This window comes from Callorhinchus milii, unplaced genomic scaffold, assembly GCF_018977255.1.
Source record: "Callorhinchus milii isolate IMCB2004 unplaced genomic scaffold, IMCB_Cmil_1.0 Scaffold29, whole genome shotgun sequence".
Classification (NCBI taxonomy): Eukaryota; Metazoa; Chordata; class Chondrichthyes; order Chimaeriformes; family Callorhinchidae; genus Callorhinchus; species Callorhinchus milii.
Window position 1 is genome coordinate 2,351,654 of NW_024704770.1, and position 144,179 is coordinate 2,495,832.

The 144,179-nt window shown below is 48.6% G+C and overlaps 3 protein-coding genes and 1 non-coding gene across 6 annotated transcripts in view; 1 reads left to right on the top strand and 3 right to left on the bottom strand.

Annotated features, from left to right (window-relative positions):
* Positions 1-466: 466 nt before the first annotated feature.
* Positions 467-8,562, bottom strand: shfl (shiftless antiviral inhibitor of ribosomal frameshifting). The gene is made up of 9 exons (XM_042344654.1): positions 8,279-8,562; positions 7,518-7,662; positions 6,034-6,083; positions 5,326-5,367; positions 4,778-4,816; positions 2,087-2,227; positions 1,327-1,430; positions 1,001-1,149; positions 467-728 (listed from the first exon to the last, which is right to left on the bottom strand). Exons 1-9 carry the CDS (start codon positions 8,309-8,311, stop codon positions 496-498), a joined length of 936 nt encoding a protein of 311 aa, XP_042200588.1. The 5' UTR covers positions 8,312-8,562; the 3' UTR covers positions 467-495.
* A 5,455-nt stretch (positions 8,563-14,017) lies between these two features.
* On the bottom strand, positions 14,018-74,140 carry notch3 (notch receptor 3). Its single transcript, XM_042344657.1, has 34 exons — positions 73,790-74,140; positions 67,781-67,859; positions 44,340-44,482; positions 43,810-44,145; positions 41,804-41,926; positions 41,158-41,391; positions 40,595-40,750; positions 39,868-40,053; positions 35,844-35,957; positions 33,118-33,231; positions 31,324-31,557; positions 31,017-31,127; positions 30,262-30,454; positions 29,790-29,935; positions 29,092-29,205; positions 27,821-27,940; positions 27,051-27,203; positions 26,398-26,626; positions 25,803-26,004; positions 25,224-25,377; positions 24,848-25,032; positions 24,453-24,585; positions 23,701-23,943; positions 23,083-23,195; positions 21,925-22,478; positions 20,887-21,240; positions 20,484-20,632; positions 19,024-19,240; positions 18,578-18,680; positions 17,760-17,928; positions 17,123-17,427; positions 16,479-16,626; positions 15,892-15,989; positions 14,018-15,617 (listed from the first exon to the last, which is right to left on the bottom strand). The coding sequence occupies exons 1-34, from the start codon at positions 73,851-73,853 to the stop codon at positions 14,082-14,084; spliced, it is 7,512 nt and encodes a 2,503-aa protein (XP_042200591.1). The 5' UTR covers positions 73,854-74,140; the 3' UTR covers positions 14,018-14,081.
* Positions 74,141-136,601: 62,461 nt separating this feature from the next.
* On the bottom strand, positions 136,602-136,686 carry trnar-ucu. The gene is given in 2 exon segments: positions 136,602-136,637; positions 136,650-136,686. It is a non-coding gene; the product is annotated as a tRNA-Arg (tRNA).
* A 2,030-nt stretch (positions 136,687-138,716) lies between these two features.
* The window catches only part of LOC103187577 (breast cancer anti-estrogen resistance protein 3 homolog), a 14,792-nt gene continuing 9,329 nt past the window's right edge, over positions 138,717-144,179 (top strand). Inside the window, exons 1-3 of one of the 3 annotated variants that reach the window (XM_007907140.2) lie at positions 138,717-138,734; positions 142,059-142,193; positions 143,158-143,296. The gene's annotated coding sequence lies outside the window, so the exon portion shown is untranslated. Of the gene's footprint in view, positions 138,735-141,661; positions 141,840-141,876; positions 142,194-143,157; positions 143,297-144,179 lie in introns of those variants that run through there. The other 2 variants (XM_007907139.2, XM_007907142.2) reach the window with 2 other exon arrangements.

Here is a 144,179-nt window from a genome sequence, read left to right on the forward strand (position 1 = left end):
AATGGGGTTAAAGCCGAATTTTGTACACTTCGCTGGAGGATCAAACCGGACGACGTCAACCCAAAAAAAACAAAGCGGGAGCTTGAACCCACAATCCTGTGACTCCAGAGGTGCGAGCCCTCCTAACAGGGCTTGTTAACAGAGGCAGAGGAATAATAATAATAATATTAATAATAATCCTTGCATTTGATATAGCGCCTCGTCAGGTCGTCGAGACGTCTCAAAGCGCTTCACAGAATAGACTGTCAAGTGCGGGAATCGTGTGTTTTGCGAGGGGGGGGCGCGGTAGCCAATTGCGCCCAGCGACGTCCCCCAAAGGGTCGAAGATCGAGTGGACCAAATTATTTCTTGGGATTATCATGGTCTCCCCCCCACCCCCCGAAAGACATATCCATCCGCCAATCGACTGAGAAGCGGGAATGGGGGAGGAGGAGAGGTGGGGTTGGGGAGTGTGGGGGGGAGGGTCCGGGGGCGAAACAGGTTTCCTTCCATCTCTCAGTCTCCGCTCTCTTCGTCCTCGGAGGATTCGCTCTGGTTTTCCTCTTCCTCAATGATGTCTTCTTCAATGATGTCCTCCACATCGCACTCCATCAGGCTGCCCTGGGACAGGCAGGTGGCCACGGTAGAGCCCGTGCTGTGGTGCTCTGGGCTGGCGTAGACCACCCTCGCCAGCCCCCTCCTCTGCCGGCTCCGTGGGTGGACGCAAAAGGTCCCCAGCACATGTGGCTCTGTGCAGGGGCGCGAGAGAGAGAGAGAGAGAGAGAGAGAGAGAGAGAGGGCGAGATCAAGCTCTGGGCGTCAAGGCTGGGCAGGGTTACATCACCGCGCAGCAATGCAGGAAGTGACCTCAACATGAAGTGATCGAGAGAGGAAGTGACCTCGACGTGAAGTGATCTGCTGACGGCAACAAACTTGATACAGCGGCATTCACGGTGGGCGAGCGCCTCAGAGCGCTTGACACGGGCAGGGAAGGGTTAAGGACGAGGCGGGGGCGACTGACCTTTGCGGTTGTAGCAGTCCTCGGCACAGCAGCTGTGAGGCCTGCGGGAGCGGGGGCCCTGGCTCTTTCTCGGGGGGAGGATGCGGGTGGGGGTCACCGCAGCGTTACAGGAGTAACACGGGGCTGGCAAGTGCATCTGTCCGAAGCCCCTGAAATCACACACACACACAGAGAGAGAGAGACGGAGTCAACGTTGCTCATAGAGACAACAAACACGGGGAGAAGGGTGGAGGGGGGAGACACTAAGGGTTAACGCCGCATGCCAGCCACACCAAAACAACCCAGATCATGCGTGACCGGTGCCGCATCACGGCTCAGGACATTACCCGAAGACGTTCCCGCATTGCTGACAGTGGAACTCGGCGTAACCCCACAGCTTGTCCGCCGGCACCGGATCGTATTTCTTCTTACATTTCCTACACCTGGAAACCTGCGGAGAGACAGAGAGAGAGAGAGAGAGAGAGAGAGAGAGCGCAGGGATCAACACCCACCACAACCACCACCACAACAACCACAACACCCACCACAACCACCACCACAACAACCACCACAGCAACAACAACCATTATTAATAGTAATAGTATTAATCCTTGCATTTGATACAGCGCCTTATCACGTCTACAAGGTATACTGTAGAGTGAATTGACTGTGAGTTTTGTGGGCAAAACACGGCAGCCAATTGCACACAGCGACGTCCCACAAACAGTCGTGGATTGAAGTGACCCAATTTATTATTTTCCTTGTTTGTTGTTTTGAACGGATTATGATCCCCAGAAAAGCAATCCGCAGAGGTGTGTGTATGGAGTAAGGAAACTTGTCTAATGTTTTGCTCTGCCCGGGGACACTATATGTTGAATGCTATTTCAGTGTCCCTCAAGCAGTCGTGGATTGACTGAACAAATTATCATTATTTTTTAAATTTATGGGATTATTACCCCCCGGAAAAGCGATCTACCGATCGACTAACAACCAAATTATTATTATTATCATAGAATTATCCTGTGAAGCGCTTTGAGACGTCTCGAAGATATGATAAGGCACTGTATCGAATCTAAGGATTATTATTATTATTATTATTATTATTACCTGTTTTCTCTCAGGAACTCTTCGCCACCAGAAGCGGTCACATCTCTGGCAGCTGAACTGACAATCTCTCCACGGAATCAAAGCATCGTTAGTCCGGTTGAACAGCACCAGGTTTGCCTTCGTCAATCTCTGACCCAATTTCTTCACGGTGGGGAGAGAGGGGCAGAGGAGAACAAGACACATAGAACTGTCAGTCAGGATGCCTTGCCCCCAGTTGAAGTCTCCCCTCCCCTCATCACCCCCTTTTTTCATTTGGACGCTTCATTGCTCTTCGATTATTATCCCCAGAAAAGTGATCCATCCGCCAATTGATTAACTACCGGGGTTCCTACTTATTGGTGGGTAAACAGAGACGTGTCTGTGTGTGCGTGTGGAGTAAGGATGGCCTGGTCGAAGAGGAGGGTCTTGAGGCGGGACTTGGAGGAGGCTAAGGAGGGGTGAGGCGGAGTGACTGGGGGAATGGACTTCCAGAGGTTGGGGGCAGAGTGGCTGAAGGCTCTCCCGCCAATGGTGGGTCGGGTGGGTCGGGGACGTGGAGCAGCCAGAGCCGGCTGAGCGGAGGGAGCGGGCGGGTTGGTAGGGGGTTAGGAGGTCACAGAGGTAGGGTGGGGCGAGGCCATGGAGGGATTTGTAGGTGAGGAACAGGATCTTGAACTGGATCCTCTGAAGGATAGGGAGCCAATGGAGTCGGGCGAGAGTGGGGGAGATGGGGTCACGGAGTTTGGTGCGGGAGAGGACATGAGCTGCAGAGTTCTGGATGATCTGCAGCTGTGGAGGGAGGAGTTGGGAAGGCCGACAAGCAGGGCGTTTGCGTAGTCGAGCCTGCATAGTCACGCCCTTAATGCTCATTCCCTTCCCAAAAGACGGCTACATTGCAGAAGCTTTAATTAACCATTCCGATACCGCTCCAGGACTCTAACCTGCGTGAAAGGCACTGGGTGATTGAATGTAACTTGTTGTTGTTGTTATTATTGCTGTTAGCGGATACAATCCACCCACTAAGCCTGTACGGCTGTGCTAATTAATAGCACTTGACTGAGGAAATAAGAATCATAGAATCATAGAATTACACAGCACAGAAGGAGGCCATTCGGCCCATCGTGTCTTTGAAAAGAGCTATCACACTCCCCCGCTCTCTCTCCCCATAGCTCGTCCTCCCCAAGGTAGTTTGACTAAAGAATATAATACTTTGCAAAATATATAACACTTTGCGATATAAAAACACTTCTGATGTATGAAAGAACAGAACGCTGTGTCTGTTCTGACTGCCCTCGTCTTGGGCTCAGGCTCCCGATAACGAGGCCTCAAAAATAACACGGCCTTGAATTGAGCATAAGGAAAGCAAGTGGGTTACAAGTGGAGCCCTGTAGCTCAGTGGTTAGAGCGCTCGCCTCGCGAACGATAGACCCGGGTTCGATTCCCAGGCGGTGAAACGTTGGGCAAGTTTCCTTACTCCACACACACCCACACACGCGCGCTTTTCCCAGTGTAATAATTCCTTCAAAAAAACTACTACTAATAATAAATTGGTCGTTAAATTCACGACAGTTTGTGAGACGCTGCCGTGCGCCATTTCCCCCACAAAATATACAGTCGATTCACTTTACAGCATATTCCCGTGAAGCGCTTTGAGACGTCTTGACGACGTGGTAATGAGTTGTAATCAAATGCAAGGAATATTAAAGCGTTCTGAGACGCTGTCCGGCGTGGAGGACGCTATATAAATCCAAGTTGTTGTTGTTCTTATTTGTCAAGTATAAGGAAAGCAAGTGGGTAACAAGTCATGAGGACAAAGGGTATGGCTACGGTTGTTTTAATGACTAGGAATTAAAGACATCTCGGCTGGAACAAGTTTGAGGTCAGTTTGTGATTGCTCAATCATCCTCGCCTGGGTGTCTGGGAATATCTGAGGTTTTGAGTTATTGCGGCCTTGAGGAATGATAAGAGATAAAAACCAGAGACAAAGGAAGACGGGGAGACATGAATCGGAACAAAGAAACTCGACTCGGAGTTAAAAAAAAAAGTTTGAAAGCAAGGAGCAACTTTGGAGTAGTTGAAGAAGTTATTGCAGAGGGTCAGTGCTCTTCCCGGTGGATTCAACATCGGTTTTACTATAGTATCTATAGTCTCAGTTTTAAGAATAAATTGGGGCTCGTGGGATCCTGTGGTTAGAGCTCTCGCCTCGCAAGCGAGAGGACCTGGGTTCAATTCCCGGCAGGGCGAAACGTTGGGCAAGTTTCCTTACTCCCCACACACGCCTCTTGTTTACCAGCAGCGAGTAGGAACCCGGTTGTTAGTCGATTGGCGGATCGCTTTTCCGAGGGTAATAATCCCTTCAAAAAAATAGTTAAAATTAATAATAAATTGGTCACTTTAACGACTGCTTGTGGGACACTGCTGTGTGCAATTGGCTGCCGCGTTTCGCCCCCAAAACACACAGAAACTACACTATACAGTATACCCTGTGAAGCGCTGTGAGACGTCTCGAAGATGTGATAAGGCGCCTGTAATGAATTGAGGATTTTTATTAATATTATTATTATTTGTATTGCTTAATGAACTTTGGATTATTGTACAATATGTATTTGGCCGTATTATATCCCAATCTCTTACAGTCCCAGCCCCCCCCCCCCCGCCTCGCTCCCCCACACTGACAGACTGATGCGTGTTAGTCCTGGTCACGTGGCTCACCTTAATATCTGAGTCTTCGCTTGGTTCCTCTTGAGCGTTCTGAAATGTAACAGAAACATGGACAGGGGTTTTGATGACTACGGGGGGAAGGGGAAGATGGGGAGGGAGGGGGGGGGGGGGGAAGGAGGAGAAGAAGGGGAAGGGGGAGATGCCAGGCACAATCCAAGATTACAGACGCTCATGTATAATAAAACTGGGTCATTCAATCCACGACTGTTTGTGGGGATGTCGCTGTGCGCAATTGGCTGCCGTGTTTCGCCCACAAACACACGGTCACTACACTTCCCAGTGTGTCCTGCGAAGCACTTTGAGACGTCTCAACGATGTGGTAAGGCGCCGTATCAAATGGGAGGATTATTATAATTATTATTATTTTCCCTCCAGAGCACTCGACCTAACGCAATATTTTTGAACAGATGAGTGGGGGTGTGGTGGGGGGTGGGCAGGGGATTTGGCGGAGGGGAGAGAGGAAACAGGAGAGAGAGAGAGGGGGGGGAAGGGGTGGGGGAGAGGAGGAGGAGGGGGCGTCCACATTGAGTGGCCTCTACCTTTTTCCTGTCTTCTTCGGCGCGGAGAGTGTTGATGACATTCTGGAGGAGTGAACAACAACAACAAGATTACATTCACACGGCGCCGCTCACATCAGGAGGACGTCCCAAGGCGCTGGACGGACAGTCAAGGATTTGGACTCGAGCTGGGGGTTGGGATCAGGAAGGGTGGAGGGTGGGGAGAGTGGGGGTAGGAGGGCGGGGAGGGTGGGGTAGGAGGGGGGGGTAGGAGGGCGGGGAGGGTGGGGGTAGGAGGGTGACAGAAGTCGCGGTTGCTCGAAGAGGAGGTGTCTTGAGACGGTCCTGGAGGAGGCGAGTGAGGGAGCGCGATGGAGATCCACAGGGTGGGGGCAGAGAGGCTGAAGGTTGATGGGGAAGCGGGCTGGACGGGGGTGGGGGTGGGGGGGGCGTGGAGCAAGGAGCAGAGAGAGCGGACAGATTGATGAAGTCGCTGTTATCACTAAAGTAACCCCCCCACCCTCACACCCAACGACCCCACTCTCCCACCCGCCCAGTGGTGTATCAGTTACTCAAAGCCTCTCCTCTGCGTTAACACACCCGCACACACACACACACCCACACACGAGACAGTCCGGGATTCCTATTCAGACAATATTCCGTGTAAGCGCTCCGAGACGCCACACCCACACTCCCCCCACCCCCCGCGAGGGGCGCTATATAAAGGCAAATTGTTGTTGTTGTATTTACCTGAACCACCGGATCATTCTCTATATCTCTCCGATCTTCATCATCCAGTTCTTAAAAGAGATTAAACAGAATCACGTACTCCGTTCCGAACCACAGACGCCTCAAGCGCAGTATAGACTCTCTCAGTGAAGCAGATCTACCGGAATACTACATCAAAGCAATCCTCGCATTTGATACAGCGCCTAATCACATCTTCGAGACGTCTCAAAGGATATACTGTAAAGTGAACTGACTGTATGTTTCGCGGACAAAACGCAGCAGCCAATTGCGCCCAACGACGTCCCCACAAACAGCCGTGGACTGAAGTGACCGATTTATTATCATTATTTTTTTTAAAGGAATTATTACCCTCGGAAAAGCGATCCGTCAGTCGAGTAACAACCGGGTCCCTACTGAACGCTTAGTAAACAGAGGCGTGTGTGTGGAGTAAGGAAACTTGCTCAAGGTTTCGCACTGACGGGAATCGAACCAGGGTCCTCTCCCTTGCGAGGCGAGTGCTCTAATCAGTGAGATCACTCTCTCTCTCACACACACACGGGACTGAACTATCACTATCACTGAACTATCTATCACTGAGGCACATGCACCGACACACAAACACACACATTCATGTACACATACACTCACACGCACCTCTGTACACACTATACGCGCATGCACACACCTGCAAACAGACAAACACACAACCAGAAACACACATGCGCGCGCGGACACACACACACACACACAGACGCACATAAACTTCAAAACAAAACGGTCCCACCGGCTAATTTCGGGCTCACTCCTGGAGCGTGTGTCTCAGCCCCTCCCCACAAGGGCTGTTGCGTTGACACCGATGGTCCTGTTAATCACTTACTGAACACTTTTTGTTCATTGACACTACGTGGCCTTTGTTATCTTTTGACTCATCCAAAGCACCTTTGTCTTGTTCCACACTTTCGCCTCGCTCGATCCCTTCCTTCCTCCGCCTCGCTCCCCCTCTCCACCTCGTAGAGAGAGGTGGATTAATGGGGGGGGGGAGAGGGGTGGGTTGGGGAGGAATAAACTGGTAAACCTTTAGGAATCTGGGGGTTTACAAGCACCTTATTCCTTTGAAACGCCTTGGCACACTCATCAGATAATAATGATAATAATGCTTGCTATTGATACAGCGCCTTATCACATCATTCGAGACATCTCAAAGCGCTTCACAGAATATACTGTAAAGTGTAGTGACTGTTGAGCGACCAAATTATTACCCTCGGAAAAACAATCCGCCAATACACTAACAACCGGGTTCCTACTTACTGCTTGGTAATCAGAAGCGCGTGCGGAGTCAAGAAACGTGCCCAAGGTTGTGCCCTGACTCTCTTGGGAATCGAACCCGGGTCCTCTCGTTTGCGAGGCGGGCGCTCTAACCTCTGCGCTACAAGACTCCACCCACTGTCAAGTGTAGTGACTGTGTCGCCAGGCAGGCAGGCAGGCAGGCGAGAGGGGAACCTTACCATCAGAGGAGTCATTGACCATCAGGACAATGTGTCTGACGACCAGAGAGTAGTTGTTGAAATATTTTCTCATCAGTAGCACGGCTCGTTCCAACAACACCCCTCCAAGTAACGTCTCCCTCAGTCTCCGCACACTCTTCTCCAGCTGTCAGAGGGGGGGGTGATGGGGGGGGACGGGGGAGAAAGAGGAAAAGGGACAAGGTGGGGTTGGCATAGGGGAGGTGAGAGAGAGAGAGAGGATAGGAGGGGGAAAGGGGGGAAGGAGATAAGAGAGGAGAAAGGGGAGAAGAAATAAGAGGGGGAGAAGAAATAAGAGGGGGGGGGAAGGAGAAAGAGATAGGGGGCAAGGGGGGGGGGTTGAGGGGAGTGAGGGGGAGGGGAGTGAGAGGGGGTGTGGGAGGGGGAGAGAGAGAGATGGGGGGGGGGGAGAGAGAGAGAGAGAGAGAAAGAGGAAAAGGGAGAGGAAGAAGGCAACGAGAGAGGCAGAGAGACAGGGAAAGAGGAAGAGAGCAGAGGGAGACAGAGAGAGAGAGAGGAAGACAGAGAGGAAGACAGAGAGGAAGAGAGGGACAGAAAGGGAAAGAGACACAAAACACATGAATCAGTGATGGTGTTTGGGTGACTGACAGACACACAGACACACACACACAGACAGACAGACACAGAGACAGAGACAGACACACAGACAGACACACAGACAGACAGAGACAGACACAGAGCCAAAGGGACAGAAACAGCCACAGCAACAGGTTAACCATCACCTGGACCTTCTCCTGCATCTCCCTGTGGGACATGTTGGCTGATGAAGGCAGACCTGGGTACCTGCTGCTGCCACATTAACACCTCTTCCCCTCTCCTCTCCTCTCCCCACTTCCCCTTTCCCCACAGGTCGGGATGCAATTTCCTGGATAATAAAAACGCCTTTTTTACTTTCACTTTCACTCCCCTGTACCCAGCAGCAGATTCATGTTTAAAGCCATTAAAACTCCTGTGTCTCTCCCTTATCTCTCTGCCCATTGCCCAATGGGTCCCTGGAACAATTTAACCTGTCAGAGCAAACTCTGTGTGTGTGTGTCTCTCTCTCTCTCTCTCTGTGTGTGGCCAAACAACCAGACACTTCAACCTTGTACTTAAACCTAAGCCATGAGAACTGACCACTTATTTACTTATTTATTGAGAATTACTCCTGATAACTCGTCAAAAGGGGGGGGGGGGGTAGGGAATGGCTCAGCGGTGAGTTAGCAGGAGTGGCGGGCGAGTTAGGCGAAGAGGCGCGGGGGGTAGAGGGAGGGTGTGAGAGAGAGAGAGAGATAGAGAAGGGGAAAGAGAGCCACAAGAGAGTTTAAATGGTTAAATACACAGCCGCTCCACTTTAAGGTGTATCCTGTGAAGCGCTTTGGGCTGTTCCCAACCACGTGAATAGGCGTTATGTCGAACGCAAAGATTATTATCTGCAAACGTGGCCGGGGTATTGATGGCGTGACGATTGAAGCGGTCGGTAACGAGTCAAGTCAGAGTCGAGTTACCCGTTTACCGTATTTATAATAATAATACTCCGTGCGTTTGATGCAGCGCCTTATCACGTCTCAAAGCTCTTCGCGGGACACACTGTACAGTGTATTTCGTGAGCGAAACGCGGCAGCCGGTTGCGTACAGCGACGTCCACGCAAACAGACGTGGATTGAGCGATCGCATTTTTCTTTTGGAGGAATTATTAGCTCAGGGAAGCGATCCGACAATCGACTAACAATTGGGTTTCCACTCACTGCTGCGTAAACAGAGGCGCGTGTGCGTAGAGAAAGGAAACTTGCCCGACGTTTCGCTCTGCCCGGGAATTGAACCCAGGTCTCTCACTAGCGAGGCGAGCGCTCTAAATAATTTACGCTGATAAAGTGACTTTCACGTCAGGAGGACATGCCAAAGCCACTTGGATACAACGCTTAAACCGTAACACTGCAAAGGAGAGCGACTGTGTATTTGCAGGCGAACGCGGTAGTCGATTTACGCGCAGCAACGTCCCAACTGGGAATCGAACAGCCGTGAAGTGATCGATCGATCGATTTACCTGGAGAATCATCAGTCAGGACACCAGGAGGGAAAAAGGTCCTCTTTTCAAACATCGTCGCAGGATCTGTAACGTCCACCTCAACGGGGAGACTCGACCTTAGGGTTGAACGTTTCATCCAAAGGATAGCGCCATCGACATTGCGGTTGTCTCCCCACGACTGCACCGGAACCACAGGCTTCACCACGAGCTCAGGGTCCCAACGTGGGGGCGAAACCAGAACCTTCTGACCTAGAGCCGAGAGAATCAAACCCAGGTCCTCTCGCTTGCGGGGCGAGTGCTGTAACCACTGAGCTACAGAGCTGCGTACAGAAGGGGGAAAGAATGCATAGTGTGGAGCAATAAATTCAAAGAGACTGAACGGTCCTTCTTACCCGGTGAAACTCGCTCCACAAATGTACTTTGGTGTTGTATTATATCGGATCTCCGTGCGATTTTCAACCAGAAATAACTGAAACTCAATCTGTATTTTCCTACAGCTTTATTTAGGAGTGTATTTACTTCACAACTTGTATTTTATTTTGATACAAACAATGTGACTTAGAAATACTTTTTTTTTCTGTACAGATTAAAGCTACTTTTTGTAAAAGGGGCTTCGGAAATATTATATAAAAAAAAGTCTAAAAACAGTCTTTCTAACGACAACAGCAACAAAATACACCGGTCACGTTTCCATGTGATAATACAGCTCAGAGGAAATTAGACCCTTTTCTTAAAAAAAGTACATAGAACATTTCAAAGCGCGAAGGGTTTGAAATGAGTAAAATGTTTTGTTTTTGTTCTTCCATCTGACTTATTTACAAGTTTTCCTTTTTTTTTAAAAAAAAAAAATTCGGTTAATCCTTTGAAATGTACATTCTGCGTTGACTAGAGGTTGCGTTTTGGTGGCTGGAGACGCGAGGAGACAGAGAGAGAGAGAGAAGAGAGAGAGAAAATAAAAAGAAACTATCGTAGATGTGTCTCCCTCGTCTGTTCCCACACTGGCTGGTGAGACGCTCTTGCACTGAAAGTCCCGTTCAAGAGGTTATATTTTATGCGAGTTTTGGATTAACTCATACTTTACGTAAGTCATGTTAAATCACTGGTCCCAACTGATACGACTTACGTGAGGGTTACCGTATGTACCAGCCCACACCGGGTTACACCTTAAAACTTGTCGGTAGTTTTCCTTTGTTTTTCCTCCCTTCCAACGGCGATCCCCTTACAAGGTTTGGCCCCCAACGTAGACGGTCAAGTGCACTTTGCAGCATATTCTGTGAAGCGTTTCGAGACGTCTCGAGACCCGTCTCAAGACCCTCCTCTTCGACGGGGCTTTCGATCTCCCCGGCTTCCCCCCCACCTCCTGCCCTCCGTCCTCCCCGACCCCCAGCTCGAGTCCGCGGCTCTGTCTGTCCAGCGCCTTGGGACGTCCTCCCGACGTGAAGGGCGCTATGCAAATGTAATGCACACGTAGCTCAGTCCCACACACTGTGCAACACTCTCTCTCTCTCTCTCTCCCCCCCCCTCCCTGGGCTAGTGCAGTACTCACCAGCTACCACCAGAGAGCGGTAACACGCTATATAGTGCTTCACATTGTCACGGTAGAACCGGGCAGAGAATAATAATAATAATAATCCGCGCATTTGGCACAGCGCCTTATCAAGTCTTCGAGACGTCTCAAAGCGCTTCACAGGATACGCTGTCAAGTGAATTGATTGTACGCTTTGTGGGCGAAAGACAGCGGCCAACTGCGCACAGCAGCGTCCCGCAGACCGTCGCGGATCGAAGTGATCCAATTTCTTTTTTTTTTTGAAGGGATTATGACCCCTGGAAAAGCGATCGGCCAATCGACTAAACAACCGTGTTCCTACTCACTGCCGGGGTGGCATTGAGAACGAGCTGCCAAGTTCTGGCAGGAGTTGAAGGGGGGAAAGAGAGAGAGAAACTCCTGGCCACCCGGAATATTATGGTCAACCACCCACTTTGTAACTCCACGTCCAGGCAATACACAGCGACTACCATCAGGCCCACAGAGCGCAGGCTTGCTCTCTCAATCTCCGTTCAACATCAGCCACTTACACAGCGCCCCTCACGCAGGGGTAGCGCCCCAGGGCGCTTGTCGTTGGCGGAGCTGGAGGGGAGAGGCGGGGGGGGGGGGGTCCGTGGGGAGGTGACCGTAAGCACGGTTGAATAGGAAGCTCGTGAGTCCGCTTGGCAGTGTACTTGCATTCTTGTTTAAGTGCCCCTGTTGTTTAGTCGGCTTCTTAACTTAACATGCGAAAAAAAATACTGATTGAGAGAGCTTAGGGGTTCCCCTTCCGCCTGAGGCTCGACTAAGGTTCGGTGGAGAGAGAGACAGAGAGAGACGGGATTTGGTGTAGTGTAGGAAACGCGGAATCTAACACTGTCTTTGCGGAGTATTGGGCAGGTTCGGGGCTGCGAATGCCGGGAATTCTGATTGCATTCCAGATCCTCCTGTTTAAATGATAAAACGTGGCTTTTTTTTAAATAAGAAAATAACTGATTCCCCCCCCCCCCCACCACCCCCCACCCCCATCATTCCAAACAGAGGTGTGAATGTTGTCATTTACTGGTCCTAACAAATCGCCCCGATTTGATAGAAGTTACCGTTCAACCCAAAAAAAATTCCTTAGAACTAATCCATTTACAGCTGGACTGGAAGATTTTTTTGGGGGGGTCGGCCGGGTGTCTGACTCACGCGGAAACCCGTCACCGCGATCAGCCGGGCGGGAGTCTGACGCACGCGGAAACCCGTCCCCACTGTGGCTTAAGAGTCTCCAACACCCAACTGAGAATTCCACGCATCCCATCCCACTTCCACATGGAAATCCCAGAGATGAAGATTGTTGGAATGGAATGCGCTCTCTCTCTCTCTCTCTCTCTCTGTCTCTCTCTCTCCCCGGGGGGGACGCGCTCGGCTTACTTACCACTTAGTGAGCTGAGTTTTTTTTTCACTCGATTTGACACAAGGAAGTGAGCAGCGACTGAACTTAAGGAAGTGGGTGAATGTTAGGGTGAGTGGACTGTGAGTGTGAGTGTGAGTGTGAGTGTGGTGTGTGTGTGTGTGTGTGTGAGTGTGTGTGTGTATTTGGCAGGGTTCGTGAGCAGCTCTGGTCCATTAACAGTGAGGGTGTGTGGATTAATCAGCGAGCGAGCCTGGCAGTCTGGCTATTAGATACCCTGGCAGTGCTGGGCAAAGTCTCTTTCTGCTTCTGTTGACACTGGGAAGAAACATCAGGTCAACGGAAGTCCCTCGAGCTGCAACTAGAAAAATAATTCAAATGTATTTCTGACCACATTTAGGATCGAAGCTTATAAGGTGAGTGTAAGTGAGACACGACAGAGAGATCCCACGCGGAGAAAATGAAATGAAATGAAATAAAACCATGGCACGTTTGTGAGGAGTCCTGGGCTGATCTCGTCAGCCTCGCTCCTCCCCCCACCACACCTCGGGCCCTCTCTCGCCCCTCCACCCCCCCCCACCCACCCCCCCACTGCCCGAAATACCATTTACTTCCCATCTTTTCTGATGGCTGTTGATTTCAGAACCTCAATTGGTCACAAGAAGTCACAAAGAAGTCTTCAGAGGCAGAGAAAGGTGGGAGGGGGAAGTGACGTTAGTTAAGAAGTAAAATCGATGAGCAAAACAGTACAGGCCTCTTATCTGGGGACAAGACGGCAAAGGGGTCATCGGCAGTCGTTGGCATTGTCATTGTCTGTCACTCCCGGGTTAGTGTCTGTAGTGAGAGGCTCTGTGTCACTCTCTCTCAGGGCAGTGATGGGCAGCTGTTAAAACCAGCGGAATAAACGTTCTGGGACACTGGTCACATCGGCTCAAAGTGTTCCAAGTCCGGCGATAAGAGGGAGCGAGAGTGAGCCAGAGCGAGAGAGCAAGAGGCAGAAACACACATCGAACTCCCGTTAGTGTGGCTCGTAAAAGGGCCCGTCTCTGGATGAACGTAAACGGGCTGTTTCGCTCTCACACACCCCCCCCCCCCCCCACCCACCGCACACACATGCGGCTTCTTATTTTGCTCCTCAACATACGGGATCATGGGTGGGGGGAGTGGTGGCGGGGAAGGGAGAGGCAGTGAGCATCGTCGGTGAGAGAGCAATAAATTAAAACCGTTCCTTCTCACTTTTTCTTTCCCCCGAAAAAAAAGCTTTGAAATGACCCCCCCACCACAAAAATGACGGCATTTTAACTCCAGCGATCCCTTGTGTTCGCTTCACGACGTCTCTGTCTCCTTCTCTCTTTCTTTACTTTTCCTTCTTTTCTTTAAGACAAACCGCAGGACGATGACGACGATATAAGCCCTGTATATATATATATATATATATAAAAAAAAGGTCCTAAAACCACTCCCACCCCCCCCAAACCTCCCCCCTCCGTGGAGACATCTTTCTCTCTCGCGCACGCTCTCTCACTCTCTCTTGTCGAAAATAAAAAATAATAATAAAAATAATAAAAAAAAAACAAATTCGGGGGCCAGGAACTTCTATGCAAACACTTGCATTTTGTTGTTGGGTTCAGTCACGTGCTGGAGCTGGATCTGGAGCTGGAGTGGGGGCTGGTGCGAGACGATGGCTGGGCTGGGGGTGGTGGAGTCAGACCAGTCGGACATGGAGTGAGGAGACGGGCTCGTCCACTGCTCCGGCGACTCGGGGGAAGGGGTCAGGTAGGGGTGCTCAGTCTTCAGGTGGAGGTAATGCTTGGGCGTGTTCTCCAGCCCCGGGGTGTAGGCGTGTTTGGCGGGCGGGCTGCGGTAACCCTCGGGGCCGGTGCTGCCGTGGGCTTTGAAGTACGTGGCCACGTTGCCCTGAATCGGCGGCGGCGGCGGAGGAGGGGGAGGAGGAGGCTGGGCTTCCTGCGGGGATAGGGACGGGTTGTTGCACCGATCTGGCATCCTGGCCACGTCGCTCCGACACAGGCCCTGTTGGCTGGGGCGCCCCCCGCCGCTGGCAGGAGCCACGCATAGCTGCTGGCCCGGCCCGGGCTGAGAGAGCTGGGGCTGTTGTTGTTGCTGCTGCTGCTGTTGTTGTTGTTGTTGTTGTTGTTCGGCCGCTTCTGCGCTGGGGGGAGGTTTGCTGGGGCTCTGTTGGTTGAGGGCTTGATTCCCGTTGCCCGCGCCCACGGTGTTCTGCAGGAGCAGGCTGTGCGGCAGGCCGGGGGCGTGCTGGCGGATGCCCCCCCCACCCACGCCCACCCCGGCCTGGTGAAGCACGTTGATGACCGAGTTACACTGGGCCGAGCCTGCTGCCATGCGCGGGTGCCACTCGAAGGGCAGGGCGGTGACAGGGCCCATCATGCCCACGTTCAGGCCCAGCCCCGCCGTGTTGAGGAGGCAGTTGGACTGGGCGGCGGACAGCTGCGACATGGACAGACGCGGGGGCTGGAGGTGGTTCATGGACAGGATGGCCGTGTTCTGGGCGGCGATGTCGCCGATGTTGCGGAGGCTGGCCAGCGACACGGCAAAGGGGCCCTCCAGCACTCCCCCGCCGCCCCCCGGGGGCGAGGTCAGCACCGACAGGGAGCCGGCCGGGTGCAGGAGGCCCGAGGCCGTCATGACAGGCGAGGTAGGGTTGGCCATGTAGGCACAGGGCGATTCCAGCGAGTCGACGGGCGACAGAGTGACCGAGCTCTCCATCAGCGCCCCCTGGCAGTCCAGGCTGAGCTTCTTGCTCCGCGCCTTGCTCTCCTTGCTCTGGTTGGCCCCGCTGCCCGCCTTGGCTCCCGGCCTCCTGCTCTTCTTGCCCTGAGGCGTCTGCTTGAGGTTGCTCAGGTAGCTGTTCGGGGGGCACATGAGCGGGGACATGGAGTGGGGCCCCAGGGAGCCCCCGGGCCCCTGCGGGCTTCGCACGGCGTTGTACTCCTCCAGCAGCTGCACAATGTCGTGGTGCATCCGGTCCTGGGCGATGTCCCGGGGGAGCCTGTCCATGTGGTCGGTGATGTCACGGTTAGCGAAGTGATCCAGCAGCATCTTGGCGGCTTCGTAGCTGCCCTCGCGAGCGGCCAGGAACAGCGGAGTCTCCTCCTGCAGCGGGGGGAGGGGTTGGGGGGGGGGAGAGAGGGAGACAAGGAAGAGCCGAGCCGGCCTGGTTACATACCGCCTTGTTATGCCTCCAAGCTCTCTTCCACTCACTCATTCACTCTCCCACCCGCTCACTTACTAAACTTGCCCAGTGTTTTGCCCGTGCCCACCGGGAAACAAACCCAGCTCTCCCGCTTGCGAAGCGAGCGCCCTAGCCACTAAGCTATAGGGCTCCGCGAGTCCTTTACTGACCGGCGGCTTGCTGATCTCTCCTCACCTTACTGTCCTGCATGTCCTTGTTGGCACCGTTCTTGAGCAGCACCAATGTGGCATCTACATTGTTGACGGCTGCTGCCCAGTGAAGGGCGGATTTACCTACAAGCAGAGACGTCACCTGTTACACAAACCTTTAGCAAAGCTAACACATCCCGGGCTGACACACACTGAGCCGGACTGACACGCGCATACACACACTGAGCTGGGCTCACACACACACACACACACAGACTGACACACACACACACACACACAGACAGGCTGACACACACACACACACACAGAGACAGGCTGACACACACACACACACACGCTGAGCTGGGCTGACACATTCACACACACACACACAGACAGGCTGACACACACACACACAGAGACAGGCTGATATGCACACACACACGCTGAGCTGGGCTGACACATTCACACACACACACACACACACACACACACACAGAGACAGGCTGACATGCACACACACATGCTGAGCTGGGCTGACACATTCACACACAGAGACAGGCTGACACACACACACACAGAGACAGGCTGACACACACACACTGACGGTAACGGGGCGGGTGGTAGACTTACCGATTTCATCGACAGCATTCACGTCAGCGTGACAAGCAATCAGCTCCTCCACCATCCCCTCCACAGCGAGCCGAGCGGCCAAGATCAGCGCAGAGGAGCCGTCCAGCATCCGCGAGTCCAGGTCTGTGGCTCGGTTCCTTATTAGGATCTGGGGAAGAGGAACAGATCCGCACGTCAGTAATAATAATAAAAATAATAACCCTCGCATTTGACACAGCGCCTTATCACGTCTTTGAGACGCCTCAAAGCGCTTCACGGGATACACCGTGAAGTGAATTGACTTGTGTGTTTTGTGGGTGAAACGCGGCAGCCAATTGCGTGACCAATTTTTTTTGAGGGATTATAACCCCGGGAAAACCGATCCGCCAATCGACTAACAACCGGGTTCCTACTGACTGCCGGAGTAAACAGAGGTGCGCGTGTGTGTCTGTGTGTGTGTGTGTGTGTGTGTGTGGGGAGTATGGAAACGGTTGCCTAAGGTTTCGCCCTGACCTGACCCGCCCGGCAATCGAACCCGGGTCCCCGCGTTTGCGAGGCGAGGTCTCCTTTGGCGACCCGATGCTGTGGTGTGGGGCAAACAATAAAGTATAGGACACAGCGTAGCGTGTGACTGTGACTGCGCTTTTTGTAGGGTGAGGCGTTACCTGAAAGACCCCCTGGGCGTCGGCGGCCACGGCAGCGTGTAGGGGGGAGCGCCCCGTGTTGTCTTGAGCGTTGGCGTCGGCCCCAGCGTCCAGCAGCCGCTTGGCTGCGTCGGCCCGGGCGTAGCGGGCAGCCAAGTGCAAGGCTGTCTCCCCCGTCCTGTCGGTCTGAGCGCACAGGTTGGCCCCCTGGTAGATCAGGTTGGAGATGATGTTGGCGGACGAGTCCTCCGGCTCTTCCTCCTCGGCCAGGCCCGTGTCCAGCCCCCCACCGCAGTACGAGGCCAACATCAGGGGCGTGAACCCGTCTAAGCAGAGAGAGAGAGAGGGAGAGAGAGCGCGGGAGGGAGGGGGAGAGAGAGCGAGAGTGAGGGAGAGAAGGAGAGGCAATGGGAGTCAGGCTGAGACAATCACTTCGTGAACTCTGGAGCATATCATTTTAAGACTTTAATTGGCAGTTAACAAAGAGACTGTCAAATGTGTGTGTGTCTTTGTTTGCGTTTAGGGTGTGTGTGTTGTGTGTGTGGGTGTTGTTTGTGAGTGTATGTAGTGTGTGAGGTGTGTAGTGTGGGTGTGTGATGCGTGTGTGAGGAAGGTGTGAGTGTGTGCGTGTGCAGGGTGTGTGTATAGAGTTAGGTACCTGGGCCTCGGACATTCACATCCATGCAGTCGGAGTCGAACTCGCCCTGGGGTGGGGTCAGAGCCATGGACGGGGGCATCCGGATGTCAGCCGCGGCGAGATGATGCTGTGTCCACTGCCGGCAATCCACTGTGTCCTCACTGTCTGACAGCACAGCTGGTCCCTCCACCTAACACAGAGTCAACAACTGCCTCAGTATATATACACACTCCCTCAGTATATACACACACTCCCTCAGTATATACACACACACTCCCTCAGTATATACACACACATTCCCTCAGTACATATACATACAGTACATATACTCAGTATAATACACACACTCCCTCAGTATATACACACACACTCCCTTAGTATATACACACACACTCCCTCAGTATATAATACACACACTCCCTCAGTATATACACACACTCCCTCAGTATATACACACACTCCCTCAGTATATACACACACACTCCCTCAGTATATACACACACATTCCCTCAGTACATATACATACAGTACATATACTCAGTATAATACACACACTCCCTCATTATATACACACACACTCCCTTAGTATATACACATACACTCCCTCAGTATATAATACACACACTCCCTCGGTATATACACACACTCCCTCAGTATATACACACACTTCCTCAGTACATACACACACAATCCCTCCACACACACATCCACACCACAAACGCAAGCACACAGACACATGCACTCACACACAGACTCACACCACATACTCACACCCCCTCCACGCACTCACACACACGCTGGACTGTGCTGAGAGTAACGACAGTGAACCTGAGCCTGACCTTCAGTCTCTTGGCCTCAGGGCAATCGTTGTCCAGCCAGGGCTCTGTCTGCAGGTCTCGCTCGCTCATCAAACCCTCCTCCACCATCCCCTTCGAGATGTGTCTGTGATAAACCAGCACAGGGTGTCAGTGTGTGTGTGTAAAGCCTCCCCCAGTGTGTGAGCTTCAGTGTGTGAGCCCCACTCGCCCTTCCCTCGCCTCTTTCAAGGCCCATCTCAAGATCCTCCTCTTCGACCAACCGCGCCTTCGGTCACCCTCCTACCCCTACCCCACCCTCCACTCCTCCCTAGTCCAACAACCAGCTCGGGTGCGGATCCCTGACTGTCCAGCACCTTGGGACGTCGTCCAGCACCTTGGGACGTCCTCCAGCCTTGCCCCTCCAATGCCCAACAACCCCCCCAGTGTTTGCCAGCCTTGCCCCCCCAATGCCCAGCGCCCCCACTTACTTCATGCCCAGGGAATCCTGACCCACAGGTTCACGCCGGTTCTTGTTGCTGCTGTCCTTCTTCAGGTTGAAGCCCTCGGGGAACCAGAGGACGCTGTGCTCCCGCTTACGTCTGGCCACCAATACTCCCAGCACCAGGATAACCAGCAAGATCACAGCCGCCACAACCACCAACGACAGCATGTTCACAGGGGGGGAGGGCGGGGGCAACACCTCTCCTGGGAGACACAGCGAGAGAGAGAGAGACACAGAGAGGGAGAGAGGAGAGACAGAGAGAGAGAGGGAGACAGAGAGAGAGAGAGAGAGAGAGAGACAGGGAGAGAGTTGGAGAGACGAGGAGAGGGAGCAAGAGAAAGGGGACAGAGACAGAGAGACAGACAGAGCGAGAGGGGAGAGAGAGAGAGGGAGACAGAGAGAGGGTGACAGAGAGGGAGATAGAGAGAGACGGGGAGAGAGAGAGAGAGAGAGAAAAAGGGAATGTAAATCAAAATCACAACAACAACAAATTACTTTACACAGCTCCTTTCACGTCGGGAGGACATCCCAAAGGGCTGGAATTTAGTTCAGTGGTTACCGCACTCGCTTGGCAGAGCGAGAGACCTGGTTTTGATTCCTGCCCGGGCAGGCAGGGCGAGAAGTTTCCTTACTCCACACACACGCCTGTGTTTACCCAGCAGTGAGTAGGAACCCGGTTGTTAGTCGGCTGGCGGATCACTTTTCCGGGGGTGGGGGGGTAATAATTCCTTCAAATTAAATAATGATATTAGTAATAACAAATTGGTCATTTCAACCCACAACTATTTGTGGGGACGCTGCTGTGCGCAATTGGCTGCCGCATTTCGCCCCAAAAATATACAGTCAATTCACTTTACAGTATAACCTGTGAAGCGCTTTGAGACGCCTCGAAGACGTGGTAAGGCCTATATTAAATACAAGGATTATTATTACTAGTTTTTTGTGAACAATGCTGTTTAAGGAGGGGAGCGCTCTGTCTCGCCAGGGCTATGGTCTCTGTTCCCTTGAGTTCAGAAGGTTGAGGTGAGAGTTGATCTGAGGTGTTTGAAATAATAAAGAGATTTGATAGGGTAGATGCAGAGAAATTATTTCCTCTGGTGGGTGGGGGAAATCCGGAGCAAGGGGGACTTTAATCATCTTAAAATTGGAGCCGGGCCATTTAGGAGTGAGATCTTGAGGCAGTTTTTCAGCAAAGAAGAGTTGAAATCTGGAACTCTCTCTCTCTCTCCCCCAAAAGGCTATGGATTCATTATTTCCAGACTGTGGTGGACAGAGGTTTGTTGGGTCAGGGTATTAAGGGAGTTGGGGCAAGAGGGGGTTAACTGGACTTGAGGTACAGATCAGCCCTGATCTTATAGAATGGCGGAACAGGCTCGAGGGGCTGAAGGGCCTCCTCCTGTTTCTGTGAATCTACGTATCTCTGTGTGTCTGTCGAAGGAGACTTACCGTGGACGTCCTTGATGGGGTAGGGGAAGTGCAGGTTCCCTACCACTTTGAGGGCCCCCATATACGCGGCTGCGTTCTCCGCTGTGGGGAAGCACTCGCCAGCCGCCTTCAGGCACAAGCGGTTATCGATCTCGAGGTTCACTTCTGACCTGCGGGGCGGAGAGAGAGCAACACACGGCAATTAGGAGTCTGTCTAACAAATGAGAGTGACGAGGTACTGCCTCTGCTGACTTCCTCTTCGATCCTCCTACTCCTCCCTGATCCCAACCAACAGCTCGGGTGCGGATTCCTGACTGTCCAGCGCCTTGGGACGTCCTCCTGACGTGAAAGGCGCCATGTAAATGTGCTGTTGGTGTTGTTGATGCTGTTGTTGTTGATGCTGTTGCTGTTGTTGTCGACTTACCCTATGACCTCCTGGCCGAGCTCCCGGACCACCCTGGCGTGCGGGGCCGAGCGCCTCTGGACTCCGGCCCGCCGGACCCCGTAGTAAGGGTAGATCATGTACTGGCCGTTGGCGTCCAGCTTGAAGCGCAGGCTGGTGCGGAGCAGGGAGCCCAACTTCTGCAGGAAGTTCGTACTGCTCCTCAGCAGCTCCTCCGGGGGCAGCAGGACAATCAGCACCAGCGTCCCCTCCGCCAGGCGCTCAGGCACGTCTGGGGCGCAGTCCAGCCCGTCCCAGCCGCACTCCTCGTTGTTACAGCCCTGGTCACAGCGGCCATCAGCGTAGTGATCCGCACAGTACTTCTCATACAGCGGGCTAGCGAGGAGAGGGGGGAGACAAGCAGCGTTACGCAGAGAGAGAGAGACACAGACACACACACACACACACCGTTACAGTTCACACACAGGCTCGACAGCGAGCGCTTTGCTAAGCCCGAATACCAGGGATCAAAGGGTTGGATCAACTCGGACGACAAGTTAAAGCTGTTCAGGCGGATGTTAAAACATCCCGTGGCACAATTTGGAATAATCCTTACATCTTATCACCTCGTCGCGACGTCTCAAAGCGCTTCGCAGGATATACCGTGAAATGTAGCGACTGTGTATTTTGTGGGCAAAACGAGGGCAGCCAATTGCCCACAGCGGTGTCCCACAGACAGTCGTGGGTTGAGTGACCAAATTATTACTTTATTTTGAAGGGATTAATTATTACTCCCGAAAAAGCGATCAGTTAATCAACTGACAACCGGGTTCCTACTTACTGCAAGGTAAACAGACGCGAGTGGGTGTGGGTGTGTGTGGAACAAGGAAACTTGCCAAACGTTTCGCCCTGCGGGGAATCGAACCCAGGTCCTCTCGCTCGCTAAGCACTGAGCTACGAGACTCCACAAGGACACCTAAGATTTCGACCCCCAGCTGGGAATCGAACCCAAGTCCTCTCGCTTGCGAGGCGAGCGCTCTAACTACTGAGCTGTGGGGCTCCACCGTGGCTGTGACTCACTTGCAGACCCGCTCCTGGCTCTGACAGTCAAAGTTGTCGTACAGACACTCGCGCCTGTTGCAGTCCTTGTCGCACAGGTTGTTGCTGAAGAGGCTCCAGCACTGCGCCCGCGGGCAGCCCTTCCAGGGGTCGTCCACTGACAGCGAGCAGTCTCCCCCATCCCACTGGCAGGCCCGCGTGTTGCATTCCCGGTCGCAGTAGCCGTCACTGGCCTTGCCCCCGCACTCGGCGAGGGAGCAGCCTGGGGGCTCGGTGGGCTGGGGGAGCCCCTTGGGCAGGAAAGTCTTCAACAGCTCGCAGCGAGAACCCCCGAACTCCTTCGGGCAGAGGCACTGGTAATAGGGAGGCTGTCGGCTGGGTTTACAGAAGCCCCCGTTACGGCACGGCCGGCCGGCACAGGTGTTGTTGTTGCGGAGATGGCAGGCCGGGCCTGTGAAGCCGGGGAGGCAGGTACACTGGGCTCCCAGCGGGGAGTCCAGGCAAAGCTCGTTACTCTGGCAGTTCAGCTCCCGGCAGCTCAGGAAGCTGCGCTGACAGTTGGTCCCGGAGAAATTCTGTAAGAAAAAAAAACAAAAACACACTGGCACAACAACTTGAGTTTATATCGCACCCTTCACGTGGGGTAGCGTCCTTCAGCGGTTCACAATTGTATTTTCCAGGCAGCCGATTGCGCACAGTCGTGGACCACAAACAGTCATGGATCGGGTGATCAAAGGCTGTGTATTTAAGCCCCCAATGGAATGTATCGCCCACAAAATATAGAGGCAACTCACTTTACGGTGTATTCTCTGATGCGCTTTGAGACGTCTAGAAGACGTGGTAAGGCGCAAGTTCAAATGCAAGGATTATTGTCATCATGTGTGAGCTCACGGTCTAAGCTGGTGCTCCAATTGAGTATTGGGGGGTGGTGGGGGGGGGGGCGAAGAGAGAGTCAGAGAGAGACAGACAGAGAGAGAGACAGACAGACGTAGCGAGACAGACAGAGAGATGACATGGAAAGAGAGACATATGCAGAGAGAGAGACAGAGAAGAGGGACCACACAGAGAGAGACCCAGAGAGACAGAAGATGAGAGAGAGAGACAGAAGATGAGGGAGAGAGAGACAATAGAGAGAATTGCTGCCTTAATTTCCTCTGGGCACTGGGCTCAGACACTCACCGGTTGACATTTGCACGTGTAGCCGAGGGGTGTGTTGACGGTCAATTTACAATGGCCACCATTCTGACAAGGGTGGGACTCACACATGTTGATGACGCTCTGACACTGGTGACCTGTGAGGGGAGAGGAACGGTCATTGAGGCCTGTAAACAGGATGGTGAGAGAGAGACACAGAGACAGGTAGAGACACAGGGGTGGTGAGAGAGAGTTACAAACAGACAGACTGACAGACAGAGAGAAGTAGAGAGATGTTGAGACAGAAATGTAGAAAGAGAGTAAGAGAGATGTAGAGAGAGAGCGACGTAGAGACAGATAGAGAGATGTAGAGAGAGATGGACAAAGGGAGAGAGAGGCAGAGAAAGACATAGAGATAGAGAGAAACATAGAGAGCGAGGGAGAAAGACAGAGAGACAGAGACGTAGAGAGAATCGACCGAGAGATACACACACCCACTCATAGACGTAGAGAGAGAGACAGAGACACATAAAGGCAGACGTAGAGAGACACACAGATAGATAGACACACATACACAGAAAGAGACAGGGACAGGGAGACACAGAGACAGAGAGGAGTTGCTGTATGAGTGAGGCAGGCAATGCCCAGTGCTGACACACTGACCTGTGTAGCCGGGCTTGCACACACAGTGATAGTCATTGGGGAGTTGGATGCAGTTGATTGTTGTCTGTGGGTTACAGGGGTTGGAGAGACACTCATTGATGTCGCCCTCGCACCGATCGCCAGTGAAGCCGGGGGGGCAGTTACAGGTGTAGCCGCCCACTCTGTCCACGCACGTCCCATTATTCAGACACTTGGAGCTTTGAGAGAAGCCACAGTCGTCCTGGTTTATCTCGCACAGCACGCCTGGGTGTAAGAGGAGCCTTCAGCAATCACATCCCTCCGTGAGTCCTACGGTCTGCCTGCTCAGTGAACCCTCATAGTCTTTGTAAGGCATGTCTCGAGACCCTCCTCTTCGACCGTGCCTTTGGTCACCCTCCAATCCCTATCCCCCTGCCCTCCGCCGCTCCTGATCCCAACCCCAGCGCTCGGGTCTGTCCAGCGCCTTGGGACATCCTCCCAACCTGAAAGGGCCTTTCCAAATATTGTGGTTGTTGTAAAGTGCTTTAATTGGTTCATTCAGCGCAAGAGATGCAATATAAGCATTGGACTCTGTGTGTGTGCGTGGGGAGGTGTGTGTGTGTGTATGTGGTGCGCGTGCGGCGGGGGGTTTGGTGGTGAGTTTGTGTATGTGTGCCGTCATAATGTAAACCTCAGCTTAAACCACACACACTCTCACCCGCACCCCAACTCACGCAAACCAACCCCTCCCCTCCTCCGCCCCCACCCCCAGCGCTCAGCACAGACTACATTACCGAGTGTTCCTGGTGGGCACGAACAGATGTAGCGGCCGATCAGGTCCAGGCAGGTGCCCCCATTCTGGCAGGGGTTGGATTCACACTCGTTGACCTCCAGCTCACACTTTGTACCCTTGTAGCCCGGCAAGCACTGGGGGAGGAAGAAACACAGTCAGCGCTGCTCACCCCTGGTACACACACACACCTTGTACACACACACACACACACCCCTTTTACCTACACTCCCGTATGCACATACACATCCCCCGTACACACACACACAAGCCTTGCTCACAAGTCATCCCCTCATTGGAATAATAATAATAATAATAATCCTTGCGTTTGATACAGCGCCTTATCACGTTGTTGAGATTCTGTCTCCAAGCGGAACAGGATTCCCTCGCTGGTCTTACCTCACACATGAAGTGTCCGATGAAGCTTCTGCAGGAGGCACTGTTGTGGCAGGGGTTGGGTTGACACTGATCCACCTCGGCCTCACAGTAACTGCCCGTGTAGCCCTTCTGGCACACGCAGTAGTGAGCGTTCCCAGCGCTGAAACAGGAGCCAGCGTGGTGACACAGCTGGCTCACACTCACTCCTTGTGCACAAGAGCAGGCAAAGCAAAGGGGAGCGTTACACTGGGATCATTGGGGACAATTTTAACATCATCACAGAAAACGTTGGGTGGGAGGTATGTGTGTGTGTGTGTGTGTATGTATGTGGGTGAGTGTAGGTGTGTGTGTGAGGGAGTGTGTGGGGGGCGATGAGAGAGAGGATGAGGCTGCTTACCTCTCCGCACTGCTGCCACCTCACACGAGACGCTGGGGATGTCACAGTAGCGCCCTGCCCAGCCGCTGCCACACTCACAGCTGAAGGAGGTGCGTGTGGGACGGCACCAGCCTCCGTTCTTGCAGGGAGACTTACTGCACCAGTCCACAGTTGCCTGCGGACACACGAACATCAGTAAGAACATCTGCTCCCCCCCCACCCCTCCCGACACTCCACCTCCCGCTGCCTCCGTTCGGCTGGTTCCGTCCTACTGTTCGTCCCTTAGCCCCTCCGCTCCACCGTCGGCAGCCGTGCCTTCAGCCACTCTGCCCCGAAACTCTGGAACTCTCTCCCTCAATCCCCCTGCCTTGCTCCGAGGGAGGGAGCCAGTGGGATGTAGAGTGATACAGGGAGGGAGGGAGAGGGAGGGAGATGCAAAGGGATAGAGAGAGAGAGAGAGAAAAAGGGATGGAGGAGAAAGCAGAGCGAGGAAGGGAGGGAGAGGGGGAGGGTCAGAAAGAGGGAGGGAAGGAGGGAGGGATTGGAACGTAGAGTGACAGAGAGAGAGAGCGAGAGAGAGATGGAGACAGCTCAGCTCACCTGACACCTGTCGCCGCGGTAGCCCTGCTGGCAGATACACCTGTACGATTCCACACCATCCACACATACCCCACCGTTCAGGCAGGGGGCTGAGCGGCACTCGTCGATCTCGTGCTGGCAGTTGGAGCCGGTGAAGCCCGGGCGGCAGCGGCAAGTGTAGGTGTTCACACCGTCCAGGCAGGTGCCACCATTAAAGCAGGAACTGTGTGGGGGGGGGAAGTGACGGCGGGCGATAATGTTAGCTCGGGTTTGCTAAACCCTCTCCCCCAAGAGCAGGACATTTCCCGCACTCGCCCCCAAGAGGGGGAGCTATAAGAGATCTCTGAGGAAATGACGCACTCAATACCCCCCTCTCCCTCCCTACGGGCAGGCGGGAATCGAACCCAGGTCTCTCACTTGCGAGGCGAGTGCTGCTCTAGCCACAAGGACTTCAGATGGCTAAGGATGTGGAGGGTCAACGGAGGGAGTGAGTGTATGAGTGATGGGCTGAGTGTGTGAGTGAGTGAGGGAGTGTGTGAGGGACGGACTGAGTGAATGGCTGAGAGAGGGAGTGAGTGTATGAGTGAGTGACTGAGGGAGTGAGGGTGTGACTCACCTCTTGGTGCAGTCGGGGATGTTGTTCTCGCAGTGTAAGCCGCTGAAGCCGGCCTGGCACGTACAGGTGTAGCTGTTAACGTAGTCTGTGCAATGGCCCCCGTTGCGGCACGGGTTACTCTGGCACTCGTTGACCTCGGTGGCACACCGGCTGCCGGTGAAGCCGGGCTGGCAACTGCAGCTGAAGGAGTTGACTCTGTCCAGGCAGGCGCCGCCGTTCAGGCAGGGATCTGAGACATGGCACAGCACAGAGCGACGGCGTTAGTAGTAATAATAATCATCATCATAATAATAAGCCTCGCATTTGATACAGCGCCTATCGAAGGCTGACCGAAGGCACGGTCGAAGAGGAAGGTCTTGAGGGAGACAAATAGGGTGCGAGGCAGAGGGACTACGGGATTGGGGCAGAGAGAGGCTGAATGTCCGCCCGCCGAAGGGAGAGCGCGAGCGGACTGGTAGGTGGTTAGGAGGTCACAGAGTTAGGGAGGAGCGAGGCGGTGGAGGGCTTTGAAGGTGAGGACCAGGATCTTGAACTGTATCCTCTGAGTGATGGGGTGGAGAGGAGGGGTGGCAGTGGGATGAAATGTTGCCCGGGCGGGTGAGGAGAGGAGCCTGGGTGCCGAGGCTGGGCTGTAGGGCCTAGTAGATACTCACTGGGAGTGCAGTCGTTGATGTCTGTCTCGCACGTGAGTCCCGTGAAGCCTGGCCGACACGCACACGCAAAGCCTCCCAGCTCGTTAGTGCAACTCCCCCCGTTCTTACACGGGCTGGTGGCACACTCGTCAATATCCACGTGACAGGTTTGTCCTGAAATACAAAGGGGAGCGGAGAGAGCGAGAGGTGGAGATGGAGAGAGAGAGAGAGAGAGGGAAAGGCGGGGAGAAATAAACACTGGTCAATATACATGTATGTGTATAATTCCCTGCATTTGATACAACCCCTCATCACGTCGTTGAGACGTCTCAAAGCGATTCACTGCGACTGTGTAAGGTGTAGCGACTGTGTACTTTTTTTTGTCGGCCAAATCTGGTAGCCAACGTCACGGCAGTGTCCCACAAACGGTTGTGGATTGAGTGACTGCATTTTTTTTCTTTGGAGGTATTATTACCCCCGGAAAGCGATCCGCCAATCGACTAACAACCGGGATTCTATTCACTGTTGGGTAGGTAAACAGAGACGTGTGTGTGTGTGTGTGGAGTAAGGAAACTTGCCTAAGGTTTCGCCTCAACCGAGAATCAAACCCGAGTGAGCCGAGGGCTCTAACCACTTAGCTACAAGACTCCACAAGTCTTGGCTCATCAAGCCATTGACTGCCACACAAACTGAGGTCTCGCTGACAAGCAGTGCTCAGCCCTACTGTTACCTTGCCAGCCCAACCCCCCCCCCCCCGCCCACCGCCACACAACTACAGCTCTGCCCCTTACCTTGCCAGCCCTCCCCACAGGTACATATGAAATCCTCGTAGTCTGGTGTGTGGTCGCACAAGCCTCCGTTCTCGCACGGGTTTGGGGAACAGGGTACCAGCACATTCTCACAGTTGGGTCCTTCAGTCAGGAGGGGGCAGGAGACACAGAGAGGGACCAAGAGAGAGAGGGGGAAAGGGAGAGAGAGGAGGAAAGGGAGAGAGGGAGAGAGAGAGAGAGTCATTTCCATGCAGCTATCAACAGAGCTGCAGAAGTGCACTGGGAACCATTCCCGAATAGCACTTTCTGTTTAGAATGGTTTAATAATAATAGTAATAATCCTTGCATTTGATAGAGCGCCTCATCGCGCCTTCGAGACGCCTCAAAGCGCTTCACAGAATATTATTAGTATGATTATTAATCTGTCTCAGTCGCTGCATCACATTTGTGTGTAACTCGCACCCAGTGACCTGCGAGTCCCACTGTGCAACAGAGAGATTAGCCGGGACGAGCTTTGCTCCTTCTCTGTCCCTCCTGATGAGGGCGATCTTCACGCACCTCAGGGATCGCAAGTGCTAGAAAATCCTGATAATAATAATAATAATATTCATCCCTGCATGTGCTACAGCGCCTTATCACATCTTCGAGACGTCTCAAAATGGTTCACAGAATATACTGTAAAGTGAACTGGCTGTATATTTTGTGGGCGAAAGCCGGCAGCCAATTGCGCACAGCAGTGTGGATTGACTGACAAACAGCCGTGGATTGAGTGACCAAGTTATTGTAAAAAAAAACTTGCAGGCTGACACACACTGAGCCAGATTAACATACACACTGAGCCAGGCTGACACAAGCTGAGCCAGGCTGAGACACACACACACACGCTGAGCCAGGGTGACGTACACACACACACTGAGCCAGGCTGACACACATGCACACACTGAGCCAGGCTGAGACACACACAAACGCACAACACACTGGGCCAGGCTGACAAACACACACTGAGCCAAACTGACCCACACTGAGCCAGGCTGACACACACACACACTGAGCCAAACTGACCCGCACTGAGCCAGGCTGACACACACACACACTGAGCCAGGGTGACACATCCTTGGCTTTAACTTGTGGTCTGCCACGTCAAGAGACAGTACAGTAAGCCCACAGCCTGGCCACCAAGCTCATTACTGACCCACTCTACTTAAAAGAAGTTACAGTGAAGCTGGCAGCCTGTAACTTTTAAGAGGAGCTTTACTGCTCGGCTCGGCCCGGGGTCAGCCTCTTAATCTTACCTGTGTAAGGCAGGTCGCACTGGCAGCTATAACTGGCAATTTTATCCACACAAACTCCTTTGTTCAGGCAGGGGTTTGAGGCACAGTCATTGATGTTAACTTGGCAGTGTTGTCCTGAGTGAAGAAATATGAGGTGTCGCTTCAATTGTTTCTACTGCAACCAGCAATCAGTCTGTGGGAGGGCTGAGCCCTCGTCTGCTAACCTCAGCTCCTCTCGTGACTCAGTTTCACATTAGGCAGAATCCCGCTCTGCTCCAAGGGTGTAGTCCATTGACTTGCCCGCTTCCTCTGCTCAGCGGGCTCTGGCCTGCTCCACGTCTCCCGCCCGCCCGGCCTGGCCCGGCCCACCCCACCATCGTCGGTCGGGCCTTCAGCCTCTCCGCCCCCACCCATTGGATCTCCATCTCACATTCCCTTCGCCTTGCCCTCTCCCTTGCCTCCTTCAAGATCTGTCTCAATGTCCCCCCTCTTTGACCAACCTCGCCTTCCTACACCCAACCCTCTGTGTCCTCCACCCCTCCCTAATCCCAACCCCCAGCTTGGGTCTAAACTCCAGACAGTCCATCGCTGCGTAAATGTAATGTGTTGCTGGAACGGTTAAAATCTCTGCCTTATGACTCAGTGGTGAGACTGCCACCACTGAGCCAGGCTGACACACCCTCAGCTTGAACATGCGTCTAACCCGACCGAACGCCTACCTCGAAAGCCTTCTTTACACTTGCAGATGTAGCCGTTGATGAGGTCGGAGCAGGAGCCCCCGTTCTGGCAGGGGTTGGACTCGCACTCGTTCTTGTCCAGGTGGCAGTTCACGCCCCCCCAGCCGGCTTCACAGTCACACTTGTACCTGCAGGTTACAGCACACACAATGCAGGTCTGAGCCGGGAGTCACCGATTCTAACCTCGCCCCCCACCCCACCCCTCCGACCCGCTGCCTCCACTCGACTGGCTCCGTCTTCCTGCATGTCCCCCTGGTGCCCTCCGTTCCACCATCAGTGGCCGCGCTTTCAGCCCCTGCGCCCCGAAACTCTGTCCCACTCTTCCTCTATCCCTCCCTCCGACTCACCCCCCTTCCTTCCCCATCTTCAGGTCGCACCTGAAGACCTTCATAGTCGATCGTGCCTACGGTCACCTCCCGCCCCCTCCTCCCCCACCGTAGCTTCAGTGTCTTACCCGTTGATGTCATCATGACAGATGCCGTGCACACAGGGGCTGCTGCCGCACTCGTCCACCTCGGAATAACACAGGGGGTCGTGGAAACCGTCAGGACACAGGCAGGTGAAGCTGTTCTCTCCGTCCACACAGGTGCCCCCGTTTCGACATGGACCTGACACACACTCGTCGATCTCAACGTTGCACAGAGGCCCTGCCCACAGCAAAGCCGCTTTTAGTAAAAATAATTAGCCTCACATTTGACATCAAAGTGCTCTGGGACGCTATCCTGCGTGAACAGCGCTCTATGAATGCAATTTGTTGTTGCTCGTGATTATAACAATAACAACAATGGATCCTGGCATTTGATACAGCGCCTGACCACGTTTTCGAGACGTCTCAAAAGCGCTTCACAGGACACACTGTAAAGTGTAGTGACTGTGTGTTTTGTGGGTGAAATGTGGCAGCCAATTGCGCCCAGCGACGTCCCCACAAACAGTTGTGGATTCAGAGACTGACCGAATCATTATTTTTTTTGAAGGAATTATTACCCCCGGCAAAGCGATCCGTCAATCGGCTCACAACCCTCGTTGTATAATAAATATTTAATCGTGATAATAAGTCTTTACCCGGCACAGAGGAAGCCGGAAAAGCAGGAGAACGAGAAAGTGAGTGAGCAGCTTACCTGAGCACAGGTACAGACAAGATACGGGGGGGAAGAGGAGGGGGAGAGAAAAAGACAAGAGACATCTAGCTGTGTGAGGGCAGACACTCACCTGTGAAACCAGCTTTGCAGATACAATCGTACCGATTAATCCCGTCCTGACAGATGCCATAATCGCAGGGCTGGCTGGCACAGTCGTCGTAATTAATCTCACAGTTGACACCTGCAATTGTCCACACGACACAGAGAGTGAAAGGCTTGCGTCTCCACACGCAGCATTCATTTCCCTACACCAAACACTGATACCCCTTGGCCCCTCTTTGGTGGGGTTTCTGGTTAGTGTTCAGCAGGGAATGTGTGGGGTTGGGGGTTTAGGGTTACGGGGGATGGTTGGGTTAGGGTGGGGGGGTTGGCATTACCTGAGGTGCCCAGCTGGCAGTGGCACAGGTACGCATTGACCAGATCGATGCACTTGCCAGAGTTCTGGCAGGGGTTGCTGTGGCACTCGTTGACCTGGTTCTCGCAGCGGTAGCCAGTGTAGCCGGAGTCACACACGCAGGTGAAGCTGGCGATGCCGTCGATGCAGGTGCCGTGGTGACAAGGGTCCGGGTTGCAGTCGTCAACGTTCCTCTCACACAGCACGTCTTCGAACCCTGCGGGAAACAGCACTCAGGTCAGGACGGGCAAATAAGACAACCTCAACAACAGTGCAGTCCTGTAGCGTAGTGGTTAGGGCACTCGCCTCGCAAGCGAGAGACCTGGGTTTGATTCCCGGGCGGGTCAGGTCAGGGGGAAACCTTAGGCAAGTTTCCTTACTCCACACACGCACAGCCTCTGTTTACGCAGCAGTGAGTAGGAACCCGCTTGTTAGTCGATTGTCAGATCGTTTCTCGGGGTTATGATCCCTCCCAGAAAAATAATAATAATTTGGTCACTCACTCTACGACTGTTTGTGGGGACGTCGCTGTGCGCAATTGGCTGCTGCGTTTCACCCACAAAATACACAGTCACTATACTTTACAGTATATTCTGAGAAGCGCTTTGGGACATCTCGACTCCGTGACAAAGCGTCGTATCAAATGCAAGAGTTTTATTATTAGCAACGTGCATTTACACCGCGCCCCTCACGCAGGTTAGCGTCCCAGAGCGCTTGACAGTGGCGGAGGTGGGTGATCGTAAACACAGTGGGAACGGTCTTCAGGGACGCAGACAGACAAACAGACGCGCACCCACACACAGACAGACGGACAAAGTCATTCTCACATGCACATCTCCACAGCGCTCTCTCTCAGGGCTGCTCGGAGACCTGCTTACGGGGACAAAAAAGGGAAAAAAAAGAGAGAAATGTCTGTGTGTGTGTGTGGGGTGGGGGGGGGTGGGGGGTGACCAAAAAAAAAGCACAAACTGACTATTGTTCCACAGAATATTCTATGAACTGGCGATACAATGGACCCGCTATCCAATAGGCTTCCCTGGTGCCTGTGTTCAGTTCCTCTGAATACTAAGCAGGCTGGACTGAACAATACAGCTTTATCTACTGAAGGATCCTAGCCGAGACCCAGGCCCTAACAAGGCCCATACATTCTCTTGCAAACTCGTCTGTATGTCAATGCAAAAAGGTCTGAGAAGGGCGCACCAGCTCCCCACCCCCACCCCAGTCTCCCTCACTATCTCCGCGCTGCCCGCCCCCCACCATCAGATCTTCAGCTCCACGAGGGTAAGGGCGATGGAGGTAATAATAATAATAATAATAATAACAATAATAATAATGCTTGCATTTGATATAGCAAATTGATTCCTGGGCAGGGCGAAACGCTGGGCAAGTTTCCTTACTCCACGGGCACACACGCCTCTGTTGGCCGAGCAGTAAGTAGGAACCCGGTCGTTAGTCGATTGACGGATCGCTTTTCTGGGGGTAATAATCCCTTTTTTTAAAAAAAATGATAATTTGGTCACTCAATCTACGACTGTTTATGGGACACTGCTGTGGGCAATTGGCTGTCACATTTCGCCCATAAAACAGTCATCCCACTTTACAGTGTATCCCGTGAAGCGCTTTGAAACGTCTTGAAGACGCGATAAGACGCTATATCAAATGCAAGGGTTATTATTATTATTATAGCGCCTTATGAGACGTCTCAGGATAGACTGTGAAGCGTAGTGACTGTGTGTCTTGTGGGCGAAACGGGCAATACCCGGGACACGGCACTTGCCTTCAGCACATCTGCACTCGTAAGCGTTGGGCCGATCGATGCACTTGGCCCCATTTTGGCAGGGGGTGCTGGCACACTCGTCCACATCGCTCTGACACATCGATCCTGTGAAGCCTGGCAACAAACAGAGAAAGAGAGAGCGCGGGTTAGTGTGTCAGGGTTAAAGCCACCCCCCCACCCCCAACGCACAGCGCCTCCCCCTCCAGAGCCAACAATCCCCACAGATTGGCAAGCCCGGGATTGCCCTGCCTTGCGACTGGAAGGAGATGATATAAACCCCTTAGAGAAACGGCTGTTCATGCTGAGAAGGCAGTGAATTGACGACGACGACAACAACAAATTCCACTTGTACAGTGCCCAGTAGCGCTGGACAGTCAGGACCCGAGCTGGGAGTTAGGGTCAGGAGGGGTGGAGGTAGGAGGGTGTCCGAAGGCACGGTCATAGAGGAAGGTCTTTATTTAGACGGGATTTGAAGGAGGGAAGCGAGGGGCTGAGGTGGAGGGATTGCGGGATAGAGTTCCAGATTGATGCACTCGGGGTTTCATGGCAGATGAGAGAGAATAAGAAGCCTGGATGTGTGAACGTGTTTAAGAGTCAGTCTGGCTCAGTTGGCAACACTTTCACTTCCGTGTCAGAAGGCTGTGGGTTCAAGCCCCACGTCAGCTTCACGGTCTAGGCTGACGCTCCAGCGCAGGGCTGGGGGGAGGGAGGGGGCAGGGGGAATACTGCCAGAGGTGACATCCTTCAGATGCCCTCCCTGCTTCGCTAATAGTAATAGTAATAATAATAGTAATAATAATCATCCTTGCATTTGATACAGCGCCTTATCACGTCATTGAGTCATCTCAAAGCACTTCTCAAGATATAATTAATGTACAGTGTAGTGACTGCCTATTTTGTGGGCGAACGGCGGCAGCCAATTGCGCACAGCGACGTCCCACTAGTTGTGGATCGAGCGACCGATTTTATCTAAGAAGGAACCAGCTTCCAAATGAAGACTGAAATGAGGAACTTTCCCCCCAATTCATCTCACAAAATGGTCTCTCGGGCGAAAATTCGGGCCTCGGATCAACAACGGCAACAAATCACATTTATCCAGCGCCCTTCACGCGGGGTAACGGCCCGGATCGACAGTTTGCCTACAAGACACACAGTCACACTTGACGTTCGCCCATCACCCGTCCAGATTAACGTTAGAAAAAAAATAACATTCTGGTCGCCGAGACTCAAAGCAAAACTGTATTCAGAGATGAGGAAGTTCTCTCTCATTTTTCTCCCCCACCACCGCCACCCTCATCCTCACCCTCACCGCCACCCCCACCCCCCACCCACACACACCCACACGCACCCACCACCCCCTTCAATGTATTCCTGTGCCGGACTGTGACAATGCAGAGTGTGGCTGACTTGATTCTCTGTCGAGCCACACAATCCGAGCTGGTGCTCACGCTCTCTCTCTCTCTCTCTCTCTCTCTCTCTCTATGGTTGCATGTGAAACGCAGTAATCATGTGAGGTGGGGCCCCCTCTGTCTGCCCCAAATGTAAATTGGACCGAAAAGAATCGAGCCTTCCCTCTCATTAAGGGGCAGCTACTTCTCAGACAGAGGGGACCGAGGCCTTCAGGGAGAACAATCGCGGCATTGTGGTCCTAAAGGAGATAACAGACACGACCCCTTCTTGTCAATCAACCACCAACGGAGAGAGAGGCTCTTCAAAGCACCGGCTGAGATACGCTGCACCCTGACCTCTGTGTAACCTCCCTCCCTCCCTCGCTCCCGCCCGCCCGCCCGGCCGGCCGGCCGGCACAAGGGAAGTTTGCCGGGCCGAGGCCACCCGCTTCTCTCTCTCTCTCTCTCTCTCTCTCCCTCCGCAGTCAAGCAAACCAGGGGTCGGGCTACCGCACAGTGATGTCGGGGCTGTTTACTCAGTGCCCACAGATTTAAACCAAGGGACAAGTGATACATCATCCTTCCTCCTTCCTTCCTCCACCCCACCCCTCGACAGATATATATACCCCAATTCGCCCACAAAATGTACAGTCAGTTCACTTTACGGTATATCCTGTGAAGCGCTTTGAGACGTCTCGAAGACGTGATAAGGCACTGTGTCAAATGCGCGGATTATTATTAATTCCCCTCACACGTACACACACACATACCAGCCCCCCACCCAACACACATACGCACTAACCCAGCCCCCCCTACACATACCACATCAACCCCAAAGTGCAGCACAGATGCACCCCCCCCCCCCACCCACACATGCACCTCAAACCCACCCCCGCAGTAGCACCTGATACTGGTATTGCTCCCGACACAGAAGCTGTAACAAGAATAGGTGACATTTGCGCAGCGCCTTTCATTTCAAGAGGACGTCTTAAAGCACTGGACAGTCAAGGATTTGGACCCGAGCTGGTGGTTGGAATCAGGAGGGGTGGAGGGCGGGGAGGGTAGGGCGAGGAGGGTGACTGAAGGCACGGTCGAAGAGGAAGGTCTTGAGATGGGTCCTGAAGGAAGCAAGGGAGGGAGGAGGCGAGGCGGAGGGACTGTGGGTTGGAGGCAGAGAGGTTGAAGGCCCGTCCGCCCGCCAATGGCAACTCCTCGCTCACACACACACACACACACGTGTGCTGTGCATGGGTTTTGCAAGCGCTGATACGTGTGTGTGCGCGTGTGTGTGTGTGTGTGTGTGTGGGGAGGAGGCTGAGTAGCCGAGTTCCTCCTTACCAGACGGGCACTTGCAGATGAAGCCGTTGACAATGTCCGTGCACACTCCGCTGTTCACACACGGGTTGCTCTCACACTCGTCCATGTCGATCTCGCAGTAGGTCCCTGTGAAGCCTGCAAACGGGAAAACGGTCAGAGATGTTGGTCACACGGGAGGGAATGTGAACAAAATAATATGGTCATTCACTCCGCCACTGTTTGTGGGACACTGCTGTGCGCAATTAGCTGCCGCGTTTCGCCCACAAAGTACACTTGAAAATATATCAATTCACTTCACAGTATAGTCACACTTCACTGTGAAGCGCTGTGATACGCCAGTCGATATAATTAGCTTTTCAAATCAGGGTAAGCAGCCAGATAACTACTGATGCAGAAAGCTGTGTGTGTGTGTGTGTGTGTGTGAAACATAGAAACAGGAGTAAGCTATTCAGCCCCTCGAACCCGTTCCGCCATTCTATAAGATCATGGATGATCTGTACCTCAAGTCCACTTACCCGCCCTTGCCCCATCTCCCTTAATAACCTGACCTAACAAAACATCTATCTAACTGCGTCGCGATAATGTGAATAGCTCCAGCGTGGTGTGTGTGTGTGTGTGTGTCCAGCACCTTATCCCGTCTTCGAGAAGTGATACATAATCCCACCTGCACACCCACCGCCCCTGAACAGACACATGCACTCATATACGGGTGAGTGCGTGGTGCATGTGTGTATCTCTCTGTGTGTGTGTGTGTGTGTGTGTGTGCGTGTGGTGTGTGTGTATCCTTGCGTTTCTCTCTCTGTGTGTAGTAGAAACCTGAATTGGAGCATTTCGCTCACTCTCTACGGATTGCTGAGAAAATGGGGAGTGAGAGTGCCTCCCAACAGGGGTGTCCTCTTTCAAGCCTGAAGAAGCATTCACCAGCTTTGGCAGCTTTGTTGGCAGCCGCGCCTACAGGACTGGCAGTGAATGCCACAGAATAGTGCGCTTCAAAGGGAAAAATATGTATAGAGGGATAAGGGTCCCTTTTCTCTTCCACAGGAGTGCAATTGGAGTCGTAAGTGTCTTTGTTGCTCCCCCCACATCTCCCTGTCTGGCCTGACAGTAATGTAGGATGTGAGTGGCAGACCGCACTATACAGTACACTCTCACCACAACACAATGGACTATTTACACAGTAATGTTAAATGGATTCCAAACGATGGGATTAATTGGAGCTTCATTAAAATAGAATACATCACATCATTAACCTTTCCTCAGCATGTGCTCATGGGAACCGCATAAAAACGATATATACATCCTTGTATCTCTATAAACACATAAAAATATATGTTGGCTTGAACAGGGCTGCGCTCGAAACGTCTAAGGAATGGAGACAACTGAGGCGGTTTTAATTTCCTTCCAAAAAAAAATAATAATAAATTGGTCACTCAGTCCACCACTGTTTGTGGGACACCGCTGTGCACAATTGGCTGTGGTGCTTCGCCCATAAAACATGCAGTCAATTCACTTTACAGTGTATTCTGTGAAGCGTTTTGAGACGTCTCGAAGACGCGATTAGGCGCTGTATCAAATGCAGGGATTATTATTGTTTAACATGGGGCAGTGTACACTTTACATTGCATGTGGCATTAGCCGCGACTAAGGATGGTAAAGTGGGTGACTGTCCATCCAGTGGTCACTTTCCCAGAGATTGCTAAATGACTGGACACTAGCGTTGCGGATGTGTAGACAGGATTTCTGGATTTTTCATACAGTTAGCTGCTGGTCTCTCTGATCCTGTGAACACACCATCGCCCCCGCCCCAACCCCCCACTCCCCTTCCCCATCTCTTTAATGTAGAAAACATTCGGCAACTGAACTGACAAGAGAAGCCATAGGAGCCTTTCTCACAAAGTGGCACAGAGCCAAGGGTGTGTGACTCGCCCCATCTCCCCCAACTCTGTCCTTCCCTTCCCCTCCCAGACTCCTCATCAGCTGAGAGAGCACAAGTCTTTGAAGTTAGCTAAATAACAACAACAAAATGACATTTGTAAAGCAGCTTTCACGTTGGGAGGAAGTCCCAAGGCGCCAGACCCCATCTGGGAGTCGGGTTGGGGGAGGGTGGAGAGCAGGGTGGGGGAAGGAGGGTGATCGAAGGCACCGTCGAAGAGGAGGGTCTTGAGACAGGTCTTCGAAGGAGACAAGGGAGGGGGCGAGGTGGAGGGACTGTGGGATCTATTTCATATAATAGCTATTTTGTGAACTGTTTCGTATTATTTCAAACTGTTTCATAAAACAGTTAGTTGCTCACCTCAAACAATGGCTTAGCCAGGGTTACCCTGTGGCCTGGCTTAGCCAGGGTTACCCTGTGGCCTGGCTTAGCCAGGGTTACCCTGTGGCCTGGCTTAGCCAGGGTTACCCTGTGGCCTGGCTTAGCCCGGGTTACCCTGTGGCCTGGCTTAGCCAGGGTTACCCCGTGGCCTGGCTCCAAGTTAGAGCCCCACGTCAGGACTTTAAGAGTCTAGGTTATGGGTAGGGTAGGGGTTAAGGCAGAGTTAGGGTTGGGCTAATGGTTGGGTTAGGGCTACAGTGCTGGAACACACTGTCAGAAGCGCCGTCCTTTGGACGAGATGTTAATTTGAGGTTGTGTCGTGAGAACGTTAAAGACGACATGAGACAATTGGAAGAGGGACTCCCCCGGGGTCCCGACCCACAATATCCAGATATAACCAGTCATTCTCTCTCTGGGTGTTTGTGGGACATTGCCGTGTCCACCGACAAAAACACAGTCACTACACTGGACAGAAAAACACCCGAGAATCGAAACCCGGGTCCTCTTGCTTGCGAGGCGAGCGCTCTAACCACTGAGCTGCAGGACTCCGCCAGTGGAGCCGAGAGGGAGATCTTTAACGTCCACCTGAACAGCCAGACGGGTAGTGGGGCGAGGTTTAACGTCACAGCCGAAGGACGGCACCTACGTCAATGCAACACACACCCGCCCAGCGCTGCATTGAGTGCATCAGCTTAAGACTGTGTGGGTAACCAGGTCCCACTTGCGAGGTGAGTGAGCGAACCACCACACTGTAGGACGGCACTTGCCTGCAGTGGCCGACTTCTGATCAGCACTTCCGCTGTGTGGGGGTGGTGTGGGGGTAAACTGCAGCGTGTTGCGCATCGCTAGACGACCTGCTCACACAGGCCCTCAGTCACAGAGGGGAGGGAAGCAGAAATCCTCTCTGCACCATCTTCTTCTTAAACCAAAGGGCAATTTTTTTTAATATAGTTAAAAAAAACTTTCCCCAGGGAAAATTTAAATTCCACCGAACTGCGGCTTGGGCTGAAATGAATGCCGTAGGGAATATTCATTCTCCCAATATGTGGTGGGGCATCGAACAAAGAGGATTTCCTCAGTGAAAGGCTGGATTCGCTGCCTCCTGTACTGCACAGTGTATTAACATTCTGTCCACACATTCACTGTCTCGTTCCCACCTCCCCTTTGTCTCCAGGCAGAGCAGCTTTAAGGTCTGAAAGCCACCGTAAGGTGTTTGTTTTACGGGCTCTCGGCTTTTTAGGTTGGGAATCGGGGGCGGCGTGGAGAGCACCAGAGTCTCAGGGGAGTTTTTGTTTTTGTCGCTGGGCGTTTTAGCCGATTTTCAGAAATAATAACGATAATAATCCGTGCATTTGATACAGCCGTGATCACGTCTTCGAGACGTCTCAAAGCGCTTCACAGAAGACACTGTCAAGTGAATTGACTGTATTTTACGTAAGTGAAATGCGGCAGCCAATTGCGCACAGTAGCGTCCCGCAAATAGTCACGGATTGAGCGACCAATTTATTATTATTATTTTTTTGGAAAGGATCTTTACCCCCGGAAAAGCAATCTGCCAATCGACTAACAACCGGGTTCCTACTTACTGTTAGGTAAACAGAGGCGTGTGTGTTTGTGTGTGGAGTAAGGAAACTTGCCCAACGTTTTGCCCTACCTGCCTGGGAATCGAACCCAGGTCCTCTCGCCTGCGACCGACCCGAGTACAGGACTACACGAGTTTAGTGCTGTTACCTGGCATACAGATGCAGGTGAACTCCCCGATATGGTCCAGACAGGTGGCATCGTTCTGGCAGGGCATGGACAGGCACTCGTTGATGTCGGTCTCGCAGCGCGGGCCTGTGTAACCCTTCCCGCACTGGCACTGGAATGAGCCGTCGGTGTTCACACACTTCCCAAAGTGTTCGCACGGATTGGCGCCTGGGAGCAAGGAACGAAATAACCAGTTACACTCAGACACCAGCACTGCCTGTACCCGGACGCTAAACCGGTGATGGATTTCAAGATCCTCTCATTCGTCTACAAATCCCTTCACGCCCTGGCACCTTCCTACCTCTCCCACCTGCTTTCTACCCCACTCCGCTACCCACTGCCTCCGCTCGGTCTCCCGCTTGTACCTTGTCCCCTCCGCTCCAGCGTCGGCAGCCGCGCTTTCAGCCGCTACGCCCAGAAACTCTGGAACGCTCTCACTCAAGCCCTCCGCCTCGCCCCCCCCTCCCCACTCCTTCCCCTCTTTGACCTTTCTCTGCGATCACACTTATGGCCACTTCCTCCCTCACTCCCTCCCTGTACTTGGCAACACACCTCCATCAAGTCCTCCTCCATCGCCTCTCTTTATCAAGTGGAAACAGCCTCGAAAGCCCTATAAGACTCACTTGGTGGGGGGGGGGGGGGCGGGGCGGACTAGCAACAACAACAACAACAACTTGCACCCTTCACTTGGGGTAAGCCGACCTCTCACCTATCGAGCACTCGTCCACGTCCTGGTTGCACGCGGGTCCTGTGAAGCCCGATGGGCAGGTGCAAATGGCCTGCCCGGTGACGGGGTTGGTGTCGCAGATGGCGTCCTCGTGGCACGGGTTGCTGACGCAAGCGTCGTCTAGATGGCACAGCAAACCTGCGGGCGGACACGGGGACAGCGGGCGAGGGGTGAGGGTAGGAAATAACTCAGCAGCGTCAACAAAAGAACATCAACAAGGCCTCAAAGTGCTTGACGGGGGAAATCGCTCTTACCCCAACCTCCCAACCCTTACCCTGGCACCCAATTCACTAAATCCAGCTCATCCAAAAACTGGCCCCGTTTTCGGCCACTACTTCCCGAAACTCTGGAATGCTCTTTCTCTATTTTATCCCTCCGTCATGGCCCCTTTCCTTCCCCATTTTCAGGTCGCACCTTCGAGCGTGTGCGTATGGGTAGGAGTAAGGAAACTTGCCTAAGCTTTTGCCCCAAATGGAAATTGAACCCAGGTCCTCTCGCTTGCGAGACGATCGCGCTAACCACTACTCTGCTGCTGCTGTCGTTACCTGTTTTCCCAACGCGGCATTCGCAGAAGAAGGCGGCCACTCGGTCGTGACAGGTGGCTCCGTTGAAGCAAACGGCCATGGCACAGTCGTCAATGTTCTCGTTGCAGTCATCCCCGGTCCAGCCGTTGACGCACACGCAGGTGTGGCCCCCCATGGTGTTGAAGCAGGTCCCTCCGTTGTGACAAGCGTTGGGCTGCAGGTGGCATTCGTCAACGTCCTCTGTGCAAAATTGACCTGCGTGGAGAACGCAGTTTCACCCACAAAATACACAGTCAACTCACTTCACAGTGTATCCCGTGAAGCACTTTGAGACATCTCAAAGACATCAAAATCAAGGACCATTATTATCATTCTTGATGGTCAAAAGTTATAATATTAGGTCCAAATCCCCGACTATCCATCCAGCGCTTTGGGACGTCCTCCCTCCCTGCCCTCCAACCCTCCCGCTCCCAACCTCCACTCCCACCCCCAGCTTGGGTCCAAATCCCTGACTGTTCAGCGCCTTGGGACATCCTCCTGAAAGGCGCTGTGCAAGTGTCGTTATTTGTTGTTGCTGTTACAAGCTGCCGCCTCACATTGGGACTTGTCTTGGCGACGCTCTTGCGGGTTCCGGCTATGGCCAGGGGGAAGAGGTTGAGAGTCTAACCTGTCCACTCGGGGGTACACTGGCAGTTGTAAGTGTTGACACCATCCACACACGTTCCTCCGTTCATGCACTTATGTCCGGGGCAGTCGTTGATGTTGACCTCACAGTTCTGCCCCTCGAAACCTGATGGGAAGAAAAATAATAAATCTTATTACAATAATAATCCTTCACGTCTTCGAGACGCCTCAAAGCGCTTCACAGGGTACACTGTAACGTGTGGTGACTGTGTATTCTTGTGGGTGAAAGGGGAATGAGTTTGCTGAATCCCAACTCGATCGTACTGAGGTGTACAAGACCAAGATAGTGGGATAGGCAAAGGTCACGATCTTGTAGGGTGAATACAACAGTGAGAGGCAGAGCAGAAATCTTGTTGAGCAGCTCACAAGCCCTGAGTCTTCTGTATGAAGAATTTGTTTTCAAACCTCTTCATGCCCTCCCCCCTCTCTACGTTTCCGACTTGCTGACCTCCCACTCCACCACCCACTGCCTCCGTTCGGCTGGCTCCGGCCTCCTGTTCGTCCCTCTCCCTCTCCGCTCCACCATCGGTGTCTGTGCTTTACAGCCACTATGCCCCGAAGCTCTGAAACTCCCTCCCATAATCTCTCCACCTCGCCTCCTCCCTCCTTACTTTCAAATCCCGCCTAAGGACCTTCCTTTTTATCGTGCTTAAGGTCACCTCCTTCCTCCCTCCCTCTGCCCCAGCTCGAGGTCAGACTCTGCCACTGTCAAGTGCCCAGGGACCCTACCCCGCGTGAAGGGTGCTGTGTAAATGCAAGTAAATGATGGCTCTCAGCTCAACTCAGCTCAACGTTTCCCAAGTGGGAAAGAGAAGGGAGTTTCTCCCTCTCTCCTGGCCAACAAGCCTCCAGATAAAGTGGCCATTCGCTTCAGGCTTGTGTAACCTTGAGGTACACAAATCGGCTGCTGCGTTTTGCCTGCAAACAGACAGTCACTACACTTGACAGCCACAGCGAGTGAAGCACTTTCGAGAGGTTTCAAAATCAGAGGCACTGAGTGAAATAAAGGTTATCCCGTTGTTCATTCCTAAATCAATTCACTTTAGAGTGTATCCTGTGAAGCCCTTTGAAACGTGTCAACAACGTGATAAGGCGCTATATCAAATTCAAGGATACTTATTATTATATTAAGTATCTTCACTCTCCTCATAAACCCGTCTCATAGCCCATTGCCTACTCCCACCTCTTCCTTATATAGGACGCGTGATATATTGCAATGCATTCTGAGCTCAGGGCCATTCGGTCAGTGTAAAGCTATATATCAGTGGAAGCTGGTGAGAGGGTTATAGAAAGTGTGGGGTTAGAGACGGGCTTTGTGTACTCCCTCCTCTGTCACGGCTGCTGTTTTCAGTGTGTGGGGGCCTCTTGCGAGCAGAGCCAGTGATTAATTCAGTGCCGTTGAAGTGAAATGCTTCCAATTGCTTCCTGTCCCATAGAAAACTGTTTCCTGCCAAGACCCGTGGGTCTGAAAAGAAGCTGACATCTCACATAAATATCTTCACACGGTTTATTCACAGAGCTGTGGCGGGCTGCCAGGTACCAAGGCTTGTTTTTCTTGATCTTATTATTCCGGAGCCACTCTGACCCCATGCACGACCTCTGTACTAGACAAGCGCCTACGACACTCTGACCTCGCCAACAAAGTAACGCACACTCAGATCGCCGTCACGACCTGCTCGGTCCATTTAGAACGAGGGTGTGCTGTGCGGATCGGGAAACGCAGTGGAAGCAGAAAACGTCATTTGTTTTAAGGACAAATTCGATCGATTTCTGCTGGAAAATAATATCTTGGGATACAGCGGATAGTTTGGGACACGACATGTCGAGTAACTGCCAGGATGGTGGAAGCCGAAGTAGATGGATCTTGGTCGTCTTTCGCCAGCAAATTCTTATGTTATGTTCTTACATCACTTGGGACGTCCGCCCGACGTGAAAGGCGTCGTGAAATGCAATGTGTTGTCGTTGCTGTTCAGGGAGTCACCCACTCACCTGGTAAGCAGGCACACTCGTACGTCAGGTCTCCAGTCTGTCGGCAGGTGCCCCCGTTGCGGCACTGCGAAGGGGCGCAGGGGATGTAGACGCTCTCGCACAGCTGCCCGGTGAAGCCGGCCTGGCACTGGCAGAGGAAGGAGCCGGGCGTGTTGAGGCAGGTGCCCCTGTTGTGGCAGCGATCGGCACTCTTGCACTCGTCGATGTCGGTGCGGCAGTGCTTGCCGCTGTAGCCCGGAGGGCAGGAGCAGTTGTAGCGAGTGTTCCAGTTGGCACAGCGAGCCCCGTTGGCGCAGGGGTTGGTGGCACAGGCGTCGATCTGGGAACAGTTTGCTCCTGCGGGCGAGGAAACAACAAGTCAGGCCAGCAACAAAACAGTTTAGAAAAAACAGAGCTACTTGGGGTCCTCTCGCTCGTTTTTAAATCACTTTATTCCCTCTCCGACTTGCTTACCTCCCACCGCGCCCCCACCCCCCACCCACAAGTCCACCACCTCCGCTCGCCACAGACCCAGACCCGCTCGCTCTCACCTCTGAATCCTCGGGTGCAGCTACAGGTGTACTGCACTGTCCCGTTGACCACCGAGTTCCGGCAAGTCCCTCCGTTGAGACATGGTGACCGCTGGCAGGGGTCCGGGAACTGGCAACGCTCCCCCAGGTAGCCCGTCCGACACCTGCACACACAGCAATTTAGCGGGTAGACAGTGAACGAGAGGGTCTCACAGATAACCAACGCAATTAGAGTCGCTTTTACCCACAAGGGTTTAATGTCTTTCAAAATGATATGCCATACACAATAATAATCCTGCCATTTGATGTACTAATAATCCTTGAATTGGATACACCTCCTTCTCACGTTTTCGAGACGCCTCAATGCGCTTCACAGAATAGCGCAAAGCGTAGGGACTGTGTATTCTGCGGGCGAAACGCGGCAGACATCCCGCAAACATTGTTATTGTCCCCTGAACACACAGTGGAGGACTTAATTCTTATTCGAATGATAGCACCCCCAATATCAAAGGACAGCGCTCCTCTTCTCCTACCCACCCCGGTTTGAACCCACAACCTTCAGACCCATAAGCCAGGACGCTGCCAACTGAACCAGGTTGACATGTAGCAAGGAATTTCACTTGGAAGTCAATCCAGTAAGGTTTAAAGCACTGAACAGAACTGGTGGAACAAAGCTATAGAACTCTCTCCCTCAATCCCTCCGCCTCGTCCCCTTCCTTTCCCTCTTTTAAATCATGACTGAAGACCTTCCTCTTCGACTGTGCTTAAGCGTCACCTCCTCCCTTCCCTCCACCCCGAAATCAGTCTCCTCCACTGTTAAGCGCTCCGGGACGCTACACTGCGTGAAGGGCGCTGTGTAAATGCAAGTTTGTGTTGGTAAATTCTCGACTGGGTATTTTTGTGTGGAAGGATGGGGAGAGCCTTCAAATAATAACAGGACATTGAGTCCTGCAGCTCAGCGGTGAGAGCACTCGCCTCACAAGCCAGAAGACCTGGGTTCGATTCCCGGGACAGGGCGAAGCATTGGGCAAGTTTCCTTACTCCAGACACACACCTGTTTACCTCGCAGTAAGTAGGAACCTGGCTGTCGCTTGGCAAGATTGCTTTCCATGGGGTAATAATCCCTTTTCGATAAATAAATCAATAAAATAATAATAATTTGGTCACTCAATCCACGACTGTTTGAGGGACGCTGCTGTGCGCAACTGACTGCCGCATTTCACCCACAAAGCAGTGACTACACTTTACGGTCACTTCCTCTCCCCCCCCCCCCCCCCGCCGCCCCCACTCCCCGGCATCAGTCTTCGCCACTTTACAGTCTATCCTGTGAAGGGCTTTGAGACGCCTCGAAAGATGTGATGAAGTGCTGTATCAAACCCAAGGATTATTATTATTTATTATTATAATAAAAGCCAGTTATAAATCAAGGCGGGGGAGCCGTGGGGGAGGAGGGGGTTTGAGTTTACGAAGCTGTCTTGCATTTGAGCTCCTACAGCTTGTTCCCATCAGCTGGGCCCTGAGTCTGGGAAGAACTTGACTGCGAGGCCTCCTCAGGGCAAGAAGAAGATTTTCCCACACTGTCTGCTCCCTCATCAGCAGAGCCCCCGACCCTCCACCCAGCCAGCTGTGTCCCTTCATCTCTCCTCGGCACCGACCTCTTCCTCCGACTTGAGTCACAACACTGTGAAGTCGCCCCAAAGTTTCACAACCCTCTTTTTCTCGTTCTTGCGCTTTCTATTTCAACCGATTCCCTCCCGGGATCTCCCTCGCGACCAAAATAATAACAACCATAACAATAAATCGGTCACTTCAATCCACGACTGTTTGCGGGGACGCTGCTGTGCGCGATTGGCTGCTGCGTTTCGCTCCCAAAACACACAGTCAATTCACTTTACTGTGTATCCTGCGAAGCGTTTTGAGACGTTTCGAAGACGTGATGAGGCGCCGTATCAAATGCACGGATTATTATTAATTATTATAAATCAAACTCGGACCTGTGACTCTCTCTGTCGAGAATCTGAGCTGGGGCAGGTCGACAACAGCGGCAGCAAATGACATTTACACAGCGCCTTTCATGTCGGGAGGCGCTGGACAGTCAGGTATCCGCATCCGAGCTGGTGGTTGGACTCAGGAGGGGTGGAGAGTGGGTGGGGTGGGGGGGGGTAGGCGTAGGAGGGTGACCGAAGGCACAGTTGGTCGAAGAAGAGGGTCGTGCCTTGAAGAAGGCGAGGGAGAAGGGCTCTTTGTGTGCTCTTTCGCTCGCCGGGGCAGTGAATTGATAAGTTCCTAGGGCACCAAAGCGAACCTGAGGAGGCTTTAGTTACAGAAAATAAATACGGCTTGTAGAGTGCCAGACGGCAGGTGGTGTCTGCAGCTGTATTTAATGCAGGGGGCCTGAAAGCAGCGGCTAATCCCACCCTCGGAGTGGCGTAGGTGGGGGAGGGGGAGGTAGCTCTCTATACCACAGGGGGCATCGCTTAAGATTGTCACAGATGTGCTGTGTTTTCTCTAGTTTGGTTCACTGGCAACTGGCTGTTACGTGAGTTTTCATTGCTGCGTTGAGGGGAAGAGCGTATGCGACTGCAGTCACGCACTGTTAGTCACAATAATAATCCTTGCATTTGATATAGTGCCTTATTACATTGTTGAGACAACAACAAATTACATTTACACAGCACCTTTCACGTTGGGAGGACATCCCAAAGCACTGGATGGACAGTTAGGGATTTGGACCGACCTGGGGGTTGGGATCAGGAGGGGCGGAGGGCGGGGAAGTTGGGGGTAGGAGGATGGTCCAAGGTGCAGTGGACGCGGAGGGTCTTGAGTCGGGCCTTGATGGAGGCAAGGGAGGGGGTGAAGCGGAGGGACTGCGGGATGGATGTTCCAAAGGGTGCGGGCAGAGAGGCGGAAGGTCCGACAGGCGATGGGGGGGACATGGAGCGGGCTGTGGTAGCTCCCCCACGTCGGTGAAGGGGGTCAGTTTCCACAGGAGGTCTTGGTCTCAGTGATTTACAGTTCAGAGACAGGTGGAGCTTGTCGTAACCAGAAACAGAGAAGTCTTCTAATACACCGTGCAACCATCTCAGCACTTGTAGCTTTGACGGATACACTGTACAGTGTAGCACTGACTGATCCCGAGAACACAGAACTGTGCAGTTACCGTGGTTTTCTTTGGAGCAAGTTAAAGTTTTTTTTGGCGTAAAGAGCCAGGTCACATTTCACTGGCACTTGAGCAGGACACAGTTCACAGAAAACGTACACGCATCAGCCCACTGGCCTCGCGCCCGCCTCACTCTGCCTCGAGTAAGAGAAGGGGGTGTGGGTGGGGGTGTGTGGGATGAGGAAAAAGCCGTCTCTGCAGTTTGGCGAATCTGCTAATCTCCCCCTTCGCTGTGCAAGAAGCCCATGAGCTTTCCACCTGATGTCAGAATTCACAGCTTGGTTTCCGACAAGGCCGCTGGGCAGAGAGAATTTGGCAGAATTGTAATCCACAGGAAACATAAAACCAGCCGAGAGAGAGACACAGAGACAGAGACACAAAGAGAGAGACTGAGAGAGGGAGACACAGAGAGAGAGACAGAAACACAAAGAGAGAGAGAGACACAAAGAGCGAGAGATACACAAGAGAGAGAGAGACAGAGAGAAACAGACACACAGAGGAAGAGACACACACAGAAAGAGAGAGAGAGAGAGAAAGTAGTGTGTCAGCCTGGCTTCCAATCCCATTTACACTCTGGCCTGCGCTCTGTCGGGAGATGTCTTTGATGGTTTGATCAATGATTAAAGTTTTAGCAAACAAGCAAACACGGAGGAGTGTGAGGAGAGGAGGGCAGGGAGGGACCAGGGAGCACCATGTGAGGATTAGAGGCTAATCAATGCCTCTGAGTGATACAAACCCAACAGACAGGGGCGAGACAGGGCGGGTTCAGCCTCTGTGGCAACTGCATTGATCCAAAAAATCAGAACAACACTGCCAGCCTTCACGTTAGCATAATAATAATCCTTGCATTTGATACAGCGCCTTATTACGTCTTAAAGGTATCTCGAAGCGCTTCACGGAGCATAGCATACAGCAAAGTGTAATTGACTGTATGTTTTGTGGGCGAAACGCGGCAGCCGATTGTGCACAGCAGTGTCCCACGAGCAGTCATGGAATGAATCTCCCAAGGATCAGGGGGGAAATTCCTAGCGTTGCAATGAGACAGACGCCTTGTCTCACTCGCTGGCTGCCTGGGGGTGGGGTGGGGGGGGGGTGGTGCTGGCTGGCTGGCTGACTGCAAAATATTGTGCTCAATTTCACGGTGCATCCTCGGTTTTGCCTTGTCGTAAGCACGAAACAATGCCGTGGGGATGGGGGCACAGGTGGGTGCCTATAATCTGTGAACATACCCACCCTGTGAGGTGGCATGGCGAGCTCCTTATCACAACCAACCCACAGACAAGCAAGGGCACGCGCGTACATCTCTAGATAAAATAATAATCATCCTTGTGTTTGATATAGCCCCTCATCACAAAACATGCAGTCCATTCACTTCACAGTGCATCCCGTGAAGCGCTTGGAGACGCCTCGAAGACGTGATAAGGCGCTGTATCAAAAGCAAGGATTGTTACTGCTGCTATTAGCACGTCATCGAGACGTCTCAAAGTGCTTCACAGGATGCAAAGTGGAGTGACTGTATTTCGCGGCAGCCTACCGCGCAGGTTCCCGCCAAACAGCGGTGGATTGAGTGACCAAATTATCATTTACGGTTTGTGCGGCGACGGCGATCAGAAGCCGAAACATCTGGATTCGGTGAGTCTCTTTAGAAATAAGAGAGATTTTCAGCTGAGAAAAAAAACATTCCATTCTCCTCCCACCGCCCCCCCCCACCCCGCCCCCCCCACCATCCCCTCCCTCCGGCTAATGGGATTGCTTTTGTTGGGGGAAAGAGAAGGGGTTGGTGGGGAGGGGGCAGCAGGAGAACATTTATACAGTGGCTTTTTTTTTAAAAAAAGAGAGAAAGTGAAAAATGATTGTAAATGATTAACGATGGCAGAGAGGGAGCTCCCTTTTGTTGCTTCCCGGTGACTATTTTGCTCCTTTTGTCTTCCCCCAATGGACACAAGAATTAAGACTAAAACACGCCATTGTGGGCCGTGAAAGGGGGTCGCGGGGTCAGGCCGCCGCACAATGAGGACGATTTAGGCGTTGGACTTCGTTCTCCGACCCTTAAACCACGGGGGCTGCATTCCAGAAGGTTCCGTCTCCACTGCTGCGGAAATAAGGGTGATCCCCGAATCATAACCCCGAATCGTAACCCCGCAAGGTAATGAGGTACCACAGCGCATCTCACAGCCATCTCATCTCATCTTATCTCACAGAAAAAGGTAATTCAGCCCATCGTGTCTGTCTTTGAAAGGCGTGTGGAGTAAGGAAACTTGCTCAACATTGTAATCGTTTACACACCCGACCTTGTCTCGGGTCACGGTGGGCACAGTAAGTTATTCCACTGTGTAGTGAGATACCCACCTCCCAACAAGCCAACAAGCTCCCCACTGGAAGGACGCTTTCCATATTACATTGATCTCACAAAATATATAGTTTCCTTACTCCACTTGGCTCTGTATACCCAGCAGTAAGCAGGAAACCCAGTTGTTAGCTGATTGCTTTTCCGGGGGTAATAATCCCTTCAAAAAATAATAATAATATGGTCACTTCAATCCACGACTGTTTGTGGGACGCTGCTGTGCACAATTGGCTGCCAAGTTTCACCCACAAAATATAGTGTCTTCTGTGAAGCACTTTTGAGATGTTTCGAAGACGTGATAAGGCGCTATATTAAATGCAAGGATTATTATCATTTAGTTATAAGAGGAAGTGGCTGTCTAGAGTGCCTGGGTTGAGCCATTACTGTCTCTGGGCCAGTTCCTTAGTTGCCCTGAATCTGTTTTCCATGGTCTCTGAGCCAAGCCTTACACAGGAAAACAGCTCGAGGTAGGAGGCCCCATTTCCCTGGTGTAGAGCACCTCTACCTTTCTAACAGGTACTCTGCACTCGCCTCCTATCCGTGTCTCATTCCCTCACAACCGCTGCCAGCGAGGTTATCATTGCCTGAAATCCCATCTCCACGGTTTCACCGTAGACTAGACTGCCCGCCAGTCAAACTGTGCTGCAGTTACTAAAGCCTTCTCCCTCCCAGCTACGTACACAGATTAATGAGAAACCAACTAATTTATTCAACAACAACTTGCATTTATATAGCGCCCCCTCTCGCAGGGTAGTGTCCCAGAGCGCAAAATGTCCTTCCCGGGAAGATAGAACTGCTGAGACCTTCCCGGGAAGATAGAACTGTTGGGATTTGCGTTAGTGCCTTTCAGAGAGAAATGAACGGCTGAAAGGGGCTTCACATAGCCAGCGAGGATGGTGACCAAAGCCACGGTCACAGAGGTGCTTTTAAAGATGGTTTTGATGTCGGGGAGAGAAGCAAAAGGCAAAGACCTCGAGTCTGAAGTCTGATATCGGTGGGCGGGCCTTCAGCCTCTCTGCCCCCACCCTCTGGAACTCCATCCCACAGTCCCCCTCGCTTGCCTCCTTCAAGACCCGTCTCAAGTCTCAAGACCCTCCTCTTCGACCGAGCCTTTGGTCACCCTCCTACACTTACCCTCCCTTCCCTCCACCCCTCCTGAACCCAACCACCAGCTCTGGTGTGGATCCCTGACTGTCCATCTTGAGACGTCCTTCTGACGTGAAAGGCGCTGTGTAAATGTAATTTGTTGTTTTTGTTGTTGATAGTGGGTGCCAAAAAGTGGGTGAAAGAAGAACATCCTGTGGGAGATGGTAGAGGAGGAGGAGGGGTGAGATTGATCGAGATCTCCAGACAAGGATCCTGTTATTGATGTGCTTGGGGAAGAGTGAGGGGGTGGGGGGGAGTGGAAGCACTTGGGAGCCTTGCAAGACGGGGAGGGTGGATGCTAAGTGCTCTGTGACACTACCCTTCGTGAGGGGCACTATATGAAATCCAAGTTGTTGTTGCTAAATTCCAACCTCGCTTAAAAAAGGCACCATTCACTCGATCTCTGGGGGGGTGGGGAGGGCACAGCTCTTCGGGAGAATGAACGAGCAACCCTCCTTGAGGCTGTGATCAGCCTCCTCCATTTTGGTTTGTAACTTCTTAAATCCACAAACTCTGGGCCCCGTTGCCATGGCCCCTTCAATGTAGGTGACAGCCCTGTCGTCCGGACTTCTTTGAAAGATAGGGGGAGTCGGAAGAGATAGGGGTGGGGGAGGGGGGTGGGATGGGGGGGAAGAAAACGGCCAAGCCAGTCTAGATGCACCTCTCCTTGCGGTATTCTCCCTTCCCTCCCACCTCCCCCCCTGGCTCCGTTAGTAACACACCCTCCCTCGCTGAACAATGGAAGGAATGAAGGTCACAACCGTATGAAAAATTATACCATGTTTCTTCTCATTCACTATCTGTGTGGCTGAGATAACAAGGGTCACACACACACTACACACACACACTGAACAATGAGCATTGATCCAGGACCTGGTTGCTTAGAGCTCTCGTTGCACTCGCTCTGTCTGCTTCTCAGGCAAACACAGATGTCAGTGGGAATCCTTTCAAACGGGGGAGGGGGCGGGGGGGGGGGAGGGGAGAAAAGCGTGAAGACGCGAAAAGCTATATCAAATGCAAGGATGATTGGTTATTATTATTGGGGAGGGAGTGGTATATTCATGCATTCCATTGATGTCAGGGGCAGGCAACTCTGTTGGTCCATCGCCATGTAGAAACCCTTAACAGGGTGCAATGTGATTTTATTTCACTACACAGACCTTGGGATTGGGATCCACTGACTGGCACATAAAAGGACGGGCCAGACTTAAAGGGGAAGGAAATGATGCAGGACAATCACACCTCTACATCTCTCTCAACCCTCCCCGCCACAGGATTAAACCTTGTGGACAGGTGCCTAACCTCATATAACCTCCTTCCTTCCTCCAAACTCCCTTTTCTTTTCGAATAGCACCACCTGAACAGGCGCGGACCGAGAGCCAGGTTTAATGTCTGCACAGTTGACCTGAGTTCTAAGTCCTGACACGTGGGGCTGGAATCCAATCCTTCTCACTCACTCAAAGGCGAGAGTGCAAGCAACTGAGCCAGGCCGACACCCAGCGAATAAAACACAACGCCTTGTGCCCTTCCTCTCCCCATTGAAAGGCCGTCCCCAGGTAAACACAACAGAGGGATTACTGATGCCACCATATTATTTGGGTGGGTGGTGGGGGGGGGGGTGTGTAAAAAGAGTTTGAGAATGCCGAAAGTGGTGGGGCAGATAAGGCCGGGGTTAGTTAAACATTCACACAGCGCTTTCCGCTCCTCACGCGGTGACTGGACTGTTCCAAGTGGCCTCCATCCAGCCTGTCACACTGGGGGATAATTGCTTCCTGACCACTGGTTGCTGCATCAACACCAGGCAAAGTGCACAGAGGATTGGCTTCTGAACGGCGCACTTGCTCGGAGCAGAAATGACTGTTTCAATTACTGGCACCGAGGCACTCATCCTGTCTCTCTGTCTCTCCCACTCCCAAAGGAAAACCGGTTTGGGATGTCCCTTCTGGGGCACATCCCTGTTTCCAGGGCCGTTGCGGTTTGATGGTTTATTGAGCAGGTAGCAACATGCCCCAACGCTCAACAGGTTACAAATAACCCAAATATCGTTTCTGGATAGTAATACCCTTGTGAAGGAACTCTTCAATGATAATAATCCTCGTCATTCTGATGAAAGGTCATCGACCTGAAACTTTAACTCGTTTTCCTCTCTCCATGGATGCTGCCTGACCTGCTGCGGGTTCCCAGCTGCTTCTGCTATTATTTAGAATAATCCCTTGCCTTCGATACAGAGCCTCATCACGTTTTCGAGGCTTCTCAAAGCGCTTCACGGGATACATTGTAAAGTGAATTGGACTTGTGTATTTTGTGGGCGAAACGCGGCAGCCAATTGTGCGCAGCAGCGTCCCCACAAAAAGTCTTTAATTTAATTCTCTTTAATGCGACAATTTCAAACTCCTTGACATATGGGGGGGGGGGGGAGTGGGGAGGGGTCTCAAAATAGCATCCACTAGGTGGACCCCCTCCCCTCCCAGCAACTTGTCAACTTGACTTCTTTGGCAAATTGTAGCTAAATTATTAGTTGTGTCTAACACTTATTGCCCTGCGAGGGTGAACGGAAAACCTTTTTCCAATCAATTGGTCCCAGGCCGAGCGATAGAGAGAGGGTGTGTGGGGGGGGGGGGGGGGAGAGGGGGGGAGAGAGAGAAAAAGAGGGAGAGAGAGAGAGAGAGAGGAAAGAGGTGAAAAGTGGCAGAAGTTTTATCCGAACTCTTTGAAAAGAAACAGATTTCAAAAAAACCTGGATGGATAAGATAATCAGAGCTAAATGAATGAATTTCAGGCTTGGGGGTTGAAGGCTGCTGTGATCAGGGTCGGGCTGACAGCTGAAGTAGCCATTCTTAGAAGATGTGCAAGCCTTTAGACTGAGGCTCAGACACTCACCTCATCTACATATAAAAGGAATAGCCAAACACCAGCCCTGGGGGCCACATGCAGATGCCACCAACAGTGACGTCTCCATAGATTCCTGCAGTATCCAACGCTCTCAACAATGGAGAGAATGGTCACACATAGTCTAGCGCTGGGCTGCTCGCCTCCCCCCTCCACTCCCCTCCCTTCTCACCCTGCCCCGGCCCCCTCAACATGTAATAAATAATCCTTGCATTTTGATATAGAGCTTTATCACGTCTTCGAGACGCCTCAAAGCGCTTCACAGAATGTACCGTGAAGCGATTTGACTGTATATTTGTGGGTGAAAGACGGCAGCCAATTGCGCACAGCAGTCCCACAAACAGTCGTGGGTTGAGTAACCAAATTATTATTTTATTTCTTGAGAGATTATTATCAGTTGTGCGGAGTAAGGAAACTTGCCCAAGGTTATGCGCTGCCGAGAATCGAACCCAGGTCTCTCGCTTGCGAGGCGAAGGCTCTAATCACTGAGCTGCAGAACTCCAGACAAACTCACTCCTGATCCTAGTCCTGAACCCAGATTCCCTATTCCTTGCACAGAACTCCCAATCCAGACAGAACCAATAATTCTGGACCACACGATTCCGCTTACACGTTTCCTGGCAGAATTGCAATCTGAAGTTTTTTTAAAAAAAAAATCCGTAGAGTTTTACTTTAGAGAAAAGTCGCAGTCACAGGGTTTTTGTTTTTGGACAGCCGGGTGTCTGACACACTCGGAAACCCATCACTATGCTTAACCATAGTCCGCCCACATAATATACAGTCAATTGACTTTACAGTATATTCTGTGTAGCGCTTTGAGACATCTCGAAGACGTCAAATGCAAGGATTATTATTATTATTATTAAGAGTCTCCAAACCAAGCTGAGAATTCACAGGATTTACTGTACAGTGTAGTGACTGTGTATTTTGGCGACCACGGCAATTTCCACTCAGCTAAGACGTATGCAAAATCCTGCCTGATCCCTCTCCAGTTTTAAGACAATGTCTTGAACCTAAGACCAAGAGGCTTTTCGGGCCTCAAGAGCAAAGATTTATCAGTTGATTTTTCTCTTCCCCAAATGTAAGTCACCAATGCCATCTGCGCTGACACAGGGGAACAGAGGACAGACAATAATAATAATAATACTTGCATTTGACACAGCGCTTTATCACAACGTTGAGACATCTCAAAGCGCTTCACCATATACTGTAAAATGAATTGACTATATTTAAACGCGGCAGCCAATTGCCCACGGCAGGACCTCACAAACAGTCGTGGATTGAGTGACCTAATTATTATTTTAGTTATTTTTGGGAGGGATTATTATCCCCGGAAAGCAATCCACCAATCGACTAACAACCGGGTTCCTAATTACTGCTAGGTAAACAGAGGCATGTGCGAGCACATGTGTGGAGCAAGGAAACCTGCCTAAGGTTTCATCCCTGACCCGCCTGGGAATCGAACCAGGATCCTCTTGAGAGACTGGGACCTTCCTGTAAGTTTCTGCTGTTCATTGAACAAACCTGGGTGGGGGGGGGGTAGTTGGGGAGATAGCATTGATTCTGCAACACTACAACACAAAATAAAATTTGTGTAGTGCCTTTCACATCGGGAAGACTTCCCAAGGTGCTACATTCCCTACATTGCTGTCGATGCAGGGAAATGTCAATCAATCAATCACTCAATCACTCAATGTCAAGCCCCACTCATCAAGTTGGGTGACAGGCAGAGAGCCAGTGATAATCTGAACGAAACCCTGTGCCTGCAAATGAACAGCCACACTCACTTATCAGGTAGCCACTTAAGAGAAATCTAATTGAATCAGCCTCAGGTTCATCCCGTCCCACTGAACCGCGAGTGTAACCACGCTGAGAGGCTGAGCCATCGAAAAAGCTCCACCTCCTGTCAGCGAGTTCAGCGATCACAGGTCAGATGAAATGCAGGTGCAAGATAAGGCTCTCATTCCATTACTGAGTCCAGGCCGCCTTAGGCACACTTAGTGTTCACCTTACTCGGGGATGGGAAGGTGGGAAACAAGGGGGGGATTTGGCTTCCTTCAGCGATAATAGCTCGTAAACACCGTCAAACTGTATCAAGGAGCAGAATTCAACTCGTCTCGAGCTTGCTGATTGAAGCCTGGAAGTGAGACTCATTCCATTACCGGCCATTAAGGGCTCATTCACAAATCAAGGCTAGGTATGGAGTCCGGTGGCTCAGCGGTTAGACCACTCGCCTCTCAAGCGAGACATAGTGAATTCAATTCCCAGGGAGGCAGGGTGAAGAGTTGTGAAAGTTTCCTTACTCCGCACACGCCTATGTTTATCTAGCAGCAAGTAGGAACCCAGGTATTAGTCGATTGCAGATTGTTTTGCAAAGGGTAATAACCCCTTCAAAAAACCTAATAATAATAAATCGGTCACTTCAATCCACGACTGTTTGTGAGACGCTGCTGTGTGCAATTGGCTGCCGCGTTTCGCCCACAAAACATGCAGCTAATTCACTTTACAGTATATCCTGTGAAGCGCTTTGCGACGTCTCGAAGACGTGATGAGGCGCTATATCGAATGCAAGGATTATTATTATTAATATATTTAAGCGTTTGCCTTTCACAAGTGACCACACTGTCTCGGTGCTCGCTCTCCTGACCCACGGTCTCAGAGGCGGACTGTAGCTCCGTAATAGTTTTCATTGCCACCGGCCTGTGAAAACCAACAAAGAAGACTGTGTCTCTTTAAGCTTCTCTTTGCTCCCAGCCCCCAACCCTGGGTTTCTATGGCACCAAAGCAGCAGTGTTTGTTCTGCCCGAGCAGTGCCTGAAAGCAGAGCTGTTGCCAGTTACCAGATATACCTGAAACAATGTGCTGCTTGCTAGCGAGTCTTTTCATATCCTCCTGAAATCTCCTCCCTCCATCCCTCCCTCCCTTGGAAACTGTGCGTTAGCCTTGGAGGGCAAGCGTATCCCTGCCCAAAGGATCTCTGGAATTTCCGATCGATGACTTCTTCAAACAATAATAATTCTGGCATTGAATTATCATGGCTTCGGGACGACTAAAATGCTGTTTGTGGGACGCTGTCGTGCGCGATTGGCTGCTGCGCTTCGCCCGCAACTTACGCAGTCAATTCACTTTACAGTGTATTCGGTGAAGCGCTTTGAGACGGCGCAAAGATGTTCTATCAAGTGCAAGGCTTATTATTGTTGTTAATGCAGCACTAAGCAGTGGTCGGTGCACGGACAGGTCTGTGGGGAGTTAGCTCATCTCAGCTGATGAATCGCCATGGCCTGGTCGATCTCCCTGGGGTGTGTATGGGTTGGGCACTGGGGGACATATTGACCAACATCTCAGGGCATCCTGCCCCACTCTCCGCTGTGGAGTGGGAGAGGCGGAGGAGTCAGTACTGTGGGAATCATAACAACAATCCTGCCCTCCGAAAAGCCTGGAGGACGTCCCAAAGCGCTTCACAGGATTTACTGTCAAGTGTGGAATGAGTTTATTTGTAGGAAACCCGGGAGCACGATGGCACCCAGCAACATCCCACCAACAGCTATGGAGTGAGTGATAACCTTCATTTGACGATTTCTTAACCCCGGCTCCGTCAGGGGTTGCCAATGGAGGGTCCCTTGTGGAGGAGAGAATTTTCCTCCGGAATTTTGTTTCCGCCCGGACCCACACGGCAATTTCCGGAAGCTCTCCCCGTTGGCAGCTCTGCTCCGCACTAAACGCTGTTTGAAATGGCCGCTCTTCTGCCTCCCCCCACCTACCACTGACCCCCTCACACGGGCTGTTTCATCCCTCGGCATACAATCACGGCACAGTATCTCGCCAAACCCCCTTCCTTCCCATGGCAACGCCCGAGCCCTTAAAATGCCAACTCACTCAAAGCCTTTCACATGCAGCACAGCCGTGAATCACTGTGTCACTGTTTGTAAACTCCAGGACCGCATTAGCATCTGAAAGGGACGACTGTTCGAGCCTTTTTCCCCCCCCTGAGTTCTTTCATACCCGTATTATATTTTCTCAAGTCTCCAATCCCTCTGGGTGCCTCATCCGAACAGCACATCTGTCTTTTCTCTCTTTCCCCCCCCCCTTCCCCACACCCGCCTCTCTCCTTCTCAACCCATTCATACCCACTGCACTAGGCTTGGCTTTGCCTTTCTCTCTGCCTCAAGCAGCACTTTTGTACAATGTACGAGCTGGCGTGTGTGCCCTCTGGTAGCAGCTATCGAGCTCCCTTCCAACACCAGCTCATGCCCACATCCGTGCAGTTAACAGTGGGTTCAATACTTTTAAGATAATTGGCAAAGGAACCAAAGAGGAGAAATGTGTTCACCCGGAGAGAGTTGTTACGGTCTGGAATGTACTGCCTGAAAGCAGATTCGATTATCGCTTTCAAAAGGGAATTGGATAGGTACTTGAAAAGGAAAAAACGTACCGAGCTATGGGGTAAGAGCGGGGGGAGTGGGACTAGTTGGTAGCCAGCGCAGGCATGATGGACCGAATGGCCTCCTTCTGTGCGGTAGGATTTTATTATTCTATAAATACTACAAATTAACCTCGCATCCACTAAGACTGCAAAATAAAAGCTAAATAAAACTGGAATCCTCCAAGCTCAAGGCTGAACATCCTAAAGCTGGGGGAGAAACTTGCTTTGCACTGCCCGATCTCTGTGTGTGTGTGTGTGTGTATATGTTCACTAACGGATGGCAATTTCACTTTGTTCTGCTTACAAAAACACGCCAAAGCTTACGTTTCTCTTTTAAAAAAGTTCACCCACAACCATAGTCAATTCTTTTTACAGAGTATCCTGTGAAGTGCTTTGAGACGTCTCAAACACATGATAAGGCGTTATATCAAATACGAGGGTTATTACTGCTAATTGGGATTGCCTGCAATGAGAGCATGCGCTTAAATGTTCCACGTGAAATCTTGCAGAGACGTGTGGCATTTCTGAGCTCAGTGTCTCGTCTGCCAATCGCCGCACACTCAAGCCTCTCTTCAACACAGTCTGGGACTCCTCTTAGCAGCTGACACTTGGGCAGGCAGCAGTCACTTTGTGGTTTGTGTGTGTGTGTAGTGTATTTCTATTCTTTTCCTCTCCCTCGCACCACCCTACCTCTCCAACCTACTTCCCCCCCCCGCCCACTCTACCACCCACTGCCTTCGCTTGGCTGGCTCCGGCCCCCTATTTGTCCGTCTCCCCCTCCGCTCCACCATCGGTGTCTGCGCCTCCAGCCACTACGTCCCAAAACTCTGGAACGCTCTACCTCGATCCCTCCACTTTGTCCCCTCCCTCGTTTCAAATCCTGCCTAAAGACCTTCCTTTTTGATCATGCTACGCTCACTTCCCCTCTCCCCTCCTTCTCCCCCTGGCTCGGGCTCAGATTCCACCTCTGTGACGTGAGAGAAGAGTGCTATATAAATGCAGGTTGTTGTTACCTCCTGCCCCCCCCCCCCCCACCACCCCCGCCCACCAGCCCCCCCCGTTAAATTACAGTTCAACGCTCCTCTGGGCAGTGGACAGGCGTTTGTTTGAACCCAGCCCTCTCCAGACAACTGTGCCTCTAGGATTGTCTTTGTGAAACTCTCCTTAAAGGGAGCCTAAGGCAACTCACACAGTGTCCTCTTCCTGCCTGCCTTATGGGGAACACATTCAAATCCAGGGGCTGCAAACATACACACCACACACACGCCACACCCGCACAGCGGAGATTGACTCACCTCACACTGAGTAGAACTGAGGGTGTGGTAGCAACACAGAAATTCAAGAACAACTTTCTCCTGGAGCCCTCCCGCCCGAGACAATGCAAACCACAAAGCCCCCGGCCCCACCAACACTTGTAGTTTTCTACAAGTTTTCTAGTTTTCTACTCCAGACACAACAACATCAACAAGTCACGTCACGCAGGGTAGCGTCCCGGAGCGCTTGACAGTGGCGGAGAATGACTCCAAGCCGGGGGGAGGTGACCCTAGACAAATATCTATTCACCTCCGTCTTGAAAATGTGAGTGGAATCCGAAACAGGCTGAAAGGAGTCTGATCTGGATTGATCCAATGGCTTGGATATCCAGCGTCCAATATCCAACAGTTGGCGGAACGTGGATGAGCTCTGGGGTTGTTTTTGTTGCTGAACCATATTTGCCCCGGTGAGTTTCATGCTGAGGATGAGGTCACTTTGAGTTTCAACCACAATTCCCACTGCTCAGTGAGTCACAATCACATATAATGCTGGGGAAGGGCTCGCTGCTGGCAGTTGAGGAGATAAGGTGAACAATGAAACTGCGGTGGGCAATGCCAAAATCATCATTTCACTGAGAAACCTCTACACTGTACTACTCAAACAACAACAACAACAACACAATTACATTTATAGAGCGCCTTTTCAAGTCAGGAGGACTTCCCAAAGCGCTGAACAGTCAGGTGTCGGGGCTTGAGCATAGGGGAGGGATGATGGTCAGCAGGTCAGAGAGGTGGGAGAGGGCAAGGCCATGGATTGCCTTAAAGACGAGGACGAGGATCTTGAACTCAATCCTCTGGGGGATGGGGAGCCAGTGGAGTTGGGCGAGGTTCGGGAGTGATGGGGTCACGAGCTACTTTTATCTGGAACATGGCTAGTGAATACAGCACATAGTTGGCATCTCTGCTTTGAAATAATTGTGGGGACAATTCACTCAGGCCCATTATTCAACACTCTTCCATCACCTACTGTCGATCCCACATACCCTCTGCCTCGCCCCTTCCCTTGCCTCCTTCAAGACCCGTCTCAAAACCCCCCCTCTTTGACCGCACCTTCGGTCACCCTCCCTGCCCTCCACCACTCCTGATCCCAACCCTCAGCTCGGGTGTGGATCCAGCAACTTGGGACATCCTCTCGACAACAACAACAAAATTACAATTACATAGGGAGGACGTCCCAAAATGTGAAAGGCGCTGTGAAAATGCCACTTGTTGTTACTGACTCACTAATGCTTAACACGTGTGATGGCGTTAGGTAATCTGAGAATTTAAAAGGGTACATTTTAAACGACCTGTTTTAAACTTCTGAGCCGTATAATAATAATAATCCATGACTGTTTGTGGGACACTGCGGTGGGCAATTGGCTGCCAGGTTTCTCTACACTGACAGTATAATAATAATAATCCTTGCATTTGATATAGCGCTTTTCACATCTTCTGGACGTCTCAAAGCGCTTCACAGAATAGACTGTAAAGTGAATTGACTGTATATTTGTGGGCGAAAGTATATCCTGTGAAGCGCTTTGAGACGTCTCGAAGACGTGATAAGGCGCTACATCAAAGGCTAGGATTATTAATAATAATAATGTGCATTATTAATATTAAGCTGAGCACTCTCCCTGCAATGTCCAGTCCCAGATCAAGGGAGAGCGACAGAGATTTTAGTCTCTTCAGCTCACCGACCTCATACCCAACTACAACTCCTCTCTGTAACAGATCCCGTTCGTCGCAAGGCCGAAAGGAAGATTTTCCAAGTTTCATCTTACAACTACATGTAAGTAACACGAGAAAAACGCTTTTAAAAACATTCTGACAAAGTCGCCCATTGTAAAGGTCCCACAAAGAGACAAAGAAGTCAACTGTGTACAGTCTCTTCTTAGCTGCTCTCCTGCCTCGAGCCACAAATCCGTAGAATCAGGGGCAGCCGCGATTAGATAAGACTGACGGCGCACAATTAAACAGAACGGTAACCTCTGGCAACAAGTGTTAGAGCAACAGTACCCCTTACTCACCACCTCGCCAAACCGCACTCGATTACAGCTGATCCATTTCCAGGGATTTATTGGTTCATGTACAGATAATAATAATTTGGTCACCTCAATCCACGACTGTTTGTGTGTGGAAAGCTGCCGCATTTTCGCCCACAAAATATACGGCCAATTCACTTTACAGTATATTCTGTGACGACGTCTCTCAAAGACGTGATAAGGCGCTATATCAAATGCAAGGATTATTATTATAAATCCCATTCCATCATTGTACAATCCCATTGGCTTGGCTCTCGGTTTGTAGCACTGGGCTATTGGATGTGGGATCAAACCCTATGTTGGGACTTGAGCTGAAAGTCCAAGCAGACACCCCAGTAGTGTACTGGGGTGGGGGTTGGGCGGGCGGTGGGGGGACCCTGAATTATCATTGATGTCCCCTTTGGCATAAAACCAAGGTCCCATTTATATATTCTGTGAAGCACTCTGGAATGTCGCAAAGTCTCGACAATGGGATAAGGTGCTTTATCAAATGAAGGAATATGATTAAAACTTTATTAGAATTTGACGGATTCTGGATGCTGTGAAACGCTAATAATCCTTGCATTTGATATAGAGTCTTATCACAACTTCGAGATGTCTCAAAGCGCTTCACAGACTATACTGTAAAGTGAATTGACTGGATATTTTGCGTCCTACAAACAACTCTGGATTGAGTGAACGGATTATTATTTGTTTATTTTGAAGGGATTATTTCCCCCTGGAAAAGCGATTCGCCAATCGACTAACAACCGGATTCCTACTTACTGCTCGGTAAACAGAGGCGCGCGCGCGTGTGTGTGTGTGGAGTAAGGAAACTTGACCAAGTTTCGCCCTGTCCGGGCGGGAATTGAACTCAGGTCCTCTCGCTTGCAAGTCAAGTATTCTAACCACTGCCCTTGGGAACTCCACTGTATAAAGGCAATGATGGAATTTCTACCCCCAATGATTTTAAGCCTAAGACCATTGGAATTTCAGGCCTCACAGATTGTCTACACAAAGCTCCCCACCTCAGCCATCAATAAGGGGATGAGATGTAAGCAGCACTGGTTCATCAAAGGCCGGGTTATTTGCGAGCTTGTTACAGTGAGGGGGGGGGCTGGTGCGTACAGCAAGTCTTACAGCAATAAATAAATCCCGCTGAGTGCCAAAGGTCAGTGCTGGGATTTAAAGAGTTGACATTCCAGGATCTTGGAACAGAGGAATGCACAGCCACACACCGCAGCTGGTCAGTCTCAAAGCCCAAGTGTAAAAATAATTAAAAACACCTCCCTTTCTCTAAGGCTCACGACTATACCACTCTCTCTTTCTGTCTCTCTCTCTCTCTCTCTCCTCCACCCTCTCTCTCTCTCTCTCGGTCACTCTAACGCGCTCTCTTCCTGGCTCTCTCCATTCACACTCTCTCTCAGTCTCTCCCACACACTCTCTCTTGGTCGCTCTCACCCTCTCGCTGTCTGTCACTCTCCCACCATTCTCTCTCTCTCTCTCCTACCACTCAACTGATTTCTCCACCAAATACCTCGCCAGTTCCCTCTTGAATTTGCGAACACAACCTATGTCCACTGCCTCCCTTTCTCACGCACTCACCACTCTGTGTAAACCATTTGTAAAACCAGAAGGAGTGACAGGATTATTAATTATTATGTAGTCAACCACTTTTAAACACGGCTAGCACAAGAGGAATAATAAAGCCCATTCTCGTTCCAGTTAGCTCCACACCCACACGCTGCGTTAATAACAGCACATTAAATCAACCACACACACCAGACACAATCTCCTCCCCTTGTAAGAAGCAGGTTATGAGGAGCAGGAATAGAGATAGCAACGGTTCAGAACCCTGGTGACACCCTCTCTAGAGATGTCAAGACTGACAACAACCTGCATTTACACAGCGCCCTTCACGTGGGGTAGCCTTTCAGAACGCTCAACAGTGGCGGAGCCTGATGGCCAGCTGGGGAGGGAGGAGGTTACCGTAAGCACGATTGAGGACCAAGATCTTCCGTTGTGATCTAAAAAGAGGGGCGGGAGAGAGTGACAAGAGTTTCGGGGCATAGTGGCTGAAAGCGCGGCTGTCGACGGTGGAGCGGAGGGGACGAGGGACAAGCAGGAGGGAGGCCGGAGACAGCCGAGCGGAGGCGGCGGCGGGGAGCGGAGTGGGGTAGAAAGCAGGTCAGGAGGTTAGGGAGGTGCCAGCACAAAGGGGGGCGAAAAGAAAGAGAGGAATCAGTTTAAAGTTTCAGGTGTGTTTGTGTTAAATGGCTGGAGGCTGCCAATGATCTGGAGGCAATAGGTCATTCGGCCAGTCATTCAGACCAGCTCAGGTGAATTTCTCAAATGTTCCCCATTCAATTCACTGGACTCCCTGAAGCAGAGGATCGAGGGGAGGGAGGAGAGAGGCCAATCTGCTATGTGCGGTCGATCACACCTAGCCCTGAAGGCAGTGATAAAATCAGATCTGTAGCACATCAGGCTGAGGGAATAAACAAACACCTAGTCAGTCGGTCAGAACTGTGCTCGATTCTGCAGAAAAACACATCGTTCCCACCAACAGCTCTGCACAATATTGGGCAATATCCTGTGTCTGTTTATAACCCAGGCTCTCAGAGTGGATTTGCATAACCATTTACAAAAGCTTGTACAAATGATATGCCTTGATATCTCTCTGTTCCTTATTACGCACGGGATTGCTTGCACATCAAAAACAGCCCGTGAATCACAAACCAGGCGTTGCTCATCCCATTCCTTAACCCTTCAAAGACTTCTTTTCTTTTCCAGTTAGTCCTACTGTACACTACTGCAATCTTACAGGAGCAGAGGAACAGGAGGAGGCCATTCAGCCCCTTGAGCCTGTTCTGCCATTCTTCTAGATCGTGGCTGATCTGTAGTACCTCAACTCCATTTACCCGCCTTTGCCCATATCCCTTGATATCCTGGCTATCAAACCTAACAGACATCCATAACACTGCCCCGTGGCGCACTCGAGCTTAAAAACAATTATTCTTAAGAAAACATAGGGTGATTATTCAAATTATGCTCGCCCGACACTGAAATGGTTAAAGCTGGTCATTCCACCCACAAAATATACAGTCAATTCACTTTACAGTGTATCTTGTGTTGCACTTTGAGACGCCTGGAAGAAGTGATAAGACACTGCATCAAATGCAAGGATTGTTATTATATTTCTGAATTATATCTCCTCCATCCCTCCTTCTCCCTCCCCCTCTGTCTCCCTCCCGATCTCTTGCTCTCCTCTTTCTCTCTCTCTCTCGTCCTCCTCCTGCTTGTGTAAATGCCAAGTTACAACTCTCTCCTCCTCCCACCCCAAACCCGCCCCTTCGACATTGGCTTTGCCATGTGCTGTCTGTCTGATGGCCTCCGCGCTCAGGGAGCAGGCTGATGTGCTCCACACAGACTGGTTTGTCAAGGTACAGCAAACCCCAGCTCAGCAAAGCCATCAAATTTGTGAGTGTTGCACTGCTATATGGCGTGGATTCCTGACTGTCCAGCGCCTTGGGACGTCCTCTCGACGTGAAAGGCGCTGTGTGAATGTCATTTGTTGTTGTTGCTAACCCTTCTCCCAAATCCCCTCTCGCTCAATCAACAGCAACAACCTGCAGTTACACGGCACCCTTCACGCAGCGTAGCAAGCCTCGGAGCCTGAATTAAAGATTACTTTTCAAAATCTTTATTATAGGTTGAGATCCCAGGTACAGTTTGGAATCGTGCCCCTTCCTGTCTCCCTCCGCTTGTCCAGACCCGCCTGCAACCTTCGGTGATTAACTTACGAGAGCACATGGTTTACCCGGAAAGTCTAGCTTTCCGCAAAATTCCTTCTCATTCAGAAGTAAATTAGATAAGATTTTTTTAAGGAAATAATAATGGTGGGATACATACAGTGTACAAAATGTCAGCCAAGTGTCAAACGTAGCTTTAGAGGCAGAATAATAATAATAATCCTTGCATTTGATATATCGTCTTATCACGTCTTTGAGACGTCCCAAAGTGCTTCACAGGATACACTGTAAAGTGTAGTGACTGTGTGTTTTGTGGATGAAACGTGGCAGCCAATTGTGCACAGCAGTGTCCCACAAACAGTCGTAGATTGAGTGACCACATTATTATTACTATTATTTTGGAGAGAGTATTACCCCCAGAAAAGCGATCTACCAATCAAGCAACAACTGGCTTCCTACTTACTATTAGGTAAACAGAGGCGGGTGTGTGGAGCAAAGAAACTTGTCCAGCGTTTCACCCTGTCGGGAATCAAACCCATGTCTCTCGGTTGTGAGGCGAGTGCTCTAACCACTGAGCTACAGGACTCCATATAATTTGAGTTCATGACATGTCCACGCGACTGCCAGGATGGTGCAAGGTGAACGGAGCAGGAACAAGAGGAGGTGAGGGGTGGGGAGAGTGTGGATCCCAAGGCATGGCCAAAGGGACAGCAGTTTAAGAGGGTCCTGAAGGCAAGGAGAAGCAAAGGGACGTGGAGGAAGAGTTCCACATCCACAGCCCAAGCCTACACATGGAAGGGGAAGGGGAGGAGGGGGTGGGGCAGAGCGAGGAGAGGGGAAGAACGAGGAATTAGCTGAGCTTTTTGGGAACATAGGGGCCACATTCATCAGCGACTCAAAAGCATCTCAATCCACTCCGTCCTTAGCACATGCTATCAACTTAACCCCTTCCTTCACACTCGCTGTGCTCAGAAGGTATTTCATGCTCCAGGCTCCATTTAATCCACCTGCGCCACACATTCCAGCACAGCCACTGTGGATTGTGTAGGCATTCCACCTGCATCTCTCCGCTTGTTTCAAAAACTACAGCTCACACCCGTCACACAGCGTAGTGTCTCGGAGCGCTCAATATTGCCTGAGCTTGACACTGAGCTGAGGGGGGGGGGGCCGGGAACGGAGAGAGGGGAGGTGGCCGTAGGCACGGTCGAAGAGGTCACATACCCCCACCCCTCACCTCCATAACATGGTTCCCAACATTAACAAGTCCTCGGTTAACAAGCTTTGGAGAATGTCTCACACAAAATATTTTTTAGAATAATATTGTTAGGATATTATTCTGAACACGGAGACAAGACCCGAGACAATCCCCTGCTCTGGCAGTAATAATATATATAATAATTAAAAGTAGAAGTAAATGTGAAGAGAAAAGGGTTCTGTAGAACACTGTGACCTCCTCTCTAGCCACAGGTGTTGTGTACACGCACTTGGTGACATGTTATATGGTTCCAATTAGACACAGTTACAGTGGACTGTACAGTCTCCACACAGTCCACATGCACCAGAGATGGTGCAGTGCCCAAGGACACAGCTCAGTTAAACACGACCACGAACACAGGTTTAGGACATTCAGAGACTTTATGATTCCCTGGACACGAATCGGCTGAGACTATAGCAAGCGAGTGCACAGAACAACCAGCTCTTTCCCCATTTACCTCAACCCGTTTTACTGCTCAGGTGCCTGTTCATCTTCCCTACTGATGCCACTCTGTATGAGGGTGCAGTATAAATGGGACACTAAACAGGTGGATTGCGCTACAAAGCAGTCGGTATTGTGTAGGCTTTTTAAGTTTTTTTAATCACAAGCGAGGAATACCGTCGTGAATAAATGCCTTTGCATCAAACGCCATAAAAGAATTTAGTCTTCGTAGCTTTGATTGTTTCTTGGCCTGTAATCCTATCAGTCCACAGGTCGTGATTAATTGACGGATCACTCACTACTAATGGAGCAGGGCAAACCTCTTTGTCTCACAGGGAAGATGCCTTTCCCACGTTTTTTGCAAGATCTGTGTGGAGCGGAGAGCGAGTGAGTGAGCGAGTCTTTCTGTGGCGGGAAAAGTGCCCGGGTGGGGGGGGGGGGCGGGGGGAGAGATATCAATATGAGCTACTGAGAATGATATGATAGCAGCACAAACCCTTCTCTGCTTGACAAGCTGCAAAGCAGACGCGTGCACACACACACACACACACACAGACATACACACAGACAGAGACAGACACATACACACAGACAGAGACACGCGCACACAGACACACACACAGACAGACACACGCACAGAGACAAGACACACAGACGCGCACACAGACAGAGAGGTGCACACAGACAGAGACGCGCACACAGACGCAAGATTTTAATGAAAAGAGCGACTTACAGGCACGATGTGTCTCCGTGCGAGGTCTTGATGCATCGCCCATTCTGACAAAGCGGGGAGTTTTCGCGACATTGCAGCGCTGGAAGAAAGTAAAAAGATCATTTGAAAGGGATGAAAGAAAACAACAACAAAACAATTGTGTTTGTCGAGATAAATTCAAACCCGCAGGCGATTACTACGTGTTGAAAGCAATCCGATTTAAGAGGCCTTTATTTGTTGCAGTAAAAATACAGTCAATTCATTTACAGTGAGTGCATTCTTTGAAGCACTTTGAGAAAGTCTCAACAATGTTAAAAGGGGCTATATCGAATGCAAAGTTTATTATTATTTATTATTATTACGATAGGAAACAATGAGATTGTTCTTGAAAAATTTGTTTTTTGAAACAATGAAATATCCTGGTTTACGTCGGTTGGCAAAAACACGAGCAACTCATTGACAAAACTATCCCGTCAGCAAATAATTATAACAATCCTTGCACTTCATATAGCGCCTCATCACGTCTGCGAGGCATCTCAAAGCGCTTCCCAAGATTTACTGCAAAGGGTCGTGACTGTACAGTAGAACCGTCAACAAACAGCAAAGTCAAAAATATTGAGAAACCGTTTTCCCCTCTGAAATACCCAGATCTAAACACAATCATACAAAAGTTTGATGTACAAGCTGGGGAGAGGTTTAAATGATTAGGGGCATTCAGAATAAACCAGTTAAACTTTCTCCCCCTACCCCACAACAGCAGTAAACTTACTGAAACGCCCCAAACACACCAGCCTCCTCTCCCATTGTGACTAGCGATCAGACAGAGACTATAATACCCTTGCATTTGATACAGCGCCGCATCACGTCTTCAAGATGTCTCTAAGCGCTTCACAGGATACCCTGTAAAGTGTAGTGACTGTATATTTTGTGGGCAAAACGCGGCAGGCAATTGCACTCAGCAGATATACATATATACTCCAGAGAGATAGAGAGAGAGAGAGCAGCCCAGTCTCAACACATCAAGAAGTTATCTCCCCTCTGGCCACATCTGTGCGGTCGGAGAGGGAAAAATACACGTGAAATTGGATTCAGGAGAGGATCAGGTGAAGAAAAGGCGATGGAAAGGACCAGAAAAGCACACAACAACAATATAGTGCCCCCTCACGCAGGGTAGGGTCCCAGAGCGCTTGACGGTGGCAGAGCACGATGCTGAGCCGGGGGGAGACAGGGAGGAGATAAATCATAGGCACGGTCGAATAGGAAGGTAATTAGGCGGGACCTGAAGATGGGAAGGAAGGAGAGATACATACAGGCATCAATTAGGAGGGGAAGCTCATTTGTGGCAGTTTACAGTTTGCTTTCGGTCGCTGCTCCCTTCAAAGACATTCACCTCCGTGTGCAACTGACAGCTTGTGTGCTCTCCCTATCCTATCCCAGCTTCACCAGAGACGGGCTTATCTAGGTCACAGGCAGGCACGGTGAATAAACCGGACAAAATCATCCTGTCCACGACATCCAGTAATGGGAGCAAGCAGACTAGCCTACTACAGATGTACAGCGACAATGGGAACTGCATCTTTAATAATAATATTAATAACCCTCACAACTGATATACTGCATTATCACGGCATTGAGTCATTGCTTGAGTGACCGTTGTGTATGGAGGGATTATTACCCCCGGGAAAGCGATCCGCCAATCAACTAACAACCGGGTTCCTACTTACTGCCGGGTAAACAGAGGCGTGTGTGTGGAGTAAGGAAACTTGCCTAAGGTTTGGCCTTTAAGGGCTTTGGATTCAGTCACTTCTCATCTGTGTTTTTTTGCTTACTTTCAGCGTAATAAATAAACAAGTCGTTAAATAAATAAAGTGCAAATTCTTTTAAAATAAAGAATGCTTTCTGTGATGTCTGATGAGTGAGCCAAGTTTGGAATAGGTGTACAATACATTGTGCTCAATGCCCTTGAGCTAGGGAGGCAGGGAAGAAATATGAGCCGAGGTGCCATGCACACTGTGGCAGCACTTTATAATTTGGCTATAAGTTTGGCTATAAAGTAGATGATGGATGAAGATAGGCTATGCTGTGTTGCCCTCTCTCTCTCTCACCTCCCAGGTCAAATAATTCTCCGCCATTCAATGTCTAGACTCGCACATGAATGATAGCCGTCAAGCCAATAAGCCATATTCCAGCAAATAATAATAATAATTAATAATCCTTGCATTTAAGATAGGTCAACTTAATCTAAAATGAAACTCAATGTTATACTGTACTTGGAAATATAACATCAAGAGGGTGTAAAATTAGTTTCCTTACGTAAATGTGTGGGTTTTATTCTGTGGAATATGATTTTAATATAGACATGCTTGCAATGAGAAATGCATTTTCTTAATAATAATCCTGGCATTTGATACAGCGCCTTATCACGGCTTCGAGACGTCTCAAAGCGCTTCACAGGATGCACTGTAAAGTGAATTGACTGGGGATTGGGGGGGGGGGGGGTGTGAAACGTACAAATCAATGTTTTTCGGCAGAGGTGAGAAAAACGAAGTGGTGGGGGGGGGAACGGAGAGGGTGGCAAAAAAAGCACCCCCCCCCCCAAAAAAAAATCAAAGTGACAAGTGTTACTATTCCGGGAATGACGTTGAGATCACGTTGAGGCTGTATTTTTTTTAATGTTTAACCAAAGCAATTCATTAAGATTTCTCGTACATAAAAGTCCCTCAAAGAGATTGAAAGAAGAAATGTGAACGTACGAAAGTCCTTTAGGGGAGAGAGAGAGGAGAGAGAGAGAGAAAGAAGAATCCCTCAGGGCCCGCTGTTAATCATTGAAGAAACAGCCACCGACTGACTGGCTATTCATCGGACAAAAGGCTGAGTGACTAACACACAGTGAGACGCTCCACTGCTCCAGCCTGAGGGAACGCAGACTGGAAAAAACCTGGGGAAATTGGTTGGCAGTTTCACCAGTTTACATTGCTAGATCTAAGAGCCTCTTGTTGCAATAAAAATGTGGCATGTTAATGTCAGAAAGTGTGGGGGGGGAAAACACAAGAGAACGCAACTTAACATTCAGTGCAACAGAGGAGCGAGAGGAGAGGGGAATGGGTTAACGCACTGTGCCTCGGAACAGCAGCTGAGATTGAACTGAGTCCTTCATCTCGAACTGGTATGGTCTGTGGGAGACATTTAGAGACTGAGGTGCAAGGGGCTTCCTCTAAGCCCGGGGGCAAATTCGGCCACAAAATAATAATAATAATCCTTGCATTTGATATAGCGCCTTATCATGTCTTCGAGTCTCAAAGCGCTTCGCAGGATACGCCGTAAAGCGTAGCGACTATGTGTTTGGTGGGCGAAACGTGGCAGCGAATCGCGCCCAGCGATGTCCCACAAACAGTCAAGGAATGAGTGACCACATTATTATTATTTTTTNCAAAGTAAATCAAAACACACAGTCAAGTCACTTGACAGCAATAATAAATAATAATAATCCTTGCATTCGACATAGCGCTTTTCACGTCTTTTAGACGTCTCAAAGCGCTTCACAGAATACACTGCAAAATGAATTGATTGTAAATTTTGTGGGCGAAATGCAGAAGCTTTTTGAGACATCTCAACGACGTGATAAGGTGCCGTGTCAAATGCCAGCATCACGACTAGTATTATTATGAGGAGGAAAAATACAAGAGAGAGAAAAAAAAAGGTCTTTCTGTCAGCGTGCACGAGTGTTGATTTCATCCGAGCCACCGAAATAAGTTTCCGCTGATAACTAATTGATCTTCTTGGAAGCCTTTGCAAATTGCATTCAGTGTACCAATAATTGGTGGTTCTGGGGCACACAGACGCCTCATCAATGGGATCAGAAAGTTGCAAACTGCAGACACAAAGCTTGATGTTAATGGCCCTGGGGGTGGGCGGTGGAGCAGCGGAGGGCGGGGAGGGGAGGGGGGGTTTAAGGGGGAGGGGGAGTCGAGCATTCAAGGACCAAGTTCAAAAGTCAGGGTCCTCGCTGAAGGAGCAACTTCAAAACCACGTTTGAACCCACTTCCCCCGTCTGCCTGATCAAATGTTCCTCTCTCTACGGTTTGCAACTGTTCATATCCCTTGACGGGCTGGGCGATATCAGGGCAGGAACGTGGGGGGCAGAGCGGGCGCGGGAATGGGGGGGGGGTGGAAATGGAGTTACAAGTCCATCGGAATTGTAATCCCCCCCCACCACCGCCTCTGGCGTTGGCAGAACAATGGAACAATGAATCGTGCTGTGACTTACAGATGGCCAAGACTCAGGCAACCGCAAAAACTTTTATGAACCGAATCAAAACCGGGCTAATTGCGTACTCTTCCTGCCCCCAAACTGCACGTTCTCGGTCCCTCTCTCTCTCTATCTCCCTATTGAGAGAGGAAAGTATAATATGTCACATACCAATGCGAGAGAGCCGGCTGCTCGCGAGCTACCACTATAGTGGTGTGGCTTAGCACTGGTTCCCAGGGAGACAAAGATGTGAGGGATTATTTTCCCACTCGCCATCTCTCTCGCTCTCCTGGCCCTCCGTTCAAAACCTCGCCTTATATATATTTTTTCTTTTTTAAAAAAAATCAAAGAAGAGTGCTCAGATTAAAAAACTTTCAACTCATACTTTCGCCCACAAAGTATATTCCCTTCGCAATACATTCTGCGTAGAGTTGTGCGACGTCTCAAGGATGTGATAAAAGTGCTGTATCAGATGCAAGGATGATTACTATTATATTCCTCCACCATCCATCGCCCACACAAGATTTGAAGGGCAAGTTAATGTAACAAAAATAGGGGTACGGCGACGGTTTTTGATCAATGGATCAATAGCTCTGAGCAAAACGCTATAGTTTCAAAGGCTCTCAAAAGTGTGCGTGTGTGTCTGTGGGCGCGCGGAGATCATGTTAACATCATCTAAAAGATAGCTAGCCAGCTGCGGAGATCTCTCTCTTCACATTTGGTCACGGATTCAATCAAATTCCTGCACAGCTCAACACACACAAAAAAAACACCTCGGCACCTTTCCGACTAAAGGCACGATTTATCTCCATTAGACATTTTTTTTTAAAAAAAATGAGTCCACATTTGCACCGTTGGTCAAAAGTTTTTGAAAGTTTTTTAAAAAGTACCAGGCAACCCGCTCTTCCGCTAGTCGTCTAGCGAATTAGCATAAAATCTGCAGTGTTCAGTAATGAAGTACGTTAGTCACACATTAAAGAGTAATTCGCAGTCAAGACGCACAAAGTACACAGTTGCTCCACTTTACGGCAAATTCTGTAAAGCGCTTTCAGGCGTTTCGACGACATTCTAAGGTGCTATATCAAAGGCAAGGATTATTATTATTATTACTGAAGCACAAATATTTTAGAGTTATTTTCTGAAGTGCACACACTCAGCCAGAGGATCTGATGTGTGTGTGGGCAGCACTTTGTCCATCTCACAAATCGGATAAAAGCGTTCTTTTTATACAGAAAAACAGCATCAAATCTTATTCCAATTTCCAACAACTTCAAATAATGAAAACAATACTGGCAAAAAAAAACACACGCGCAAACGATGCCGCCGGTCTGATTGTAACTCTCATTTAAATACAAAGCACCAGCTTGCAAACAATACACTAACTCACTTTCCCTCCAGAGTTTTCAATCGGGAAAGGAGAAGCGAAGTGTAAAACAAGGACACAAACGACTGAGCTCATTTTTTCTCCCCCCCCCTCCACCCCGAACAAAAAAAAAGTAACTTTTGAAAAAGTTTAGAAAGACGGGAGTTGTTTGTGCACCTGTGCCTCGCAGTTTTAAGAAGAGAAACGTGCATTATGCGGTTAGCGTAGCCGGGGGGGCGGTGGGGGTGACATGCATTACTGTGTGGGTGGCAAAGCTGGTGGGGAAACAATTCAAGAAATGATATTAAAAGACTTTTCGGAAAAAAAAATTTGGAAAGACCGATCGATTGATCGATCGATCGTTCCCCGAGAGAAGCCGGCAAACAAACTCCTGGTGGCTTTTCCTGAGCGTGCCTACCTCCTCCACACGCCGCGGCCAGCAACAGCCCCCAAACCAAGCTGCACACTGTTAAATGCCCCATTGTTTCCAGGCGCAAAAGTCTCTTCTAACTCCTTTGCTTTGCCGGATTAACTTATACATCCAATGCCAAGGTGCAGCCAGGAAAGTCCAGTCCAGCTTGTCATGGGGAAAGAGGAGACGGTTGAAGTCGTTCTGTAATTCTATGTAAAATATCTTAAGGTGCTGCAAGATCCTCAGCCCAGACCTCCCCCAAACTTTCCCCAAACTCCACTCAAACTTCACAACTTTTTCAGTCCACGGGCAACTTGAGCCGCCTCACACCAGCCGGCCCATATCCCTCCACGCCACCAACTTTCTTAAGCATTGCCTCAAACTCCTTGCGTTGTGGAAACAGCATCAATCAGCCCCCACCCCCCTCCCCACCAAATACAACCTGTTTGATATCTCATGTCCACCACACTTTTTTCACCCCCCACCCCCCCCCCACCCCCATCCTGAAATTTGTTAGCACTACTTTCTTCTTAAAGGGAGGTTTTCAAGGAAATTAAACACTTCGGGGTTCAATTTTGATTATTCCAATTTAATTGCTAATTGAAATGCATACGTGCACGCAAATAACCAAGCAAATCCGCGTCTTGTAATGTGAACTTTTTTAAGTTAGGTCAACGTGATCCAAAACAATACCTAATGTCAGACTGTACTTGGAAATATAACATCAGGAAGGTGTACAATTACTTTCCTTACATAAATGTGCGGACTTTAATCTGTGGATTATGATTTTAATGTAGACATTTTTTTAAAATAAGAATCCTTGCTTTTGATATACAGAGCCTCATCGGGTCGCTCAGACGTCTCAAAGAGGCTTCACAGCATATACTGTAAAATGAATCGACTATATTTTGTGGGAGAAGCTGATTGGGTACTATCCGTGATGGGGGGAAACGGTATCGGTATTGTAGGATTTTAAGTTTCGAAGAAGTTTTCGGTGACTTTAAGAGAGTGTTGCTTTAAGCCTTAAATGGGCTCCTGCGGAGGTATTTATTTTGGAGCCTGGGAACGGGAGTGAAAAGACAATAAATCACTGCTAAATGGGAGCTGCAGTTTGTAATAGGAACATGGCTGTGCTCCTCTGTGTCCGACACACACTGGCTCATGTCACAGCAGTGCGCTTCACCAGGACTGGGGAGCGTTCACTAAGGGGGGGGGAGAGAAACAGAAAGTCAGAAAGGAAGAAAGAGAAAACGGCAAAGATACCACAGAAGAATGACTGGGGAAAGAACGGTGGGGGTGGGGGGGAAATGTTAATAATAATCCTTGCACTTGATATGGCACCTTATTACGTCTTCCAGACGCCACAAAGTGCTTCACAGAATATATGAAAATATGTAAAGCGAATTGACTGTGTGTTTTGTGGACCGGATGCGGCAGCCAATTGCGCACAGCAGTGCCCACGGACAGTCGTGGATTGAGTGACCACATTACTGTTTCTTTTCAAAACTCCGCGAAGGGATTATTACTTCTGGAAAAACAATCTGCCAATCAACTGACAAGCGGGTTCCTACTTACTGCTTGGCAAACAGAGGCATATTTGCGGAGTAAGGAAACTTGCCTAACGTTTTGCCCTGCCCAGGAATCGAACCCGGGGTCCTCTCGCATGCGAGACGAGCGCCATAAACACTGATCATAGAATTATACAACACAGAAGGAGGCCATTCGGCCCATCGTGTCTGTGCCGGCTCTTTGAAAAGAGCTGTCCAAATCAATCCCACTCCCCCCCCGCTCTCTCCCTCCCCATAACCCTGCAAACTTGTCCTCCCCAAACAATTATCTATTTGGGGATCTATTTGGAGACGAGATGGAACCATTTCACTTTTAATGATAATTTAATAATAATCCCTCCAAAAAAACAAAACAATAATAAATTGGTCATTTTCAATCCAAGACTGTTTGTGGGACATTGCTTTGCGCAATTGGCTGCCGCGTTCGCCCACAAATATACAGTCCTATACAGTTAGTATACACTTTACAGTATATTCTGTGAAGCGCTTTGGGACGTCTAGAGACGTGAAAAGCGCTATATCAAATGCAAGGATTATTATTATTATTATTATTTTTCAGAGCAAGGGAATAACCGGGGAATATTCTGATTATTCCTTGCCCTGAAAAAATAGAATATTCTGCAGGAAAATGTTTTATTGGCTCATAGTGATTTAACATTTATTGTAGGAAAAAAAACATTCTGAACATCTCACTAAACACAGATCACTGGCTTTGCAGATAAAATTCACTTTGTCGCTGTGCGCAAATTGGCTGCCGCACTGGCCTATAAATATAGTCATTGCACACTTCACAGTAAAATTCTTTGACACAGACGTCCTGTCACTTAACCTCGAAAGACGCAAACTGACCTGGTGGAAAAGGCCAACGTCTGGTGGGGCAGAGGGTATGGGAACCTCACTGACAGCCCCCAAAATTCCACATCCGTGCTTACAGTCACCTCCCCCGGCTCGGTCAGGCCCCACCACTGTTAAGCGCTCCGAGACCTTGCCCTGAACGAAGGGCGCTATATAAATGCAAGTTGCTGTTGTCGTTCTCCATCTCTATACCATCACAACACTAAATTTGCTCACAGTGAACAACAGCAACAACACATTACATTTACGCAGTGCCATTCACGTCAGGAGGATGTCCCGAGGCATTGGAATCGGGGCTGGAGGGCAGGGAAGGTAGGGGTAGGAGGGTGACTGAAGGTGCGGTCGAAGAGAAGAGTCTTGAGATGTGCCTTGAAGTGGGTAAGGGTGGGGCGAGGCGAAGGGACTGAGGGATGGAGTTCCAAAGGGTGGGGGCAGAGAAGCTGAAGGTCTAGATACAGTAGTAATAATCCTTGCATTTGATATAGCGCTTTATCATGCGTCGAGACGTCTCAAAGCACTTCATTTCACCCACAAAATACATAGTCAATTCACTTTATAGTATATTCTCTGAAGCGCTTTGAGACGTTTCAACGACGTGATGAGGCACTATATCAAATGCAAGGATTATTATTATTATATCCACCCCACAGTCCCTTCGCCCCGGCCCCTCCCTTGCCTCCTCCAAGGCCCGTCTCAGTAATGTAACAGTCATATTATTATAAGAAAAAGCTCAGGGTCACTGAAAGGGTTAAGAAGGAGTATTTTATTTATTGCTGTATAGAAGTTTGATTCACCTTTGATGTCTTGGCAAGCTTCCAGCAGCATTGCATGCTGTTGTGAAGGCCACTCCCTATTAGGTAATGTACCAAAGTCACGTCCTCCACAACCTGTCACATCACCCCGTCAGTCTAATTGCACCTGTGTGAAATCTCAGCGTTGCCAAATGTCTGTGTTTCTTTGCAAAGAGAGTGCAACCTGTTTCAGGGGAGGGCGTGCTACTTGTGTTTTTCTGAGCCATAATTGAACCGTGGTGGAGTGGGCAGGCCCGGGCAAGGATCTGGGAGAATCAGTGTGGGGAGTTCTAGCTCCGTGTTCCACTGTACACTGTACACTGCTTTTCCTACCTCGCAAACAGTCCGTGTCAGCAGTTATTTACGCCGCACTTGATGCAAACCTATTCCAAAAGGTTACAGATATGAATCATCCACGGCCCTGATCCTCCCTATGTCTGTGTCCTGCTAACTCCTTACCCATCTGTCCGCTCCCTCTGCTCAGCAGGCTCCAGCCTGCTTCATGTACTCCCACCCAGCCCGGCTCGCCCCGCCCCGCCATTGGCGTTCGGGCCTTCAGCCTCTCTGCCGCCACCCTTTGGAACTCCATCCCATAGTCCCTTCACCTCCCCCAACTCCCTTGCCTCCTTGAAGGCCCATCTCAAGACCTTCCTCTTCGTGCCTTCGGTCACCCTCCTCCACCTACCCTCCCTGCCCTCCACCCCTCCTGATCCCATTACAAAGAAGGCTTCAGAATAATCTCAGGAGAGGGCGCTGCGGGACGCTACCCCGCATGAAGGGCTCTATATAAATGCAAGTTGTTGCTGTTGTTGAGACAGAAGGAAGTAACTACATGTAGAAGCTGCTTGGTTCTGAGCCACCTTGGCTTATAGTTGGGAATTTAGCAAAGCACCCCCCCCCCCACCTCACCCCTCCCCTCGCTAAATTTAATCTCCCAAATTATTAGGCATTTAAAACCATCAATTAACACATTTGATACCTTCCAAGTACTTTATTCGCAAACAAGGCGGTGTGGGAAACTGTGCTGGTGGAAACTCTCCAGTCTGAAGGCTTGCGTGAGGATCCCCTGCAAGGGGTTTAGTCCTCGTCAGAATGTTTGGCAAGCTTTCACCGGGTAAAAAAAAAAGGAATGGATTGATTTCTACCGGGAACAGAATGGCTCTTTACAAAGACAGCAACTTTTACTTAGGCTGGGCTTCCTTTCAGGTCAGAGAAATGTACTGAATGCACTGAAATAAGATTAACGAAGTGAATATTATGTCCTACAGTTTATATTATTAGATCTCCGCTTTGCCCATTTTTCGCCCAACTTTCCTTGTTTTCAGATCGCGCCTGAAGACCTTCCCGTTCGACTGGTCGCTCCCCCCCCCCACCCCCTCCCTCCGACTCGAGGTCGTGCTCCGCCATTTTTAAGCTCCCTGAGATGCTTGCCCTGCACGAGGGTCGCTGCGTACATGCAAGTCGTTGTTGATATAATGTTGTCCATAGAAACATAGAAAAAATTGCCATGTTCTCTCGAAAGGGGGCCATTCAGTGTCTGTGCCGACAGGCAGCGTGGAAGGTGTTGATCAAGGTCCAAAATAGTGGGTGATTACTCAGTCCTGCCTGTTGTCTGCAGCAACTCACTGAAACAACAACAATTTGTGTTTCTAAAGCGCCCTTCACTCGGGGTAGAGTCCCGGAGCCTTTCACAGCGCTGGAGTCTGACCATGAGCCAGGGAGAGAGGGAGGGGAGGGAGGTGACCGTAAGCACGATCTAAGAGGTCATTAGGCAATATTTGAAGGTGGGGAGGGAGGGGGCAACGTGGAAGGATTGAGGGAGAGAGTTCCAGAGTTTCAGGGAAACTGGATGTCTCACAGCAATGTAAGCTCAGCCCCCCCCCACCCTCCTCTGTCTGAACCACGGTGGGGTGAATGAGGGGCAGGAAGGAGAAAACGAGCTGAAGAAGTGGACGGGGTGGGGGGGGGAAAAGAGAGAAATAAATTAAAAATAAACTGGGAACCAGTAAGTGCCTGGGAAAATCTCCCTTATAAACAAGTCACTCATTTCCCCAGTAACTGGTCACAGCTGGGCTGTGTATAATTATACTGCAATAAACTATAAAAGTGCTCACATTCCCCGAGTCTCTGAGATTCCTTTTAAAAATATTGCAAGTTTCCATTGCATTCCCCCCAACCCATTCCTAAAAGCAGACCCTGCTTCCCTTTCCCAAGGGTTTCAAGCATTCAGTCGCCTGCTCGTTGCTCGCTGAGCCTGAGAGATAGGGCTGTTCAGCGACAAACATCTGGGAGGAGTAGTAAGGACTACTTGAGCCCCCCCCCCCCACCTCCCTCTCCGACCCCCTGCTTACACATATCCCTGTGTTGGACATCCGCTTAACAGCACTTTATCTCGTCCCCCTGGGGTTAAAATGTTTCCTCTGCGGAGGGGACCAAACAATCCAGCTAAGTGCCCCCCCCGCCTCCCGCTGCGTGGATGTGATGATACTCCGTGCTTAGAAAAATACACCGACAAGTCCGTTTACACAGACTCGCATCAATTCCCAGCCGGGGTCCTCTATCCTCCTGAGATACTGTGAATTCTCTCTCGTTCGGGTGTGAAGTTTCACTCAATCGTCTCAAAACTACCTCCACAGCCTCTGCCATGTCCAGTTGGCGTTTTACACACAGCTACCGCTAAAACTCATGTCGGGTTATCAGAGGCCTGAAATTCTTCCTAGTCTCAGCCAGCGAGGCCAGTTAGCCTTAACATTCCAGATTGGGTGGGATTGTATAATATAATAATAATCCTTGCATTTGATGAGCACCTTATCACGTCTTCGAGAAGTCTCAAAGCTCTTCACAGAATATACTGTAAAGTGAATTGACTGTATATTTTGTGGGGATTGTGGAAAGTGCTCTGCCTTAATTTAAGGAAAAATAATAATAATCCTTGCATTTGATATAGTGCTTTATCACGTCATTGAGACGTCTCAAAGCACTTCACAGGATACACTGAAAAGTACAGTCACTGTGTAATTGGTGGGCGATATGGAGTCTTCCTTAGTGGGCTGTGGAGTCTCTGTGAATCTCCGCAGACCCTGGAATGAACAGCTCTGGTCAGACAGGATGTGGATGACTTTACCACTCCGCGTCTGTGATTTATGTGGGAAAACGGAGACAGAACACACGCTGTGTAAAAAGGATTAACGGCACTTAAACTGCAGAAATCAACACAAACCTCAAAGCAACGCTTACAGAGATGGTCCCCGTTCATAAACACAAGAGAAACTGCTGGAGTCAGTATATATTGAGGCCCCGACAACCTCTCATCAAGCTTTTTACTGTTGGTTTATTGCTCCACGTTATTCAACCTGCTGACAAGATACTCAAGCCACACTGTGTTCCAACAGAGAGATTCATTCCCGAAGGGATAGATCAAGCATCTGGATTTGGATGAAACTTTTTATTTCGTTCAGAAATCATTTTTATGTTTCGGCTTATGTCTCACTGGGCATATACGGCTGATTGTGGGACGCTGCTGTGTGCAATTGGCTGCCGTGTTTCGCCCACAAAATATAAGGTCAATTCACTTTGCAGTATATTCTGTGAAGCGCTTTGAGACATCTCAAAAGCCTAATAAGACGCCATATATCAAATGCAAGAATTATTATCATTATTATATACAGAACATTTATATATCACACTGCAAAGCTTTGCAGCGCAAAGCAATATGCTACAAAGCAAATATTTTTACAGCGAATTTCGCATCAGTACTTACTCTCAAACAACACGACTGCTTTTTTTCGGCAAAGGCGGCAGTCATTTTGTGTACAGCAATAATATTTATATTATAGTAATAATAATCCTTGGATTTGATACAGTGCCTTATCATGTAATTGAGACATCACAAAGCGTTTCCCAGAATGTACTGTAAAGTGAAGTGACTGTGTATTTTGTGGACGAAATACCTTAATAATTGATAAGTCCTTCACAAACATAAATGAAGATTTCTAACAAACTTCACTAATCTTTCGAAGTGCTTTCTCTGCAGAAAATTGGAATATTTCATGTTCTCTGTTGCTGTGTCTATGATAATCTTTGGATGAGACGTTAAACTGAGGTCTCGACTGTCTGTTCAAGTGAACGTTAAGGATCCTGTGACGCTATTCGAAGAGAAGGAGGTCTCTCTCTCTCTCTGGCCAACAATTCCTCCCACACAAATAAAATTGGTCATTAACTTCATGGCTGATTTGTGGGGCATTGCTGTGTGCAAAATTGGCTGCCATGTTTACCCAAATTACACAACCGCGCTTTATAGTATATCTTGTGAAGAGCTTTAAGACCCTCAGCAATGTGTTAAAGCTGTATCAAATGTAAGGATTATTATTATTATTGTTGTGATGCTAAAATATATTTTGTCAGGTACTTCAGATGTTTCCAGCTCCATTTACCATGCACAACAGACACAAAGTCCACCTCTCTGTGTTGTGAGTTGCCTGATAAAACAGGACACAGTTAACTTGGTGTTTATGCAGCAACAGCACTCACTTCAAGTCAAGCGTCAGAAAACTCAATCATCGTTGAAAGATTTGATTGCATACAGGGAGGGGAGAGATTACATTCAGAATGTAGGACCACTATAATGCCTACAGTTAGCAGCGAGCAGAAACATCGATATCGCTCTCAGAACAGCAGTGTGTCCAGTGAAAACAGATGTGTAATGGGGCTCTCTAATCTGTCAGTAAGTTAGTGCCTAATGGTGCAGTCCTGTAGCTCAGTGATTAGTGCGCTCGCAAGCAAGAGGACCTGGGCTCGAAACGTTAGGCAAGTTTCCTTACCCCACAGGCCTCTATTTCCCAAGCAGTAAGTAAGAACCCAGTTGTTAATCGATTGGCGGATCGCTTTTCCAGGGCCAATATTTATGAGGAAGTATTTATCACGGACCGGAGGTTAAATGTTAGCTGTTGTTAGTAAGCCAAGCCTCGCTAGTGAGCACATGGTGACCAACACTGAGATCAAAGAGCTTGATAAATGGATGAAAGAAGAAAATAACCTGTTTCAGGGTTTTTCTGTGTTTATTTTTCCCAGTGTTACATGAGCCACTCGTAATGAAGGGTGTGCAACAGAACAAACAGGGAAGTATTTATTTAATCTAACAGTAGATAGAGTACATGCACATACACAAACAACTCTGTCAAAACCTGAGCATTGCAGAGAGCAGTTTACACCTCCGCTTTTCGTCACTAACCTCATTCGCACTAATAAAAACCTATAGATAAATTTAACGATCAATAAGGCTATCTAATGGGCAATGGTGAGATTTCCTACATGTCCCACACCTGACCCAGTAAAGTGCAGGCGGCAGTCATTCACGCCCAGTATGGGAGGACAGAACTTAGAACTCACTGAATGAAACAAGAGTATAGGAAGCCCTCGAACTCCCTAAAAGTGAGCTCTTATATACTAAGCCGTGGAGGCGCGTAGCGTAGTGGTTAGCACGCTCACCTCGCACGGGCAGAGCGAAACCTTAGGCAAGTTTCCTTACTCCACACACACACACACACACACACGACTGTGTTTACGCAGCAATAAGTAGGAACCCGGTTGTTATTCAATTGGCGGATCGCTCCCCTGGGGTTAATAATCCCTCCAAAAAAAATAATTATTTGGTGACTCAATCAACAACTGTTTATGGGGCACTGCTGTCCACAATTGGCTGTCACGTTTCACCCACAAAATATACAGTCACTACACTTTACAGTATATTCTGCAAAGCGCTTCGAAACCTCTCAACGATGCTGTATCAAATGCAAGGATTATTAAGTCACAATTAATGCAGACTGGCAGTGATCGCATGTTACATGCTCTCTGTCTTGTGCACAGTAAATAGGTCTTAAACCTGCAGTCTTGCAGATGTGAGGTAAAGCTTTGACCTCCTCCCAACAGTCAGCTTCAAGCTTTGAGCAGGAACGCCGAGGCCAAGGCTAAGTGAAAGATATAGCCTAAGGGCGACATGGAGTTACAAAAGCAGGTCACATTCCTGGGTGTAGAAATAAACAGGCACTGGTAAAGTCCGGCGAGACAATCCAGAAACAGAGTGAGGAGAAATTTTTTTTGCACAGCGAGTTGTTCAGATCTGGAATGCGTTGTCTGGAAGGGGTGGTGGAAGACGATTCGATAACAACTTTTAAGAGAGAAGTAGATAATTTTGGGGGGAGGACAAGTTTGCAGGACTATACAGAGCGCGTGGGGGGAGTGGGATTGATTTGGATAGCTCTTTTCAAAGAGCCGGCACACACACAATGGGACGAATGGCCTCCTTCTGTGCTGTATAATTCTACGGTTCAATGAATCCCGGCTACACATACGCACACATCACAATTTCTTTACACCCTCTCTTGTCTGTAATGAGCAAAGTTCTGTAAAAGTCGATTCAGACTTGAAACTGAGCTATTGATGTTCCCCCAAGGTGCGTTGACCTCTATGACACAGGAATATGCGAGCTATGAACTTGATTCTCTCCTTACAAGCTCCCGAAGCCAATGTCAACAGTGAAAGAGCAATAAGAGACGTAACTGGGGCCAGGGTTAAATGGTGAGATGTGGGGAATGGATGGATGAATGCGCTGGAGGATTTTTTGGGGCTTGATTGTCTTTGAAGATTAGGGAGTATCTGTGCAGAACGTTCCTCCCAGCAGCTATAGTGATTGGGAATAATAATAATCGTTGCATTTGATATAGCACCGTACCACGCTGTTGTATTGTAAAGTGAGTTGACTGTATATTTTGTGGGCGAAAGGCGGCAGCCAGTTGCACACTCGAACAACGTCCGACCTCCTGTCTTCCCATTTCAAGAACAAGCTGTTTCGGGAGAAGTCTTCAGATGCGACCTGAAGATGGAGAAGGAAGGAGGGGACGAGGTGGAGGGACAGAGGAAGAGTGGTGCGGAGTTTTGGGGCGCAGTGGCTGAAAAAGCGGCCACCGGTGGTGGGACAGAGGACACGAGGGACGAGCAGGAGGCGATCTGAACCTATTGTTCTGCATTTGCTTTCTCTATCCCGTTCGTCTCTTATACACACACACACAGTCTCGTTGAGCTACCTCGGGAGTTCGCACAGAGGACAGAGTTACAATAAAGCCAAACCCGGGACGGTAACTTGAGTGGATGGAGTTACACAACAGCACAAAACTCTGAAAGAAATGCTCGCATCCCTGCTAGGGATCAGTGTTAAAAGGTTCTTTTAAAAGATTTCTATGGTGAAAATAGTGGATAGAAACTGAGCTCTGGTTAAAGCACAAAGCACCTTTCCTGAGCCGGCTGTGAAGCCCGCACTCTCATAAAGCTGATAATCTGGAACTTATTAAAACCCAACGTTTTCCTGATCTCTTTAAAATATAGGATCATACCTAATTTTCAAAAAAAAAATCGTCAATTCAGGCTCAAACATAAGACTTTGCTGGCGAAAGACGACCAAGGTCCATCTAGTTTGCCTTCCACCATCCTGGCAGTCACTTGACATGTCGTGTCCCACACTATTCTCTGTATTTCCCCCAGATATTATTTTCTAGCAGAAACCTAATTTGTTCTTGAAACAAACGACACTTTCTGTTTCCACCGTCTGTCTCCCTAGGGAGCCCGTTCTGTTCCATACGTTTACTACTCGCTCACTGTTTGCGGAGATTTGTTCTGAATTTAACCCCCTTCAATCGCAGGCCGTGTCCTCTGGTTCTATTGTTCAGTACAAGATAAAATATCTTATCATGGTGTACATTATCTAATCCCTTTATAATCTTATCACCTCTCAACCTTCTCTTCTCCAGAAGTAGTTGGAGTATTGGAGAGGACAGGTTTGCAGGGCTATGGGGAGAGAGCCCGGGGGAATGCGATTCATTTGGAAGCTCTTTTCAAAGAGATGACACAGACTCGATGGGCCGAATGGCCTCCTTCTGTGCTGACTGATTCTATGATCAAAATCCAAAGTCCCAACATTTCTTGTCATTTTCACTTTACAGCGTAAGATCATATAGAATTTTGATAAACAACCTTTAATTCAGGCTCAAAGTGAAGGGCGCTATAATAATAATCCTTGCATTTGACATGGCGCCTTATCACGTCTTCGAGACATCCCAAAGCGATTCACAGAATATACTGTAAAGTTAATTGACTGTATATTTTGTGGGCGAAACGCGGCAGCCAATTGCGCACAGCAGTGACCCACAAACATTTGTGGGTTGAAGTGACCAACTTATATTACTTTTTTTTTGGCTACTTACTACCCCCGGAAAGACAATATGCCAATCGACTAACAACCAGGTTTCTACTTACTGCTAGTTAAACAGAAGCGTGTGGAGGAAGGAAACTTGCCCAACGTTTCACTCTGACCTGCTCGGGAACGAACCCAGGTCTCTCGCTTGCGAGGCGAGTGCTCTAACCACTGAGCTGCAGGACTCCATGGCTATAGAAATGTAAATTGTAATTTGGAAGCGGACTTAACGCAGTTCCTTATAAGAACCTCACAAAATTGAAATGAGTCTTTCAATTTGAGGGTCAGCGAGAGGGTCTGGAGTAGTATATTGTTGACCTCGTGAGTCGGGGAATTCATCGTCTGATGTCCTGTGATGTGTTTTCGTGTGGAGGTTTGACAGCACAAGAAAAGTATGTTAAAAATGCAATAGTGACCGATTTCCATGCCTTGAGTCATTTCGGAGATTAAGCGAGATTTACCACCTCGGAGCTAGCGATCAGCCCACAAAATCCAACGTGACTAAAGAGACAGGCGTTTGTCAAGGGGCAGCTGTGCTGTACTGCTGTCAACTATGTGCTATGCCAGTTGTGTGCCGATTTCAACAACATCCACTTGCAGTTATACAGCGCCCCTCCTGCAGGGTAGCGCCTCAGAGCACTTGACAATGGCGGAGCAGGACGCCAAGCCAGTGCAACTGTAAACACGGTCAAAGAGGAAGGTTCTTCAGGGGTGACCTGAAGATGGGGACAAGTTAGAAGACGGCAGAGGAATAAAATTGAAAGGTAGAAAGACAAAGAAGCAGGGGTGGCTGCTAAGAAAGTAGACATTTCTTCATTCCTCTTCTGAAGACAGTGATCTTAAGGATTAATATTTCAGCCAACGAAACACACAGTCAATTCACATTACAGTATACTCTGTGAAGCGCTCTGAGACGTTTCGACGACGGTCAAATGCAAGAATTTTTATTATTCTCATCTAGTGACGACGGTTGTTGGGAAAGTGTGTGAGTCTGGACAATGGATCCGTGTAACCATGGAGCCTGTTGTTGCCCTGCTCAGTAAACGCACTGACCTTTGACAATGAGAGAACATTAGTCTTCTCTTGCTGGTAAATGTACTGGCTTTTGGTAGTTTGCACTTGGGATGGGATTTCTTCCCCACACCCCCTCACACACACACACACCCCAAAAAAGAAGGGGTTAAAGAGTTGGAAAGGTTATTTGAAATGATATAATAATAATGTGATAAGATATTTACCTATGGCTCCATATTCTCAAGAATGATTTTATATACTTGGCATTAGACTGAGCGGTTGAAAATGCCATGATGATTTATAATAATGATAATAATAATCCTTGTATTTGGTGTAGCAACGTTCACATCCCGAGGACTTCTCAAAGTGCTTTGCAGCTTTACTATGAATATATTTGTTGACAAATGCGGCAGCACCGTTGGGCACATCAACGTCCCACAAGCATCCATGAAACAAATGACTAATTTTATTTGAGGGTGGTGGGGGGGGGTGGAGTGTGACATGGGATCTTTAACATCCACCTGCACAGACAGAAGATCGGTAATAATGACTGCACCTCCAACAACACCCCCCGCACTGCTGCATTGGAACGTCAGCTTAGATTATGTGATTCCAAGTCCCTTGAACCCACAACATTCTGTCTCAGAAAGGACACCACTGAGCCAGGCTGACAATCAATAGGCTTCAAAAGCACTATACAGAACAAAATTGTCAAGCCTAATGTATAACAGAAATAAGACTCGGGCATATTTCACAACTCTCCCTCCCACACCCCTCCCCCCCCCCCCCACACCCACCCCTCACGATTAATATCTCTGCAGATAGATCACTGCCATGTGCTGTGCCTTGGCTGCAAAGCCAATGTGTAATCTGTTTCTGCACTACAATCCGCCGTGACACAATGTGGAGCTGCCAAGAATGACTGAGCCCGGATGATGAGAAAATGCGCGGAGAATGTTCTTGCGCAAACGTGACCAATCTGCACCTATTGTATGAATGCCACGGCCTGGGCTGTTCCTGCTGCTCTCAGTCAGTCAGACTTGCTCCAAGCTCCTGTCAATCGCAGGAGTTCGGCCCCATTCTGGACCAAAGCCACTCTCAATACAACTCATTCAGAACTCCGCCGCCCGTATTCTCACCCACACTAAAGTCCGAACCCCTATCACACCAGTCCTCGCCAGAATGGATCGATTTCAAGATCCTCTCACTCGTCTACAAATCCCTTCGTCCCCTAGCACCCTCCCTACCTCTCTGATCTGCTTTCTCCCCCACTCCACCACCTCCACTCGGTTGGCTCTGGCCTCCTGCTTGTCCCTCGTCCCCTCCCTTCCACCATCGGTGGCCGCACTTTCAACCACTATGCCCCAAAACTGTGGAACTCTCTTCCCCGTTCCTTGTCCCTGTGTGAGGAGTAAGTAGGTTGGATTGCTAGGGAGGTGCGAGGGGATGAAGTGATTTGAAAAAGAGTGAGAGGATCTTGAAGTCGATCATTCAGTGATTGGGAGCCAGTGGAGCCCCTAAACTGGCCTCTTGGTAACTTGAAATGTTCAAGTAGTGTTTCGTGTGACGCACCCATTACCATGTGACACACATATTACCATGTTACCGTGCCCAACGCTAACCCTTGGGTTTTTTGACGCCAGTTAATTAACATTTTCCATTTATTGTTTCCTATTCAAAGCCGCCGATTTCACGCATCACTGAGCAAAAACTCTCAAATCGCAGCCCGATCTAAAACACTATTTTGTGGGACACAATAGAAAGCGAGGCTGAGTTCACCACGTACTGTACTGCTATAATGAAGCTCAGTGCTCTTATACACAGGGTGACTTCAATGGCTTTCTTTCTATCCATCCATCCAAGCCAAAACGTTATTGAAGTTTTATCAGCAACTGGGGGAACAGGTTCTAGGTAAAGAGCTTTAGATAACATTGCTGTTAATTAAGGAGCCAAAAAGAATGTTGTGCTATAGTGTGTTACAGTCAGGTGCGTATAATCCAGGTCAATTTACATTTTACTAAAGAGAAGGTGTGTTTGATCTGAAATTACAGAACCTTAGTGATTCTTAATACGAGGGGAGGCAAATATTCTGAAACATATCCCGTCAATTCCACAATCAGTCTCAACAAATGAAACACGTTAGTGAATTACGCTGTTTTCTAATGCATTACAAAATGCCCCAGTGCGTGCCTAGTTTATAAGTTTGCATATTGCTGTAAATCTATGCCTCGTAACGTGTGGCAAATCGGTCATCGTGACTTCAGTACTTTTCGGACGAGACGTTAAACTGAGGTCCTGTCTACCTGTTCAAGTGGACGTGAGAAAATCATGGCTGTTTGTCAGACATTGCTGTGTGCAAATTGGCTGCCCCATTTACCTACAAAATACCCAATTGCTATGTTTTACACTGTAGCTGTTGTTTCGCTCACAAAATACAGTCAATCAACTTTATAGTATAGAAGCGCTTTGAGACGTCTCGGCAACGTGATAAGGCGCTATAGAAAATGCAGGGATTATTATTATTATTGAAGGAATTATTACCCCCGTAAAAGCGATCCGCCAATCGATTAACAACCGGGTTCCTACTTACTGCTAGCTAAACAGAGGCGTGTACGTGGAGCAAGGAATCCTGCCTGAGATTTCGCCCTGACCCGCCCGGGAATCGAACCCAGGTCCTCTCGCTTGCAAGGCGAGCGTTCTGACAACTGAGCTACAGGACTCCACATGTAAGGATTATTAGTCCAAGGCTGACTGTACACCGCACTGCTCGACATGGAAGGAGAAACCTGAAACAGGAAGTATAAACGGTGGTGAAGGAAGGGGTCAGTTGCTGTTCAGCCCCACTCCCGACCTGATTGTTTTAACACTGACTCCCGGTCACTGACAAACTACCCCATCAATCACCGGCGTTTGACTGCCGACAAGCCGAGGAGGAGGTCCTCCCTCTGGGACCTGGAGGGATAGTTCTCATGCCCTTCAGAGGCCTGGGAATCCCACTACACAGAGAACACACTGGGGCCAGACAGCTGGTTTGAACATCAGCAGAGAAGGGCCCAGCTCTGCACAGCACTAGCTTCACACACGACAGCTGTTGAGAGTGTAAAATCACCCATTAACACTTTGCGTACAGAATTTCTCTCCATCAAGGGCTAGTCCTTCTTTGAAATGGATCAAACGTCTCTTGTACTTTGTACTGTACCCACAGAAGGAATGTGGCTGGTCAGCCTGCTGTGCCGTGTCGGACCGGTCAGCCTGGCACCTTTTGATAATCTTTATCGTCAAGTTGTAAGCCTTTTTTGGGGGATTTTTTTTGCTCTATTGCATTGAACACATTATTCCACCCACAAAATAAACAGTCAATTCACTTCACTCCATCATATATTCTGTGAAGTGCTTTGAGACGTCTCGAAGACTTGATAAGGCGCTGCATCAAATGCAAGGATCATTATTATTCTCTTTCTTTATCGAAAACCTTCCTCTTCGAATGTCATCATTCCCCCGGCCAGGCCTCGTGCTCCACCACTGTCAAGCGTTCTGGGACGCTACCCTATGTGAGGAGGGCGCTGTGTAAATGCAAATTGTTGTTGTTGTTTCTTTGCCTCTGGAGAGTGAGGTGACGCTGTCACACAGAAACAAATAACGCTTGTCACAACGCATTTGGGCTAATAGCCACGGGGTAACCATGTTCCTACACAGGGAGGTGCCCTGATTATATAACCACCAATTTCAAAGGAGTGCAGCTGATTACTCTGTTTGCCTTTTCATTTGTTAATTGCATTACCTGTGTTTTATTTAACATGGGTAACTCGCATTGGAGACCATTCTGCCCATCGTGTCTCTTTCAAGAACAATCCTTTTCAGTCCCATTTACCTGCCCTTTCATCCTCCACCTTTACAGCTATGCCATGGCCAGGTGGGGCGAAACCAATCTTCATCACTCTGCACACCTCTGTTTACCTAACAGTAAGTAGAAGCCCAGCTGTTAGTCAATTGGTGGATCGCTTACGGGGGGTAATTATTCCCTTATAATTTTTTTTTAAAAAATAATAATAATTTGGTCACTCAATCCATGACCTTTCATGGAACATCACTGTGCGGAATTGTCTGCTGCATTTCTCCCACAAAATATACAGTCAACTTACTTTATAGCATATTCTGTGAAGCGCTTTGAGACATCTTGATGATGTGATAAGGCGCTATATCAAATGCAAGGATTATTATTATATGGCCAAATGCTCTCTCTCTCTCTCTCTTCCTAGCAGGACTTGTGGTGTTTGATTGATCAAGCAGGAACTTGGCAGTTAGAAACACACAGCCCAGCAGAGAAGAAGTATTTGTCAGTATTTATGGTGTCAGGGCTTATAATGCAATCCAGCTGCAATGTCTCTCGGTGACTGAGCCGCAACATACAATACTGTCCCCAATCTAGGTCTCTCAGTATCTGTCTGCAGCAACTCTCGATACACACAGCTCCAGGCAAAGGCAGCCTCATAAAAACATAGAAATTACATCACAGGACCATGAATTAGTGTCTTTTATAACATCAATGCATTACATGAACACAGCTCCTTTCACATCAGGAGGACGTCCCAAGACCTGGTCAGTCAGGGATCCGCACCCGAGCTGGTGGTTGGGAGTAGGAGGGGTGGAGGCGGGGAGTATAGGATTAGCAAGCGGACTGAGGGCATAGTCTAAGGGGAGGGTCTTGAAGGAGGCAAGGGAGGGGGCGAGGCGGAGGGACTGTGGAATGGAGTTCCAGAGAGTGGGGCAGAGAGGCTGAAGGCCCACCTGCCAACATGGGGCGGGAAAGGCGGGGGACGTGAAGCAGGCCAGAGCGTTATATATTTTATGGATTATATTGTACTTATTTTCTATTGTACCTTTTCTATTGCAGTCCCTTTTTATGTTGTCGCTTTTCAAAACGTATCCAATTCCCTTTTACAGTGTTTATGGTCTTAACTTCAATCACCATTTGTGGCAATGCGTTCAGTGTCCTGATATCCCTCTGCATGAATAATATTTTTATAACCTCCCTCTTAGCGTTCCGCGCTTATTCCCTTGTTACTGATTCACCAGCCAGCGGGACAATCTTCTACTGCTTATCAGCTGCCTTTCAAAATCTTACAGAATTGTCAAGAACTTCCTGACAAACAATCATTGCACTTTACAGCAAATCCTGTGAAGTGCTTCTGATCTGAAACGTGCTGTATCAAAATCAAGGATTATTACAACAAAATAAATTAATAATTCTTGCATTTGATATAGCGCCTTATCACATTGTTGAGACATCTCAAAGCGCTTCACAGAATATAGTGTAAAGAGTAGTGACTGTATTTTGGGGACGAAACAGTCCCACAAATAGTCATGGATTGAACCGCATTTTTAGTCGGATTATTACCCTCGGAAAAGCGATCCAAAATCAACTAACAACCGGGTTCTCACTTACTGCTAGGTAAACAAAAGCGTGTGGAGTAAGGAAACCTGGCCAGGAATATTATTATGGACTCAGTTTAATTTAAAGCAAACTGTGCCGTGAGGATCCATCGAGTTTAAAATAATGAACCTGTGTCCGGGCTGTTTGGCATTGATGCATCGTGTGTTTTCTGCTCAGTAGTTGCTAGTATTTGTGCAGTCGAGAGAATCTGATCCGGTTCCATAACCCTGACTAACTCGCACCCTGATGTGAGGCATTGCTATCACAGTGTAAATGGATCCTGGCCCTGTGGAGTCCTGTCATCAAACAGTTACCACATCTCTAATTAGCATGGAGATGCTGAGTGCTTTATGGACGGAGCAGGAAATAGAATATGGTACAGAGACCATATCAAGTCTGCCAGACAGAGCAGGACAGCTGCCTGGGGAGGTGGGAGAGGATGGGCTACAGAGGGACAGATGGAACCAAGCAAAAAAGAGATGTCCAGTAAACCCCTAGTAAACCTCTTCCTTTGCTTCCTTCAAGACCCGTCTCAAGACCTTCCTCTTCGGCCGCGCTTTCAGTCACCCTCCTACTTCTACTCTCCACGCCCTCCAGATCCCAACCACCAGCTCAGGTGTGGATCCCTGACTGTTCAGCACCTTGGGATGTTCTCCTGACATGAAAGGCGCTGTGTAAATGTTATTTGTTGTTGTTGTTATAGTGATGGCCGCACAAACCCATGACTCCTTCTCCTCTTTATTAGCTCCTTCATTCCTTTGCTGTTGCTCTCGGTGCCCCCAGGATGGTTTTCCTTTCCTTCGCTTTATTCGTTTAATTTCTGCTCTCTCTCGTTCTCTACTTCTCCCCCCTCACTCCGAACGTGGCCCCTACCTGCACTGCTGTAAATGTCTGCCCACTCATCCAATCACCATCTCCCGAGGGCTGACTAAAGTTAAGGAGAGAGACAAGTTCCCAGCGGGAAGGGGCCAAGACACTGAATATGGGATCAACTCCACTAAGGTCCTAGTGCTCTCTGTCTTACACTGCACAATAACATATTTCTGTTTCACCCACAAAATACCCAGTTAACCCCCTTTATAGTATATCCTGTGAAGCATTTTGATACAGCGCCTTATCATGTTGTTGAGACATCTCAAGGCACTTCACAGGAAGTACAGTAAAATGAATTGTCCCACAATCAGTCGTCGAGTGGGTGATTGTTTTGCACTGAGAGTCACATTCAATTTGCTTTGAATGTCACATTTTCCATCTCGGTTGTTCCTCTTCATGTTTAGCAAATTCCTTTTAAATGCTGATACAGTCTTGGGAACATAGGAACAGGAGTAGGCTATTCAGCCCCTCAAGCCTGTTCTGCCATTCTATAAGATCATGGCTGCTCTGTACGTCAACTCCAATTACTCACTCTTGTGCCTCCTTCAAGGCATGTCTCAAAACCTTCCTCTTCGACCGAGCCTTCGGCCACCCTCCACCCTACCCAATCGGCCCCTAACTCAAGTCCAAACCCCTGACTGTCTAGGGTCTTGGGACATCCACCCAACGTGAAAGGATTTACAAATGTATTTTTGTATTGTATTGTAATTGCCTGCATTTTGTCCACAAAATACACAGTCAAATCACTTTACAGTATATCTGTGAAGCGCTTAGAGACTTCTCGAAGACGTAATAAGGCGCTATATCAAATGCAAGGATTATTATTATTATAATCCTTGGTATCCTGAACTAACAATCATCTATCCACCTTGGCTTCCAACAATCCTAAAAGATGTAAGGATAGTGTTCACATTGTAGGCAGAGAGAGTAAGCCTTATATTTCAGCACTGACCTTCCAGAACAGAACGGGACACAGTGACTGTCTTTGAAACACAGCACCAAATGAATTAATAATTCTCTTTCTGCCCCAAATTAAGAAGGTCAACTGCCAGAGTTAAAAAAAAAGCCACAAATCATTCTGATTCTTAAGAACTTACAGAAGCAATAAGTAAACCAATTTTTTTTAAAAATGAGTTAAAATATTATGTAAAGAAACCAAAATGGTCTGGTCATGTTGGGCGGTGCATGTATTGTCACTCGCTCCTTGCAACGATCATGTTATGAGTCTCGTGTGTCTTTAAACAAGAACAAAAGAATTTGGGGTGACAAGCGTGAGGGTGTTGACAGGGTGAAGCCGCTATAGCATTAGCTGGTTCCCACTCTCAGCGTGCAGGCCTGTGTTTACCAAAGTTACCTGTGGAGATTAATGCACTGAGCTCCCGGTTCTGTTCTGAAGTGTTGCCCAACAACAACTTATAGCGCCTTTCATATGGGGTAGCGTCCCGGAGTCCTTCCCAGTACCAAAGTCTGACAAGCCAAGGCGAGAGGGAGGGGGTGAGGTGACCGTAAGCGCAATCAAAAAGGAAGGTCTTTAGGTGGGATTTGAAGGTGGAGAGGAAGGTGGCAAGGTGGAGGGATTGAGGGAGAGAGTGATAAGAGTTTCAGGGCTGAAGGCACGGCCACCGATGGTGATGCGGAGGGGGCGAGCGACAGATAGGATGCTGGGGCCGGCCGAGCAGAGGCAGCGGGTGGTGGAGTGGGGGGATAAGCGGGTTGGGTAGGGAGGTGCGAGGGAATGAAGTGATTTGAAAATGAGTGCGAGGGGACAGTCACAGGTCCCTGAATGAAAGGCAACTTCAGCACCGTTAGTTAACCTTCATCCCCAATACTGCTTTGGGAAAGCAACTATACTCACAAGCTTGGAAGCCCAATACCGTGAGTTAAAGGAACATAGAATCAGGAGGAGGCAAGCCATCTCCCTGTGGTATCTTATATATCGCTTAATATATCCTTACTTACATTCAAAAGTAGAGTCCACTATGGAAAATGGTAATAAGATTATTATCACAGATAAGTGAGGCCAAATATTCTCACTGCGGGACCTTCATGCACAAGTTGTGACAAGGTGAAAAGCACCCATCCATCATAATAGTGGTTTGCAAGAGGGCAACAGGTGTGATAAGTCACTACTTCTCAAGGTCGGCAGACTGTCACCTCTATCAGAGAAGTCCTGTGCCCCAAGGCCCCAAATTCCTCCCTAACCCTTAAGATAAACTACCTCTTGATGACCAAACGTGTGAACATTTCTTAAATTCATTTGATGTAACATGGCTTTTCTCATGGAGTGTTTTCTGTGGGTTTTGTTCACAATATAAATAATCCTTGCATTTGATATAGCGCTTTTCACATCTTCTAGATGTTTCAAAAGCACTTCACAGAGTAGCTGTATATTTTGTGGGCAAAACGCGGTAGCCAATTGCGCCCAGCAGTGTCCCACAAACAGTCGTGGATTGAGTGACCAAATTATTTTTGTTTTGAACCAAGGTCCATTCACTTGTGAGGTGAGTGCTCAAACTACTGGGATACAGGACTACCGTGGCTTTGATGCCAATCTCTCTGCACTGTAATATTCTACGATGCACGCTTGAAGCATCAAAGGAGGCAGCTGTTGGCTATGATGTCATGGCTGAACAGCCTGCCAGCACTCGCGCACAATGTAGAATAGTGGCCAAAGTGGTGAGAGATGCCACAAGCACCATTCATTTGTTTAAAGGAAATCTTTGAAGACAACCTTTAACCCGCTAACATGCAGAGGGCACCACAGCCTTGCCTCCACCGTTGGTTCCTGCAGGATAAATATTTGTCTTCTCGGGATTTCGTATTTGCTCTGCATTGACTGGCATTGTGGACATAGTCAAAAATAGCCTGACAACTTTTTTTGTCCCAGACCCAAAGAATGTGCAGGGAAGAGCTGCTTTGGTGGTGGGGGGGTGGGGGGGGGGGTAGGTGGGGAAGCACTCACAAGCAGGCGGGTGGGTGATGGAAAACTATAACAGAAGTTAACTCAAATAACTTTTTGCTTTTTTTAAAGTTAACCCCAAAAAAGGCTGTGGATTATGGCTGGATCCATTCAAATTTCCAAGACTGAGGATGTTTGTTAGGTCAGCTTATACAAGGGATAAAGGCAAAGGCAGGTAATAGGAGTTGAGGTACAGACCAGCCATGATCTTACAGGATGGCAGAACAGGCTCGAGGGGCTGACTGGCCTCCTCCTTTTCCTATGTTCCTGTGAAGACGTCTACTGTTTTAAAGGATTATGCCTTTTTTGCTGGAGTGACTGTGAACAGTGATCTTTTTTTAAAAAAATCGGTATCAGACAATCAGAGAACTCTGCAACAACAGGACTAACAGTGCACTCGGAGCCCAGGAAGGTCAAGTGAAGAGGGGCTGAGATTTTTCATACACAGTGAAATCCCACTGCAGGACTGGATTTGCAAAGTCAGAAGCATTAACCCTTCCTTCTCTATGGATAATTGTGAGAATTCCCAAGTTGTCCCCATGGAAAGTCTTCAGGGGCTTGTAACATGGGGGTGGAATACTGCTGTTCCACGATGGCTTTGTCCCCTCTCTCAGCCCTCTTTCTATTGTAAAATCACTGCACGTTTCCCAAGACCCCGGGTTAGATTTCCCGTTGCCGCTGGAGACAGAAGATATGACATTGTGGTGGGTCACAGCCAGCAGATGGCCGATCGCTGCCTGCATTAACCGGAGCCCTCATGTTTTGCTGCACTCTCACACTGACGTCAAAACGCTCAGGAATGCACAGAGCCCCCACTGAGAATCTTTTGGCAAGATCTCCACTCCACTAGTCAAATAAGTGATGGAAAAAAAACACGCAGGTACAAAAGAGTGCTGATTCTCAGATGCATCTCCAAACCTTCGCCCTGTTATTTGGGTGGCGTTGATTGAGTGACCAAATTATTATCATTTATTGATTTTTTAAAATTTTAAAGTGCAGTGATTCCTGCTTCCGCTGCTGCACTCTGACCATCACTAGTTGCAGCGAATAATGATAAAAAAATAATTATAATAATCTTTGCGTTTGATTTGCATTTCACGTCAGGAGGAAATCTCAAAGCTCTTCACAGGATTTACTGGAAGATGCAGTGACTGCGTCGACTGCATTGGTGGTCGGGCATTCAGCATCTCTGCCCCCACACTCTGGAACTTTATCCCGCAATCCCTCCGCCTCACCCCCTCTCTTGCCTCCTCTTTGACCGTGCCTTCGGCCAATGCCCTCCACCCCTCCTGACCCCAACTCTATTCTGTGAAGCGCTTTGGGACGTCCAGAAGACGTGAAAAGCGCTATATGAAATGCAAGGATTATTATTATTATTATTATAACTCCCAGCTCGGATCCAAAATGCCCTCTTTGTCCAGTGCCCTGGGACGTCTTTCCAACGCGAAAGGCGCTGTACAAGTGTAACTTGTTGTTGTTGTTGCTGCTGCTGCAGGCAAACGTAACAGGTGCTGTGTAACAGCAGTAACAAGAGCTTCGTTCTGCACTTCCCATGACATACATGAATCAAACAGTTTCCTAGAGTTAAAAGAACAGTGCTGATTTCCCCCCTCCATTGTCTGTTAATTACATATACATCTGTCAACACGCCCCTGGCTACTTCACTCCAGAAAAACAGGTGAGGGGTTTGGCTTGGTTGCACGTACCATGTTGGGAGTACTTCACCAAGCATTAACACAGTGAGGCGATCGCATGACATTGTAATCCTCCACATCAACCTCACCTCAACCTTGAGACATGTTGCCGTCTCGAAACACTCACCGATTCACAAACAGACAGAGCAGAGCATCGGGTCTTCAGAGAACAGGAGCAAATGACACGGTTTTACCGGTTGTTAGTCGATCGGCAGATCGCTTTCCGGGGACAATAATACGTCCCCAAAAAAGAATGTGACCACTCAATCCACGACTGTTTGTGGGACACTGCTGTGCGCCATTGGCTGCTGAGTTTCACCCACAAAGTATACAGTCAATTCACTTTACAGTATATTCTGTGAAGCGCTTTGAGACATCTCAATGATGTGATAAGGCGCTATATCAAATGCAAGGATTATTATTATTCATTATTAAGTGCAGTATGTACGTACAACTATAGAAGTGTACACACTTCCCTCGCACTAGTGAGCAGTTACACTACAGTGGTGTGAGACGTTAATAATCAGGACATCAGCAGTAGAGTTAGACAGACAGAAAGCAGCAATTCAGAAGTGTATCTAGCAGATGAGTGTCATTAACAACAACCACCACCACAAATTACATTGTTATAGAGCGTTTCACCATGGAAGGATGTCCCAAGGCTCTTGAATTAATTAAATGAATTGCAACTTCCTCAATCTTCATCCCAGTAGTTCACAAAAAGGAGTATATTATTTCACATTATATTTCCCTTTATTATTCTGCGACAATCCATGTCAAGGCAATTTCTGTACAAAGCAATTATTAAATACTTAAATTATTACCAAAATTCGAAACATTTTTTTAAAATGAGATAAACTCGGCCTTGAGCCTCCAGCCCTCGGAGCTAAAATCCTAAGTCCTCGGCCAACAGAAGGGAAGCTGTCTCTTTAAGGAATCCAGGGCATTATACCCACAGCCTTGACCTGGCATGAATGTGGTTAATGGAGCACTCTCCTCTTTCTTTTTGGTTGAATAGAAAATTCCTGCACACACCCATTCACAGTGCAGATAGCAGTCTGCTCACAGAACGCCCACTCACACCTGCCGTTGCTTGCATTGCTCAAAGAACCTGCTACATTTATTCCACTTACCATCGCACTACAAACATGTTTGGGGGGGATTAATAAAAGGCCATAATAATAGCGCCAATAATTTTTTTAAATAATAAAATTTGTTTTAAAATTTGCCTCTATTTATCCAGCAGTAAGTAGAAACCCGGTTGTTAGTCGATTGGTGGATCACGTTTCCGGGGATAATAATGCCTCACCAAAAATAATAATAATAATTTGGTCAATCAATCCACGACTGTTTGTGGGACACTGTTGTGCGTAATTGGTTGCTGGATTTTCCCATAAAATACAGTCACTAGACTCCACAGTATATTCTGTGAAGCGCTTTGAGACGTCTCAACAACCTGATAAGACTCTATATCAAATGCAAGGATTATTATTATTCTATATAACCTCAATTACTGCACTCATTGGTCACTCAATCCACGGCTGTTTGTGGGACGCTGCTGCGCGCAATTGGCTGCTAGTGTTTCGCCCGCACAATTTACAGTCAATTCACTTTACAGTATATTCTGTGAGTCGCTTTGAGACAATTCGAAGACGTGATGATTCAAACTATGAGCACATTACTGTAGGAGATCAGATCACTGCATAAAACCTACAGCCTCACTGCTGTACTGTGGCGAATGTCTGTCTTTTCTCTCTCTGGGTTGGAGTTTCCACCTGCAGGCTTGTTGTGTGTGAGGGGCGCCACTGTGCACTCTGTTCTGCAAGCTGTGTTCACAGCGAACACTGACTCTTTGAAGATTAGATTTCGTCTCTTTATGGTGTTAATCCGTGTTCCTTCTCAACCATTTCTCTCATGGGAAATTTCTTTCAATAGGGCAAACGCAGACATCCAGAGGCTGGGAGGGAGTAACGCTTGACAGGGCCTCATATCAAACTATGTTCAACCAAATCAAGCCATTAAAAAAGGAGAGAGTGCATTACATTGCAGCACTTTCCAGTTAAAGCCGCAGCTGCCTGACTGCCGATGATAGTGATAGATTGTTAATCCAGTCTATCCCAGATAACCTCCTGCCCTAATATAACTCCATTGGAAGAAAGTTCCCATTGAGCGAGCACAAGTGGCTCCGGGGGTTGTGTAGGCCAGGATTCACCTTCTGATCATCTACCCAATTCCCTTAGGCCTCTGCTTCAACACGGTTTGAGGCAGAGAATCCCACATTCCAGCCGTTTCTAACCTCCCGTTATCTTAAATAAGTGGCCTCTCACTACTGACCCGCAGACCAGAAGCAACAACCAACTACAATTTACTCCCTTTATAATATTGAGAACCTTGATCAGGTCACTCCTTAACCATGTCAACTCCGCTCAGCAGGCTCCGGCCGGCCTGCTCCAAGTCCCCGCGCCCCCATCAGCGATCGGGCCTTCAGCCTCTCTGCCCCCACCCTTTGGAACTCCATCCCACAGTCCCTTCATCTCGCTCCCTCCCTTGCCTCCTTTGAGGCACGTCTCAAGACCCTCCTTTTTGACCGTGTCTTTGGTCACCCTCCAACTTCTACCCTCCCCGCCCTCCACCCCTCCCAACCACCAGCTTGGGTCCAACTCTCTGACTATCCAGCGCCTTGGGACATCCTCCCGATGTGAAAGGCGCTGTGTCAATGTCATTTGTTGCAGTGCGTATAAAATAACACCAAACTTTCTCAAGTCTCTGACTGAAACCCTGATTCCTGGTAACCGGGTTAGTCGACAACAATAATAATAATATTCCTTGCATTTGATGCAGCGCCTTATCATGCCTTCTAGACGTCTCAAAGCGATTGACAGAACATACTGTAAATCGAATTGATGGTACATTTTGTGGGCGAGTGCTTGATTGCCCTGTGGCCTCTCTGGCGTTCATCTATCGGAAGTGATTTCAGCAGTAAAATTGATACATTGCTACGGAAACTCAAAAGTTATTTGGTAGGAATGCCAACTATCCACGTTAGGAATCTTGTTTCAGGGATTCAGCCATCAGGGGCCATCGACATGGGTTAGGATCAGACGAAAGAGAGAGAGAGCGAGCGGATGTACTGAAACAACTGGAGTGCACTCAGAACAAACAGGATTTCAGACACAGAATGTAGCATTTGACAAAAGCCTGAGTTTGTCACCAAAAAAAAAACATCTTATTGAGAGGCAGTGAACCCTTACGTCGGGTAAAAGGCTGAAAAACAGGTTAAATGCTAAAAAAAAAACGAGACCCACCACACCTGTCAGCAGGACCGTAATAGGAACTCGGATAAGGTTAAAGCATTGTTTGAGTTTCACTCATGCGGTTTATAATACAATCTAACATAATATAATCCTTGCATTTTATACAGCGCCTTGTCACATCGTCGAGATGTCTCAAAGCGCTTCACAGGATATACCTTAAAGTGTAGTGACCGATTATTTTGTGGGGGAGTAACGGCAGCCAATTGAATCAGTTGAGCCCACTGAGTAGTGATACAGCCTTGTAACTGGGACTCGTTTTTCTGTACCCCACAATAGCTTGGCCGTGTCAACTACTGAAGGACTTGGGTACCATTTGAGCCTTAATAATAAATAATAATAATAATCCTTGCATTTGATATAGCGCTTTTCACGTCGGGAGGACGTCCCGAAGCGCTTCACAGAACACACTGTAAAGTGAATTGACTGTATATTTGTGGGCGAACGCGGCAGCCAATTGCGCACAGCAATGTCCCACAAACAGTCGTAGATAGAAAATGACCAATTTATTATTGTTTTTGGTTTTGGAGGGATTATTATTATTAATGTGTGCCAATGATCACTCTCTTCTCCCCAGAACAGGTTCCCCAAAGTGGCTGGTCTGCATTCCAATGCTTAACAGCCAGCTCCACAGCTAACTGGGACATTCCAGCCCCCCCTCTCCAGCTGGAAGACCACAGGGGAAAAGAGAGCTTGTGAATCGAAACACTGTCTGACCCTGGGGTCTGTCGGCACTGCTGCATGATTAGCCTGAATTAGACTGGGAATGCCTCCTAATCACAGGTAGCATTTGCTTTGCGGTCACCAAGCCAAACATTCATTGGAGAAGGGGGGGGGGGGGGAGGGACGTTGGTGAAATTTAGCAAAGACAAGCCACAAGAGACAATTTGTTTCGTGTGCCGTTTGACCCCTGAAGTGTTTCGCCCACAACATACACAGTCACTGCACTTTACAGTTGCGATGATGTGAAAAGGCAAGGATTATTATTATTATTCCAAACGGACCGGTGCAGTAATCTGGCAAACATCTCCAGCCCAGCCCTGGTAAAGGTACTTGTGTGTCACAGCCTGGAGCTCTGGTTTAGGTAACATGAGCCAGCTCCGGCAATAACAAGGTGGTGACCCGAGCCCTTGATAAAAGGCCATGAAAATCGATGCCTGTAATTTGGGAAGGATTGTAACACCTGTGGCTCAGCATCTAGCCTGTGTATCACACTGAGAGCTCCTTCCTTCCTGTGGTCTCCCGGCACGTTTCAACACGTGTGGTGTGTCTATGAGCAGCACACACACGCACCCGCACACACACACACACACACACCAGAAGGCTTGCTTCACACAAGTGCTGAGCTTCTTAACACTGCAACTATCCCGAGAATCAGATCTGCCTTATATATTTTGTGGCATCATGTAGTGTAGTGGTTAGAGCGCTCACCTCGCAAGTGAGACGACCCAGGCTCGAGTCCTGCCCGGGCAGGGCAAAACCTTAGTTTCCTTACTCCATACACACACACACCTCAGCTTACCTAGCAGTAAGTAGGAACCCAGTTGTTAGTCGATTGTCGGCTCGCTTTTTCAAAAATAATAATTTGGTCACTCAATCCATGACTGTTTGCAGGACACTGCTGTGCGCGATTGGCTGCCACGATTCGCCCACAGAATACATAGTCAATTCACTTTGCTGTATATTCTATGAAGCGCTTTGAGACGTCTCGAAGTTGTACCAATTGCAAGGATTATTATTATTATTGTAAAATAAATAATTCTATACAGCACCCGGAACATTGAAGGATCTCAGAGCTTTCCGGTGTTTGCTATCAAGTGTGGTGATTATGTAGTTGTAGGTGTTTAGTCATGTTTTGCACTCATTTTCTGTTAACAATTAATGGTGAACTAATGCATCAGTGTTGGCTTTAACCTCTCACCATCCTTTCTCCCATTCTCTAGCTTAACAACAACAAAAACTTGCATTTACAGAGCACCCTTCACGCGGGGTAGCCTACCGGAGCGCTTAATGGTGATTCCGTGCCAGGGGGACAGGGAGGGGCGAGGTGACCGTAAGCGCGATCAAAAAGCAAGGTCTTAAGGCGTCATTTGAAAGTAGGGAGGGAGGGAGGGTCAAGGCGGAGGGAGGGATTGAGGGAGCGAGAGTGAGTTCCAGAGGTTCGGGCTATCCTTAGATTGGGGCACCTACAAAACGAATCTCTTAAGAAACATGCCCTGAAAGTGAGGAGGGGAGGGGGGGGGGGGGGAGGTGACTGTATTAGCTATACTCTGTGACTGTAGGTGTGGTTCCATTGTGAGACTGAGTACAGCCGGAGTTTCACAGCACAGCCACAGAAAGATTCTATAGCTGTATTGTCACAAGTTGCCATAGCTGCACTGTAAAACCTGGAGCCGTATTGTGTGGCGGCTGTAGTGGCTGCAGTATAGAATAAGAGAGAGAGAGAGAGAGAGAGCGGGAGAGAGAATTTTGGCTGCCGATCAAATAGCTATCCGTCTTCTTCATGACCCATAATTCTCTAAGGTTCTACAGTACAGTCACAAAGCACAAGCTCCTCACAATGGTTCTATTTACATAAAAGCCCACAGAATGATTAATCCGCTCGCCAATACTCTTGTACCCAACCTTCCTGGATCCGTGCCTAAATCACTACACTTTACAATGAGGTTACCCCGACGCATTAGGCTTCAGGGAGTCAAATGCATCTATAGTTTTTTTTTTGAAGGTGTGTTATTAGCTTCCCCGTTATGATACAGTTATGTAAAAAAAAATGATAATTTGGTCACTCGCTACGCGACTGTTTGTGGGACACTGCCGGGCGCAATTGGCTGCCACGTTTCGCCCACAAAATTCACGGTCGCTTTATATACCGTATATTCTGTGAAGCGCTTTGAGATGTCTTGAAGAAGTGATAAGGCGCTATGTCAAGTGCAAGAATTCTTATTATTACTAGGCCCACATACTGAGCTCTTGGCTCCAATATTTCCTATAGGGAGGTGCTTGGCTTCTACAGAAGTTACCATGTACCTGACCTCAAGCACAGAATATACTCTGAAGTTCGGTGATTGTCTATTTTGTGGACATAACGCTGCAACCAATTGCACACAGCAGTGTCCCACAGACAGTCGTGGATTAAGTGATTACATTTTTTGTTTTTTTAAAGGAATTATTACCCCGGAAAAGCAATCCGCCAATTGACTAACAGCTGGGTTAGTCTAGGTGAACGGAGGCGTGCGTGTGGAGTAAGGAAACTTGTCCAATGTTTCACCGTGTCCTGACTGGGAATCGAACCCAGGTCCTATCGTTTGCGAGGCGAGGCGAACACTCCAACCACTGAGCTTTGGGACACAAGCATGAAGGTGGGAATGTTTCCCTGGAAACAAAGCCACTTTGTACTGTGTGCTTCGTACCCTCCTATGAACTGATCCAGCCATCCCCAGAAAAATCCAGCTGGAAACAACAGACTCTTCTCCTGGCTCTGAAGTGAAAGGGAAAGAGCACTTGGGAAGCACACTCCGATTTGTCACGCCATCTGGCCATCTGCTGGAGGCCTTGCAGACTGCCCACGAGTGTGAAATCATTTTCACCCGCAAAATATATTTTCGCCAACAAAAAAAAAGTCGATTCACTTTACAGTATGTCATGTGAAGCGCTTTGAGACGTCAGCAGCCAATTGCGCACAGCGGTGTCCCACAAACAGTCGTGGATTTGAGTGACCTATTTATAATTTTTTGAATTGGCAGAATTCACACATAATACAGTGGGCACCACCCCACCCCCACCCCCTCTTATATCCTTGATTTCTTCTTCTTGTTTTACATTTCTGGAAATAGTATCAATATTAATTATTAATATTTATGCTCTCATTATTTCACTGGCAGCCCAGGTCCCAACTGTGTTGACTGCTGAACAGCTCAGCTGAATGTTCACAGCAAACCACGGTATCAACATGTGTGTCTGACCCCAAACTCGGTGGTGGCCCATGAGGCACTTGAAATGACATGGGAGAGCGACATTCTCATGATATGGAGTGGCAATGGACTGTGACGCCTTCAGCCACAACATGACAGACTGGCTTGGCAGCTGCCCGCATTGGAATGATCCCCCTCCTGTGCGCAACACAAGCACAGGCTGATTCTCATACAGACAAGGACAATTACGGTTAAGACAGGTGAGTGAATTTGCTCTTGTTGACAGATAGCAAGGCTGATAAGACTTGGGCGAGAGCAAAAGGCGGTCACTGAATTATAACGGTATGGTCTTTGCATTCGCTTACGCTCAATACCGTAGAGGGAAATTAGTGGAAGACTGCAAACATAATAAGAATAATCCTTGCATTTGATATATCGCCTTATAATGTCAGAGGGACTTTTCAAAATGCTTCACAGGATTTACTGTGAGTGGAGTGACTGTGTTTGTAGGAAACGCGGCAGTAACAATTGCATGCAGCAATGTCCCACAAACAGCTATAGAGTGAGTGACCAATTTTATTTGGGAGGATTGTTGGCCAGGACACTGGGAGAGAGAGGGAAACTCCCTTCTCTTTTCAAATAGTGCATTGAGATTTTTAACAGGACTCTGTGATGCTACCCTACGTGATGCGTGCTACGTAAATGCAATTTGTTGTTGTTTAACCTGAACCGGCAGATGGGACCTCAGTTTGAGGATGGCACCTCCGACAATGCAATTCGCCCCCAGCATTGCACTGAAGTGTCACTTTAAGAGTTTAAGTCCCGATGTGGGATTTTAATCCACGACTTGATTCCCAGACAAGCGTGCTACCACTCGGCCAAGCTGACAACATGGAATGATTCCCATTATGATACCAACCTTTGGTTCTGCAGCTCCGGTGTGACTTGGAGACCATCTTGTTCATCGTGTCGGGTTACTCATGTCCCCTACAATTGAGAGAGAGGAAATGAAAATCCTAAGAAATCGTGCATACTTTATACCAGATAGAGCAGAGCAGGAGAAAATCGTCCAATACTGCACGATGAAATTAGAGACCTTTTGTGTCACATTCAATGTGATGATTACAATAATTAAATTTGTTGCTGAAGTTAACTGAGGTTAGTTAACTCGCTGCAACACAGAAACAGACCATGTGACGATCAACAAGTCTGTGCTAGTGATTTTCTCCATGTGCGGCACTTAATCTAATCCCACGTTCCTTCCTGTTCATTTCCACAATTCATTTCAACTTTTCCCCACTCAATTCCCAGTTATCCAATTTAAAAAAAATCTAAGAAGAATCTGGTCACTCAATCCACGACTGTTTGTGGGACACTGCTGTGCGCTTGGCTACCGGGTTTTGCCCACAAAATATAGTCAATTCACTTGCGTTTATGCAGGAGGGTAGAGTCCCAGAGCGCTTCACAGTATATTCCGCGACGCGCTTTGAGACTTGATAAGGCGCTATAATAATAATCCTTACATTTGATATAGCGTCTTATCACATTGTTGAGACATCTCAAAGCGCTTCACAGAATATACCGTAAAGTGCATTGGCTGCATATTCTGTGGGCTATATCAAATACATCAAATGCAAGGTTTATTATTAGTAGTCTTATTATGATTGGACCCAGCACGGATACAGCATGCTGGAAAAGGGCTGTCGAGCTAATAAGCTAATAATATCAAAATCAGCCTTGTTCTTCTTGTGCTTGATGTCAGCGACATTGGAGGTTTACTGGGTTAATGAGTACAGAATGGAAACTGGGCAGAGTTGACATGTTTCCATAACTTAAGAATGGAAAAATGTTGGCTGCCTTAGAAAGGGTCAAAACTCATCTCCGTAGGGAATCACACAATAGAGGAACTTAATTGGCTTTAAGGCTCTTATATAAAAAAAAAGGTCAGGTCACACAACAGACTAAAAAAGGCAATAATATTGAGATAAAAGTTATTTTCCCACACACTCTTCCTCCAATACATATTTAAACTGACATGCTGAAACACAGCGAAATTGCTTCTGTCCCAAAATGATACTTTGCTAAATTGAAAAAAACTCTACTGTGTAAATCATCTGGATGCTTTAACAGAACGGCATTACTCTTGGAAAAACGAGGAAGTGAATGTTAATAATCCTTGCATTTGATATCGCGCCTTTGCGAGACGTCGCAAAGCGCTTGACATTATACACTGTAAAATGAATTGACTGTATATTTTGTGGGTGAAACTTGGCAGCTAATTGCACCCAGCAGCGTCCCACAAACAGTCGGGGATTCAGTAACCAAATTATCATTATATTTTTAAAAGAAAATTTGAAAGGATTATTACAGCAGCAACGCCCCCACCGCAGCTCCAATTGACTGCAATTGGAAAATCTTGGTTCTTCACTCAAGTAAATCAATTATTCTCCTCTTCTGAACTCCTCTTCTGAACTCTGAACAAAATAGAGGCCCATAGTTAGAGCACTCGCCCCATAAGCGGGAGGACCTGAGTTGGATTCCCGGGCACGGCGAAACACACATGCCTCTGTTTACCTAGCAGTAAGTAGGAACCCGAATATTAGTCGATTGGTGGATCGCTTTTCCAGAGATAATAATCCCTCAAAAATAAATAAATAACTATAATACTTTGACCGCTCAATCCCCGACTGTTTGTGGGACACTGCTGTGCGTAATTGGCTGTCACGTCTCTCCCATATAATAGTCAATTACACTTTACACATATCCTGTGAAGTGTTTTGAGACGTCTTGAAGATGTGATAAAGCGCTATTAAATGCAAGGATTATTATTATTAACCCAAAATAACCATAACCATTGGCACAGGCATTGGCACAGAGATTGGCAGAGTCGTTGGTGGAGGCAGAGCAGGCACAAGCGACTGAAACGCTTCATCACAGCTGCCCTCCCCATGCCATGCAGTTTGAGTCATTTCCTTTATATGAGTTACTCCTCCAGTTTCCTGTGCCTCATTTCCCATTTCTAACCTCTCCTGGACTGTCCTCACTGCCTCTTTCAGTGAAATCGATGAGATCTTGAAAGCACAGCGCCGGGAATCAAATTGAGTTTAAGACAATAGCTTGACTCCCATTTGCCCCAACGCATCAAATTTCAGCCTAACTGAACCCAGACTATGGAGTTCAGACCATGTACAAGTGGCTATTAAGAGTGGCTATCTCTCTCCCAGTCTCCTCACCATTAATCCCCCAAATAAGATTGATAATTGACTCCATGGCAGTTTTCTGTAGGCAGACTGGCTGCTGCGTTTGCCTGTAAATACACAGTCACGACACTTTACAGTAAAATCCTGTGAAGCGCTTTCAGACGTCCTCCTGATGTGAAAGGCGCTGCATCCCATAAATGCAAGGATTGTTATGACAAGGATAAAGACCACCGCAATAATAATAATCAAACTGTGATAGCAATCAAATCATGCAAAATAAAGCTTTTAAAATATAAATGGCCCTTGCACTCGATTCAATGTCCAACAATTACCAACACTACAAACCACCTCGCTTCCCATGTGAGCTTTGTGCACTCCATGGATGTACTGAGCCCCTGAGAAAAACAAGCACGTTCTCGAGAGATTACTCAATGCTCCACCATCACATGAAACGTCTGCCTGTTACATCGACGCTCAATTTAATTGGGATGTCAAAGTAAGTTTCAAAAACTTGAAACGTCACTAAATATTAGTCAGATGAGCAGATATTTTCTTGGCAAGGGTTCCAATCCCACATTATATGCATCATCTGACCCAACATTAAGAGCCAGAGCTTTGAAGATACATGGAACATTCTCACAGAGGATTACTGCTAAATATGCTTAAAAAAAGCGAGTGTTGTTTTTACTTGCCCTTTGTGCGCTCAGAATTCTGTCAGTAAATCCTATAACGTCACTTACTAACTCTAATGATAATAATATTCCTTGCATTTGATGGCTCAGTTGGTCACAAGGTGGGGGATTTAAAGAGAGGATCATTGATGCTGGCAAAAAGGCAAACACACTCATTCTCTCACTCCCTTGTCCCAGAGCGTTTGACAGTGGCAGAATCCGACGCTGGGCCGTGGGGAGGGGGAAGGTGACTGCAGGCACAGTCGAAGAGGAAGATTTTCAGGCGCAACCTGATGATGGGGAAAGAAGGGGGCAAGGCGGAGGGATAGAGGAAGTGTGGTCCAGAGTTTCGGGGCACAGTGGCTGAAAGCGCGGCCACCTTGGATGGTGGAACGGAGGGCACGGGGGGGACATGCAGGAGGCGGGAGACAGTTGAGCGGAAGCAGCGGGTAGTGGGTTGGGGGGTAAGCAGGTCAGAGACGTGCCAGGGCATGAAGGGATTTGAAGACATGTATAACACAAACCTCATCCACAAAGTTGAGTGTGTTGGTGACAAAAAAAGTCACAACTGTGTACCATAACCTCAATTAGAGTAGATTCCTTACGCACTAACTGAGAATTAATGACGGCTGGATAGGTAGGTAATTGAGGAAAGCATAATTTTTGACATTTGGAATGAACTCCACCACAGGCGGGCTGGACAGTTTCAAAGAAAGTAATGTCGAAGCTATTTTTGTCATTTTTAATCCAACACGTTTGTAACAGACGTCTGGAGATCATTCCCTGTATCCCATCAGGCACTGGATAAACAACTCCGACACAGAGACTGTGGGAAAGTATTTCATATCCCAGCAGAGTGATTGCAGCAGCCCAGAGGAAGCAGTTTCTGTTTTTCCACAGCCAATCTCAAAACCCTCCAGGCTGTTTTTTTGAAGCACAGGAGGGAGGGAACGTGAATTAGAATCACATTCACACTGCAGACAAAGTGTGAAGCCTTGGATAATTAATTATCACTTTTTTTTATTTTACTCAATTATCTGTTTGCTCCTAAAACCCAACTGTGGAGTCCAGTAACTCAGTGGTTAGTGCACACGCCTCACAAGCGAGAGACCTGGGTTCGATTCCCGGGCAGGGTGAAATGTTGGGCAAGTTTCCTTACTCTACACGCTCCCTGTTCACCTAGTAAGCAGGAACCCGGTTGTTAGTTGATTGGCGGATCGCTTTACTATGGGTAATCATTCCTTCAAAAAAAAACAATAAATTGGTCACTCAATTCACGACTGTTTGTGGGACTGTTTTTGGGCAATTGGCTGCTGCGTTTCGCTCACCCACAAAATATACAGTCAATTCACTTTACAGTCTGTTCTGTGAAGCGCTTTGAGACGTCTCAATCACGTGATGAGGCACTGTATCAAATGCAAGGATTCTTATTCCTATTATTATATTGTTATGCTCTTTGACTAATGGCATTTTGACCGACTGCCTGTCCGACATCAAGTTCTGGACGAGGGACAACTTTCTCCAACTCAACATCAGCAAGACCAAGGCCCTCCTGATTGGCTCGCATGGTCCCTTCGCCTCGCTTCCTCCCTCGCTTCCTTCAAGTCCGGTCTCAAGACCCTTCTCTTCAACCGTGCCTTTGGTCTCCCTGCCACCTCTCTGCCTTCCCTCAGCCCTCAGTGGGGTGGGGTGTTGAGGGCAGGCAGGGTAGGGGTGGGAGGGTGGCCGAATGTGCGATCGAAGAGGAGGGTCTTTGAAGGAAGCAAGGGAGGGGCAAAGCAAAGGGACTGGGGGATGGAGTTCCAAAGGGTAGGCGCAGAATGAACAGTAAAAGGAGCTGTGGTTCTACTCGTTAAAATAAACCGGAAACTCATAACTTTGAAGCTCTCTAATTGTAGTCTGAGGGCAAATAACTATTCCTCCCCCATGCTCGGGCTCCAACCCCTGACTGACTGCGCTTTGGGATGTCCTCCCGACGTGAAAGGCGCTCTATAAATGTAATTTTGTTGTTGTTGTTGTTTGCAGATTGATACTGTGTTTATTCCGCTGGAGCAAAAAGCAAAAGCGACAACGCTCCCAGTAGTAAAGTCATTCAAAGTAGGGAGCTAGATTTATATTGCCTCCTCCAAATCGCTCTTGCTGGGGGCCGAAGGCAGCTCAGAGCTCCTTAAATGTTCCTGAACCTATAAATAATACATTGGTTCAACTTGGAAATGAAACGACACTGAAAGGCAGCTCACACAAGGAATTGGACATAGATTTGCATGAGCCCGTAAATTATACCCTTTATGCTAAATACGTTCGCCTACAAAATACACAGTCACTAAACTTTACTGTATATCCTGTGAAGCGCTTTGAGACGTCCTCCTGGCGTGAAAGGCACTGTATCAAATGCAAGGATTCTTTATTTATAAAATTCCTTTGTGAAAGGAGACGATATAACTTAATGAGTTTTTCAGACAAATGGTGACTGTAAAAATAGGGCTATGATTTAGACAGCAATTTGCAATCCGGAGAAGTTGGCAGCGAGTTACAATGGAGTTATTGTGATAATATCAGAAACTGCAAGAGCAAAGTTTGAGGGATTTATGATAACTATCAGCAGCCTCCTCCTCCTCCTCTTACAGCACAGGAGGCCATTCGACCCATCGTGCCTGTGCCAGCTCTTTGAAAGAGCTACCAACTAGTTCCACTCCCCCGCTCTTACACCACAGCCCTGCACATTTTTCCTTTTCAAGTACCCATCCAATTCCCTTTCCGCTGTTGATCACTTAGCAGTGCTTTAAAGTGTACACTTGTAGACGTTGGATAACAGGGTTTGAACTTAGCTGTGACACCCTCCAGTCAAACAGACCGCTGATGCTTGCTGACTAGACTGACTCATGAATAATGGCTGCTATGGTGAGGTAATAATGATAATCCCTGCGTTTGATCTAGCATCTTATCGTGTCTTCAAGGCATCTCAAAGCACAAATATACTGTAAAGTGAATTGCCTGTATATTTTGTGGGCAAATCGAGGCAGCTAATTGCACACAGCAGTGTCCCACAAACTGTCATGGACTGAATGACCAAATTATTTTGAAGGGATTACTACCCCAGGAAAAGCGATCCGCCAATCGACTAACAACCGGGTTCCTACTTACTGCTAGGTGAACAGAGGAGTGTTTGGTGTAAGGAAACTTGCCTAAGGTTTCGTCCTGACCCGCCCGGGAATCAAACCCAGGTCCTCTCGCTTGCAAGGCGAGTGCTCTAATCACCACAAGAGTGAGTGCCCATGAGAGTGCCTATGGAATTCTACACAAGTCAGTGAGTCAGTGTCTTCAAGAGAAGCTGGAGGATGGGAGAGGATTAGCAAGAAAAAGAAGGAAAGTAACTTGAAAGACACCTAAGTATGGGAGACAGCAGGCATTTGATAATGGGCAGAGGAGTTGGAGAAGGAATAAAATGTAAATCAAGAACAAATGCATGAGTACATTGTTTTTTATACCTCATACCGAGAGTTAATAAACATCTTGTTAGTATAAGGCGTTGATTACACAGAGGTAATTATGCATTGCATACACCAAGGAGTGAAATATGGCTGACATGTCATGAGAAAGCAGGCACCATTAATCAGTAAAACATATGGCTTCATGCCAACAAATACTGGCGGGAAAATAAGCCAGATTGACAAGCATCTCCGTCGAGGCATTGAGATGGTGAGGAGAGGGGGGGATCTGGAGTATTAGCACTAACTCTGGTAGTAAACTTCAAACTGGTTTGCCAAGACATGTCATGCCTGGCTGTTTTGCACCTGTGTTTCTGCTCCACATGAGCTGTAGTCTCTCACGTATCCCACTACCCTCTCCAAGAGATTTAGTTCTGAAATGTTAAGTATGTTTGGGGCAATGCCAGACACAGGAATTCAGAGCTTAATACCCAAGGATGGGGGGGAATTAAAAGGTCATTTCCGAAACAGTTGGAATATTGTTTCAGCTCAAGAATACGACAGAAGATTTCACGGGAGCACTTCATTGCCTAAAACCTCTGCTCAAAAGAATCCTTTTAAAGCACGATTCCATGTCAAACGTGAGCACAAAAAGGTTCTCCACAACCCTTTGTGCTGCTGGAGATATAATAATAATATTAATAATTATAGATATAATAATAATCCTTGCATTCGATATAGCGCCTTATCACGTCTGCAAGACGTCTCAAAGCGCTTCACAGAATATACTGCAAAGTGAACCGACTGTACATTTTGTGGGCGAAACGCGGCAGCCAATACCAAGGCAAGGATTATTATTATATTATTATAACTCTATCCCACCAAGAGGAGAGTGAAAACATCTCCCTAAGGATCCACAAAGACCATCTTCAGACTGCAGTCACTGTGGTAGGATGGGGGGGGGAACAGAGGGCGACCTGAGCAACAACAACAATAAATTATATTTGTAAAGCGCCTTTCACGTCTGGTCCCAAATCACTGGACGGTCGGAGATTTGGACCTGAGCAGGGGGTTGGGTTTGGGGGGTGGGGTGTTGAGGGCAGGCAGGGTAGGGGTGGGAGGGTGGCCGAATGTGCGATCGAAGAGGAGGGTCTTTGAAGGAAGCAAGGGAGGGGCAAGGCAAAGGGACTGGGGGGATGGAGTTCCAAAGGGTAGGCGCAGAATGAACAGTAAAAGGAGCTGTGGTTCCACTCGTTAAAATAAACCGGAAACTCATAAAATCTTTGAATGACTTTGAAGCTCTCTAATTGTAGTCTGAGGGCAAATAACTATTCCTCTCACAGATGAGTTAATTTGTTGGATAAACTGTCACTTAAGGCACTGACTGTGAATGGTGGCAGAGCCCATCACTGTGACACATTGCAGGACAGAGCAATTTCTCCTGCGGTAACACAGACAAGGTTTCTTTTAACAGGATTAAATTTGCAGGATTCTCAGTTGTCTTTCCCATCAGAATCTCGGCCAGTCACTGGGGGTCAGGAATCATCCCACTCAGCTCCTGCTTACCCTGCAGCCAAAGCTGTAATGGCTCGGGAGGTTTCTAGCTGGACAAGCAGCCCAAAAGCTTGCCAGACAGCAATATCGATGGGCAAGCTATGCGTTTTTAGCTGGTTAAACGCACACTCTGGGGTCCCCCCCCAAGCCTTGGCTGTTGCCAACCTGAGCCTCATGCTCTCCGAATTACAGGATGCGTCCCTCTAAGCAGAGAGAGAGAGTGCACATTCCATTCCAATCTATCTCTGGGATTTCCATGTATAGGCGGGATGCATGGAACGTAAGCAACGGTGATGGATTTCCGTATGTGTCAGACACCCGGATGACCCCACAAAAAAGGGGGTCACATATGCGGGCAGTTATTGACTGACCACACTGACCACAATGATGTGATCATTCAGAGGTTGGAATTTTACAGCCCCACGTTTCCATGCTTTTCGGTTTGAGCCCTGTTTTCACACGTACCCACATGGTACAGTACATTTAATCCCCTCGCTTTTCGACTTCACTTTGATCACTCGCTGATAGTCCTGATGGAGATGTGGGCTGCGCTTTTCTTACCATCGCAGTCATGGGAACTCGTTTGTTGACATTAATAAAAACGGAACGCAGTTAAAACAAAAATTGTTGCCCTTATTTTTAATTTGCAAATTATTTTTAAATTGGAAAGTGCAAATCTACAAAGGAACAAATGGGAAAACAATTATGAAAAGGATCGCTCTGGCGTTTGTTTATAAAAGGTCCTTGTAATAATTAGGGTAAACTGTTGAGATTCTAACCGCATATTTTTTGCAGCTAACTGCGTTCCATAGAGAGCGTTAGTAAGTATTTTACACGCTCGTATTTCACGAGGAACAATTTGTTGGTTGTGGAGTTGGTGGGGTGGCCGTAAAAAAAAAATCTAGTTTTTAACCCTTGCCACTCCATTTGAAGCCATAAATCATGCATCTCTCTCTCCCCTCTCCACCCCCCATTAAAAAAAACGTTCCACTGTTGAACGGAATCCCCCTCGCTCACTGGGGGACACAGGCCACCCATCCTGCCGCCATCTCAATGACGCTACTGTGTTTGACTCACTTCTGACTCACATCCCAAATGAGATGAATCATTTTTAACTCTATCCAATTCTTGAGAACTGATATTTTTGGTCACAAAACACCTAGTCAATCCACTTAACGGTATAGCCTGTGAGGCGCTTTGAGAGGTCTCCAAAACGTGCTAAAGCGCTATAATGCAAGGATTATTATTGTTGTTTACAGCAGGAAATTTGGCCTTGCAAGTCAGAATTCCCAATGTCTGAAATTTCAAGTAAAGTTGAGCCTGGGTTGCGTTGGTCTGGTCAATAGAATAGACGCCTCACCCAAAGCCTATCTGGAGCTCACGAAGCTGTGCAAAGTGTGAATCTTTCATTTGGTTTCCCAATTAAGAAGATATTACAAACTATTTATGAGAAGACTATTATACGTGCGTGCAGGAGAGGTGCAGAGTGTTTGAGTGCGTCGTTCACAGCCTGTCTGACAAAGGCAGACTTGTCTCTTTAAGCTTCTCACCCTGTTTTATAATTATTTTAATGATTTAAACTTGCTGAACTGAAATGAACAGCGTTGATCATGACAGGATTATGACACGTAGCGAGACAGCTGTATTGTTGTGATTGCTCATGGTGTGTTAGATGTGGCCAATACTATCAGAGTGAACTCAGGAAACTCCTATTGGTTTCTGATTGGATTTGCACGGATCTCAGTGTGGGATCTGGCAATGTTTTGGGGCTACGTCATTTGGACAGCTCTTCCAATCTCACACTGGGTGTTTTAGCCTTTCCAGACTAGAGCTGTCTACAGAGAGTGGAATAGCAGAAGAGAGGTGTTGGAACTGGCATTAATATTCCTGGGTTTGGGAAAGCAAACTCAGTCAGGGTTGGCTGATCCACAAACACACAATTGCTCATGTTTTAGGCTTCAGACCAAGGTCTTAAAATTTAAGTTAATAAAATTCTACCTTCAATTTAAGGCTAAAATCAACATCATAATAATAATCCTTGCATTTGATACAGCGCCTTCTCATGTCGTTGAGACATCTCAAAGCAATACACAGGAATATATTGTAAAGTGGCTTGACTGTATATTTTGTGGGCAAAACGCAGCAGCCAATTGCACACAGCAGTGTCCCAAAAACAGTAGTGGATTGAGTGACTAGATTATTATCATTATTATTTGGAAGGGATTATATTACTCCCAGAAAAGCGATCCACCAATTGACTAACAACCGGGTTCCTACTTACTGCTGAGTAAACAGAAGTGTGTTGGTGTGTGTGTGTGTGTAGTAAGGAAACTTGCCTAAGGTTTTGCCCTGACCCGGCAAGGAATCAAACCCAAGTCCTCTCGCTTGCAAGGCGAGTGCTCTAACCACTACGATTCCACATCTCCACTCGACAACGAGGGAGCCTTCTGACCTGCCGACAAGTACATGTGAGTGGGCAACAGGTAAGAACAGGCTCAGGCTGGGCTATGATGTCCCCTTAACTTTCACTGTCTCAGTGACACGTGAAGAAAGGACATATGGGCAAGGTCCTGGTGCCTGTGGAACTGCAAGCATCCCTGAATGCTAAATCCAATTGGGAACAAGATATTACTGGAGAGCTCTCGGAAATGCCAGCTGCTTACAGCTGGGGCTTTCCCTCAACAAAAGCACTTTCTCTTTCCACATCACCAGCCAATATTACAGTCGCGCTCACGATCTGGCCGCTGTATTACTCTTCCAGAGCTCCAGAGATGCCCTGCGCTGCAAATCTTATGTATAGCTCCCACTGCACAAGAAGCTATCACTAAAAAAGCTCTTCCATCTGTTAAGACATCCAGGTGTAAAAATACATTGAATCGAAGCGTGAGTTTCTTTTTATCCTATTTATTTTGGGCTCTTCAGTGAGGGAGCGAATGATATTGTTGTTTCCATCTGATAAAATACAGCTAATTCTGGGCTCTGCCGTGTACATTTGGGATGTGTGCGCTGTGTAAGTGGCTGTTTCCTGACATGTGTTAGCTATTCTTGTAGAAGAAAGGGAGAAACAGAATCACTGAGCTAACTTGCTTATGACTGGAAGAATGTTCCCACAGAGCACTACAGTGGTGCGGTTGGAACATGTGTTTGCGATGAAGAGATAAACTGAACTCCTGGGCTGACGCCAGAACGGAAAACAAATTGAGGAGGGAAAAGAAAGAGCTTTTCACTTGCGACAGGCCAACAATATTACATTAACCCAAAGAATTCTGTGCGAAGAGCCTGAAGAACAGTGACTTGATTCAAACTGAATTCAGCCCGATTCAACAATCCGCAGCTTGACTTAACAAACATATCCAGCTCAATGCCAATCTGTTTGACTTCTCCTCCTCCTCAGTAAAATTCCCGAACTTGCTTCAACCCTGCCCGTTATTCAATGAGCAGAGGAATGGATGGGAATCTTTCGCACAACAGACCTGCAAGTTGAGAATGTCATAGGGAAGCAGATTCATTGCAAAAGGTGATCAGATTATTTTTCTGCACCTCACTAAATCCTGTGATCACACATTCCTGCACACATTCCTGAACTCAGGAAAGACTTTTACGGGATCTAAACATAAGAAATCAAACTGCGTGCGAACTGCCATGCAACAACAACAACAACAACAACACAAGTTACACTTACAGAGTGCTTTTCACGTCGGGAGGACGTCGCAAAGTGCTAGACAGTCAAGGATGTGCGCCCGAGCTGAGGGTGGGATCAGGAGGGGTGGAGGGCAGGGAAGAAAGGGGTAGGAGGGTGACTGAAGGCGCTGTCGAAGGAAGGCTTTGAGACCAATGTTGAAGGAGGCAAGGGAGGGAGCGAGGCAAGCGGACTATGGGATGGAGGCTAGACTGCCGATGGTGGGTGTGGTGGGCCGGGCGGGGGGACATGGAGCATGCCGGAGTCCGCAGAGCTGAGGGAGCGGGCAGGCCGGTGTGGGTTTAGCAGGTCACAAAAGTGGTTCACGCAGCCCACTGTAAAGTCTTTCTTAATTTAACTTAGAAGGAACAAAACAAAAAGCTTTTTACTCCTGCCCCTTGCTGTGGGATTACAACGGATTTGTAGCCACTCAACTTGCATCCAATTCGACATATCTGAGATTGTGAAAATGACAGTCTGATCATAGCTTTAAGATTCATGGAATCATGTCAAAGAACATTACCAGGTTAAAAAAAAATATATATCCTGGGAAATGCAGGGATTTTGTCAGGCTGATCAGTAGTAATCTGAGGTTACTATTATTATTACACAATAGGTTCACATAATAGAGAATTATTTTGTAAAATGTTTGCTCTGTATGTTGGAAAGATAAATAAAACTAGCAAGTAAATAGCTTAAAAAGGCGTCTACATCTGGGGTTGTATTTCTTGATAATGTTATTTTTAACTACTGCAGACACTGTTGTCCAAAGTCACAGTAGCTGGAGGCAGGGAATCGTCCCATTCAGCTTCTGTTAACCCTGCAAGCCAAAGCCCTAATGGATAGGGTGGTCCTGCCTGGACAAGCAGCGGGAAAGCTTGCCAGACAGCGCTCTCAATGGTAATCTGTGCGGCTTCAGCTGGTTAGTCTCCAGCAGTTACCCCAACGCACTCTCTGGTTCCCCTCAACCCCTGAGTATTGCCAGCCTAATACGCCTAAAACTCTCAGGAATTAGGTAAATAGGATGCATCCCTCCAGGGAGAGAGTGTACATTCTATTCCAACAATCTATCTCAGTAATTTCCGTGTGTAGGTGGGCTGTGTGGAATTCTCAGTTTGGTTTGGAGACTCTTAAGCAAGGTGATGGGTGTCTGCGTGCGTCAGACACCTGGTTGGGCAAAAAAAGTCCAAAGTCACTCAGACCACTGGAGAGATCACAATGGACTGCCAGAGATAGTGGGATGAAGGAGGGCTATTTGATCTCAACCTTACAGAACACCAACACCACTAACTTCACATTATAGCAATCCAGTAGCCTGCTGCCAAGTTCCAGCTGTCAATCCCCCTCCAGCTCAAGAAATATATCTTGGTATATGTTCAAAAATGTCCCTAGGCAGCCCTAAACCTGTGCCATCCCACAATCCCTCCGCCTCGCCACCTCCCTTGTGTACTTCAAGATCCGTCTCAAGATCCTCCTCTTCGGCTACCCATCCCTACCCCCACCCCTCCCTACCCCCATCCCTCCTGATCCTAACCACCAGCTTAATCTCTGACTGGTAGCGCCTTGGGACGTCCTCCTGACGTGAAAGGCGCTGTGTAAATGTAATTTGTAGTTGTTGTCGTTGCCTTGGCGTATCTGGCAAGTGTGATTAACAGAAAGAAGGGAATTAAGAGAAAGAGGGAGCAATGACATGGACCACCCTTTGTGCTGAAAATGTATAGTTTCTTTGAACAACGAAATAATGAAATAGTGAGTTGGAAGGAAGGAAGACCGCACATTTTCTCTCTCATTATACAGTTGCTTTCAATGAGAGAGAGCAATAACGATTGCAATCTGCACCCCCAGCCCCCATAACAGCAAAAACAAAACCAGATTTAAAAAAGTAACTCATATTATTTTAGGAGCTTGGAAACTGTCCCCCTCTCCTGGCCCTCACTAAACCTCCAGGCAATACAGGCCAACAAATATCTTCAATAGAGATCCCAATCTCATACAATCCTCCCACACTGCACCACAAGGACTCAACTATGCTCCCTAGTGACCCCATGAGACCACCAAAGCAACACAGATGGTATTTTAACAAGATTCTTTTGATAGTTTTTTTTGCGTATGGAGCTCCGTAGTGTAGTGGTTACGGCGCTCGCCTCACAAGCGAGAGGACCCGGGTTCGATTTCCAGGCAGAACGAAACCTTAGGCGACTTTCCTTATTCCACATGCCTCTGTTTACCTAGCAGTAAGTAGGAACCCGTTGTTAGTCGATTGGCGAATCGCTTTCTGGGGTTATAATCCCTAAAAAAAATGTGTGGTCACTCAATCCATAACTATTTGTGGGTCACTGCTGTGCGCAATTGACTGCCGCGTTTCAGCCATAAAGTCAGTTCACTTGACAATATATTCTGTTTAGCTCTTTGAGAAGTCTCAATGACGTGATAAGGCGAGGATTATTATTAGCAAGAAAAATATATATGAATAGCGATTGTTACAAGCAGAGACACTGACTGGTGAGATAGGCAGCCAACAGTGACACCAGAGGGCTGAAACCGGTTATCTCCAAGCTTTGTTCCTGTACCTGACCCAAGAACCTGTCAGGCAGATAGATGAGTGACAAAGGGATAATTTTACCCACAGGAGGTGGAGCTGAAGGTCTTGGGAACAAAGAAGCTGCCAAAAGCAGACCAAGGAAAGGGCTGCCAAGTATTAAAGTATCTGCTTCGTTGCAGGTAGTTCTAAAGATTCGGGTTTCACATTACACATAAAATAAGTTTTTCAAGGTCAAATGACAAGTTTTCTATTTTCCTGTGCTGTGGCACAATGTGTTCTTTTTATCTTCCCCACGCACTGCAGTGAATGGCCCCTTGTATGTCGCAAACACACAGTTTCGGGATACACAGCAGTGAACCTCAGCCTGAATCTTAGGACAGTTGTTTCATCCATCAGAGCATCGGATGACTGAAGTTATATACCGTCCATTTTTTTTGCCACCAATATGTTTTTCCTCCACTAATTCACTGTTGGGACTCCAGGGCAGGTGTCCTCTAATATCACTCTCGCTGTGTCGCTGGGAGTAAATTGAAAATGTCACGGGAATTACGCTATACCTCAGATTCTTCCTTCCTTCGACGAGGTGCCCATTCGATCTTCATTCTGCTCGTCTACATGGATGAGCTTGGGAGCCCAGCGCAGGTGAGAGAGAGCAGTATCCCTGCTCTTGGTGACAGACACCACAGGGAGCAGATGATGAAGTGTTCAATAATAGACCACAAAATATACAGTCGATTCACTTTGCAGTGTATTCTGTGAAGCGCTTTGAGACGTCTCGAAGACGTGATAAGGCGCGATATCAAATGCAAGGATTCTTCTTCTTCTTCTTCGGGCTTCGTAACCCCTTCTCCTGACTCACCAGGGTTGAGGACAGCCAGTTTTAGCAGCATCGCAGGACTCTGGGTTCAGACCCAGTGAACTGGATGTGCTGTAACCAGTTGAGAGGAAAGGCAGAGGATCCCGCTGTATCAAAGTTTGGTCATTTGAGACATTTCACGGCACATCATGATAATTATCACATCAAACGCGCCATGAAACACCGTTACTCCTTCTGTGGCAATAATATACAAATTGAGTGATGACGTCAGTCGGCCCTTGCCCCTCCTCCTCGTCCCACTGACCGATAAGCGGCGCTTGTGCGATTTGTCTGTAAAAATAATAGAGCAGGGCTGCCCACCCAGTGTCATTTTGACCGTAATGGCAAGATTTGTGCTCCCTGGCGAGTCCTGGCTTAGCGCCTTATCACGTCTTCGAGACGTCTCGAAGCCCTCGTCGCACAGAATCTACCGCAAAGTGGAGTGACTGAGTACTCTGTGTGCGAAACGTGGCGTCCAATTGCGCACAGCGGCGTCCCACGCCCAGACGGCCATTTTTGCCAGATTGAAACATTTTCGAGAAAATTAAAAAGCAGGAATGACAAAATTCAAGTGTTTTTTTTTTACCCCCCCCAACTGGATCCCAAATTCCCCGACTTTGAACCAATTTAAAATGGGAGCGTTGTCCCATTTCCCCTCTTGTGCCCAGACATAAGAATGCATTCTCTTGATAACAATCTGTCATTATAAAACGCTCACTCCACCAAGCCAGCTCTGGTTGACTAATTATGATGCCATGACTGTGGAGTTTCTCCTCCTATTGTCTCGCCTGCACAGTAAGCAGGTTATAACACACTGTCTGGAGCTTTTCAGCTCCCCCCCACCCCTCCACCACCCCACCCCAAAAGAAAACCCTTTCAGTCCTTAACATATGTTGCTTGAAGTGGCTGACCCTTATCAACCAGTTTCGAGTTGGTCACAAAAACAAAGGCAAAACCAAGGGGCTGGGAAACAGTGTTAAGAATGTCGCCCCCATGCCCCTCCGAATCGAACAGAATGTTTCTCCCCTTTTGAGAGGACATGTTCATATTTCCCACCAGCACGCTGTTTACTGAAAACAGTATTTTTTTTGTTGTCCTGTGAGAGCTGCATTCAAAACCTAGTGCGGGCCACACGAATTACTCGTTTTTACATAAAAAAAACTCTAATTGTTCCGAGTTCTGAGTTTCCTTTCAGTCTGAGCCGCATGCAATTTCATTGGCAGATGTGTATTTGATGGGATGTTTAGCACTACTCTACGGTAGGAGTTTCTGCTCCTGAAAACCAGCTTCCAAATTCAGTCTCAATTTTCAAAATTTCCGTAATTAATAATAATCCTCGCATTTAGCGCTTTGAGACGTCTCTAAAATGTGATAAGCCGCTATATCAAATGCGAGAATTATTATTATTATAGCGCCTGATCACGTTGTTGAGACATTCAAAGTGGTTCACAGAATAAAGTGCAATGACTGTACATTTTTGCGAGCAAAACACGCAGCCAGTTGCGCACAGCAGTGCCTCACAATCAGTCGTGGATTGAGTGAGCAAATCATTAAGTGGATTGACTGTGTATTTTGGGGCAAAACTCTATGTGATCTGACATTTTACAGTTTTTACAGACTAAGATTAGCTGGAATTTGGTCCCTGTGGAATTCCTCTCAGACACACTCTGCTTCCAGGGTGTTTGTAAGAGGATGTAAATCGCTCAGGGTGCAGACAGCCACCCAGCCTCTCTCGTCCCAGTGGTTATTAATAATAATAATAATTGCATTTGATATAGTGCCCCATTACATCTTCCAGACGTCTCAAAGAGTTTAAAAATGAACACTAAGATCCATGGAATTTTACAGAATACATATTCAACCCAAATTCTTCGAGTCAGCCATTCTTTCCCAGCTCATCCTTGTCTTTAAAACTTATTTTGAAAACATTTAGCAAACTTGTGGTCGTTTCGCCCACAAGATACTGTCAATCCGCTTTGTAATCTATGCTGTGAGGCGCTTTGAGACGTCTCGAAGACGGGATAAGGTGTGATGTCAAACGCGAGGACTACTATTATCATTTATTCTATTTTAACTTTACAAATAAACTTCCGACACAAAGCTACTGAGGTCGTTCATTAAGCTGCACATATTTCCAATCCCTTCGGATACAGAGCTTGGAGCCATAACTTATGATTCAACGGGGTACAATTTTGCACAGGTTTTCATTTGGGATAGATTATTGCGCCTAGTCAACTGAGACTAAGTGACATTACAGCACAGTCTGTCTGAAGCTCCAGCCCAGAGAGACGAGCCCTGACCTGGAACAGCATTCCATACCTCGGAGTTTCAGAACCTGAGATTCTTGTTATTCAGGAAAAGGATCCAAGGCTGACTGGGAACTGTAGCATAGGTCATTGCTCTTGACTCTGTTTATTTGTGGAGTTGGTATTAATTGATGGCGTGCAAATTGGGGGGTTGAAGTAATAGTGGGCAAACATTACAGCAAATCAGGCCTAAGACCAACATACAAGTCAAGCTCACCGCAGGCAATGAGCAATTACAGGGCCGTTCCAATCACCGGGGAGGAGTATGTTAATCCAATGATGTTCTCTCAGAATCTTTTCACGTGTCTCTCCTCACCTCCCAGCTTTTCCAACCAAGACTGGGGCTTTTCCTGGCATACTTGGTCGAAGGTCGGAAACATTTTGGTGAGTTCCTATAGCTAACTCACCTCTCAAACAAGAGGACCTGGGCTTGATTCCCGGGTGGGGTGAAACGGGGAAATTTTCTTAATCCACACACACGCTTCTGTTTACCTAACAGTAAATAGGAACCCCAGTGGTTAATCAATTGGCGGATCGCTTTTCCAGGGGTAATAGTCCCTTCATAGATAAATAATGATAATTAGGTAACTCAATCCATGACTGTTTGTGGGACATGTCACACAGAAAGAGTAGCCACTCGGTTGCGAGTTGCCTTTGGCTGTGGAACAACACTGTAGGCTGTGGGTTAACGAAAGAAAAAGTGAAAAACATCCTTGTGTAACTCAGCCTGGGAAACTGACTATCTCATCGTGGTTTTCGGACTGTTCTACGGCGAGCTGTGCAGTATTTTTATTAAATATAATTAATGTTTTTCTTATATGTTCCAAAAATAGATACTACTGCGGGAAACTATGAAGAGTCAGCGTTCCAGGGATACATTTTCACTTCGACCCAAAAGTACAGTCCATGTCACAGCTTCCGCCGGCTCAGCAAACAACAACAACAACAAGATTCCATTTATAAAGCGCCTTTCACGTCAGGAGGACGTCCCAAGGCGCTGCACATGACCCAAAGCAAAGCCACAGCCTAGTAGGATCCGTTTAATAATATCAGCTATGCAATTATAGTTATATGAATAATTAATATTTGGTTGTTAGTTGATTGGCGGATCGCTTTTCTGGGGGTAATAATCCTTGAAAAAGAAATAAATGAAGAGTAATTTGGTCACTCAATCCACGGCTATTGGTGGACCGCTGCGGTGCGCAATTGGCTGCCGCGTTTCGCCCATAAAATTTACAGTCAATTCACGTTACAGTACATTCTGTGAAATGCTTTGAGACGTCCCGAAGATGTGATAAGACACTATATCAAATGCAAGAATTATTATTATTATTATAGAGGTGCTACCATCAGCCTCAGTCTCCCTGGGTTAGGTTGGGGAAAATTCTTGAAGAGCTCTTAAACTAGGCCAGGGTGGTCCAACTGGCGGCCCGTGGGCCACATCCAGCTCATGGGCCGATTTCATCCCTCATCATCCCCCATTTTATCTGGTCCACCCGCTCAGGCGGACGTCAAACAATCACGTGACCACTGTTGGAAAAGAGAAGGGATTCAACAATTTTGGCCAATGATCCTCCAGATAAACTGACCCTTCACTTTGTGGTTGTTTAAGGGATCTTGCTCTGGCCGATTGGCTGTGATGTTTGACACTTGACAACAATTCGCAGTTTAGAGGTTTGTTGAGACATTTCAACATTACAGGTACCGTGTCAAATGTAACAACAAAAACAAATGACATTTACACAGTGCCTTTCGCGTCGAGAGGATGTCCTAAGGCGTTGGACAGTCAGGGATTTGGACCCGAGCTGGGCATTGGGATCAGGAGGGGTTGAGGGCAGAGAGAGTAAGGGTAGGAGGGTGACCGAAGACGTGGTCGAAGAGGAGGGTCTTGAGACGGGCCTTGAAGGAGGGAAGGGAGGGAGTGAGGCAAAGGGACTGTGGGATGGATTTCCAAAGGATGGGGGCAAAGAGGCTGAAGGCCCGACCGCCGATTTATTCTTTAATTCTGACCGGAATGAACCTGCCCCACCCGAAGAGAGTACACATGACTAAAAGGTTGGAAGAAGGAGAGACAGAAAAGTAACATTGCCCCCACTACTACACATCTGCCTTTCTTTGTGTCGCTAGGAATGTGCTGTTCAATGCGGCTTCCAGGCAAAATGTGTGTGTGGTACTCATTAGCTGATCTCATTACACATCGCACACAGGAATGACCAAAATCCTACTCTAGTAGAGATTGTATATTTTTGCATTATTTTCAACGCCAGAAATAACATAAAGAATCATATTAGATTTTAACTTTCCAATCCTTATTTGGAAACATCAGCGGGATGAATCGCATCTTCTTGACCCCATAAAATAGTTTCCCGTGACATCATTAACTCCCAGCACAGAATTGTGTGTGTGAGAGGACAGTGATGTCTGGGTCAGTATTGTGGCTATTTACTGCGTTCCCTTCCAGATGAATAGATTTACTGGTTAGAGCTGGGCTTTCCTGTCTCTGGACACATTTGTCCCCCGTCACAATGAGTTCAGCTCCTGTAACTCCCCATGTCCCATGTGCTTTCCTTTACTGAAAGAACAGGAGTGGAGTCCTGTAGCGTATTGGTTAGAGCACTTGCCCCGCAAGCGAGAGGACTTGGGTTTGATTCCCGGGTGGGCAGGGCGAAACCTTAGGCAGGTTTCCTGACTCCTCATGCCTGTTTGCCGTCGAAAGAGGGATCGCTTATCTGGGTAGAATAATCCCTTAAAAAAAAATTAGGGTCACTCAATCCATGACTGTTCGTGGGACACTACTGTGAACAATTCGCTGCTGCCTCTCGTTTACAAAATATGCAGTCGATTCACTTTACAGTATATTCTGTGAGCTGCTTTGGGACATCTCAAAGACGTGATAAGGCGCTATATCAAATGCAAGGTGACCGAAAGCACAGTCAAAGAGGAAGGTCTTCAGTTGTGATCTAAGAGAAGGGGAAGGAGGGATTGGGGGAGAGACTTCCAAAGCTTCAGGACGAAGTGGCTGAAAGCGCGGCCACCACTGGTGGAGCGGAGGGGATGAGGGACAAGCAGGAGGCCAGAGCCAGCCGAATGGAGGCAGCGGGTAGCAGAGTGGGGAGAAAGACGGTTAGAAAAGTAGGCAGGTGCCGGGGTGCGAAGGGATTTGTAGACGGGTGAGAGGATCTGGAAATCGATCCGTTCTGTGATAGAGCCAGTGAAGCCTGGCGGAGACTGGATTGATGGGGGTGCGAAGTTCAGCGTGTGCGATGGGGAGTTTAGCACGAGTAAGGATTCAGTGTTTGAAGGTTATAGTAGTTGACGAAAAGGGCAATAGAATTCCACTCCCCACATCCTTCACCTCCATGAGCAGAAGAAAATGACTTCAAAAAAGGAATTCCAGTCATTTAGTCTGAATTCCCAGCCTTCTCCTCCGGAAATGGTAACAGCAATACATCATCTAGCACTGGAGGAAATTAAACAAAATACTGTACTCTGCTACCCACACAGTGATCCAGGATGTGGCTAGGATTGAAGCGGGGGCTGTTTTGGCACTTGTACCCTGACAACAGATAGAGTAGCTTATCTGACCACTCCAGCAGCTCTTGACCCCAAGGGCAGGCTGTCTACCACGCTTCACGTCACACTCGCCAGGGTACAAGTGCTTTCTGCTTACAGTCGCCTGGGTCCACAAGCTATACTGCAACTCGCATTGTACTAGAGAGAGTAGAGTAAAAGAGAAGACACCCATCAACACACGAGACATGAAACTACTGGCAGCAAATGGGAATCAGATGGACTACAATAGTACAGGACTTCCCAGAAGAGAACATTTTTAACGCAATACATCTGGCCTTGGGAACTGGCTGAACAAAAGCAACAACTTGCTTTTATCATAACGCCTTTCATGTAGGAATAACGTCTCGGAGTGCTTCATTTCCATTGAAGAGATTCCACACACAAGTTCACGTGATAAACCGCAGGAAGTATTTCTTTACATAGACGGTGGCCAACAGCTGGAGCTAGTTATCAGGAAGAGTGGTAGAGGCTAGGGAACTGGAAGTTAGTTAAAAAAAACACTGGGTACTGTAATGGGAAGATGGTAGGTTGAGCATTCAGGAAGAATTTGATCAGATGCGATGCTAAACAGTCCGTCAATTTTTTTAATTAAATGAAGAGTTTGACCAAAGGTGACGTTTCGGAAAGTTCATAATGTAAGAATCGCACACAGACGACATAACCAGATCGGGATTTCCACATAACATTCAAAATAACCGTATCGAGGTAGGAACAATCCCCCAAATACAATCGGTCACTCACTCCATGGTTGTTTGCGAGACACTGCTGTATGCAAATTGGCTGCCGTGTTTTCCCACCAAATACACACATTACTATATAACAACAACAACTTATATTTACACAGGGCTTTTCGCACCGGGAGACCGTCCCAAGGCGCTGGACCGTCAGAGATTTGGACCCGAGCTGGGGAGGTTGGGATCAGGAGGGGTAGATGGCAGGAAGGGTTAGGGGTAGGAGGGTGACCAAAGGCACGTTCGAAGAGGAGGGTCTTGAGGCTTGCCTTGAAGGAAGCAAGGGAGGGGGCAAGGCGGAGCGACTGTGGGACGGAGTACCAAAGGGTATATACTTGTAAAGCGCTTTGAGACATCTCCGCGACATGAAAAGATATCAATTGCGAAGGCGCTATTTCGCCCACAAAATATACAGTCAATTCACTTTACAGTATATCCTGTGAAGTGCTTTGAAATGCCTCAAAGATGTGATAAGGCGCTGTATCAAATGCAAGGATTATTATTATCTTGGAAGTTGCTAACAGATTCTTTACCACTGGGCACCAGAGTCACCTATATTACAATATCCACACCCAGAATCCAGCCGAAATCATTGCCTTAATCCCAGATCGCAGTTCAAAGCATCCTGCCAACTGAATAGAATAGCATAGAATTTATAACTAAACAAGTTGCTCTAATTACAGCCAGAAGAATGAATACCTCAGAGCGAGAGCCAAGACTGCAACACAATCGAGAGATCTCAGGTGACATTGTAAACCGCAACAACAGGACAGCTCAAGTGCTTTATAAATGTCATTTGAAGCCTGATTTTTTTTTCCTCTCGAACCAGGGGGGATATATTCAAGATTTCAATTTGGTTTATCTCGACACAAAGGGGTTTAAAATCTGTGGTTTTCAGTCTTGGTTGTGGGACCCATTCACACCCCCTGTGAGGCCTGAATCACAGACTGGCACATGTACTCTATTAGGACTGGCAAAGGAACAGAAGCTGTCTAATGCCCGGTTAAGCTGCTGAATTTCCCCCACTCTCTGAAACTCCATCCCACAGTCCCTCCGCCTCTCCCCTTCCTCCCTTGCCTCCTTCAAGACCCATCTCAAGACCCTCCTCTTCGACCAACTGTGCCTTCAGTCACCCTCCTTCCCCTAACCCTTCTTGTCATCCATCCCTCCTGATCCCAACCACCAGTTGAGGTCCAAATCCCTATCCAGCGCCTTGGGACGTCCTCGTGACGTGAAAGACGGCTATATAAATGTAATTTGTTGTTGTTGTTGAGATTCAAACACGCTGGCAACTGATGTCCCATTCTCCCTCCAGTGTGCACCCAATTCTGTTCAAACCACCTTCCCTGGTTTTGACACAAGCATAGGCCTGAAGATTTCCTTTATTTCAGAGGACTCCACAAAGGACAATTCTCTGCAAGACGGCAAGAATATTAATCCCTTCAAAAAATATATAATAATGATTTTGGTCACTCAATCCACGACTGTTTGTGGGACACTATTGTGCGCAATTGGCTGCCCGCGTTTCGCCCACAAAATAAAGTCAATTCACTTTACAGTATATTCCGTGAAGTACTTTGAGACGTCTCAAAGATGCAATAAGGTGCTGTATCAAATGCAAGGATTATTATTTATTAATAAGAGCGAACAGCTAACATGGATGTGACTTTGTTCTCAAAATCAAAATGACTGGCATTTGCTTCTGTAATAGTTTATGCCTTTTACCATGAAACTATGGATAAACCTTCAGCTCTGACAATCAGAGGTGTCATGGCTGATTATTTACATGTGGGATCCCTCTGTGAACCATCACTGTCCCATTGTTTACACCTTAGAGCAACAACCATTGTCCATCTGTGACCTTGTGAAGCCGCCAGCTTCCAGTGCGGGGCTTTATCAATGCCGCAATCCAAGTCTGCTTTGTTTTAAAACTCGCAGGGCTTGTTACCTGTCTCACGCTGAGATTAAACACGAGGAGGAATCTAAGGAATGGAGATTAAAAAAACAAAGGATACAGAGGGGAAAAGGGGAAAGTGGGGAAGGAAGAGAACCAGAGCACAAATGACACCGAGCTCTGGTTATTTTCAAAATGTGAGAACGTCGTCCCAATGGACTGTGGCTGATCAATTGTGTCCACTACAACGTGTCGGTGACAACTTGTACTTCAGGTCAGTTGGAAAACCGCGTTCAACTGACAGCAGAAGCAGCAGAAGCACTAGTGTAGGAAGAAATGATTTTCTTGCATACGTTATAAATTGTGATAACCTAAAAGTCACTGTGCTCAGAGTTTGAGATCCTCACTTTGCTGATTGAGATACTCGCAATTTTCCAACTTGCTCAACGGCAACTCCAACAACAACAACTTGCATTTACATAGCACCCCTCACACAGGGTAGCGTCCCAGAGTGCTTCACAATGATGGAGCACGGCTCTGAGCCAGGGGGAGAGGGAGGTGACCGTAGGCACAGTCGAATCGGAAGGTCTTCAGGTGTGACCTGAAAATGGGGAAAGAGGGGCAAGGCGGAGGGAGGGATAGAAGAGTGTTCCAGGGTTTCGGGGCGTAGCAGCAGAAAGCACAGCCACCAATGGTAGAACGGGGGACATGCAGAAAGTCGGGTTGTGGGTTGGGTGGGTAAGAAGGTCGGAGAGGAAGGGAGGTGCCAGGGCATGAAGGGATTATGAGACAGGTGAAAGAGGTTGGTAATTCCCACCTACGGCTCACTACTTTGATATTATTCTCTCAATTTAGTTTCCTTTGTAAATGAATTCCACTCTTCTCTCCTGCCCCCGTCCTTTACAACAATAATAATCCCTGGCATTGATGTAGCGCCTCGTCACATCAAAACTCCTCAAAGCGCTTCACACAATCAGTGGCTTTGAAGTGCGGTGAATATTGTTGTGTAATACTGCACCAGCAGCCTCCCACAAGCAACAATGAGATGAATGAGCAAATTGAATCTTGCCCCTGCCCCTTTTCCAAAATAATGTCACAGGATCTTTATCCACTGAAACCATTAGAGGAGGAAGGAACCTCGGTTTAACTACCCATCTCATGGAAGGCACCTATCACAGTCATCGCTTCCCCAGTACCGCACAGCAGCGTCAGTCTAGATGGTGAACTGAAGACCTGGCATGAGGCTTGAATCCAAGAACAACAAGAACATATTTGACTTGTATAGTGCCCATCACGTCGGGAGGACGTCCCAAGGCGCTGGGTAATCAGTGGTTTTGGACCAGAGCTAGGAGTTGGAGTCAGGTGGGTGGAGGGCAGAGGGGAGTGGGAGTGGGAGGGTGGCCGAAGGAGGCAAGAGAGGGGCTGAGGCGGAGGGATTGCCGGATAGAGTTCCAAGAGGCCTTGGAAGGACTGGGACTTGCCCAACAAACCAGCCCTCGTGTCTCCAATCCTGACAAGTGGAGCTTTATCTGTCCTCTCCTGTAACTCTTGACCTCTAGGTCAAGCTGTGGGCTACAATTAACACGCTTGAATTAACAAGGAGTGTGAATGAGCAGGGGGAAAGATGTTGAGTGACGCTGAATTCAATAACTGATATGAAATCAATTCCGAGGCCCAGGTACTTGTGATAGCCTGCTGCTCCCAGGCCTATCAACCATTACATTATCTAGTCATTAGTTTTTGCCCACTCTCAGTATATTTATACCCATGGTACAAATGGAGGATAATTCATTGATGATGTGAGTTATGACAGAAACTCACACCTTTGCTGAAAGATGGAACTAGTTTTTTTATATATGAGCTGAGCTTTTCTGATGAATTTTCTTCTGCTTATCAACAGATATTTTTCATTCCGACACCTGGGTACACACTCCCCACTAGCCCACCCTCTGCCTCCGGCCTCCTATTCGTCCCTCGCCCGCTCCATCATCAGTGGCCATGATTTTGTCCACTACGCCCCGAAACTCTGCCTCAATCCCTCCACCTTGGCCCCTCCCTCCCTACTTTCAAATCCCGCCTAAAGACCATCCTTTTTGATCGTGCTTACGATCACCTCCCCCTCCCTCTTCCCCTGGCTCGAAGTCAGACTCCGCCACTGTCAAGGGCCCCAAGACTCTATGCAAGTTGTTGTTGTTGTACACTTGGGTAAAGCACTCCCAAGGGTACACTGATCAACAACAGTCAGACAATATTTTTCACATGAATGAGACATCCTGAATTACTAAATCTACCTCCTATTCTCAGGTCAGCTCTACCAGGCTACAATTCCAATTTAATTGGATTGAGTGTAATATCTGGGTGATGGTGGTGGAGTGGTCAAAGGAGGAGCAATGAGATACGTGCCATGATCCTGGGTGAAAACACAACTTCCCCCTCCCTCATACCCCCCCTCCCCTCCCAGCCCAGAGATAACATTGACTGCCTTTGACCCCAATTATACCAATGGACAATTATCCCAGGTTATGATATCACATGAGGCTGTCACATTTCTGAGTTTTTTTTTAAGACAGAAATCATGGTTGAATTAACATTTAAATGCCAGGGTCAACTCTGGCAGGCAGAATGGGGCAGAACAAGGTGCTTCACTCCAGTGGCTCTAAGAAAGGATTAAAAATACCGGTGTCTCTCGATGACTGTTCACACCCACTGAGCATGAGCGACAAGCCGAGTGGGCTGGACAAGTGCATTCCTTGAACTCTGAAAGACAGCCTCTAAGGTGGCGCTGACAGCTATTTCAAAGCTTATGCTCAATTTATTATTGTGCTCCCAGTGCACAGATTAGCTTCCACATGGCGTGAGATCATGTCATAAGAAATGCTAGACAAAAAAAAAAGCCAAGGTTCATCTAGTTCGCCTTCCACCTTCCTGGTGGTCGAAAGCACACATGTTCCGAACTACCCATAACTACTGTATCCCATAACGTTGGTTCCTATCTAATCTGTGTTTGAAGGAATTACCATTTCCTGCTTCAACCATCTCCCCAGGGAGCCTGTTTCACAGGTTTACTATTCACGCGCTGAAATAGTATTTCTACAGATTTGTTCTGAATTTACCCCCCCCCCCCCATTCAATCACAGGCCGTGTCTGTCCTCTGGTTTTACTCTGGTTCTGTTCACCTTAGATTACCTGAATTAACCAAGATCCAAGCCCGTGTTTCCAGGGAGCCTCCTTGCACGACAGGTAACCTGCAGGAGAGAGAGAAATCATGAATATAAGACCTCAGCAACGCAATCGTGCGACAGATTTTCTGTAGAGTTTGCAGCGGTTTAATGCAACCTGGAGAAGCTGCCTCAGTGAGCCAGTCAAATTTTCCACACCCTATATACTAAGCACTTCAATACCCTACCCTACGTGAAGGGTGCTTTATGTTATGCTATGTTAAATGCAAGTTGTTGTTGTATGCCCAAAGGCCTGAAATTCCACCTAGGCTTAGTCCACAATCCTTACGATTGGGTAGATCCATAAAAAAAATGCTTAAGAAAAAAAAATTAACTGGCTTCCAAATCAAGACCGAATTGAGCCATTTTCACACAAATCTGCTGCATTTTCAATTTCAAGACAAAAGAGCCCGAGAAGCTGATTCCCACTGCAGTTTCAAGCCTTTGAAGGGGCTCTACTCATCATCTTAAGGGGCAAAACCTTAGGCAAGTTTCCTTACTCCGCACGCCTCTGTTTAACCTAGCATAAGTAGGAACCCAGTTGTTAATCAATTGACGCATCGCTTTCCGGGGGCAATAATTCCTCCAAAGAAAATGTGGTCACTCAATCCACAGCTGTTTGTGGGACACCGCTGTGCACAACTGGCTGCCGCGATTCGCCCACAAAATATACAATCAATTCACTTTTACAGTGTATCGTGTGAAACTCTTTGAGACGTCTCAAAGACGTGGTGAGGCGCGATATCAAATGCAAGAATTATTAAGAATTATTACTAAATTTCGCATCTTACCAGCAAACAGTTTAAGGCTGCAATTTACTTGCAATTTACTGCAATTTGCGCGGACTGGATATTAACTCAGGAAGTAAGAATTCTCAGCAACTGGATGTTTTTTTTTAAAATAGGAAATTCTATATTCGACATAGGAGCCAAGTCGTAAAACTGGTGAAAGACTGGTTACAAATGTGTTCTGAAGAATTTGGTTGTAATCGTTAATTCGCTAGGCAGATGGACCTGGAGTTTGGAACTGCACTCTCTAATAATAAAAAAAGAAAGTCCTTGCATTGGATAGAGCGCCTTATCACGTCTTTGAAACGTCTCAAAGCGCTTCACAAAACATACTGGAAAGTGAATTGACCGTATATTTTGTGGACGAAACGCAGCAGCCAATTGCCCATAGCGGTGTCCCACATACTCTCTACAAAAAAGCAAAAATGAAAGGACGCCACCGAAAGATTTCAGAGTGGCTGTGCTTTCTACTGGATCCTTCCACGTCTCATCCTAATTTCTGTCGCTGCTTCAGTCCCGTCAGCCCCTTGTTGCTTTGCACCGCAATGTCAAAGTTAAATGAATATACGTTATGGGTTGGAAACCAATGGGCGGTGACCCTTCTTAATGTGGCCTGACAAACAGTCAAATGGTCTCCATAAAGGTGATTGGTTTTGACAGCTCAGGCTGTGCTGTTGTTTTTGGGGTTCAACCGCAGTCTTCATTCTGTCACACACAATGAGACCGAGAGGGAAAAATCTGACGGAGACACGATGCTCCAAAGACGTCCCCTTGACTGGCAGCGATTGTGCTGCTTCACACAGGAACATGGCTGTCTTGGATGGGAACCAGGTCACCGCACTGATGCCGTGTCACACGAACCTTATTAAGATAATGAAACGGGCCCGTTTCCAGAGGCAAGTCTGGGGCACTGTTTGGAGGCGGAGCACACTGCACCAATTGTTTGGGGGATGCGTCGCCGAGCCGTGACATCACCCGCCGTCTCCCCTCCCTCGCGTCTCATTCCCAATCCCATCACTCGGTAACTACTCACAATGTACTCTGCCGGTTCCGTATCTCACGTCGAACTGGGTCCCACCCACATAATCGCCCACAAAATATGCAGTCCACTCACTTTGCAGTATATTCTGGGAAGCGCTTTGAGACGCCGCGGAGACGTGATAAGGCGCCGCGTCAAATGCAAGGATTATTATAACAAAAATAGAAGTCGCTGGTAACACTCTGCAGGTCAGGCAGCGTCTATGGAGAAAGGAAAGTGAGTCAACGTTTCGGGTCCCCGACCCTTCGTCGGAACCGTTCTGTCGAAGGGTCGTGGACCCGAAACATTGACGGCGACTTCTGGTTTTGGTTTCAGATTTTCCAGCCTTTGCAGCATTTTGCAAGGATTATTATTATTATATTAAGGGTCTGGCAAACTCCCACAAGGCAAATGTGTTTTCTATTTAACAGCTCAACGTTTAATTTAATTTGATTACTTAATCTTGCCAACCTGCGCCTAATACTTTATGGAATTAGATAAGCAGGATGCGACCCTCTGGGGAGAGAGAGAGAGAGAGAGAGTGCACATTTCATTCCAACAATTTATCTCTGGAATTTCCATGCGTAGGTGGGATACATGGAACTCTCAACTTGGTTTGGATACTCTCAAGCACCGTGATGGCTTTCTGCACGTGTCAGACCCCCGGCTGACGAAACAAAATCAATGTTTCAGACGGAGCGATGCAGAGGTGAAACCTTAAAGCTATTCACAGCGAGAAATGATAATTAAAATATTGATAATAACCCTTGCATTTGACATGGCGCACTGGTACGCCTTCAAGACGTCTCAAAAGGAAGAAAGGGACGACTTAGCCAACAAAGATCTCAAGGAATCCAAATGTATGCTTGCTTTCGCTGTTTGTTCTCCCAGCCACCCTCTCCTTAAGCCACAAAGTCTTGCAGTAAGCTGCTGCCTTCAGATACCCACCCAATTGCAGATTATCCTTGTATTACCCTGGACTCCTGGAGGGCGAGTGTTGGCAGGAACCATGAGAAACAAGACTCAAGACTTAATCCTGCCCATCACCTGACGTCCACATTCGCAGGAACCCCAGCTGACTCGTTCCCCTTCCTTGCCTCAAAGGTTCTGTAACATTAGCCAACTCAACACATGCCAGAGATCAAGCCTGTGCTCCTGTGGGCCTGGATTTCACAGCCTGAGAGCGAGCGTAGACAGACAGTGCCTTTACCAACTGAGCTAAACCTCAGGATTTATCAAGTTGCCGGAAAACGACATTCCTCTGTTGGACCACGCTACTGGTTAACATTCCAGGGAATCGTTCACTCATAAAAGCCGCCCCCTTTGTAAGGCTGGGTTCGCGTCACACAGCGCCTCGCGAGTTAAGTCGGACAACAAAGCATCCATCCGCCGTACTCCATTTGAAATCCTCCAGCGCCCTTTTCTCGGCGGCGCGGGCAGAACCCGTTACGGCCAGGCTCCGGCCAGAGACTGCAGCTCACTGTTATGTGGCCCATCGGGCGGTGCCCAGCGCTTCGCCAACCCAACCAAGGGGTCCCCCCACCCTTGGCATCAAACAAAGCCCCGAGCGGGGTATGGCTGGGGGTTGTCTGCCACCTCGTGGGCATTTCATGGGACTGCTGCACCATAACCATCTTCGAGCGACTTAGCGGGTCTTCGGGACGTCTCGAAGCGCTTCGCGGGAAGATGCCGCCCCGTTAGGTGGACTTGACCGCGTGTCATTTTTTTCCCCCACCCCCACCCCCGCCCCCACCCCCGGGCCAAACGCGGCGGCCAACCGCAGCGTCCCCGCCAACAGCTCGTGGATCGAACCGACCGGTTTGTCGTCATTTTTTTGGGGGGGGGGGTTTGGGGGGGGAGGAAGGAATTATTTTTGAAGGGGAACGCGGAGCCGGTAATTCACACACGAGTACACCGCCCCCACCACCCTGGGAGTGAGTTTGTGCCCCGCGGACGCGAGCGAGCGAGAGAGAGGAGCGAGAGAGGGACAAGTCTCCCAAAGTGGGAACAGGGCTCCCCTCAGTGCTTCGGCCGAGAAACGCACCGGATTCGCCCGATTTAAAAAAAAACAACCGTCGGGGCGGAGCGGATCGGAGCGGAGCGCCGGCCGTGGCCCCCCACCCCCCCCCCCCACACCCCAGGAGGCGGCCGCGGCCGCCGATCCACCCGCTCGGTCGGCCGAGCGCTCTGACCACCGCCGGGTGGGGCCGGTGGTCCGGCCGGACCGCAAAGGATATGTCAAGAGGGCATCGATCAATATATTGATTGATTCACGCTCTTCGACCGTGCCTTCAGCTCCTCTCTCGGGCTCTGTACCCCCTCCCCCCCCCGCCCGCCCCGCCCGCCCCGCCCGGGCCCCGCCCGACCCCCAGCGCCTCGGGACGCCCTCCCGGGAGCGACAGCGACGCGTGTGCCGCGCGCGACACGTCGGGAACGGACTCGCGACGCGTCGAAAAAGTTAAAAACTGTCGACGTGAAACCGATATAATAATAATAATAATAATAAATAAGAATACATAATAAACGCGCACGCGCGCGCGTACACGCACATAATTATTGTATGCCGCCGCCGGTGGATACGTTCCTGCAATCAATGAAATCGCGGCAATTGTCACAGTGTATATTAATATAATTATTATTATTATTATTATTGTAATATATAAAAAAATTAGAGTCCCTCCCCCCCCCGAAAAAAAAAAAAGAACCGACTCCGCCGGGACTCGAACCCGGAACCTTTGAATCACTCCCACCGCTAGAAGTCCAATGCGCTATCCATTGCGCCACGGAGCCACCTGTTGGAGCGAGGCTGGAAATACTCCACTAGAGGCTGGCGCGCGCCTCCGCCTTTGCCGCCGCCCTCCTCCTCCCTCCCTCCTCCTCCCGACGCCGTCGCGCTCTGACACCCCCTCCACCCGCCCACCCACCGCCCGCTCGCACACGTGAAAGGCGTTCGGTTCGGTGCGGTTCCGCCTCGAATGGCCCGGTCGGGGGAAGGAAGGGAAGGAAAAGAAAGGCCTCTCTCTCTCTCCCCCCCCCCCACCCACCCACCCCACTCGCTGACATGTTTAACCTCCTGCCTGACAGACCGAACTCTTCGGGCGGGGGGGGGGGGGGGGCGCGGGGGGGTGGGGGCAGTGCGTGTGGCGTTTCAACTGTGTGTGTGTGTGTGTGTGTCTGAGGGAGAACACGAACAGTTCTCCCTCATTCCCCCCTCCCTCTCCCCTCCCTCCCTCCCTCCCTCCTCTCCTCTCCCCGCCATGACCTGCTCTCAGCCGCGTGGAGGCGCTGCTTCTCCCTCCTCTCCCTCTTGGCCACGGGGGTTCCCCGGAGGGGCCGTTGCTATGGTGACCGCCCCCCGCCCCGCCCCCCCCCGCGCGCCGCGCGCCGCTTTTCAAACCAGCCGCGCGCGCGCGCGCTGTGCCGAGTGACGGTTGGCGCGGCTTCAAAATGGCGGCCAAGAGATGGGGGGAAGAGGGAGAGAGACACCAGCAGAGACATAGCAGAGAGAGAGACACCAGCAGAGACATAGCAGAGGGAGAGAGAGAGAGACAGACAGACCAGCAGAGACAGAGAGAGAGACAGACAGACCAGCAGAGACATAGCAGAGAGAGAGACAGACCAGCAGAGACATAGCAGAGAGAGAGAGACAGACAGACCAGCAGAGACATAGCAGAGAGAGAGAGAGAGACAGACAGACCAGCAGAGACATAGCAGAGGGAGAGAGAGACAGACACCAGCAGAGACATAGCAGAGGGAGAGAGAGACAGACACCAGCAGAGACATAGCAGAGAGAGAGGGAGAGAGACAGACAGACCAGCAGAGACATTGCAGAGAGAGAGAGAGAGAGAGAGAGACAGACAGACCAGCAGAGACATAGCAGAGAGAGAGAGACAGACAGACAGACAGACCAGCAGAGACATAGGAGAGAGAGACAGACCAGCAGAGACATAGCAGAGGGAGAGAGAGAGACACCAGCAGAGATAGCAGAGAGAGAGAGCGACTCCCAGCGGAAGGCCAGAGAGCGACGAACACCCCGCCCTTCCGCCCGCAAAATATACAGTCACTCCACTTGACGGCGGAGCCTGCGAAGCGCTTTTGAGACGGCTCGAAGAGGGGACGAGGCCCTGTGTGTCGAGTGGCGGCGCCGCTCGCGCAGGGAAAGCGTCGCCTGAGACTCCCAGCAGAGGGAGAGAGAGAGACTGTGTGTGTGTGTGTGTGAGAGAGACTCCAGAGCGGAGAGAGAGAGCGAGAGACTCCAGAGCGGAGAGAGAGAGAGAGAGCGAGAGACTCCAGAGCGGAGAGAGAGAGAGAGAGCGAGAGACTCCAGAGCGGAGAGAGAGAGAGAGAGAGCGAGAGACTCCAGAGCGGAGAGAGAGAGAGAGAGCGAGAGACTCCAGAGCGGAGAGAGAGAGAGAGAGAGCGAGAGACTCCAGAGCGGAGAGAGAGAGAGACTCCAGAGCGGAGAGAGAGAGAGACTCCAGAGCGGAGAGAGAGAGAGACTCCAGAGCGGAGAGAGAGAGAGACTCCAGAGCGGAGAGAGAGAGAGACTCCAGAGCGGAGAGAAAGAGAGACTCCAGAGCGGAGAGAGAGAGAGAGAGCCAGAGACTCCAGAGCGGAGAGAGAGAGAGACTCCAGAGCGGAGAGAAAGAGAGACTCCAGAGCGGAGAGAGAGAGAGAGAGCCAGAGACTCCAGAGCGGAGAGAGAGAGAGACTCCAGAGCGGAGAGAGAAAGAGACTCCAGTGGCGAGAGAGAGAGAGACTCCAGCAGAGGGGGAGAGAGAGAGAGAGAATGAGAGACTCCAGCGGAAAGGAGAGAGAGAGAGACCCCCGACCAAGACGTGAGCCACACCAACACAACTTCCACCCAGATATACGCGCAACACAGATATATATACACACACATACGCACAGACACGCCCACATACACACACAGCGCGTCCAAGAGCGCTGGACAGTGGCGGAGTGTGACCACCGTCGCTCCGACGGAAAAGGGCTCAGTGATGAGTTGTCAGCAGTGGCGAGTTTGGCAAATACGCTTCCGCCCACAAAACACACAGTCAATGACAGTATATCCTGTGAAGCGCTTTGAGACATCGCAACGACGTGATAAGGCGCCATATCAAATGCAAGGGTTATTATTGTTTATAAATCAATGCGGCCGGGATACTGACAGCTTGATGACTTAAGGGGTAGTGATCAGTTAATCAGGAGTTGTTATCAGCAGTTTGCTGTAGTAAAAAAAAATTGATAAAATTGTAAAAATAAAATAAGAAAATAGCAACAATAAAATAAAAGCGACAGCAGTGATAAGAACAATTATACAACATAACGATAATAAAATAAAAGCGACAGCAGTAATAAAAGCAACACCTTGCACTTGCTGCCCCGCGTGGAGGGCGCGATACATCTCGGGGCGCTTAACAATGGCGGATACCGACTCTGAGCCGGTGGGGGGAGACGAGAGGGGGCAAGGCTGAGGGATCGAGGGAAAGTGTGCCAAAGCTTTGGGGGAGTCGTGGTTGAAAGGGCGGAGTGGAGGTTGCAAGGGACAAGCAGGAGGCCAGTGCCAGTCTAGCGGAGGCACTATATACATACATATATATACATATATGTATATATATATATACACACACACACATAAAATTATATAACAATAATACAATAAATAACAACAAAATCATCACTCCAAGTGGGGGGTGAGCAGGCCTGGGAAATGAGAACCACCAAAGCCATAACCGTAGACATTCTCTATAATAAATGATTCTTTTGCTTTTGGTATATGGCTCTTTGTAACTTCGAAATGTCTCCCAAGCACGCTTCGTGGGGAATTTGCGGCCAACCACCATTGCCGTTGAAGCAAGATGAGGCCTCAAAGCAACGGTCAAAAGTTTCAGCCTCACAAATAAGCCACAGCAACAAATTGCATTTCCAGGCAAATAACTAACCCTTGGTTTGACACAGTGCCTGTATAACCTCGGGATATCTCAGTGTGATCAGGGAGGGGCGGTTGAGCGTTGGGGGAAGAAGAGAGAATTTCTCCCATGTTTCTCAGCAACTTGGGACGTCCTCCCAATCTGAAAGGCGCAATACAAATGTTATTTGTTGTTGTCCCGGCCAACGAGCCTCGAAATGAACTGGCCCTTCACCATACAGCCATTTATGCCAGTGCAGATAGCTGGCATGTTCACTTACAGAAACAGCTGCTGAGCTATAAAATTACAATTTGCCTTCCCCCACCTCTCCTTCATTACTTACTAGTCTTCCCGAAAGGAATTTAGCACAAATGAAGAGGCCTTAAATGTTAAGAAGAAATCTTAAATTCTGACATTAGAATAATAATAATCCTTGCAGTCAATGTAGCACTTTATCACATCGTTGAGCTGTCTCAAAGCGCTTCACAGAATATACCTCGAGGTGGATTGACTGTATATTTTGTGGGTGAAACAAAATATACAGTCAATTCAATTTTTTTTTTAAAAAAGCTGTTTTTTCTACAGTTCTGGAAAAAAAATATCTGCAGGAGATTAAGTCGCTGTAATATTCACCCTAATAAATAGAAGCAAAAATCAAACATTTTAAATACTGTATCTGTATAATCTTACCAGCCGCTCTCTCTCCTTTTCTTTCATACTCCCTTTGTGCTACTCTTTTAATTTTCACTATTTCATTTTTTTTTCAATGCAAAGATTTAACCTTTTGGTGAACTTTCCCAACGCCCAGGGTAACAGTGAGCCTTCTGGTCCACACAGCCCAGTATCGAGAGCAGCATATTCGTTCCAACCAGGTATTGGGAGACTTTGACGGGGGGGAAAAAAAAGATCCACAAGGCTAGCTCGTTCCCTCCTAGTTCGGACTTGCAGGTCGTTCAGCTTCTAAACTAGTTATTTTTGGAGAATGCCACAGAGACGATTATGAAAGGTATGCAGGGTGAAGTTGTTGAAACACGCAGTCACCTAAGTGCAACTCCAAAACAGCCTCCAATTCCCTAGCAATCGAGTGGACCACTTCCAACCGCAGATCAACAGCAACGTGGAGGATAAGTGGAAATTTGGAGGATGAGTTTTTTTTCGCATCTATCCTGACGAGCCGTCAGCAGCGGCATTCGCCTGTGATGATGATAATCATTCTTGCATTTGACTCAGTGCCTTACCATGTCTTCAAGACATCTCAAAGCGCTTCATAGAATAGGCTGTGGGCAAATTTGCTGGCGGCCGTGTTTGCCTCCAAAATTAAGTCACTTCCCTCGACAGTAATTACTTCTGAAGAGCTTTAACAGATATCAGGGCTATAGAAACACAACAGAAATTTACATTTATACAGTGTCTTTCATGCTGAGAGGAGGTTCCCAAGGGGCTTAGCCATACTATACTGGCTGGGCACCAGAGACAGTTGTCAATAGTAACATGCCCAGGCATCTCTCAAGGCAAAGGCATTTTCAACCTTGGAATGTGCTGTTGTACAATTTGTTTTTTCTCTACTGTATTTCAAATAGTCGTGATCATTGTAGAGCAAACAGTAACTTCAGTGATGTTTTATATATCAAATACAAAGGTTTTACCCACAAAATATACAGTCATTTCACTTTACAGAGTATCCTGTGAAATGCTTTGAGACGGCTCAAAGACATGATAAGGTGCTATATCAATACAAGTATTATTAATATTATAATTTATGCTTCTCCTGGTCATAATTGCAGATGTGTTGCATATAATAATAACTTGCTGTCAATTTGCCTTTCACATACCAAAGCGGGCATTTCAAAGCGACTGTTTTTCTTAGGCAAATGAACAACAAATGAAATAATGCCTCCAACTGGGGATTTCAGCTCAAAAAGGCTCCTAATTTTTCTCCACTTCCTGAAGGTGGCGACTTTTCCTGCGAGATAATAATTCTCCCGTTTGGTACAGCCTTTGATGGCGAAGCACCTCAAAGCGCTTCTAAAGGTAATTTCTGTCACACGTGGTGACTGGGTATTTGTAGGCAAATGCGGTGGCTATGAATAGGCATCCGTTCAGGTTTGGAGGCACGCAAACCTTTTCTCACAAGGGGCAATGTTGTTTTTGTTAATCAGATCATTCCTAGAGTAGCTCCAGGGTGTTCAGGAAAAGGTGGGGCACGAGGGGCCAGTGTTGTGACCTGACGTCACCAAATTCTTCTCTCAGGCCTCTGGATGATCTCAAGAGTGTTATATGCAGCATTGAGAGAAGGTAAGACAGCCTGGGTTGCAGTGAGAAAGGAACGTACGTCTGGACATTTAATCGGGACGGGTGTCACCCATTGTGGTTTAACATCTAAAGGTAAGGGCAATAGAGACCGGATATGCTGTGATCTTTACCTGAACAGGAAAAATGGAGCCCTGATAACAATCTTATTCAATTGCTGGCTCCTCTTGACAGTGAAACACTGCCTCCCATACTTCTACAGTGTCACAGCCTGGTCTGTGAACTGAAAATCCCAACATTAGGGACAGAACCTGCAACTGTCTGAGCCATAGGGAAAGGAGGCAGGCTGACAGCCAAATCGGAGGAGTTGGGGTGGTGGGGGAGAAGGTGAAGAGATTCACCTGATATTTTATATGACCTCAGAAGGGGCTGAAACCTTAGGCAAGTTTCGTTACTCGACATCTGCCTCTATTTACCTAGATGGGGGTAGGAACACAGTTGTTAGGCAATGGGCGGATCGCTTTCCAGGGGGCAATAATCACTCCAAATTTTTTTAAAAATATAATAATCGTCACTCAATCCACGACCGTTTGTGGGACACTGCCGCGCGCACTTGGCTGCCGCGTTTCGCCCACAAAATACAGTCACTGCACTTTACAGCGTGTCCTGTGAAGCATTTTGAGACTCAAAGATAAGGCGCTATATCAAATGCAAAGATTATTATTATTATATGGCCCTCATTATTACCCACAACACACCTGCCAGTCAGACTGTGTACATAACAGCTGTCCCAACCCTAACAAGCACCGAGTTGGGAGAGGTTTACTGTCTACGGTCTGTTTTGTGCAATAATGGGTGTAGCAATGCCCTGGGATCTTCCACTTTACGAAGGGGATGACAGGCAGCGGGGCTGTGCAGGTAAATGCACAGGTACAACGTGGAAATGAGCAGTAACGCAGAATCCCGATCGCCAGCCCCATTTGGTAATCAGCGCAACGGAAACGGGGAAACACGACAACGAAACCATGAACAAGATTGCATTCGACACAACCCCGGTGTCAACGTCCACCCGCTTACGATTCTCTCTCTACCTTCACAGGAGATGGTTTCGGCCAGAGGTGCAGCGTAGCACCTCTGGGCGAGCCTCGGCAGGGGAGCAGAGCGAGGAACACTCGCCGTGTGGAAGTGGATACGCAAGCAGCATAAAAGGGGGCATTGAACAGCAATGAGTTTGAAAGGTAAGTCCTGCTCTTCAAAGGCACTGACGACCAGGGTTTTGCCAGGCTCTGAGCGCTCCTTTCTAAAAAGTGAGACGTGACAAAAAAATGCTTGGAATGCTGTGGTGAGCTGCCCTTCTTGTTACAGTGACGAAAGCCTGTGCCAAACTTGTGCAAACTAGTAATAATGCTCTCGGGCTGCCGTCGCTGGAGACTGTCATTTTTATTTTAACAAGACACGGACGTTAGACCTGAGGTGCAGTGCTGTGTTACTGAACAAGATGTGTGTTTTTGTGTGGGGGGCGGTGGGAGTGTTTGAGAGATCTCAGCAGGTAAATTGAAAATCTGATCAGTAAATGTTCCGGTCTTTGCGAGTTAAGGATTTGCCCTGTTCCGTGCTGTCTGGTTTAAAGGAGCCCCTGTTGTGACCTTGGGGTTAGGGGAGATGGTAGAGAGTTGGAGGTGGGGGTGGTGGGGGGGAAAGAGTCTAAAGCCGGTAAAGAGATTCCACAGAGAGTAGCAAAGTGGCACTATGTTGGCATCTCTCCTGACATGCTCACAGATCAAAGGAAATAACTTGTTTTTTTGCGGTGTCTTTGCAAATAGTTATTGTCAAGCTCAGCACCTTTGGTTTCTGTGCCCAGCAAGAGCCCCATTAATAATAATAAGCCTTGCATTTGATACAGCGCCCTATCACATCCCCGAGACGTCTCAAAACACTTCACAGGATATACCGTAAAGTGTAGTAACTGTATGCTTCGCGGGCAGTAGCCAATTGTGCCCAGCAGTGTCCCACAAACAGTCATGGATTGAGTGACCAAATTATTATTATTTTTAGATTTTTTTNGAGGGGATTATTATCCCCAGAAAAGCAATCTGTCAATTGACCTACTTACTGCTCGGT

What these genes read in the sequence shown, in the direction of transcription:
- shfl (XM_042344654.1), bottom strand. Translation starts at nt 8,311, where the DNA reads ATGTCCCACAGGGAGATGCAGGAGAAGGTCCAG. An exon ending in CAATGCGGGAACGTCTTCGG is followed by an intron (nt 1,150 to 1,326) that starts GTAATGTCCTGA and finishes GTGTGATTTCAG; the next exon opens with GGGCTTCGGACAGATGCACT. An exon ending in GGACTGCTACAACCGCAAAG is followed by an intron (nt 729 to 1,000) that starts GTCAGTCGCCCC and finishes GCCCCTGCACAG; the next exon opens with AGCCACATGTGCTGGGGACC.
- notch3 (XM_042344657.1), bottom strand. Translation starts at nt 73,853, where the DNA reads ATGGGGCATTTAACAGTGTGCAGCTTGGTTTGGGGGCTGTTGCTGGCC. An exon ending in CGAGTGCAGATGTGCTGAAG is followed by an intron (nt 31,558 to 33,117) that starts GCAAGTGCCGTG and finishes TGTTTCCCGCAG; the next exon opens with GGTTCGAAGACGTGCTGTGT. An exon ending in AGCCAGGAGCGGGTCTGCAA is followed by an intron (nt 21,241 to 21,924) that starts GTGAGTCACAGC and finishes TCTCCTCGCTAG; the next exon opens with CCCGCTGTATGAGAAGTACT.